The following is a 119,559-nucleotide window of genomic DNA, read 5'->3' as shown; positions in this document are numbered from 1 at the left end:
CACTCTCCCAGTGGCCTTCAGCCTCCAAGTCTCCAACTGGAACTGGAGCCCGTGAGGTTGTGCAGCGAGGTGGGGAAAGGTCCAGGCCCGGAAGTCAGGAGACCAGTGGTCTCCTCCCTGGTGGTCTTGCTTGTACGTCCAGCCTAACCCACCCCACCTGGATCCAACAGAATAAGCCATAACCAGTCCCCACCCCTACCCCCGCTAAAGGCCAAGTTCTACATTTTTAAATCATTTTCTTCTTGCTATTAAAAAGTAATACAGGGGGCCGGCTCTGTGGCGGAGAGGTTAAAGTTCAGTGCACTCCACTTCAGCGGCCCAGGTTTGTGGGTTCAGATCCTGGGCGCAGACCTATTCTACTTACCAGCCATGCTGTGGAGGCATCCCAAGCACAAAAAGTAGAGAAAGCCTGGAACAGATGTTAGCTCAGGGCTAATCTTCCTCAAGCCAAAAAAAAAGAGGAGGATTAGCAATGGATGTTAGCTCAGGGCAAATCTTCCTCATTAAAAAAAAAAAAAAAGTAATAGATATCCTTGCAAAATTTTGAAAAATACTTAACAGCACAAAGAAAACAGTGTGAAATCATTGAGAATCCCATGACCCAAAATTATTTATATCTAACAACATGGTTCTATCCTCTCATAATAGACACATTAGATGTATGAACTTCACTGATCGCCAAGGGAAGGAGTTGGGCACGCAGCCCTTACCCTCAACTAGCAGCATTGTGTGTTTACATGTGGTCTAGAAGATTCCCAGAAAAGCTCAAACCAAGCCCACATCCGGGGTTCAGACACACAGGCCTATAAGATAAACAGGTAGGGGCTGCATCATAGTTAGTGTTATGTGTCAACTTGGGTAAGCTATGGTGTTTAGATGTTTGGTCAAACACCCACCAAAATTTAGCTGTAAAGCTATTTTTTAGATGTGATTAACACTTCAGTCAGTAGACTCTGAGTAAAGCAGATTACCCTCTGCAGTGTGGGTGGGCCTCATCCAATCAGTTGAAGGTCTTAAGAACAAAGACTAGGGTTTTCCCAAAGAAGAAGGATCTCAGCCTCATGACAGCCACATGGAAGCCCTGCCTGAGTTTTCAGCCTGCCTGGGGCTGCCCCGCAGGTTTCAGACTCAAGGTTGCGATGTCAACTCTTACCTGAATTTCCAACCTGCCGGCTTATTAATGGATTTCAGACTTGCCAGTCCCCACAATTTCATGAGCCAATTCCTTAAAATCTCTCTCTATATATACATACATATATATATATATAATCTCCTATTGGTTCTGTTTTTCTGGAGAACTCTGACTAACACAGGCAAAAGTGAAATAGCAGGGCTGCTCTGAGACCCTTGAGGGAATGTCACATAGGCCAGAGGCCAGCAGGAAGGAGCAGCCTGAATGTGCTACAGTGGCCCTTATGTGAACTGCCTCAGCCCCGCCTCTCTGGTGGCCGGTGGGCACACTCATCCATTACAGGAGCTGTCCCATCAAACAAGCCCAGTAGCAGCCTGTTGTGGGGCCCCTAGCAGAGAAAAACCAGGAGGCAGGAGACTGCTCTCCCTCCCTCTCTCCCAGCAGACCGCAGGGACTTCAGTGGCCAGCACGGGGCAATGTTCTGGCCCCAGCCTAGTCTCTGCCCCCCAGGCCTGGGCGGGTGGGGCCGGGGCCTGGCAGAGGCGAGGTTGGTGGTGGCAGATCCAGTGCAGCTGGCGAGGTGCAGCAGGCTCCCGGCTCAGTGAGGTGGAGAACGGTCCTGTGGCAGAGCTTCCACACAGCGGGAGTGGCTGCAGCCCGCTCCCTGGTCGGGGGCTTGGAGGACAGCATGTGTGGGTCTGTGCAAGCCGGAGAGAAGGGACAAGACAGGGGTCCAAAGGCCAGCAGAAGCTGGGACTCTGACCAGGGGTGACCATGAGAACATGAGCTCCCTGGAATTCACTGACCCTCCCCTGGGATGCGGGATAGCGTGCTTCCACCAACTTGAGTTAAATCTCAAAGGACAGCTGTCGTCACAGGGCAAGAGATAGATGGGGAGCTGGGGAGAAAGCAGCCTCACACAGTGGGGACACGTCTTCCCTCCCCTCCACAGGCAGACACGAGCTGCTGGAAGGCAGGGTGCCGAGCGGGCTGGCGTCCTGCTTCAGGCCTTTCTTTGAGCTTGGATTAGTTAAATGTCTCCTTGTTTCTGGCACATTTCTAGCCCTCAGCACTGTTGGTGATTTTTGCATATCTCGGGAAGGTAAGAGGGGGTGAATCAGGAGGTGCTAGTTTTTAGCTGTTATAACCTCCATGTCCCCTAATTCGTACTTCTCAGGGCCTTGTCCTGTTCCAGGCACAGCGGAGGACCGTGGGGAAGAGTCAGAGGGGAAGGAAGTGGATTCTACCCCATGTCACTGACAGGCTGGCTCGGGCCGAGGGAGCAAAGCAGAGCTGCCACCCACCACCGGGCCAAGAAGGTTAACAAAGGGTCTGCCTGACAGGCCACCAGCCCCTAGCTCAGAGAGTGGCCAAGCAGAGACCAGGGGACTCTGACAAGGGGGCCAGACCCCTGGGAGTCTGAATTTCTCCAACCTCCTCCCTGACCTGGGAGCAATGGAAGGCAGCCTGGCCACAGAGACGATGCTCATCCCCACTTGACAGGTGAGAAGCTCAAGGCCCAGAGACTGAAGCTTTCTCCCAGGGCTGACAGCTGGTAAGTTGTGCAGCAGGACTGGAACTCTCCCTCCCAGTCCAGGCCCAGGGCCAAGCGAGCAAGGCAGAGGACAAACTTTCCAGGCCCCTGGCCTCGCTACCACACCCCCCCACCCCATCCCAGAGGCCACCGGGAGAGCAGTCTGAAGTGGACGTGGCGTCCAACTCTGGTTTCCTCCAGCTCGTTCCTTTGTCCTCCCACAGCCCAAGGAGACTCCTCAGCAAAGGCCACCTCCCTTGCCAATCTGGCACCATCGGCCTTGGCCTGGTCCCCAGATCTGCTCATACTCCCAAGTTCAGTCGGATGCTCCCAAGCCACCCAGCCGTTGGGCCTGACCTTTGCCCAGCAAAGCGCTGAGTCCAGGCCCTGCAAGCCTCACAGACAATTCGCCTTTCACTAACCTGTGTCTCAGGCTCCTGCCCCTTAGGGGATCCACAAGTCAGCCTGAGACAGAGGCAGCCTGCTCCAGAAGAGGCAGAAGGGACATGTGTCTTTGGCTAATGTCACTCTGCAGGCAGAGGGGGGAGAGGAGTGGGCGGCAGAGCGGCCGAGGAGAAGCCTTCCACGGGTGGCCCTCCTGTAAGTGTGAGGCATTAGGCCTCATGGGCCTTAGTTTCTTACCTGTCAAATGGGAGCAAAATTGAGTGACTGTTAAGGCCTCTTCCAGCTCCAGTGTTTTCTGGGGAGCAGCAGCAGCACCAGAGCTCAGGCCATCACCCCTTCCTATGGGTAGCACCTCCTAACTGGTCTCCTGCCTCTGCGTGGGTCCCAGCCTAGCCATTCTCCACCCTATTCTTTCTCCAATGCCGATGTAACCATGTCATCCCCATGACTAATATCACCAGCCCGCATCCCTCCTGGCCGGGGCTCTGCCTGCTGCTCAGCCTCACTTCAGTAGTCCTGCCCCCATCCAGGATCAAATCCACCCCCACAAACTCCCTGCAGGTCCCCGAGCCGGTCTCCTTCTCACTCACCTCTGGGAGGCCCTCCCTCTACCCTGAACACCCCTCCACTGGCCTCTGCACTTCACCTTCAGCCAGCTGAGCATCGTGCCTCCTCCGAGACCCTCATGGCTGGGTGGTGCTGGTGACCCATACTCAGTGGCCCTCACAGCCCTTGCCTGTTCACTGGTCAATCTCCCTGACCACGCTAGGACCACTGCTGTGTCTTCTCTCCCCACACCCTGCACGTCACAGGTGCTCCATAAAAGGAGGCTGAATTCAAACTAAGGCCTGTCTTCTGCCTTCCCGCCCAGTGCTCTTGTAGGAGTCCAGGAAAGGCACACTGGGGTGGGAACATCCAGATTCTACCCATGGTGCCGGGGGCTTCTCAAGTCCCTCTGTCCCTCACCACTCCGAGCCTCCTGCCCTGAGACTCCTGTGATCACCCCCATCATTCGTTCACTTGACAAATATTTATGAAGAACCCACTCCATTCCAGGCACCCACGGTCATGCCTCGCACAGGGTCTTGCACACAGTGGGTCCTCAATGTGTGTTGACTTTGAACTGGAAGAAACAAAATGACAACAAAGACACTCCCTCGAATTTCTGGGGAGTGGTTGTCTACACCTGTTCTCACCAGATCCTCATGGTGGCCCTCCATGCTAGGTGTTATTATTTCATTTTACAGGCAGGGGAACTGAAGGGCAAGGTGAAGGGAGTAAGACATGCACCACAAAGGCCACAGCAAGCACTCGAGCAGGGACAGAGGTAGGCCCTGCAGACGGGACACCTCCCCAGGGAGCAGCAGTGGCCGGTCCCGCACTGCCCTCAGGATCCCCTCCGTGAGTTTCTGCCAAGCCCAGCCGATAGCGCCTGCTCCTGGGAGAAGCCTGCACAGGGGACGGGGGACAGCTGTGAAACCACAGACACGACAACCAGGAGCCAGACCCGAGTACCACTCTGTACTGAAGCCTGAACTGTTCCGGAAAATACGAGCCCCACAGCTGTTCTCCAGGCACCAAGTTCAAGGCTCCTTCAAGCGCAGGTATAAAGCCTGCCAGAGCTGACTTAATCCCTATTAATCAAGCGTGATGACTTGTTTTCCTTTAGAGACAGTGACAACAGAGCTGATCATAACTCATACTTGGACCTGGCCTCCCTGAACCAGGATTTTGGAGGAAAAAAAAAAAAAAGAGCGAGAGATCAAAGTGATATCCCACAGAACCCACAGAAAAAAATTAAAATAAAAAAGGAGCAAAATCAATGCCTGCTCTTTCAGCAACGCTATAAAATTGTGTTCTGAAATTGCATCGAACAGCATGCTTCGCAGTCTGAGGCTAAACTGATGTAACCACAGCTAAAATAAGGAGGTAGCCTCAGAAACCTGGGGACAAGATGTCACCTGGCCATAAGGAGGGGGAGGGGAGTCCCCCTCATTCTGCCATGGTGTCTGGTCTGAGCAGCCTCAGTCCCAGATGAGAGATGGGGCTAGTGTGGTAGCCATGCAAGACAGGACAGGGAGTCTGGCTGACGTTCCCTTTGTGGCACAGGCCCTGCCTTTCCCTCAGACCCCACTCCGACTGAGATACCATCTCATCTCCTGCCTGGGCTGCTGTACCAGCTGCTCTATTCTCTCCTTAACTCCAGACTTGCCATCTCCAGCCCAAGATCATTTTGCTGCTCAAGAAAGCCTTCTAGCATGCGGATGCAACTCTGTCCCTCCCCTGCTCAGAGACACATGCAACCTAAGTGTCCCCAAGAACCCCCATTCTCCAAAGTCACCCTTTCCCTTCATAGCCACATACAACGACCCAGCTGCCCCCAGCCCATTAGATTTACAAAAAGTCTGGGCTCTCCCCAACAGCTCTGGTCCCCAAACATAGGGATGGAGTGTCTTCCATTTTGCTGGTCACCTTTTAAGATAAATTTGACTCCTGTTCCATTCCTGATCCCTTCTGTGTTGGTCAGAATTCCTAGGGTCATGAGACAGACTTTCAACTAGCTCCAGCATCAGGGGAAGTTCACTGGAGAGCTCCCTCACTGGGGCAGAGGCAGAGCGGGCTCCCGGCTGGACTGGCACCAGAGCCTCAAAGGCCTCGCTCTCTTCTCTGCTCCCCTCCAGAGTGTGGAAGCTCATTCCCTCAGCTTGGTTTTCTGCAGGAGGCAGCCAACAGCCCCGCAGCTGCTGCACTTGACATCTCTCAGCTTCTCCAAGAGAGAGGAATAGTTTCTCTCTTTGATGCAAAGATTTAAAATCCTAGGGAAAGGCTCTGATGGACTTGGTTCAGATCAGCTGCCCATCTCTGCAGCAATCACCTGCGGTCAGTGGCGTTAGGGCGTCTCCTTTGTCCAGCCTGGTCGGTTGCACTGGGCCCATCCACAGTGACCTGCTGCCAATCAAATCACATGGTTGGAGTAGAGTAGACACCCTCAAGGGGGCAACAGTGCCCCCAAGGAGGCAAAACAGTTGTTGGAAGGCAGAACAATCTTAGGTTTTATAACGGTTGATGACCCTCCCAAGAAGCACAGTATAACCAGAAATACTGTATTTCTGTGGTATTAAAATTTCATAGGGGGAAGGGCACTAAGGAAGAAAACCTAGGAAGCCTCCTTTGGGAGGGTGGTGATAATGAAAAAACCACTGGAGGAGAGGATGGAGCATCTCTCAGAAGGACAGTACCATTCTGGACAAAACAAAGAAATGTCCAGTACATCCTCTGGCCTCCTGCAGCCGCTGACCCCTCTCCTCCCTCAATCCACACGTGGGTGCAGCGCCTCCTCCTCATTCCGCAAGCGCCCGACACAGGCTGTGGTGTACCGCGCTGGAGATGGAGGAGAGCGGAGGATCAGCACAGCCCTGTTGCTAACATTCACACCTCGGGGAAGCCCTTCCAGCCCATCCCTCCTCAGACCTGGCCTGCCCTGCAGTCCTTGTCCCCTCTTGTCTCTCTGAGTCCCTGGGACAACCCCCAGCCCAGATCCTAGCCCTTCTACCCCTTTGCCATCTTGCATGCCAAGTCAAATCTATGAATTTCCACCCATTTACTTTACAAAGCAAATCACCCACCTCCCTTGTAGACCACCCTGCGTTTTGGTCTTTCATAACCAACAAGGGCCATGAAAGCATTTCAAAAATAAAAAGCCTCCCCCGCCCCCGAGGCACACAAAGCTGATAAATGACAATTTTGTATTCGCCTGCCCAGATCACCGCTGTAGGCAGGGTTTCTTCCACCACCAGCAGCCTTGGAAAGCCAAGAAGGGCTGTCCAGAGGTCACCCCAGGGCCTCAAGGGTTTTGTGTGTTTTTTGTTGTTGTTATTGTTTGTTTTGAACCTCTTGCTTTTAGAGGGGCCAAGTCTAGACTTCCCTGACCTTCTAGGCTCCCTTCGGCCAGGTTTCCCAGGGTGAGATGAGGATGCACCGGCCACGATTTGTAAAGGCAGTGTTCCCAGGAGAGACCAGTAAGAGAGGGAGCAAAGCAGGACAGAGAAAGGAGATACCAAGCTAAGTCCCAGCCTTTCCTGACCCCAGAGGGCCCCTGGGTGTTAATTAGACCTGAAGTTCCTCCACCTGCAGGCAAAGGAGCACAGGCCGGTCAAGGGCTGAGCATGCCTTTGGGGGTTGGGGCATGTAAACTCCTGGGTCCCTGGGGATCCCTCCTAAGAGTGTTCTGGGTTGGAGGAGGGAGGGGATGGATTCGGAAGCACAGGGAAATCCTTGCTAGCAAGGAATCGGGCTGTTACCTATGTGCCTGCTCCGGAGATCTTCCTAGAACTAGATCCCTTCCAGCCTGTCCCCCACTCCTGGCCCTACACTGTCCCAACTTCAGCCACGCCCCCAGCAGAGCAGGCCTGCCCTAGCCCAGCTCTTGCGTCCTCCCACCCTGACTCCTCCATCCGGAGTCAAAGGTCTCCCCTTCTTCACCTTAAGTCCTTCAAGGTGCTCCTGCAGCATTTTCCCCCCTGAGGGCCCCTCCCTCACTGACCTGAGCTGCCCCAGCACTTGTACTCCCTCTCACCTCTCATCACAGTTACTTGTGCCCAGATTTCATGGGCTCCACATTGCTTCCCTCAGCTGGCACACTCCCCACAGGCTATGAGGTTGGCTCTCTGGAGATGCTCCAGGAACTCGTGCTGAAGAGAACTGTGGGACCTCATGCTGACCCATCAACTCTCTCTCTGAACCTACTCATCCATCAAAGTCCTGCTGAGTAGTCCTCTCCTGCTGGGAGCCTCTCTGATGGATACCAGCTCAACACAAGGTTGACATGAGAAAAGCCATATTGTAGAAAAGAGACCATATTGTAACTTTGAATGAGTTCTGATGCACTAACCCTGACTCACCAGACCCTTTGAATCTTTGCTTTGATTTGCCTAGAGAAGTAAGGCTCTGTCTCCTGTTCATGTGCAGGCCCTGTAGATTTTATGGACCCTCCCAGCAGCGATAAGATGATAACATTGTTCTTTTGAGTTCTCTAGGAATGTGATGGCCTCTGGACAGAGATTCTATGCTGATATCCATTACAACTGAAAGATCTGATGTGCCAACTCCCAGTCTGCAACACCAGAGGGTTCAACATTCCTAACCCTATTCCTCCCCTATAACTCTCTGGCCTATATAACTGCTTCAAGATTCTGTGTCCCCCTTCAGATGGTTCTTTCAGACATTAGTCAGCCATCTTCCCTCTTACTAGCAAGCTGTAATAAGTCCTTTCTCTCCTCCCTCCCTGCCTCTTGACTATTGGCATGTCTTGTGGCGGGCAGATGACCCCCCTTGGGCCATAACATGATCAAGCCCATCTAACTAGGTCCAGTAAAGCCATATCCTGTCTCAGCACTTGGGATGGGGTCCCATCCTGTCACCTTCAAATGAATGAGGAGATCTGGTCAACTCTTCCTCAGCTTTTCCCGTAAAGATTCCCTTGCATCACTGGGGCTAGGCTCTGTGCAACAGAGAAGGGAGGGGGGAAAATAAAAAGAGGAGGGAGAGAGCCGGACTCTGCCCTCAGGTGTGCCTCCCCCACCTAGCTGGTTGGACCCCAGCCTCATCCAAGGGTCAGTTAGAGAACAGTTCACACGGGTGGTGGGCAGGAGGGGATATGTGGGAGCAATCAGGAAAAGCTGCTTGGAGGAAGGGGGTGGAGGGGACGAGGACCTGGGGAACAGAAAAGTGTCCCCAGCAGGAAGACCAGTGTGAACACAGTGTCTGTTTCTTGAACTCGGGCTGAGTTCCCCAAGGTGGGTACCCACCTTGTCTGCACCCTCCGGGAAAAGCTCAGTGCCTCACTAATCGCATTCCTCAAATGCTTTCCCCTCAGATCCCAGACGCTAGAACTGCGGATTAAGCTTGTAGGCTCATCTGGGGGAAGAGCTCCCGAGGCTCCCCCAGATCGGGCCTCACCTCCTGAGCCCTGATCCAGCCCCAGGTTGCACCTGTCCCCACCCGAGAGCATCACTGCTCAGCCCTGCCTGACATTAGGATCCCTGGGCAATTTACGGAAACACGTCAGTGCCTGGGCCCCATGCCAACCCATGGAATCAGAATCTCCAGGTGGGCCCTGGCATTGCTGCATTTGTTGTCGCCATTGTTTGGGGTTTCTTTTTTAAGCATTTTATTTCAAATTTATAGAAAAGTTGGAAGAATGATCCAAAGTATACCCACATACCCATTGCCCAGATTTACCAATTGTTTCTTGCCCCATTTGTTTTACTGTTCTCTACATCTACACACGTGTGTGTGTATTTCTGAACCATCTGAAAATAAGGTAGAAACACAGTGCCCCTTTAGCCCGAAATGTGTGGTTCCTAAGAAAAGAGACATTCCCTTACCTACCCACACTGCAGTTATCAAAATCGGGAAACTGAACACTGATACACTACTCTTATTTAGTCCAGCATCCACATTCAACTCTCAAGTATCCTGGTGGGCCTGGCGCCTGGTGTAGGCTCCCCAGACAGTCAGAATACCCCTGCAGGGCTGGGACACCTGGCCGGGATGAGACCCACCAGGCCCACTCTGTGCTCTGGCCACAGCCACAGCAAGGCTCCTTGCTCCCTTTCTCAATTCCCGTCTCCCCGCGGGGGATGGCTACAGCCCTGGCAAAGGTGGCTGCGGATAAAAGGCATTAACCCCTTCTCTGCAGTCTGCAGGCCGAGTTCGGCCCCTGGCTGCTGGGGCAGAAGCGGCTGCCCAGCACCCGCTATAAATAACCTGGAGGGCGCGGGCTGTGGGGCGGTGTCACCGCCGCCTCGGGGGCGGGGGCGGGGAGAGTCCCCCCTGTGCCCTGGGCCTTACCTTGGCCTGCTCGCGCCGGTGGGAAGGGAGGGGACCAATGCGGCTGTGGCCCGGGGGAGGGGCGGGCGGGGCGGGACAGGCGCGCTGGGAGGTGCGCTTCCGTCCCTAGCCGCTGCGGGAATGGGGGGTCCCACCGGGCCCTCGCGCCTCCTCCACGCCCCACACCCACTCCTCTGCCTGCTCTGCCTCCTCCCGCCGCTGCTCCAAGTAAGTGCGGGGAGTGGGTCGGGTCTCAGGGTGGGGGTGCCGGGAGCTGGGGCTCCGTGCTGTCATCACTAGGGGCTGGCAGAGGGTCTTCGTGCTCACTTGCTGGGCCGTTTTTCCGCTCAGCCCTGTTATGAGTTGGGTGGGGGAGGTCTCAGGGCTTGGCGCCGGTTGGGGCTGGGATCCCTGTGTGGACGCTGGGATGCCGCTTTCTGGATGAGGGGCGGGTGGAGGGGAGATGGTGCTCTAACACTGCTGGGACGGGACAGGGAGGCCTCTTGGATGAGCAGAGTGTTCTGAGTGCCGCCCTAGTGTCCAGGACATGCCCTTCTTCAGGTCTAGAAATTCCCTGTGCCCTGTCCCTTCCGTCCCAGCGTCCATGGATCCCCCTTCATTTCCCCTACAGAAGCCTCAAGTCCCTTCCTCATCCCACCCCTGTTGTGGCCCTTTCTCCCAGTGGACCCCCAGAGAGCTGACCCCAACACCTGCACCCTGTCCCCACCCTCTTCTTGGTGCCTCCAACCAGGCAGCCCCAGTACCAAGTGATCAATGGGACAGAGGGGGCACTGGGAGGGTTTCTCAACACTGTGGGTGCCCTTTGGGCAGAGTTGGGGTCTGCTGCAGGGGCTGGGGGGCAGGGATGGAGAGGAGCTATAAAGAAGGAGCTGAAGAAGTGGGGGTGAAGATAGCAGGGGGAGATTCCCAGAAATAGATGTGGGAGGAATCTCCCTTCAACCCTTTCCCCGTTTTACAGATGGGGAAACTGAGGCTCAGAGAGAGAGAGCAACCTGTCCTAGGCCACACTTTTCCTGAAGAGCTATGGCATTAAAAGGGTTCAGAGAGCAAAGAGGGGCCCGGAGGCCACCCAATGCAAGTGGACAGAGCCAGGTTGGGAGTCAGGAGGCTTGGTCCTGTCCCGGCTCCACCACAGACCAGCCTAGGAGACCATTTCCCAGGCCTCAATGTCCCCATATGTACACAGAGGACTCATTCACTCAATATTCATTCAACAGATAGGTAGCAAGCGTCCACTGACTGTGGCAAAGTGGCTTTGCTAACAGGGCTGTTTTAACTCCCTGCTTTGCTGCTTAATGTGTAACTTTGGACAGGTTACTGAAATTTCCCCAGCCTCAGTTTCTTCATCGGCAAGATGGGGGTGATAATTGGTGCTTCCTGAATAGGGCTGTCATGAGGAACAGTTGAGATGATACAAGGAAAGCTCCTAGCACCATGGCCGGCACAGAGTAAGCACTTGGTAAATGCAGCCATGGTCTGTGCCGGGCACTAGACATTAGGTGTGACCACACCAGGGCCCTGCCCTCCCAGGGGTTTGGTCAGGTGGAGGGGAGGGCTGGGCACCACACTGAGGTGTGGTCAGTGTCCCGATGGGCAGACGGCCCCTAGACCTGCCGGGTCCTTGTAATGACACTGCAGGGTGTATTTGGGATGGCTGGATGTTGTGGAGGGGGTTCACGTCCACCCCCACTCCTCACCCCCCAGGTCCTGGGCTTCGAACTCTTTTTGCGCCCTCCCACTCATTCCTGGGTGGGTGCCTTCCAAGAGAGCTGGGTGTTAGGGCCCGGGTTGCCCCTTGCTCTCCCCCCTGGGAGCCATGATGCCAGCCGCCCAAGCTGGTTAGATGGAGAGTGTTTCTGGTGGGTCTGCAGAGCCAGGCCAGGTGGAGGGGGCGTGTGGTTGGGCACCCCGGGCTCTGGAGATGTCAGAACCGGGAACCTCAGCAGCAACAGTCTGCACCCCCTTTACAGTCAGCGCAGGCCCTGCCCCCAGCTCCCTCCACGATCCCAGTCTGAGACAAGAAACTAATGACACATCATATAACCAGCTAGAGAGGAGCTAATCCGTGGTCTTTCTGGCCCCAAAGTGCAGCCTTCCTTGCTCTGGGCCTTCATGTAATGGGATTTATTTCTGGGTCCTCATCCAACTATACCAAGATTCCTGCTCCAGAGCAGGTGGTGGGGAGGGAAGGGGACCCAGGAGGGGCCTGGCCTCCAGCCCTCTCATTTATTCACCCCATACTTAAGGAGGACAGTGGTGAGGATACGAGAATGAAAACACCCGCTCTGTGGAGTTACAGCGTAAAAGGAGACCAGGGCAGGAAGAAAATAATGGCAAAGAGTAAAATGTGTATTTACAAACTCGGGCCACTGGAACTAAGAAAAATGTGCGCGGGTATGACAGCCTCTGAAGGACTGCGGGGAGATCCGCTGGGAGGTGGGCAAGATGGCAGGAGCACCGACAGGGTGGTCCTAGAGGAGGGCAGAGAGGAGAGCAAGCAGCGGGAAGGCCCCGGAGCCCCAATCCTGACAGGAGATGGTGTGTGGCTGCAGGGGGTGTGGGGGGTCCCCACTGGGATCTGATTTCTATCCCAAGGGCATGGAGCTCACATCGCAGGGGAAAGGCCTGGGCTGCTTTGCAATTGGGAAAGTTCCAGCAGGTGGCTGAGTGGGGCGGCCACCCTGCACCCTGGCCCCGCCCACACCACAAGAGCCCGGAGGAGCCAAGCCTTGACCCTGGTGCTCCCAGGTCGCCCTCTGAGGCCTTTGGGAAGCTGCTTTGGGGGGGGCGTGCCGTAATTGTGCAGGCTGCCCTGTGCATCCAGCACTGTGCTCAGCACTTTACTGAAACATCGGGAAGACGGAACACATATTTACAGATGGAAACAGAGGTTCAGTGGAGGCTGAGGAATATGGCTGCTGGATTCCAAAACCTTCCATTCTAACCTTTCGAGCTGCTTGCCCCCCGCTCTGAAAATACCCCAGGAGTCTACCAGCCCCTCTTGGCTGGGTCCAGCCCCTCGGACCTTTGGGCACCAAGATACTCTCCCTTAGGGTCTCAGGACAGTGATTCTGTGGCTTCTTGCCCCAAATCCTGGCTTCTGGGGGAGCTATCTGTCCTGAGAAGGCTCACAAAAAGAGAAGTCCCCCCACCCCGGGGCCCAGGCCCCAGAAGCCTGGACACTCCCTAACATGCACAGCCCTCCACACACAAGTCCACAGAGGGGGCAGCTCGGGGGCTGTTTGCCAGAAGTTAATTCATCTAATGACTTTTCCCCAAAATTCAACTACTTTCTGAGTGTTTTCTAACCTAATCAGCCAATTTAGTCTCTCTGTTTTTGCCATTTTGTTGCTGTTTAAGTATTTTTTTAAAAACCAATTTGTCTGAGGGCACGGCCTACTTAATTTTGTATTAAGTAGTAAATCTCCAATTTACAGCACTTTACGAATTACAGGACCATTCTGTATCCTCTATGCTGTCATTTTCTCCTTTATCTAATTTTAACCATTTTTAGGACTCCTCAGCCAGTTTGTCTAAAGTCACTTTATTCAAAATTCTAATTTTTTAAGATGTTGTTTCAAATCCACCAGAGGGAGGGATAGATTATTCAATAAGCTTATTTTGTTTATTCTATTTAGCAGCTGTGCAGGCCTCCCATGTGCCCGGCACTGCTCTGACCACTGACATACATTACCTATTTTAGCTTCACAGGGACCTTACGGGCTAAGACCATCCTTACCCCCATTTTACAGATAAGAAGCTGGGGTGAGGTCACGTGGCCAAGCTTACTCAGCTGGTAAGTGGCAGGGCCAGGATTCAAACCACACAGCCTGACTCCAGATTCCCTTCTCTTAACAAAAATCTAATTAGGACACAGACAAATGCCAAAACAAATCAGAAAGGGATGGCTTTTCGGCAAACTGGACATTCGGTGAGCTGATAATTGAGATAATTTTAGGCCTGGTGACCTGTTATAGGGCATCCTGCTGGCCAGCTCCCACCTTTATTGGGTCAACGTAGTCGCTCCCCGCCTCCTCTCTCTCCCTCTTCCCCTCTGCTCTCCCTCCCTCAGGTGGCTGTGTGTGTGTGGGAGGGGGTGCCCAGGGCTTGGCACAGGTAAGGGGAGAGGGACAGAGGAGAGAGGAAGCCCCCCGCTTTCAGAGATGACAGAACACATGGAAGATAAGCAGAGGCCTGGAAGTGCCTCCAGGAAAGATGGAGGCTGAATTAGGACTGGAAGGGAAAGCGGGGCATTTTAGGAAGAGGGACCTGGTGGAGCAGAGACTCAGGGATGGGAGAGCTTGCTGGAGGCTGCTGCAGGCTCTTGGGGTCCTCACTCAAGGTCCAGCACCCAATAAGTGAGAACCAAGTATCTGAGGTCTCCCTTTCAGAAAGCCTGCCCGGACGCTTCAGAAATCCTTACCTCCTTCCTTCATATGACTTCCCATCCCTCACCCTCCGCCTCAGACTGCCTCAGCCTCCTCTGTGTCTGCTGAGGGCCCAGACTCTGCCTCCTCCTCATCTTCCTCCTTCCTCCTCCTCCTCTCTTTCCTTTCCTTTCACCCCATCCTCCTCTTTCTCCGCCTCCCTCTCTCCTCTCCATGGTCCCCTCTCGTCTTCCTCCTCCTCTCCTTCCCTTCCTTTCCCCCATCCTCCCTTTTCTCTCCCTCCTTCTCTCCTCTCCCTCCCTGTCCGTGGTCCCCTCTCCTCCCCCTGCCCTGCCTCCTCCTCCTTCCCCAGAGCAGGGCCTGAGTTTCTTCCTCTTCTGTCCCTAGCTCGGGCTCAATGAAACCAGTGAATGAAAGGAAACACTGGGGAGGAATCCTCTCCCTCCAGATGAGTCCTTCTCTGACCTTGGGCAGAGGGAGGAGGCGGGGAGGGAGCTCACCCCATTCCCCTCCGGTTCCTGGCAGCCTGGCCACAGGACCTGTGGTCCCGTAAATCTCCCAGGCCCAGACCAGGGGCTAAATTTAGACAAAGCTTTGTCACCAGCCCAGGAGGGAGCACTAGGCTGGGCCAGACCTCCTGGCTCCAGGGAGGTGGCACCTTTAGGGCCTGCCTAGCCCCTGGGGCACAGGTTCTGCCTGGATAGAACCCAGGGCAGAGGAAGAACAGCTGACGGGTTGGCTCTGCCCCACTGCCTCCTGCCCCTGCCAGGCTCCCTGCCCTGCCCTCTTCCAATTCCAGGTACACAGAGGCTGGAACCAGGACCTGGGCTGACCTCAAACCAAAAATTCAGAGAGAAGGAAATCTGACAAGGAGGAAAAGCCCAGAACCTGAGCTCCCAGAACTGGGGGCTGGGGTGCAGCTGTACCCAGCTGAAGGGGCCGTGGTCTCATCCATCCATCTAGTCAGCCAACAAGCATTTATTGAGCACCTGCTGCATGCCAGGCTCTGGAGCGGGAACTGGGGACACAGATGTGAACCAGACATATGTGGGCCCTGAGCTCCAGCAGCCTGTAGTCTCATGGGGCAGGGGAGAGGTGGGGCACACAGCAGCTGTCTGTCCCTGGGACAGCCAAGAGCTGATCAGTAGAGAAGTCCAAGTTGTCTCCCTCAGAAGAGAAAATAATGAGGTCTCCAGGGGGCTCGGAGGGTATAGAACCCAAACTTCTCATCTCCCCTGTGCAAGGCCCTGCTTAGCTGGCTGGGTCTGCTCCACTCCTCCCCTGACCCACTTTCTGCCTAGAGGTGCCCCCTCCGCTGTGGTGAGAGTGGCTTCATACTGGAGTGGCTCTCCCGAGCCCCACAGCCACCCTGTCTGGGGCTGGGGTCCTCTCAGCATCCGTGGACCACAGGCCCTCACTTCCTCACCCCGGACCAGCTCTCCTGTGTGTATCTGACCAAGCCACAATCTACCAGACTGTCCATCAGTCCTGCTTCTCCCCATCACTCACTCTGTGGCCTTGGGAGGTGATTCACCTCTCTGGGCCTCAGTGGCCCCGTCTGTAAAATGGGGTTATTCGCAGCTACCTCAGGGGCTGCTGTGAGGATTAAAGGAGCTGTTGTCAAGCATGTAGAGCTGTGTCTAGCACACAGAAAGTGCCGACTTCACATCAAAGAAGCCTTTCCTTCCTACCTATCTCCCTCCCCAATGGCACCCCCAAACCAGAGGCTTGCTGCTCCCTGAGCAGGCCTTATGCCTGCCTCCCAGCCTTTGCCTGGCAGCTCCTGCCCCGGGACCCTTCCTGCTCTTCTCACCCTTCGCTCTGCCTTGGACCACACCCTCCTGTCCTCTTGGACTCAGCTCCAGTGCCCAGTCCTCTGGGGAGGATTCAGTTTCCTCCCCCAGCATCTGCTGAGCAGCGAGCCTGGTGAGGGGGCGCTGGCTGCGTCTTCAGGGGCTCAGCGTCCACAGGACGGATGCTGAGGGCCGAGGGGAACCTGCGCTGGCTGGAGAGTCGGGGAAGGAGAAACACGGGGTTTCTAGGAAGCTTTTCTGGTGGAGAAGAGTTTGAGCTGGACCTTGGGACTCCCACAATGGGGCTTGAAGCCCCCATCTCTGAGCTCTCTAACTGGACCCCTCCTAAAGTCCTTGACAAGAACCACCATTTAACTCTTGCCTTCTACCTGCCATACAGTAATTTGTTTACCAGTATGGGGTTTGGATTATCCCCACTTTAAAGATGAGGAGACAAAGGCTCAGAGAAGTTAAGTAACTTAGCCAAGGCCACAGAGCTAAGAAGCAGCATCCCCAGAGCCCTAACACAGGGATGTTTGCAGTGTCCCCACTTTGAGATCTCATCACCCAGGTGTTGGGGTGTAGTTACGCGTGGCTGTGTCTGCTCTCCCTGGCCCGTCATGTGCTTTCTGAGGGCAGCGGCTTCTTCTTCCTCCTCCCTGCCCACACACCCCCACCACCAGCAGCGGTTCTGCCCACACTGGGCACCTCCAGGGTATATTGTGGGTTTGAACTGAGTCAATCCACCCAGCCAGCCCCTTGAAGAGAATGAGCATCTTTGGCTGTGCCGGCTTATTGGACCGGCAGAGAAGTTACAGGAGATGGAGCCCAGATCTGGGAGTTACTCCAAAACTGCTCCTGCTCTGCTTGCCCATTTTGCCCAGGCCCTAACAGCACACACTGATGCTGAGCACAGCACCCTGGGCCTCAGCACTTGGCTCAGCAAGGAGACTCAGCCACAGCCTCGACCACAGTGTCTGATGCAAGGACAGCCCAGCAATGCCTGAGTCCTGGGAGAGGGTGCCCTGGCCCCACCCCTTGAGTTCTAGGCCAAATGTTCAGAGCCCACCCCTACAAGGTTGCACATGAAACACCTGAGTGACGGGGTCAGAGTACACAGTGGGGACTTTGAGAGAAGGAGCTTGCATCAAAGATGCAGAGTCAAGTCGGCCTGAGGGTCCACCATCAACACCGCATGCCTCTGGGCTAACCATTGCCTCTGCCGTGACCTCCAGAGGCTGGCAACTCACTGGGAACTCGGTCCCCCAGGGAGGGGGTGAGTAGCTGCTTCTTGAACAAGAGGAAGGGGGACTGGTAAGGGGGTAAGGAGCCAGGCCTAGGACCCACCGTCTCCCCACACCCAGCTGGGTGGGTCTCAGAATTCTTCTTGGAAGATCCCAGGACCCAGAACATCTCCTCCCCTCCCCAGCCCACCTCACCCCGGCAGGTGGCTCCCTGGGCCAGCAAGGCCTTCCTGATGCCCAAGAAGCTGATGCCAAGGAGCTCCTGGCAGCCCCAGGATATGTGAACAGCAAGACCGGGGCCTCCAGCGTCTGTCCTACAAGCCAGGAGGCCAAAGCTCCCGCTGACAGCTCAGGAAGCCCCTTACAGCGCCCACACACAGACACTACACACAGACACACACACTGTACATCCTATACACGTACCACTCACACACACAACCACACACATAATCCACACCCTACATATATACCTCGATCACACACAACACACCCCCTGCTTCCCAGCACCTCCTTCTGTACCCTGCACTGTGGGCGAGAGCTGGCAGACTCCAGGTGCGTGAGTGCCTGTAAGTGGTGTCCGTGCCGCCCTAGACTCTCCAGGGCGCAGGAGCCAGCGTCGCCGCTCCGACCTGGTGCAGTCATTAATTAGGAGGTGCAGGCCTGCGTGGCGCGGCTGAGCATGCGGCCTCCAGCCTCAGCACAGGAAATGGACTGAGCCCGATGTGGGGAACGTGATGTTCGAGGGCTCTCAGGCTCTGGCCCTGGGGACATCCTGGGGCAAACATTGACCCAGCTGCCAGGGAGGGAATGTCTGACAGGCAGGGAAAGGGGAGGGGCTGTCCACTGGTAGGCCAGTGCCTTTTGGAATTCTAGAATCAGGAATGTCAAGGTTGAGAGGAGATGAAAGTCATCTTGCATATACGTGCACTAGTGAACAAGTGCACGCACTCATGCACACACACTGGCCACAGAATAGGAAAAACAGTGGTCTTGGGAGGAATGGGGACAGGGTTAGAATTGTAGAGTGCATTGCTCTCATTCAGTCTCACACCATGCATTTTCCAGCCTCTGCCTTTGCATGTGCTATACTACCTACCTAAAATACCATTCGTGGCACCACTCGTATCCACTGAGCAAACCCCTATTCATCCTTCAAAGCCCACATCAGTATGACCTCCTCCGTGATGCTACCCTATTCGTCCTCAGCAAATTGTATATGTTGTAACAAGTTGGTCACTCATCCATCTTTCCCACCAGAAGATGGTTTCCTCAAGAGCCGAGATAACCACATCTGCTTTATCCCTCCATGCCCAGCACCCACACTCATGATTTCAGGAGATAGGATCCTGGGTGTTTTTTGTGTTTTGGGTGGAATTGCCATTGCTGCAACAACCATGTCTGTTCCCTGATGAGTGCCCACACTGGCACAGTGGTCCCTTCTTTTTCCCCTACTCATCCTTCTGGCTGCCTCCAAAGTGTCACCTCTTCCAGGAAGCCTTCCCTGTTTTCCCAAGTCCAGGCTAGGAATCTCTCCCATGTGTTAACCTAACACGTTTGTTGTAACCTCCTGTTTACCTGTGTGACAGGGAAACAAAGTTCAATCATCTGCTCTCCCCCACTGCCTTCTGCACCTTCTAAATCTGGGGCTCCTTACCTGGCCTGACACCATCTGAGTACATTCACTGGGGCCCCCAGCCAGGGCCTGACACACAGTGGGTGTCTTAAAAATATTTATTGGGGGAATGAACTGCTAGTGGACCCCCACCAGCTTTGCAGGACACAGGCGCCATCATAGGGGCACATCCCATCCTGAGTTGGAGACCTTTCGGGGCCGAGGGATGGACAGAGCAGATTCCTGCCTTGGAGGTCAAGCTGCTTCTAAGAGTTCCAGCCTGGCCAGGCTGCTGTTCTGCTGTGTGGCCTTGGGCATTTCCCTCCTCAGTTTCCCACTCTGTACACTAGAGTGAAGAGGAGTAAGGGATGAGTGACAGAACAGGGCAGGGGGCACAGACATATGCTGCCAATGGCTAGCCAGGGCCTAACCTCTGACCCTCATCCCTCCTATCCCCTAGGCAGCTGGACTGAGCCAGGCGCCCAGAGAGCAGCCCCTGTGGACACTGCTGGAGCAGTACTGCCATATGGTCACGACCCTCGCCAATGCCTCAGGTATGCAAGCCCCCTGCCACCGCCCTGTGGCAGACCTCAGGAGATGAGGGTGGGCCCAGAGCCTGGGAGAAGGAAGCAGCTCTCCTGGGCCAGCCCAAGCTCTGGGGGGGAGGCCGGGGAGAGGGAACAACATGGGCATTAAGGACGGATACAGTCTCTGGCTTCTGGTCCCAGCTCTTGTCTCTGTCTCCGGCAGGCCCCTTCCCCAGGTGGGGCTCAGGCTCTTCACTGGTGATGAAGGGCTTGGCTGGGAGTCCTCCTCCAGCTCCCTGCTCCCTGCTTCCTGCTTCTGCACACAGAGGAGGCCAGCTGGGCTGGCACTTAAGAGCCTGAGGAGAGGGTGCCCCTCTGCTTTCAAACTTGAGCAAGACCAGCCACTTTCTCAGGTTGCCGTAGCTACAAGTGTCACCTCCTGGTTAAGGACCTGTGAAGCAGCAGCCCAGCCCCTGAGTTCTGACCTCTCAGGGTTTTCTGGTGACTGATTCAGAGTCGGGGTCAGCCACTGCAGAGCTCAGAGCAGCCCCGGGCTCTCACGGGCTCTGGGCTCCTGAGAGGCGTCCCCAGGGCCCCGCCCAGTGTCCTGACCTTCCCAGGTCTGCATCCATAGAAGCAGCAGGGAAGGAGGAGGGCTGGGGGTGGGTGTGGCCTGGGACCTGGAGCTGCTGCCGGGGCTCAAGGAGAGGAGGGTGCTGGTCAGCACTGGGACCCAGCACAGAACACAGCCTGAGTGGGGCATCAAAGAGAAAAGCCCTGTTGCCTGCCCTCCTTACAGTGGTGTGCTCAAGAGCTCAGGTGCTGGGGTCAGACAGACCCGGGGCTAAAGCCTACCTCCTTCACCGAGCAGCAGTGTGACCTGGACGAGTCGCCTGGCCCAGCTGTGTTCGTTTGTTAGGGCTTCAGGAAAGTACCACAGACTTGGTGGCTTCAACAAGAGAAATGTATTTTCTCACAATTCTGGAGGCTAGAGTCTAAGATCAAGGCCTTCTGAGGCCTCTCTGCTTGGCTCGTGGATGGCCGTCTTCTCCCTGTGTCTTCTCGTGGTCTTCCCTCCGTGTGTGTCTTTGTCCTAATCTCCTCTTCTTACAAGGACCCCAGTCACATTGGATTAGGGCCCCCACTAATGACCTCATTTTAACTTAATTATCTATCTCCAAGTAAGGCCACATTCTGAGATATTGGGGGCTAGGACTTCAACATATGGATTTTGAGGGATACAATTCAGCCAATAATAGCATCTGAGCCTCAGTTTCCTCATCTGTTAGGAACTGGGCTAATTTGACCTTAAGGGCTTACTATGAAGGTTGAACAAGAGACCATGGAGACCCCAGCATGGGACAGGTCAAGCAGCCATCAGGCAGGAAATGGAAGCCCCCTATTTCAGGAAGGCCCCAACTTCCCCCTCACCGGAGCTCTTTGCTCTCAGAGGCAGCGCTGGTTCACCAGCAGACCCGCCACCTTCTGCCCACCCTCCCTCCCCGCCAGAGTGTGGCACAGACCCTTGCCTCCCCATGATCCCTGGTTCATGGTACTCCATGCTCTCCTCCTCTGAGTCCAGGGGAGAGAGCCCTAACTTCTGCAAACACCGAGCCTCCCCTGCTTGCCTTGTAATATCAATCATCTATTGACAAACAGGATACAAGTTATACACATATAATTTGGAAAAAATATTTTTAAAAGTGAAAGAAGACAAGAAGTGCTCATTATCCCACAGCCCAGGAATTTTTACAATGTTTATATCCCCTAGGAGTTTATCAATCCATAGAGCCTCATGTTTTTTCTCTTTATTTTTTCATTTCCTCAAAACTGGGATGATCCCCTGTTCACAGTTTTGTAACCTGCTTTCTCCTCTTAGAATTCACAGTCATTAAATGTTCCCCATGTCATTAAATGTCCCTCCACCACATTGTTGTCGATGCTGCCCGGCAGCCGCCGTGGGAGCACAGCATCCTTTATTAACCGGGCCCCTCAGGTGGGATGGGCAGGCTGTTAGGATGCCTTTGGACTTCAGGAAGAGTTTCTCAGGTCCCCACATGGAAGTGATCTCCTTTTTAGAGTCCACCGATTGAAAAAAATGCATAATGACTGACAAAGTTCAAAAACAAGTAAAACCAACAATCTATTGTTTAGACATCCATCCATGTGTGTGATAGAACTGAAAAAAAACTAAGAGCAAGGGAATGATAGACGCGATATTCAAGAGAATGTTCCCTCTGGGGCAGGAGCCTGTGGATAAATATGTGCCTAGTAATGGTCTAGTTTTGGACTAGGTGACAGATTCACTATATTTACTACAACATACAATCTTCCATAAGAGGCAAGACTGAAATACAATAAAGTTGGGCCATGTGTGGGCTAATGATGACACGGGGTCATGAATCAAAGACTGCGGCCAATTAAATTGTGTGCCCCTGAGGTCCAAATAAAGGAAAAACACACATAATCACAACAGACTCCGGGCGGGCTTTAAATGGGTTATTTCTGTTTTGTTGATCACAGAGGCATCTAATAGGACATATATTGCAAGACGTATTAGTTATTCGGTCCATAGGCAATATAAGGGTCTGAATGGGCTCAAGGATCCCTTGAAATAACTCCCCAATCCAAAACACACACACACACACACATCAGGGCTGGTCAAATGGAAGACAGCCTTGACCTGGAAGACAGGGCTACTGCCAAGGCGTTTCTTCTTTCAGTAATGACTCTGAGCACAGGCGGCCTGGAACATTCTGATGGAGCTGGGGCCATTTAGTGAACACACCAGCCCTGCCCTTGGGGAGTCACAGGCTGGCAGAGGCAACAGTGGAAAAACCAACAACCTTGGTGTGACATAGACCAGCCCCCCAGCAGATGGGGCACCAAGGAGGGCCGCCCCACCCAGATGAGACAGAGGAGGTGAGAGCTAGCTGAACGGTTGAAGGACGAGTGGGAGGCAACCAGGCTAACTGGAGTATAGAGCCGTGAGGCCCTTCCCCCTCTGGCAGAGGGAACAGCACATGCAAAGATGTGGGGGGACAGAATGGTTGCAGGGAATGAGGTTGTTCCCAAGGGCATCTCAAGTTGAGCAGGAGGGAGAGGATGGAGGATGGACAATCATGAAGAATGTTCTTTGCCATGCTAAGAGCTGGGCTCCAACCTGAGAGCCATGGGGAGCCACTCTTGTGAGGAGGGTGACGTGATCTTAATTATAGGAAAAAAACTGCCCAGTGGAGGAGCCCAGGAGCCCAGCTGGGCTGCTGCAGAGATGAGGATGGCCCAGGATGGGCTGGAGCAAGGATTCCTCTTCCTCCTCTGGGCCTGCCTTTGCCCATTTGTAAATGACAACACAGGATTGGAAGGTTGCCACGGCCCCCCCTCCCCGGTCCTGCAGCCTGGTCCCATGGCTTGATATGAGCAAACCAGGCCATATCCCCTGTGCAGAGGTCAGGTAAGGAAGATGTATCTGGCCTGGGCACACCGTCCCCAGTGCCATAAGGCAAGAGTGGGCACCTTCAGGGCTCTCTGAGCCTCCATGCCCTCAGTGGCCCCACTGTAACTCCCAGCAAACCCCACAACTTTGTCCCAGCTCTGTGTACTCCCTATCTATTCAGTCTGACCGAGGACAGCCCTTCAGAGATGTAAAGACAGACTCTGTCCCCTCACATCCTGTTTCCCAGCTGACATTTGCTGGGTGGTATGACGAACAAGAGAATGTGTATGATGCGGTGAAGAAGTGTGACTGTGTGTGATGCTGTGTGTGTTTCCATTGTGTTCTGCATGTCTGTTTGGTGCTGGGCATTATTATGCTGTGCCCTGGAGGACCATGATGCGTGTCTGAGCTTGCCTGGAACCGTCCACTGCCACTGCAGCTCCCATCAGGGGTGGGCCAGAGGCGCCTGCCTCATCCCATACTGCTCATGACACACTAGCATCTTCCCCAGCATCTGTCACACTTCTGGAACTTATTTGCAACCTGTCCCACCAGCCTGGGGACACACAGGCTGCCCAAATACCTCTCCCCCACTGCCTGGCCGGAGGGCCCACCTCCATCCCAGGGGCCGCCCATCCACCTCCGCTTCCTTAGTTAGCAAAAAGGCCCCAGACTTTGTTTATTTGGAGTTGGATTTAATCTAATTGAGGAAAGTGTTTGCTCTCTCTCATATCTTCCTCATTTGCCTATTTGCAAACACTAAAGTGAGCTGTAAAATCAATTTGTCCCAAAGCTGCCACCTTTTATAGCTTCCTCTTGGTCACGTCTAGAATGACAGAGACTCGTGCCTATAACGATCAGATCCATGCAGAAATGGCCCTGCATCCTGGAAACCAGGGACCTTGGGTCTGTGGGTCTGTGCTCTGGTCAAGATGCAGAACAGACTTTGGCTCTGCCACCAAAATGGTCACTTCCCAGAAGAATCTTTATTCCATGTGCTCTCCCAGTTAGGAGCAATCCAGGTCCCCCAGGTCAATCTTCTGTTCTGCAGACAGCTGCATGTGAGACGAGAAGTCCTTGGCCTCTGGTACTGGGTGCGCACCCCCTATACGGCGGCTTCCCTGCACAGAGGCGCTGGTGATGAGCAAGTGAATAACTCGGTGTGGCTTGCTTTCTCTCTTCCCCAGTGCTGTGATGGGTGTGTGGAGGGCCCTCCTTCATGCGTGGAGGCTATTTCCCACTGAAGACATGGATGGACCCTGCCAACCACACTCTAGCCTCTGTGGGACCCTGTGGGGCAGGACTCAGCCTGGGACCGAGGACAGGACTCAGATCTGAGGCTGGGGTTGGGACTCAGACTATCTTCCCTGCTGCCAGCACTGGTTATGGTGGAGACCAAGGGACCTTTGCGTCTGCAGCTGCCCAGCACGGAGCCAGGGGCTTTAAATGTCCATTCAGGAGGCAGAGGACAGACCTGGTTGGCTGGTCTGCCCCTGGTACCTGCCAGCCAGCCGGCCCTGGAGCTATTCCAGTGCTCAGCCCTCTCCCTGGTGCTCTCTGGCTCTGCCTGGGCAGTGACAGCAGCATTAACAGGGAGGCTGGTGAGACTGGAGCCCACAAAGGCAGCCCAGCCCCCCTTTCCCTGCTCAGGGCGTGGTGCTGGCTCAGGGTGGTCTCAGGCTTCGGTGGCAGCTTTGGTTCCCAGTGGAGGCTGGCAGGGGGCACAGGCCTAGTTCCCCTGGGGCCTCCAGCCCCACTGGGACTGGGTCCCAGCTCTCCTTGCCCTCTAAAGATAGAAACACACAGCACACACACTCACATACATCTTCCTCAGGCTTTGCATCTCATAACTCAGGACAAGAGACTCTCAGCGCAGGGAGGGGCCTCAGAGCATTTCACTGACGGAGAAACAGTCCCAGAAAGGAGGACAAGAACTGGGGTAACATGCAAGAGACAGAGGCAGGAGCAGAACCCAGACTGAGCTGGGGCATACCACACCCCAGGCCCTGTGTCCTGAGCCTAGATCCGCCCCGTCAGCAGACACTTGCTGTGGAGTGCGATCTCCATGCCCCCCCAACCCTGACACACACACATACACACACACACACACACTGATGCAGAAACCTGTTTCAGGGGGCCCCACCTGAGCCAGGAGGAAGAGAGACAGGTTCTCACTTCTCACTTTAGTCTCCCTGGAGCCTGAGGCAGTAAGCCCCGGGTGTTGGAAGTCCTGTAGATAATTTCAGCCAATTTCTCCCCTGGACTTCTCCATCTCCTTAAATGGCAGCACTATACCCCCAGTCACTGAAGCGGGCCACCTGGTGTCATCCCTGCCTCCCGGCTCCTGCTGGAAGTCACCCACCCACTCCTCTCTCCAGTCCCTCCTCATCAGGGCTGGCTCTCCCTCCGAAACCCCTCTCCATCCCAACCCCCACCGCCTGGTCCAGGGCTTCGTGCATTCAGGACACTTGCTGTCCCTAGACTTTTCGGTGGCCTCCCTGCCTCCTTTGAGGCTCCTCCAATCCACTTCCTTCCCAGAAGCCACAAAGGCTTTTCTAGAGCACAGATCTGCATATGGGCTCTCCGCTCCCCCTGTCACGCCCCTCAGTGTCCTCGCTCAGGGAGAAAAAACTCAGGCTGCGAGCTGCCCAGTTCAGGCTCTCGGTTAGGGAGGCTGCAGTGGGTTCCTCGTGCGGGCGCACTTGGCCGCCCCCTGCAGCCCCAAGGCTTGATATCCTCGGACGGGGCTTTCCTCCACCTCGCGCCCACCCTCTCCATCCGCGCTGCCCTCCTTCGGACCGTGCCCGGGCTTGAGGAGGTGCACTCCCAGCAGGGCAGTGGGACCGGGGGCTGGAGGCTGGACCCGGCCGAGAGGAGCCGCCCGGCCCCGCCCCTTGGCGCCGCCATTGGCCGCCACCGAGCTGGAGGACCCGCTGCTCCCTGCGCTCCGCCGCTCCTCTTCGGGAAGGTCCCGACTTGGCAGCTCCCGGCGACCGGCGCAGCGCTCGGAGGCTGCCCGGCAGGTCGGGACTGGGCGAGCAGGGGCCAGGACCCCGCTCTCTCTCGGCCGCTCACCCTCGCACCGAGTCTCTCGCAGCTACGCCGGGCGCGCACTCACACTGCCTCTTGGCGCGCGGCTCCGGGGCGCGATGGACGCAGCACTGCTCCACAGCCTGCTGGAAGCCAACTGCAGCCTGGCCCTGGCTGAAGAGCTGCTCTTGGACGGCTGGGGGCTGCCCCTGGACCCCGAGGGTAGGCGGGAGGCGAGCGGACCTGGGCGGCGTGGGCTCCCTCCTTGGCGCGCTAGATGCGCCCTGGAACCCGCGCTCCGGGCGCCCCGCGCCCTGCGACCCTCGGCGCCCCTTGACCAGGGCGACCCCTCTGAGCCCCGCTCTCTCTCTCGTCGCCAGGTCCCTACTCCTACTGCAACACGACTTTGGACCAGATCGGGACGTGCTGGCCCCGGAGCGCGGCCGGAGCCCTCGTGGAGAGGCCGTGCCCAGAATATTTCAACGGCATCAAGTACAACACGACCCGTGAGTGCCCCCGGACCCTCCGCCGCGGGCTCTGCGCCCGCCTCCCGGGAGGACGGTTGAGGGCCCCGAACCCCCGGACCCAGCGTCGGAGACCTGAAGAGGGCCGCGGCACCGGCCTGCCGCTGGAGTTAAGGACCCCCTATAGCGTTGGGGGCGTCCTCTCCGCCTTGACGCCACTGTAGCTTCAGACCTCAGTAACGCAGTGATTTATTTGCCCACGATTCCCGTGCTCCGTGCGGTGAGAGCCTAGAAAGGGGAGAAAGTAATACTTCCTGCTTTTTGAGGGCAAACCTCTTTCCCACGTTGTAAGCTCTGGGTGCCTGAAGTTTCCCCACTAGGGCTTCTTCTGTTTAGCCAATGCCCCACCCATGGGGGACACATACACTAAGTTCCCAGCCCCTAGGCTGAGTGCGATGATCAGACTCTTTCCTACCGGAGAGGAGGAGGGCAGGAGTCAGGAAAGACGAGGTGAGCGCTTGTGTTGGAGGGGTGGGGCATGCAGAGCATAGAGCCGCAGGGCAGAGTGTGGAGTGTCGCCTTTTCCCTACCCCGATGTCCCCAGACTGGTCCTCTGGCTGTGAGTCAGGGGCTGTGGGCAGCGTTACTCCCGCACCCCAGGTAATGCGTAGCGTCTGAATCAGGACCAACCCCCACCTCCTGGGGAGAAACAGCCTGTGCCCTCCTTCCTCCTGGCAAGTGCAGCCTGGCTTGACGCTCTGGGGAAGACGGCCGCAGAGGCTGCCAGAGTCACAGCAGCCAGGGGGGGTTGTTGGCTATGAGCTCTGGTTCTGGGGTGCCTGAGTCTATGCCATGTGGAGTGTCCGATGGGAGCTGGGTGGGAGTGTCTTGTGAGGCTGTGGGACCGCAGCTATGGCTAACCCACCCAGAACGCCTCTCACATCTCCAGCCCCAGCCCACCAGCAGAGAGCCCCCTGAGACCCTGTGTGGGGGGGGCGGGGCTGTTTGCCTGAAGCCCCTCATCCCGGAAACATCCTAGCAACCTCCCTCTGAATATGTGTCTGAATAGTGGCACAGCTCCCCATCACCTCGCACATGCACGCATGCACACATACACATGCCTGTCCAAGCTCTCAGAGGCTAAGGGCAGAGATGGCTCGAGGGCAGGACAGCAGTGCCTGCAGCTGACGCTAAGCGACGATCCCCTGTCTGCACCAGCGGAAGGCTCTGGTGGGCTCAGGGAGCTGCTGTGCTCCGAGGAGTCCAGCGGCAGAGGTGCTCCTCATGGAAGGGGGTGGGAGAGATAGTGGGGCTACTGAGGAAGATTTCTCCATCATCTGAGGACGTGCTTCCTCTCCGTGATTAAAACAGGAAGTGTGCAAGCAGAAGGAATGACTTCCCTGCTTCTTCTAAGTCCTGAGATTTTAAAACTGTATTTGGAGGATCCCGTGAGCTGTGTGGGGTGAGGCAGTGGAGATCAGGGTCCCTGATTCCGACTGGGCCCAGAGACTAAGGGCTGAGTGAGATGATGAAGCATCTTGGCCCCACAGCAGGTGGACCTGAGGGAGCTCTGCTCTGGTTCTTACCCCAGCCTGGGCTGTCTCCTCTTCTCCCCAACCAGTCTGGAGCTCCTCGAGGGCAGGACCTGCATCTCTTCTTCACGGCATAGCAGAGCACAATATTTGTTCAATCAATTTATTAAACACCTACCATGTGCCAGCCCCTGCACTGGCTTTGAGGCCCTCGCTCACAATCACAACACACAAAAGGAATACAGAGTGATAAATGCCCCGACTGGGGAGGTAAGGAGGAGGAGGCGGGGAAGGGGAGGCAAGGATGACATCCCAAAGGAGGTGCCGGAGCCCGGGCCCCAGACCACTCGCATCACATCAAATGAGAAGCTGAAAAAAAAGCACCACTGAGGTTGGCACGTGTGCCAATTAGCCCCTGGTATGTAATGAACAATTTTTTTCATTTGGACCAACGTGCTGCCCGCACTGTAACTGCTAGGGAAGGGGCGGGGGAGCATTGCCGTTAACCAGCACCGCCAGCTGAGGTGGGAAGAAAGCACAGAGGCAGCTCCTGGCAGTGGAAATCTGTGATTGATCTCGCTCCCCGCCCCCTCCATCCCGCCCCCTGGCCGCTGCTTCCTCCTGCTGTTTGCCTTTTCAGTGGGATCCTTCCCTTAGAAAAAAAGACACAGAGAGGAAAACAGCTCCCTGAGCAGCCTGGGGAGGAGCAGCAAGGGTCCTGGCTCCCCTTCCTGCTCAGTGTTGCTGTGGACAGCCAAACCCTACTGAAGCCTCGTTCTTCAGTGGGCAGGCGCTGCCCGGGTGGGAGAGCAGCGGCGGCTAAGTCCCCGCAAGCTTGCATCCACGCCACTGAGCACAGAGAATCGGCCACAAAGCTACCAAGAGTGGATCACTTTCCAGGTGCCACCAAGAGAGCTTTGCACACATGATCCCACCCATCCTCACCTCCCTCAGGCCCCCTGAGATACGTACTGCTTCTGTGCCCATATTGCAGACAAGCAAACTGAGGCTCAGAGACATGAAGTAACTTTTCAGGGTTGTAATCAGCTCCTATGCACCAGTGCAGACAGCGGAATCCACAGCCCTCACTCTTAACCACGGGGCAGCACTGCCTCCATGAGAGACAGTTTGTGAGGCGAGCTTAGAGGGACAGAAGAAGACTCCTCCTGTCTCCTCCCTGGAGTTTCAGGGAGGGCTTAGCCGTCTGAGCTGGACTTCTGGAGACAGGCGGGATTTTAGCAAGTGCAAGTGTAATAGGTACAGAGGAGGGGAGGGGACCATGCTTTGTGCCTCAGGACTGGTGAGTGTTGTGTGGAGCACAGGTAACAGGAGGAAGAAACAGACGAGACCAGACAGGTGGATGTTGGTCAGAAGATGCCGGGCATTGCAGAGACTTCTCTGTCAGTGTGGAGTGGGAGGGAACCTGCAGGAGCTCCTGAGCAGAGGAGCTCAGCTTTGGGGCACAGAGTCTCTGGAGGCAAGAGGAGGGGTTAGGAGGCGACTGCAGCTGGCCCTGGTGGTGGTCCGTGGTCGTGGTCAGTAGGTAGAGTGGAAGATGTGGGTGCAGAGGGAAAGATGGAGGCAAGAGACCTCAGGCCTCTGTAATTGACAAGACTGGGATGGGATGGGGAAGTGGGAGGAGTGAGGGATGACACCAGGAAAATGCTGAGCACAGTTGGGGATCTGTTGACTGAGTTGCTGGAGGGACATCTGAGTGGCAATGTCCAGGACACAGTTGGCTGGGTGGAGAAAAGCCCAGGATTGCGCCTCGGGCTGGAGACAAGGCATTCTCAGATGTGTGGTTAGCTAACAGCCACAGGTAGCAAGAGTAGGAGGCTGGGTCAGAGCCCTGATTATTCTCACCCAGAGACTATTGCCAGATGCAGCAGTGGCCAAGGGAAGGGAAGGACTTGTCCATGGTCACACATGCTCGTCTGAGGCAGAACCAAGTTAAGCGTCCATGTGTCCGAGTCCCCTGGAGGATCCTCCCCACAACCCGTGCTGCAGCTTCAGTGGCCCAGATTCCGTGTGTCTGTGCTGTCATTTGACCTGTGTTAACGCATAAATCCTTACACATACCCAGTGACAGAGACATAGTATTATCCTCATATTACACATGGGGAAACTGAGGCGCTGAGAAATTAAGTGACTTTCCCAAAGTCACATAGCTTGTAACAGAACAGGGATTCTAACCCAGTCTCTGCTGCCTCTCAGAAAGCAACTCTACTGGGTTAAACAGAAAAGGGATTTGTTGAAAGGATTTGGGGGAGCTTGTGGAATCACTGGGTGGGCTGAGGAACCAGATTTGGGACCCGCAGCCAAGAACTCAGGGCAGAGCTGGCCCAGTGAGGGGACCTCCATTCTCCCTGAGTGGGCCCTGCCAACACCACCAGCCCTGGCTGCCAGATGGGCCACAGCCCTGCTTCCACCACTGTCCTGGGATCTTCAGCTTCCTGCAGTGGCCCCCAGGAGGCTTGCTCCCCACCCCCATTGTGTGGGCCCCCAGTTCACGATGTCTCTCTGGCAGGTGCCTCTGATGGGGTGGAGGGAGTGTGTGAAGCTCCAGGTCACACACTCCAGCTCTGGCTACAAGGGAGCCTGGAAGGTGAGGACCTAACATTTCAGCTCAACGGCAGGAGGTGTCCTCTGCGTGCCCCCAGGTTTCCCTGGGCCCATATGGGAAGCAGGTTCAAATCTTGGGCTACCCAAAACTGTCCTAATGTCTGTACACAGCCTCACCTGGGGCAGGTCCCATCCCCTTCCTGGGCCTCAGTCTGCAGGGAGAAGGGGAATGGATGAGCCCAGCCGTGGTCTGGCCAGAGGTGGGCGCTATATTCCATCTCCTCCCACCTCCCACCATTCTACACAGACTCCTCTGAGCTCGTCTCTGTGTGTGTGGATCCCTCTGCCTCTGCCTCTGTTTCTTTTTCTATGTGTGGTTCTGTCTCTGTCTCTGGGTGTAGTTTCTCTCTCTCTCTTTCTCTATCTTTCTGTTTCTCTCTGGTTTTCTTGTCTATGCTTCTCTCCCTCTCTTCTTCCTTCTCCACCTCTCTTCCTCCCTCTCTCCCTCCCGACCCTCCTCTCCCTCCTCCTCCCTGCCTTCTCCTCTGTCTCTCCCTCCTCTCACCCCTCATTCCAACTGCCTGACTCTGGCACCTCCTCTTGCCTGTCTCTGTGGTCCTCGTGGCTGCACAGGAGAGTCCTGCTGTCTCCTCCTGGACGAGGTCCATTTTCCTCCTGCAAAATCCCTAAGCCCAGCCCAGCTTAGCCTTGGCTCCTTGATCTCAGGCTCCCACTCTGTCCTGGTGGGAATGGCTGGGCCCATCTGTGTTGAAGCATCTGCCAGGACAGAGGAAGAAGAGACACCCCATCTATCCCGACCCCGTGGGGAGAACTGGGGCTCTCCACTTCCAGAGACGTGCTGAAGCACTGGTTGTGTTAAAACGGAAACAAATAAAATGAACGTCTCTAGCCAGAGGGGTCTTCCCATTGGGTCTGCCTGCTTGTGCAGGAATCCCCTCTTCAGCCCCGAGGGGACGGGGGTGATAAGAAAGGCTGAAGGAGCCCCAGGCTGCTTAAAGACCAGACTCACACAAATCAACAGTCAGGGATTGGAAAGGGGCTTGGTGGGCACGGGGCCATTCCTGGAAGGCTTCCTGGAGGGGATGGGAATGGGCCTTGAAGGTCTTGGAGCAGTGGGGATGTCACACTTGGGGAGGACAGGCCTGGTGCAGGGGTGGAGCCACAGGGAGGTCCCCAGACAGACCCTGCCCTCTTGGTGGAGGAAGTGGAAGTTGTGAATTCAGAGACTCAGGTCTGCATTCTCAGTCCCAGTGAGACCTGATCACACCTTGACCCTGCACCCAAGGGCTAGAAGTTACCCTCTGTGTGAGAACTGTTTCCCTGCTGGGAGAGTGGGCAAGTAGGATATGCATGGCTGTCACCGAGCGTTTGGCTAAAAGCAGGAGGGAGGAGAGTGAGCAGGAGTGGATGCACCTCTGGCCCTCCAGACGCCCCGGAGCTTCCCAGCTGCAGGGCCTTCTGTGCTGAGCCCAGCCCGCCCTCTGCTGCTACTTAAGGGTGAGAGATGACTAGCCCAGAGGGGAAAAGACACGTGCCCTGTGTCCCACAGCCAACCTGGGCCCTGCATGGCCTCTGCTGGCTCTGGGAGCCCTTGGTCCACACTCCAGCATCTTTCACCTCTTCATGCGTGGGGCCCAGGCAGCCAAGAAGTGGAAAGGTGGAGTTTTGGCTGTCCTTCTCCCTAAAGGACCCTTCACCTCAGGGAGGACCAAAGGTGCAGCCCCCTCCATCCTCCCTCCCTCCTCTCCAGGACTCCTCCAGCTACATCACGGCCCTTTTCCTGCCCAAGCTCACCTCTTATTGACTTTGTGGGTGTGTTGCCCTCTCCCCACTAGAAACGGGCTCTTCAAAGACCCTGGCTTCCAGGGGCTACTGTTCCAGGGAGAGAGACAGACAGACAGACTCTTAAAGAGAACTTTTTGGTATTTGCTCTTAAGTGAAATAGCACAGCCAAGGCTGTAGGAGCACATGGGGGGAGGCCGATTCCAAAAGGAAGGGAAAGCTGGGAACACTTCATGGAAGAAGTGTTGAACAGGGCCTTGAAAACTAGGCCAGTGATGTATCAGGTGGAAGGAAGAGTGGGAACAGAGGTGGAGAGGAGAGGTAGGGAGAGGGAACAGGGCCCAGATCGTGGCGGTCTTAAATGCCAGACCAGGTCATGGGCCTCCTTTCTGCTAGCTTTAAAGCCCCGGCTGCTTGTCTGTAGCCCCGTGATGCAGGACTGAAATGCTCTGGAAGCATGCTGCTTGATTTTCAGGATGTACCATCTAAATCTAAATCCAGGCTGGCTGAGAGCTTTCGCCTTGGCCCTCCCCTTGCCCTCTCTCCTGCTCATTAAGTCAGAGCCTACACCATCCTTCCTTGCCCACTCTCCCTCCCCACCCGCAGAAACTACAACAGAGTCTGGAACTCCCACAGCAAAGCTCTCAGGGACTCTCAGGGACAACCCCAAAGGGCCCCAAGTGCAGCCCACCAACCTCCTACCAGGTCCTGCGGAGTCTGGCCAGGAGCTCCTTTCGTAGTGCCTGGAGGGGTAGGGAGTGGGGTGAGGAACAGCTGGAGGAACCTGGGCCCAAATTCATGAGGGTGCATCTAAGTCCTGGTGTGCCATGATTCACTAAGTGACGGGCAGGTCCCCCTCATCCAAACCTCAGTCTCCTTATATGTGTGAAGGGCACAGAAAATATACTGACCTCATGGGGCCCTGTCACGTCTACTTGGGGCTCCCCATGCACAGCTAGGGTATTGTCAGCAAGGGAAGTGGAGGCTACCCTGAGGCCTGGAAGCAGGAGCAGTTGTATCCTTGGGATTATGTCCTTGAGGGTCCTGCTCACGCCAAGGATGGTTGTCCTCATTCTTGGGTGGTGTGGCCTTCTGTTGCCTCTGTGATGCACCACAACTCCATGGCCTCTAGACAGTGTATTGGGAGGGGGCAGTCTGTCTACACTAAGAAGGTCTGATCCCCAAAGGCCTCTGGAGAGAGGTATCCCGTTAGTCCCCCAGAACCCCCATGTGTTAAACAGAAGACGTAGGATTCTGCCAGCCAGAGATGTCTTCATGCCACCCTACTTCACAGAAACTATGGTTGAGAGCCTGGTCTAATTCTGGCCAAGCCACCAACTGCTTGTCTCACCTTTGGACAGGTTTTTCTCCTCTTTGGGCCTGAGTTTCTCTGTTCTAGGTAGGGGGCAGTCTCGATGAGTTCTTATGACCCCCTTCCCCTGGTGCTCCTCCATTCCATAGCAGCCTCTGCCTCAGGGGTTCCCCTGTTCACCTTCTCCTCCCCGCCTTCCTCCGTGGGCTGGCGTCATGGTGACAAGCCCATTGAGCGTTGCTAAGGTTGACTGGAAGGAGGGAGCCCTGCACAATAGAGGCTGGAGCAAGGGGTAGATGCCTCCTCCCACCTTGCCCCTCCCTGGGGAGGGCTGCAGTCTCACACAATGAGCTAGATTCCAGTCACATGCCTTCCCTTTTTCATGGGCCCAGTGTGGTCTCCATTAAACTGCTCTTTGCCTCCCTGACTCAGTTTCCCCACTGTCTGAAGTAAGTATGTACATTTACCCCTCCCATGCTCACTCAAGGATGGAAGGGCATCATGAGTGAAAAGTCCTTTGGAAATAGGGAGCTGAGGGTTTTTGGAGGTCCAGAATGGACAACTGGGGCCCCAAGAGCAGTGTCTACACAACACTGAAAAACTGAAATAGAAGTTCCCTGTCCCTCATCCCAGAGGCCACAAGGAGATGGCAGCCCTGGGGAGGCCCTTCTCAACCTGGTGACTGATGTGGGCATGGCAAATTCCCGGTCTCTTAACCCAGCGCTCCTTCTAGTCAGGCTGGTTCTGAGCTTGGGTGGCATCGCCAGCTGCCCCCACCCACAACCCCACCAATGTGCTGTATCAGATTGAGACAGGGAAGCTTCAAGCTGCACCCAGAGCCAGCCAGCCCTAGTTAATGCAGCCGCATCTCAGAGGTGCAGGAGTGCTAACTCAGAGACACACGCATTGTTTGGAAAGCTTAGGGGGACTATGCTGTTGGTACCATGACCATTTGAGTCTTCCCCAAATGGTCTCAACTGGAGGTGAAAAGCAACTGGTTATTCCCCATAGCATCATTGCCCAGTCCAGGCAGTGGAGAGTTTTCCCACGGGAGGTAAGAAAGGTTACACAAGGTGAAGGCCAAAGATTTCCCAGCAAGGCCTCAAGCCAGACAGAAGAAGATAGCTAGGTCTGGAGCAGCCCACCTCCAGGGAAAGGCAGTAAGAGGACTGAGGGTGGGTATCTGGCCCCTAAGGCATTTTCTACTCTGGGGATCTAGACACTAAGTGGCTAAGACACTGCAGAAGGGGCACAGCTGGCTGCATCTTCTGGAACACAGTGTAGCAAGGAGAGCCTCACCTTTCCTGAAACACTGACTCCAGGTTCCCCTTTGAAAAAGTGTCCCAGGGGAGAGAGAGCTAGTTCTGACTCTTCATTGCTGGTGACCGTGGACATGTCATTCTCCCTCTTTGGGCCCCTCCAGAGAAAATGAGGGAGAAGTTGCCTCCCCCTCTTAAATTCCCAAGGAGATGCCTGCTGACCCAGTTTCCAGTGCACTTTCCTGGGAACAGTTGAAGCTTTCTTGCCTGGAATCTGGAGGATGCTGACCACAAGTTGCTGTTTTAGACTGACACCCCTACTCACCATGGGGCTAGACTTACAGTGTCAGCAGTTCTGGAGGCGGGGCTCAGCCTACCTATGGCATGTGTGTGAGACCCTAGATGCCTCCTGCAGGTGTGACTGTTTTGCACTTGCTGTGCATCTTGGCAGAGCCTGGGCATCCAAGGTGGTGGACTGTCTTCTCAGCCCACTCCAAGCCTCTCATCTTCGTTCAGAGTTCTCCGGTAACCTAGGCAACAGCACCACCTCGGTCCATCCTGAGCCCCTATGTACTCAGCTCTGTGTAGTCCTTAAGAAAGTGCCGAAGGAGAGGGCGACCTAGGCCTTGCCTCCCTGGGCCAGCTGGGAAAGCATAACCCCTTTACAGGGGTCAGCAAGAGAGCAATCCTGGCCCAGCCTAAGCTAGGAGAAGTGAGCAGCTGAACCCTCAGTGGACTGGAGTGTCATGGAAGCACCTGGAGGAACTAGGGCTGAAGCTGGGCCTTAAAGAGGGACAGGAGTTAGCTTGACCTTCTGGGGCTGAAAGCAGGGTGGGAGGGCTGCGTGCTGGGAGCTCTCCAAGGTCCCCCACCTGCATGTGTGGTGGGGAGCGATGTCATTCTGCTGTTCATGGTGCTGAAAGTTCTGGTCGCGCACAGTGACCTCATTCCTTCAGTAACTATTGCTTCTGGTCCTTCCCACCCCTCTGCCAGCACCTTCCTGCCCCTACTCTTGTCATTTTATTTCCAGATATCCAGTGACCACATTGTTGCCCCACAGTCCCACTCACTCACCGTGCCCAACTTGTCTCTTGCACTCTTTCCCCCATAACTACCACCAGAAATGGTCCCTCATAGTCCCTGTCTTCCATACCTTGCCACTTAAACTATGAGAGATAGAAGTGCCAACCTAGGGAGCACTTGAAAGTGATGTAAGGACATTTGGAGTTGTCACAATGGCTCAAGTGTACTACCGGAATTTAGCAAATTGAGAAATCTCATACAACAAATACTTGGCCCACCTCAGATGGAGTAGCATCATTGAGAAACAATTTACATTACTTTTTATGAGAGAGGAAACTCAGGCCAAAAGAGAAGGGGCTTAGCCAAGGTCACTTAGCCAGCCAGATACAAAACTACAAATAGAATATGGGCCACGATCTTCTCCCAGCCAGGCTTTTGGATCACTCAGGTGACTGCCTGAACCAGGAACTCTTATCAAAGTGTCAGCATCTGTAAGGGGGGAGCCCACTGTAATGGGGGCTTTTGACAGGCTGGGGCCACTCTGGAGGCAGAGTCCTGGAAAACTGCTAGGGATAGAGTCCAGGCTTCCCAGGCCACAGAGCCCTGGAAGAGAAGACCCTGCCTGTACCATCCAGACCCTAATGCCCATGGCAGGCCACATCACACACCATCAGCATCGATCTTCAACAGGGGTACCTGTGTTGCCGTGGTAACAGGTACCTACCTCACTGCATGCATCCCCGAGATCCTGGCCTAGCCACCTGGCCTCAAACTTTCCTTGACCATCTTCCCATGGTTCCTGGGGAACTCTTCCTGTATTACCCTCTCCTGTCCAAAGCTGTGTCTGAGGGCTCAGTGTCCTCATTAGCCAGTTCCCCTGAAGAGCTGGGAACATCTGTCCTTCAGTCCCCAGGCACCTAGTGTCTGTAGCCAGAACCACATCCCCAGGCATGGCTGGGTCCCCAGAGGGGTGACCCCTCCCACCACTACATCACACATCTCAGACCCTGCTTTCCAAGGTTTGGACAGATCTGAGTCGAATTGATTCAGCCTACCTGTAGTCAATGGCTCACTTCTGAGGGAGGATCCAGTGACCTCAATATGATCTCTCCCTGTTTGTCTGTCCCCAAGCAGCTCAAGTTCAGTAGCAAAGAAAAGAGGGCTCAAGTCCAAAGAGATGAAGTCCATAGTGAATTATGGCAAATGCTCTAAAAGAGATTTTTGTTTTTCAAACCATGGATTGTAGCACAATAGTGGATTGTGAAGTCAATTTAGTGGGTCATAACAAGCACTTGTATATAATAAATAGGATTCATTAGAATATAATAGAAAGAAAAATATTATAGCTGTGGTCAAAACAAATTTCACTTTGTGAAACTGGATTCAGTAAAGTGGTGCGTGTGTACTGGGTTGTGATAAGAAATGCATGTGCTGCTGTGGTTCAAGGGCAATAGAGTGTGAAAGCCTGTGCTCAAGAGATGGGAAGACATAGAGAAGGTGTTTAGAGGTAAAAAATAAGAGATTGCTTAATAGCTCGGGTGTTGGGGAAGCCTCCAGGAGGAAGTGGCATATGAGCTGGGGTTTAAAAGATAGGTAGGAGTTTGTCAGTGAGCAGTGGGTGAGAGTGAGGAGGGTGTTCCAAGGGGTGGCTCAGCATAGAGCCAGGGATGCGGCAGGCCTGCTAGTGCAGAAGTCAACTGCCGTTAGAGTGGTGGAGGTGAGTGGGGAAAGTTAGGCTGGGGCCCGAGTGTTGAGGGCCTTGAATATCACACCAGGAAAGTTGGACTTTATTCCCAAGAGCAATAAAAAGCCCCTGATGGCTTTTAAGCAGGAATCAAAGTGATCACTCTGGCAGTCAGAGTAAAGGATAGAGAGAGTCGAGGGGACAAGAGAAGAGGCAGGGAGGCAAGATAGTAGGCTGTTGTGCCAGTCCAGGCAAGACAACCAGAGAGAGCATGGAGGGATGGGCAGGAAGGAGGTGGACTCTGGAAAAAGAAAGAGGAGACAGAATCCACAGAACTTGGTACCCCAGGGGCACTGATGTAAGGGCCCAGAAAGATCTCAGATTTGCAGCCTCTCTGTCCTGAGTCCCTCCCATTCACAAACCCACCACAAAATATCATACTTGGGAAATGAATATTCTGAGCCCCTGTCCTCGGGGAGCCGCACGCTGATCAGAGAAGGCAGACTCACACACCCGAACAACTCAGGCCAGGTCCTGAGCAAGGGCTGGAGTGTGGGGCTCAGGCTGTCAGGACTCCAGGGTGGGGAGTGGGGGTCTCAGGAGAAAAATTGGTGAGATGGGAGCAATCTGGGAACCCCTCCCAGAGGAAGGGGCTTAGTACTGAACTTCAAGAGAGCTAGATAACGTCTACAAACACATCCCCAGAAGATCAATTTTTCTGCCGTTTGAACCACAGCTGGGATCAGGATCTGTTCACTTCCCACAGGCCTGTGGAGAGGGACTCTAAACCCCCATCAGAAAGGGATTGTTCACTTTACAGAAGGACCTGATACTCCCTAGATACCTTGACGTGGGGTCTTCTGGCTTCACCCTACACTCTGTCGTTTAGTTCAGTAATGTCACTGACCCTATGCATCAAATTGTCTTAATACACAACTTTTCCACAGTAAAACAACTCTGAGGAGGAAGAAAACCCAAGAGGGGAATTGGGCGCCCTGGTCAAAAGCAAAGAGCCTGTGTCCTCACGTTGGGGTCAGAATCCGTGTCAGACTGTCACTGGCCTGGTCATCACACCTTGGCCAGGGCCCTGCCAGAGGCTGGCCACATGTTGACAGGCCCAAGGAAGCAGGAACAGGCGCGTAACATCCCTGAATTTGAAAAATCTGTGAGCTCAGAGCACCAAATTAAAAAACAATTAAGCTAATAGACTCCCCCCCTTTGTTTCTGCTCTTCAGCAAGTGCTTCTTAATAATTTGATTGCTTTTAACTCACTGTCGGTTCAACGGAAGTGGGTTTTTTAAGTAACTTAATTATTTCACAACTCACTGCTTCCCAAAACAATCTAAGCTTCCCCCTCCAGCTCTGTGAGCTATTTATTTTTTTGGCTTTATACTGTATATCTAACATAGGCCCCAAAGAAAACTCCACAAACAGCTGCCCATTAGCCAGAGAGCAGAACCCTGGTACAAATCACCCCCAATGATGGATGGTTTAGAATTTGCAGTCCAGTGGGAGAGGTAAGACACAAACTGATGGTGCTAGGCAGAGAAGAGGCTGGTGAAGGGCTCTCAGGTAGGGGGGGTTCCTCCTGGCTGGAGGTCGAGGGTGGGCTACCTGGAGGGGGCGGCTTAGGAGCTAGACCTTGATGTCAAGCTAGGGCTTAAAGACAGGTAAATATGAGCATCCTTGACCTTTGTACATTCCCCTTCAATAGAACCTGCACTTTTGTGCATCTGACACGGGTGCTCTGAAATATCTTTTCACACTTCCCATTCCAACTTTAATACAGAGGCTGGTTCTCAAACATTTAGAGACGTCACGTGGGGGTCTCTCAGGCAGCCGCAGCTCAGGGTCAGCAGCACGGTCCTGTTTCCCCAAATTTCTCTCATTGCTGTGTTACCACTGCTCCATCGCCTAGGGATTAAGAACATAAAACCTGAAGCCACACCTTCTGGGTTTGAACCCTCTTCTCATCTTTGCGTCTTTGGTGAGCAGCTTAATCTCTTTGTGCCTCAGTGTCCTCCTCTGTAAAATGGGTTGATGTTAGTACCTACTTCCTGAGGTTGCTGTGAGGACTGAATGGACAAGCATAGATAATGCAGTTTAGAAGAGGGTCTGCTATACGGGAAACCCCTGCTATGTAAATGGGAGCTATTATTAAAATGGAAGTGCTGCTACTGGTGGGGAAAAGGATGGACCTCATAAGCATAAAGTGGTTGAGATAAGGATGGAGGTTGTTTGATGTGCTGAGAGCAGTGACGCTTCAGAACCCAGGGCTCACAATTGGGTTTGGTTTCAAACAAACATTAAAGAAAGTGTACAAAATGCTAGTCAAAGATTGTATCAAAAATGGATTTTATCATGCTTTTTAGTTACCATGAGTGGTAAGCCTTTTGTGCAATTTTCACGTGACTTTCACATGAACTTTCACGTGAACTTTCAGACATGCGTTGAGTTTCCTGGCCTAGAGAGGCTGAGGAGCATGGACCTTAACCTGTGGGCACCTGGGAGCCAGGGGGTGTTCTTGAGGAGGGGAGTGACCTGCCTTTTGGTCTTTTGTAGGGAATGCCTACCGAGAGTGCTTGGACAATGGGACATGGGCTTCACGGATCAACTACTCACAGTGTGAGCCCATTTTGGATGATAAGGTGAGTGGCCCCCACCTGCTCTGACCTCGATCCTTATACAGGTATTAGGACTTACGCTGAGCAGAACCAGTCTTTGTGCAACCAAACCACTCCTTTCTGTATCTGTTGCCCTTGCCCTCATGTCCTGCCCTGTGCTCAGTGACACTGTGCTGGGTAGAGGAGGGGGACATGGAGCCTCACCCTCGGGAGAGCTCCGGCTGGTGGAGGACACAACCAAGGTGGCATGTGCCACAAGAAGAGAATATCTTATAACCAGAGCCCCAACATCTAACAGTCTGGGTGAGCTCCTTCCTCCTCCGGGCCTCAGTTTCCTCATCTGGCATTCTGAATCTATGACTCCACATGGAAACAAGGGCCACCCCCAGAAGGGCAGTCCCACGGGGAACTGGGTCCCACTGAGACCTCACCAGCCCCCCTGGCTCTAACTGGATTCCATGCTGCCTGTGGTGCTGGCCGCCTCACCTTAGAAGCTGCACCTCATTCCTGACCCAGAATGATACGTGCCACTTCACCCTTCCTCATTCACCCGCGACAGCCCCCAGTGGGTCCGGAGCTTTTCCCCAAAAAACGTCCAAGTTCAGAGGAAAAACGTTTGTCTACTCTGAGAAAGTGATTCTACAAAATGTGAGCATAAGGGGGTCTTGCAGTGAGGGCCACGGGAGTGGCAAGCGGGCCGGTCCCCTCCAGCCCTCTGTCCTCACCTCCCCATCTTTCTGAGCACTGGCCAACCAAAGTGGGGGTGGGGTGCAGTGGGGGATAGTCGGCACTGGCAGGAAGGAGTACTTTATCACTGCCTCTGTTTAGAATTGCTAGCACATGGTGATGATAAAAAGTAGGCTGGCTTGTAGTTGATTTTAATGCTGTTCTTACATTCTCCCCCTCATTGCTGCACCCAGGGCAGGCTGATCCCAAGGCACCCCCCGGACCTCTCATAGGTCCCTGCTTCTGAGCAAAGGAGGGCAGGTTGGCTCCATTGCACAGATGTCAAAACTGAGGCCCAGAGATATAGATCGGCTCACCTGCAGTCACTCAGTGAGCTAGGGTCTGAGCTGAGACTAAACACAGGGGTGGCAACTCCAGAATTAAAAAGAAAAGAAAATATACACACCCACACCTCTGGCACATCTCAGGATAGGCAGTGTACAAAGCTGCCCAGAGTTGCATGTTGGGAGGCCAGAGCGTAGCCATTTATGTCAAGAGCCACCCAGGGCCGATAGGAGTGAGCTCCCTGAGCCAGGCGTGGCGATGACATGCAGAGCCACTTCTGCCCCAGGTCAGGACACGACATGGCCACCGCTAGAGAGCCCAGCCCCACCCTCCTCATGCCCCATGCCTCCGTCTGCCCTGTGTCTGTCTGTCTGTCCAGCAGAGGAAGTATGACCTGCACTACCGTGTCGCCCTTGTCGTCAACTACCTGGGCCACTGCGTTTCCGTGGCAGCCCTCGTGGCTGCCTTCCTGCTTTTCCTGGCCCTGCGGTGAGTCCACATCCCACCCCCTGCTTTCTCCCCACCCCTCCTCCCATAGCACCCCCTTCACCTCTCCTAGACTTGTCACCTCCCTCCAGGGGCCTGGGGCCAGTGGACAAACGGGGTCCAGGGGAGGTGCCAGGGCACTGACTGCTGGCAGACATGCAGGATACAAAAGGGGAGCTGGCTCTGAGAGGGCCACTACGAGTGGGCATTTGGCTCCTGGTGCAGCCCTGCCTTCACCCCAGGCTGAGCCTTCCTGTCCCAGCTGACCCCTGACCCCAGCTGGCCCCTCATCCCAACCCCAACTGAGCTCTGACCCCAGGTGGAGCCTGTCCCAGCTGAGCCCTGACCCTGGCTGACCTGGGCCTCCCACAGGAGCATCCGTTGCCTGCGGAACGTGATCCACTGGAACCTCATCACCACCTTTATCCTGAGAAATGTCATGTGGTTCCTGCTGCAGCTCATCGACCACGAAGTGCACGAGAGCAACGAGGTCGCTGGGCGGAGGCTTGGGGCTGGGCTGGGGGGCTCCAGGGTCTGTGGGCACCCGCCTTTCTTGCCCAGCCCTCAGGTGCAGACCCAGAGCTGCGCTCACCACCACCCCAGTCATTGCCCCTCCAGAGCTTGGGCCAGGGGTGCGTCGAGGACTGCCAGGCCGGGGTCTTGGGAGCAGCACAAACCTGACGCCAGACTTTGGTTTATCCCATTCCACTCCCTGTCTCAGGAATTCAGAACCTCCCAAAGCCCATTAGAGAAAAGCAGGCTGGAATTAACCTCTGCTGAGCTTTATCTCACTTAATTCCGGTGACAGACCTGTTGGAATTATTTTCCCCATTATACAGACATGGAAACTGAGGCTGAGAGGTCAGGAGACACTGTAATGATGCCTCTATATCTGGGGCCAGCAGGATCTTGAGCAGGCCATCCCACGTGTTAGCTGTCCACTCCAGATTTGTGTCAACTGCTGTTGTCCTGTGTCCAAATCATTGTAAAACTGGAGACTGGAATGGGGCCAAGCAGAGTCCTTTGGCACACCATTAGAGACTTCTCAATACATTTTCTTTGGATGGCTGGACCTGAGCAGACACCCAGCCTGGTGTGCCCCCTGACTTGGCCCCACACTGAGCCCTGCCCCAGCACCAACTGAGGTAAACCCAATTTGGGGTGCCTGCAGCCCAATATTTGCTTGTACTGATAAGATGTCACTTAACCTGGAGAAAAGCTGGGGAGGTGGGGCGGGGGGGATCTTTGGCTTCCCACCTCAGCAGGACTTTCTCAGAACAGAGGAGACAGATAGCCATGTGGGGTCCAAGATCAGGCCTGGGACCATGGGGGAAAGCCACGGAGGCAGCGGTCAGCTCAGCACGGGAGCGTGTCTGACAGCCAGGGCTGTCACAGCTGGACAGAGAGGGGTTGGGGCGTCCATGGAGCAGAGAGCTCCCCATCACAGGGCACCACTCCCTACACCCCAGCCTTAGCTCTGAGGATTCCTAGGGGCAAACTCCTGGGGAAAACGGCCAGGTAGGGTCTGTTGAGAAGAGCTCTGGCCTGGAGGCCAAAGACCTGGCCGTGGCTCACTGTGGCCCTGGGCAGCTTTTCCTCTGCCCGCACCCTTGGCTCCCCTCTGCAAGGTACTTGGGAGGGTAGCCTTGCTCAGAGGGGCAGGGACCAGTTCCCTTCTGCTGGGGAGGCAGATGGCAACAACACTCATTTCTTGGTGCCTGCCTTTGCCCTCCTTCATCTCCTCTAACCGCCCGATAAGACGGCATCATTATTTTCTCCATGTCACAGTGAGGTTCAGAGAGGTACAGCCACTTTCCAGAGGCCTCGGGGCTGGCGATTCTCCCTCTGGAGCCAGCGGTGATCATACTAAACCCAGAATCTCCCCAAACCAGAGACTGTGGAGAATCGCCGCCACGGCTGCAGTTCACTCCTATCGGCCCTGTACAATTATTCATAGAACAATTTTCTTTTAATCGACTCACTACTTTTTTCTATGTGAAATTACATATTCCATCCCTGAATGGAAAGCAGTCTGATTTGCTGTGGATTGAAGGTGACCCTCAAAAAAAATAAGTGAAAACACAACAGCGTTGTTCAATTCTAGCCGCTTCTGCAGAAAGCTCAGAGCCAGACTCCTTTCTTTATTAAAAAGGGAGATTAGGAAGCTCTGGGGAGATGCTAAAGACACATTAGCACCCGCGGAGACTGGCGCCTTAACCTAATCTGGAACAGTGAGAGAGAAATGACGAGGGATGAATTCCCAGAATGAGATTGGGGGGTGTTTAAGGCCATGTCCATGACCTAAAATGACCTCCCCTCCGTCAACACCCAAGCTGCACCCTTGGGCCCTGGCCCCAGGCAGCCCCTGACCGCCGCCCGCCCCGTGCAGGTCTGGTGCCGCTGCATCACCACCATCTTCAACTACTTCGTGGTGACCAACTTCTTCTGGATGTTCGTGGAGGGCTGCTACCTGCACACGGCCATCGTCATGACCTACTCCACCGAGCGGCTGCGGAAGTGGCTCTTCCTCTTTATTGGATGGTGTGAGGGTCCTGGGGGGCCGGCAGGGCCTAGTGGGGAGGGGGTACTGCTGACAAGGTCACTTCCCTTCACCTTGGGTCCAAGGACGGGAGCGCAGCCCTGCCTGCCATCCCCAGGACAGTGTGAGGATGCAGCCGCTCCCCTCCATGCTGGCAAGGAAGAAGCAAATGGTCCTCCAAAGAAATTCCTCAGAGAGCCCTCCTCTCCTTGCCTGCAACGGCCAACCCAAAGACCTTTGTCTCTGGCTTCGAAAGAGAAGCTGGCCAGCTCCACTTCTCTATCAAAGAATCTCAGTGAATCACCTGGTCCCCTCCTCTCTGACCAGCTTAGAGGTGATGGCTGAGAGTCGGGGAGGGGTGGGGGTGACGTCTAAGGACAAGGCCCCCAGGTCGTGGATAGCCCACAGTGGGACAATTGGAAACATGATCCCAGGCCCTTGTGGTCCTCCTACCTGTATTCTACAAGAGGGGCCCTGTCCATCTGTCTGTCCCCTGCAGCCCGTGTCTGTCCTTCTTTCAGGCATCCCCTGCCCCATCATCATCGCCTGGGCCGTTGGCAAACTCTACTATGAGAACGAACAGTAAGTGGAGCAGGCCAGCCACGGGGGTCAGAGGGATGTTAGGACAGGTCAGCCACGGGCTGCAGCCAAGCCACGGGGCAGGAATTGCAGCCATGCCAGGACAGATTCACTTTCCCGCTGTGCTTAAATTGAAAAAGTATCCCTGGCACCCTGGACAGGTGTCAAGTCAACTTTGTTCATTGAATTGAGTTAGGAATCATGGTTCCTTGAAGGGCCCCAATGCGTGACCCCGTTGGCCTTTGGTAAGGCTTCCTCCTCAGAGTGGAATGGGGCAGGTCCTCCCCAGGGGCCAGGGGCTGGAGGCTTCCACAGACGCCCGGGCTGGGGCAGTGGACACTTGTTTCATTCTGGAATCTCAGTCTCTGGTGGGGTACAGTGTCCTATCCTGGGACCCTCCTTGTACCAGAGACTGATACACTGAGCCACGGCCCAGATGATGGCAACTCTGGCCATGGGCCAGCCAAGGAGCGCCTGGGAAGTCAGGTGCCACCAGCTGAGGCGAGAGGGGATGTGAGAACATAGGTGTCTGTATACAAATCTGAGGCTGAAGAGAGCTGGTGGGATTTGGGAGCAGGGGCAGGAAGGGGATGGGTTCCAGGAGCTCACCATTAGGAAGAGATCCTAATGATAAAAGCTGCCCAAGAATAAGAGGGCTGCCTTGGGAGTGGTAAGCTTCCCGTCAAAGGGGGTGTTCAAGCAAAGACCAGAAACCTCAATGCTGGGGGACAGTAGGGGAGATTTCCTGTTTGAGGCAATGTGCACCAGATGATCTCTGAGGTTGTGGAGGACACAGTCAATTTCCCAAAGTCCGTGTGGCCCTTCCGGAGGTCCAATAGGAGTTGCTGGCATAGCCAGACCAGGTGCTGGCCCAGCATTTCCCTGGACCCTGAAGCATCTCCACCCACCGTTCTCCTCGGAGGATAAGGAAGCCTCTGGTAGCAGCAGGCCCCCTTCACTGGGTGAATGAGGCTCAGCTTGGAGAAAGGCCAGGCTTTAGGGCAGGATAAGGCTCCCCATCTGCTGCTTTCAGTGGCTGAGTGCCTGGCACATGAAGCAATGAGTTCTGAGCAATACAGAAACAGGTGGCACAGGGTGATTTGGCCCTGGGCCAGCAATGGGGAGCCCAGCTCTCCCTTCACTTGTGAGCCTCCTGCATGCCCAGCCCTGGGCCCAGCAGTCTGGCATGGGGTGAGTGAGTAAGAAGAAGGAGGAGGAGCCCCAGGGCCTGCCCTCCATCCAGCTGGGGAGACCAGACCCTCCATATAAGGCAACATGCAGCCCAGGGGTAAGCAGGATGGTCAGTGGGGCTGGGGCTGTGCACCCAGGCTTTTTGGGAAGGAGCAGCCCTGGAGATGGGGTCTCAGGGAGGGTGAACCTGGAGGACCCTGGGCCCAAGTCTGCAGTGGTCGTCAGGCTCCAGCTCAGCAGGTCACTTAAAGCCTCTCCATCTTTGCAGGTGCTGGTTTGGCAAGGAGCCCGGTGATCTGGTGGATTACATCTATCAGGGCCCCATCATCCTTGTGCTCCTGGTAGGTCCTAACTTGAGACTAGGATGGGGATGGGCACCAGAGGATGAGCAGAGATGCTGGCGAGGGATGTGGCCTGGAGTGGCCCCCCATGCACACTCTGTACATATCACCCCGCTGCCCGGCACCACCTTCCTGGCTCTCTCTCCCCCACACTCCGTGCCCCGGTGTGGCCCCCTCCCCTCTCTGGCCCTCAGGTTCTTTCTCTGGGCAGAGAATGGGTCCAACTGGCAGATTTCTAGTGCCTCCCACATATGAGTCCCCTTGCCAGGTACAATGCCGAGATACCCAGGGGAGGGGGCCGCTGATGGCAAGCGAAGGGTATGCAGGCCTCTGTTCAGCCCAGACTTACATCCCCCTCTACTGGCAGGGACCCTGTCTGGGGCCCAGCCCACCGCCCCCAGCGTGGAATAGTGGGACCAGAATGAAGCGTAATGAGCAATTGTTCTTGTCCAGCTCCCCGCCCTTTGCCAAATGTATTCGCATCTAAGGTATAATTGCCGCCACGTCTTTAATCCACAACGAGCTTTAATTAAGGTAGAGTTTAACTAGAGGCTGCATTCTGCCAAAATGAATCCATTATATAGCATACATTTAAAAAAAGAGACATACAAAAAGCCCCATAAGAAATTGGCATTTACGTAAGACTTATTTCAGGCTCGGTAATTTCAGGCTTTTTTATGTACTAGCTTCCTTAAAGGGCCACCCACCCCTTGTGGGGAGCACTCCATCCTCCTGTTGCACACAGCTGGTGCTTAATGGGGCTTTCTTTGGTTGACCTTGGAGACAATTACTCTTTATCTCTTTCGTTTCCTGACTCTCCTTCTTTTCGTGACTTCTTCCAGGGTTCATTTGACCCCCATCTTTGGAGTGTCCTTGATGACTAGGAAGGTTTTTACCCACTGCCTGAAATTCCACCATCAGGGCTCCATTCATTTCAGAGGCAGAAGCCGGTCCTTGTCACCAGTCAGTGGGGGAAGGATTGTCCTTGGAGTCCCAGCTTCAATGAGTCACTCACCCCCTAGCATGAAGGGAAACTCCGTGAGACCCATCTCCTCCTTGCCAGCTGCTGAGAGCCCATCCTGGAGGGGTAGGGCTTTAGATGAGCCTGGGACCCAGCCAAGGAAGAGGGCCTGGCCCGGATGGGGAGCCACCCATAGCGGGTAGCAAGCCCGGCTGCAAAGGATGGATGGCAGTGAGGAAATGAACAGAAAAAGTGAGGCGTGGAAGGCTCAGTATCGAGACCCAACTCCCGGCCCCCTCTCCCTGCCCCCTTCTCTGGTTCCACCCTCCCCCCTTGGCTCAGGAGCACTTTGATTGTCTTTCCCTTTGGCCCAGCCCACACCTGGCTATTTGCACTGACAGGGCTTCCAGGTTCCAAGCTGAGCCCTTCCAGAAGCTCTGTCTTCAGTACTTCCAATCCTCACATCCTTGATACCTGGAAGTAGGGATTATGCTCCTCATTTTACAGAGGAAGAAACTGAGAGAGACGAAATGGCCTGCCCAAGGCCACCATTAATAGCTAACGGAGCTGACACTCAGGGGCGGTCACCCACCACGTGCCTGCCGTCCTCTAGGTGGCCCCCGCTGCTCTCCCCCAGGTGTTCACAGCTGCATTTCTGCTGCTGAGAGACACACACTTATTTCTGCGTTCTGAGAAGTGAGTTGGCTGGTTGAGTTTGCAGGGGGCTGTTGTGACTGCCGTTGTCATGGGAAAGGCACGTGGTGTTTATCGGGCTCTGCCCTGGACCAGGCACAGGGCTAGTGCTCTTCAAGAGTGTTTTAAAGTGCTCCCACCTTCCACACTGGGCTCTGTGGCTATCTCTCTTGGGCGGGTGAGGAAGCAGGAGCTCAGAGAGGTTAATTAAGCAACTTGTCCAAGGCCGCACAAATGCCGGTTGGAACAGCTAGAATGAGAGCCATATGACCAGGACTTAGCACCAGGCATTCTTTTGGGAGGTGGTCCTGGGAAGCGCAGCGAGGGGTGGGAGCGGGAGACGAGCAAGGGAGGAAACCCACAAAGGGCACAGGGCAGGCACATGGAAGAGCCTCAGAACTGCCCCCCGAGGGAAGCTGGGTTACTTATCCACACACTTCATGCCTCGTGGGTGGAGTTTGCCCGGGGGACATTAAATCCCCACATTTCCAGGGGCCCCTGTTTTCAGGCTGAGCTAGCTCCCCTCGCACCAGAGAAAGCCTCAGGCTGGAAACTGTCCCCAGCAACTACAGGTGAACACAGGGGCCTGGGTGATCCAGGCTGGGCACCTACGGTGGGTGGCACGTCAGGTCTGTCTGGCTAAAGCCTTGGCTCTTCATTCCATGGATAGTATCTCCTCGCTCATTGCTCCTCCAAGCAACATCCCAGCTGCCCTGTTCCAAATGCAGGTTCCAGGGCCCCGACCTACCCCTGGGAATGTCCTGGGTGGGTCCAAGGTCTGCATTTGGAACAAGTACCCCTGGGAGTTTTGATGTGCACTGTAGATGGAGAACTCTAGTGTCCCGGGACCTGCCAGGATGCCCATGTGTGTCTGGGCTGTGTGTGTCTGGGCCTTCCCCATGGTCCAGCCAGTGCCCTGCACACAGTAGGGCTCTGAACTTGGGGCCTCAAGACTTTGCCTGCCTCAAAAATGCCAACAGGGGGAGAAAACTGAGGCATCCAGTGAGCACCAGGCTCCCAGGGTCCATGAAACAGACTGGCCACCAGGCTGTTGGGGGCACCCCCAGTTCCATCTTGTGGGACTTTCTGGTGACAAGTCACCAGGCTCCACAGACCCAGGTGGGACAGACTGACTGACCATGTTACCTGATCTGGTGAATGTGCCGTACAAGAAGCTGAGAGCTGGAGAGGGGTGACAAGAGGGCCCTGAGGTATAATGGCAGTGCCCCAATAACTGGAGGGGAGCAGAGGACATCCCCAAGGGCTGCGACCTCCTCCCTCCCTCCCTGCCTGCCTGCCTCTGCGCACGTGCAGATGCTGGAGGGGATCCCGTGAGCGCCGTGACTTAGCAGGTGCCCTCGCCCTCACAGGGGTGGGGGAGGGTGAATGGCAGTTCACTGGAGGTGAAGAACCAGTGAGTGGGGCTGTCTGTTTTCTCTGCCCCTGTGGGAGGCCATGGGCTGTGTGACGTCATGGAACAAACAGTGGTTGGAGCCACCTGGGATTTGTGGTGAGATCCTGAGGGCGCTCTTTACCCTCTTGGAGCCTCAGTTTCCCACCTGTAACACGAGGATGCCAGTCCCTGCTTCGTGGGGTCACTGTGAGGACTAGTGGGCTCGGGACTCATGCTAGTGGCCCTGGGGCTCTGCCCTCAGCAGTTCTCCCAGGACCTGGTGCCACAGGTTCGGATCCTGAGCTGACAGGCCTTACAGTGCTGTCCTGAGCTGCCATCATCCACCCCTGGCAGTGTGCACAGTGCCTTCCCTCTGGTTCCTTCCGTCCAGCTCACATTTCATTAACTCCTGCAGGAGCAGCAGTGTGATGTAGGGGTTGGGAGAAGGATGCTGAGGCAAGCTGCCTCTATTCAAATCTGACAGCAGCCCCCCCTACTTCTGTGGCATGGGCAAGCGATGTAGCTTATTTGAACCTCAGTTTGTCCATCTGTAAAATGGGGATAAGGCTGCCACTTGAGGAATAGTCATGAAGTACTTGGGACAGAACCTGGAACGATGTGAGTACTGGATCCACATTAGGGACCAGTAGGCCTCCCATGTCTGTCCTGGTAGCAACTGTGATGTCCAGACCCACAGTCAGAAGATCACATGGTGGCCTGATGCCCACCGCCACCTGCCAGGCCTGGGCTCTGACCAGGCTGGGGCCCTCACCCCCACACAACCTCGTTAGGGATGGAGCTGGCTCCCCTGAGGGACTAACATGCCAGTGGGGGCCTGAGACGCCAGCCTCAGAGTGCAGGAAACATGGGGCAGCATGATGCAAGGCTGGACTTCTCAGAGGAAGCTTCTCCAGGGCTCCACTCTCAGCCTTTCACTGTGCACCCTCGCCCCTCAGCATTCCCAGAGCCCCCCCCCCCACCCTTGCAGGCTGCCCTAAGAGCATTCCAGACTGGGTGGGGCCCACGGGGGTTGTTGGAGAAGGAAGTAGATTTCGCTGTTTCGGCTCACCTTAGCCACCCTGCCACCAGCCGGCCTGTTCCCCCACCCCAGGGCTTTTTCCCCTGGCCTTTTCTCTGCGTGGAACACAATCCCGCACGTTCCTTCAGTTGTCAGCTCACGTGCCGTTGCTCTAGGCCTTTCTGACCCCTCAGGAAAGATGCAATGCCCCCTCCCCCCAGACCACAGGCCTTCTGGAAGCAGGAGCCAGGTCAGCCATGTCCACTTAGCATTGCTGGTGCCCGTCTCAGAGCCTGGCACATGGCGAGTCGGTTCACTGAATGAATGAATGAATGAATGAATGAATAAAACCAGAAACCAGGTTGGACAAGATTAGGGTACAGTAGCCAGTGCTCACTGGAGAGCTGGGATTTTCTTGGTGAGGGGGAAAGGGGAGTCCAAGAATGGAGAGCTCAGTGTGGGCTGGAGTGGTCAGTGGCTCCCTGGAGAAGGGAGGAAGGTGCCTGCAGGGGCTGAGGTGGAGCAGATGTTGTAAAGAGAGAGGCTGGGAACCTCACTCATAAGGAGAGAGGGGCTTTCAGGCTGCAGAGACCCAGCATCACTAACTGCCTGCCTAGTGCGAGGAGAGAAGATAAGGCCTTGTCTCCCAGACCCTGCCTAGTCTGCACACTAGACCCTGTCCTGCTCTAGCATCTGCACATTTAACAGGGCCCTGTAGCCCAGAGGAGCTCAGCAGCTGTTTATTGACTGGATGGATGGGTGGGTGGACATGTGTATGTTACCCGTTAAATAAATCGGTGAGTGGGTAAATAAATGGGTTAGTGAGATAAATTGATGAATGGAGTGTTGAGAAGATATTTAGATAAATGGATGAATATATGGATAGATGGGTGGATGGATGGATGTTACACATTAAATAAACGGGTGAGTGGGTAGATAGATTGATGAATGGATGGTTGAGTAGATATTTAGATGGATGGATGACTATATGGATAGATGGGTGGATGGATGTTACACATTAAATAGATGGGTGGGTGGGTGGGTAGATAAATTGATGAATGGATGGTTCAGTAAACATTTAGATGGATGGATGGATGAAGGGACGCATGGATAAGAGTGGGTGGATAATTGAATAAATTGGTTAGTGGGTTGCTGGATGATGGATGAATAAAATTTAATGGAGGGAAATATGGCAGAAATGAGAACATATTTTGATTCCAACAGCCCCTACTCTCAGAGAAGTTAGGAAGAATCAGAAAAAGTCAAGTATTTTGTATCAATTTGTATAAGAAAATTAGGGTTGACCTATGTGTTAAGGCGACCTCATGATCCAAGGGAATATACTAGAAGCCCAGGAGCTAGAAATTAGATGAGAAATTAGATGAAAGGGTGTGGCAGGCCGTGGGAAGCCCTGGCTGAAGGCCTCCCCCTCCACCCCTTACCCGGGGTTCACTAGGCCATGGCACTGTGGGTGTGAGAGCAGCAGGCTGTGGTGGAGGAGTCTGAGCCCCCCAGGCCCACAGAGCATCCTCAAGCCTAGGGGTCATCCAGGGGCCACAGGGATGTCTGTCCCATAATGTCTGCCTGTGTCCCCCCACTCGCGGCCTGGGATCCAGAACTTAGGAGAGCTTAAGAAGTGATGGATCATCAGGACTAAGACTTGGGAGGAGTTGTGTGTATGTGGGTGTGTGTGTGTACTCACACATGTGCACACACATGAGCCAGCAGACACCCCTGGGCTAATATGTATCTCCCTCTGACTCATGGGCACTTTCTTGGGAGAGATTCCTAGGGTGTCAAGCTGACACACATTCATTCTCTTGTCTGCTCACACTTGGAGATGGATAAAGAGAAACAGGCATGCCCATGTTCCTGGATACACACTCACACGTGAACACACCCTCCAAGACAAACACACTCACACAGCACAGAGAACAGACCCACAGATGCAACCCAGAGCATTTGTAGGGCAGCCCACTGCCACACAGACAAGCAGACACGGATTAACAGGCCCACAGCGACCACGCACAGCACGAGGCTGCCACTCAGGTGGGTCTCTGGGAGAGGCTGGGTGCGCAGGCTCTGATGCTGAGAGAAGGCACAGAATGAAGATAAATGAGGCCCTTCCAGGAACCTCCGAGTCAGCACAGCAGCCCATCCATCTTCATTGCCTCAGCGGTGTCTGCAAAGGTTCTAGAGTTTTCCTGGGCCCAGGGGATGCATGGTGAGAGATTAATCACTCCTTCAGCAACTGCCAGGTCTGCTCCACTGGCAGGTCTGTCCTCAGTCAGAAGGGCATCAGGGAGACCCTCGATTGACAAGTGTGGACCCTGCAGCAGAGAGGGGAAGGGGCCCAGTATATCCCTGGGCCCAGCTCCTGTGGTGTCCCCTGAGCCGGGCTGGTGCTTGGGGACTTTCTGACGACTCGTGCTTCAGCAGGAGTCGCCTTTGTGCTCTTGTTCATGGTCTCCAAGGCTGCTTTTCCTCTCTTGGGTCTAGGGGTGGGGAAACCTTCAGGAAGGGAACCAAGCAAATGGGGGTGTCTTCCTGTCCCGACAAGGGAGGAGGAGAGGCCCTGGGGCCCCTGGCAGGTGCTGGGGTGCCAGGCGGGACAGGCGTGTGTGTGGGACATGGGTTTTCAGTGGGCTACAAGGGAAGGTGGCTGCCTCTCAGCTCATCCCCACCTCATGATCCTTCCTGTTTCCCTCTGCCTCCCTCCCTCCAGATCAACTTTGTATTTCTGTTCAACATCGTCAGGATCCTCATGACAAAGTTACGAGCGTCCACCACCTCAGAGACCATCCAGTACAGGTAGGTGATGGTGTTACCGCGCCAGGTTTGTTTTTGCCTGCCACTCGGAAAGCCAAACACCAAGACGATGAGATTGCAGCAGAGAGAGGGTTTAATCACAAGGCAGCCATGTGAGGAAGCAAGAGCAAGAGTCTCAAATACACTTCCCCGAAAACAGGGACTCAGGGATATTTATGGGACAGGGGGCAAGGTGGTCTGCAATGTGGAGAGAGGTGATTGGAGATGAGGAGAGGTGAGGTAATTGATGATCTACGCAAGCGTAGTCAGACTTCATGCCTCTTCATAGGACCCATGTTCACAAAATGGCAGCGTGAACATGATCTGAGGGTGGAGTTTTTAGCCTCTTGACGTAAAAAGGTTGCTTATGGGACATCTGCATGGGCCCAGTTGATGGGTTGGTGGTCTCAACTGGCCTGGAGTGGACAAGGAGTTCCAGTTCCTGATGAATAGCTCAATCACCCATCACCATGGTGACCCAGGCTCCAGGGAGATGTTATCTATAGGAGCCTAGTGGGAGGCAGATACCATATTGCCTCCACAGCACAGTTAACAATGGGTGGGTTAACCAGCTAAAAGCTATAATTAGTAATTGCAAAAAGGAAAAAAATCCCTTTAGTTCCCAGCTACTTAATCATCCATGGCGAACTGTTTGGGGGTTTCAGTGGGTGCCTTGACCCCCAGCGGGGGAGAAAGAAGGAGGCGATCTGGGCCTTTCTCCTGCCTCCAGGGAGCTCGCTCAGGCTCCCAGAAGACGCAACCTGAGTGAGGCCCGGCCTGCAGCCCGGGCTCAGGCGGTCTTGTCTCACCCGCAGGAAGGGGGTGAAGGCCACGCTGGTTCTCCTGCCCCTTCTGGGCATCACCTACATGCTCTTCTTCGTCAACCCCGGGGAAGACGACCTGTCGCAGATCGTGTTCATCTATTTCAACTCCTTCCTGCAGTCTTTCCAGGTGGGGGCAGGACCACATGGGGGCTGCAGTAAGCTTTCCTGACCTGGAATGTTCCTGTGCCCATGCCCTCACAAGGATGGGCACATGGGACTGGCCCACACATGGTTCACTTATGTACACACTAAATATAAGCAGATGCACACATTGAACCTGAGCCTGGTCCCTGACACCCCCAACCCAGGGCCTGGGTGGGTCCAACCCCAGACTGGGTCTGGGTCATCCTAGCCTGCACCTGCTGCTGGCCCAGCACCTGTTCTGAGGGTTCCTGGCAGCCTATCACTCGCAGTGGACCCCCATACACCTGCACCATGAGGGGTGAGGCCCCAGCCAGTTCTGACCCCCTGGGGTCCTGGGTCAGAGTGTTCCCCAGCGACCTTGTTCCCCACTCCACCCCTCCAGGCAGCATGGTTCCCCGGGCAGGTCACTGACCGCTCCCTCCTTCCTTTCCAGGGTTTCTTTGTGTCTGTCTTCTACTGCTTCTTCAATGGAGAGGTATGAGACCGGGCCCTGGGGAGGCCTGGGCTTGGAGGTCCTCAGACCCCACTCTGGGGCTGTTCTAGCTGAGCTGCCCAGCCTTTCGGGAGTGCAGGTGTCCCTCAGCTCTGCCCTGGAGGAGGGAGGGGAAGGCCGGAGAAACCAGCCAGGGGGGACAGGAATCCTGCCTGAGGGACTCAATTGAGAAGGCCCATGTGCAGGGCAGAAACACCATGCCAGCACTCCCCAAATGTGCTCGGAGCGCTGGGTGGGCAGGGCGTCACAGAAGAGAGAAGCCAGAACAGAGGTGGTGAAAGGAGAAAGCTCCCAGGAGCAAGTCAGGTGTGAGCCATGCATCTGGGCCTCTGTGGACTCAGGGAGAGGAAGAGATACCAGCACATTCCCCCCCAACGCAGAGAAGACCACACACCTCTGGGTGGGCTCTGGGTGGGCTCTGGGTGAGGCACCAAGTGAGGCATCCGGTGAAGCCTGGCTACCTCACAAGGCCCAGAGTCCTAGCGGCCACCTAGGGAGAGATGCTCACTCAGGCCTGCGGTGGGAGAAGGCACACAGTGGGTTCTGGAGCAAAGAGCAGACACAGCCCCCAGGGCCTGGCAGCTTCCAAACCCTCAAGAGGAATGCCAAGCCTGGCTCAGGCGACTTCCCCTGCCCATGCACAGGGCAATGGCTGGGTGGCTCTGCAGGCCTGGGGCTCTGTCAGTCAAACAGGCCCCGATGGGAAGGTCCAGCCGAGGAGGCCGGCCTGGGCTGGAGGGCGGGGAGGGAAGGAGCCTCTTCTCCTTCCAAGCAAACAGCAGGCGCTCACGGAGCATTGATTCTGTTCAACCAGATGCTAGGCTAGCACGTGGGGGACACCATCCATTCTACAGGAAAATTCCCCAATTACGATGCGAATGAGAATAAAATGGCACCAGCGACGATCAGGCTTTGAAATGACTAGAACGATTAGCTTTCTAGCTGGCGGTGCATGTTATGGCAAGTGAGGCGGGTCTCTCAGGAGGTGGAGGTCAGGGCTGCGGAGGAGGCAAGAGGAAGGTCACTCAGGAGGGAGAAGGATGCCAGCCAAGAGTGGAGCACAGATTTCAGCAGGTGGCTGGGAGAGCGCAAGGGGCGGATTCACAAAGCCGGGTCCTCTGGTCCCACTGTGGTAGATGTGAGGTGGCACAGCAAGCCGGGAAGGGAAGGCAATGAGTCCAAAGGGAGTCTGCATGCGGTGGAGCTTCTCCAGGAGAGGGAGGCAGGAGGGGCACTGGAGAGACGCTGCAGAGGAGGCGAGAGCTTCAGGGCCGTCAGCAGCAGGGGAGGGACCCCGCTTTTGGAACCAGCCAGTCCCTGGGTGTGTGGGTGGCTGTCAAGAGGTCCACCCCAGCCTCCCTTAATGGCCCTGCAAAGGTCAGGGAGCTAGAGGGAGCTGTCCCGGACTCCAGGATTGGCCCCCACAGGCCCAGCTGAGCCTCTACCTCCCCCGCAGGTGCGCTCGGCCGTGAGGAAGAGGTGGCACCGCTGGCAGGACCATCACTCCCTCCGAGTCCCCGAGGCCCGGGCCATGTCCATCCCCACGTCACCCACGCGGGTTAGCTTCCACAGCATCAAGCAGACAGCCGCTGTATGACCCCTCGGTCACCCAGCTCACCCATCACTCCATCGGGACACCTTCCCCATCCTCCTCCGCTGCCTTGCTCTGGGTTCTCCCTGCCATGCAGGCCCTGGTTGGGGCAGGAAGGAGGGGAGAGACCAGCTCCCCAGCCTGGCAGGAGAGAGGCTGTGCAGCAGCACAGTGGCTCCAGGGAACCAGGGCCAGCCAGGGGCCCAAGAGTCAGTGCAAGAGGAGCAGAGCGGAGAAGTCACAGGAACCCCCGAGAAGAGCAGGTCATGTCTTCAGGCATTTGTGCATACCAGCCTCTTGCACTAGAGCCTCACTATAGTCCCATTCACAGATGAGGAAACTGAGGCCCAGAGCCAGGAAGGGCCGGCCCAAGTCACACAGCTAGTTCGTGGCGGACCTGGGGCTCCTCTGCTCCACTCATGGTGCAGCCCTCTGGCAGCAGCAGTGTAATAGTTGGCCCTGCTCCCTGCCCCCTGCCCCTGTGCTCAGTGGTGCCCTCTGCAGTTGGGCGTAGGTACAGCAGCTGGAGTAAAGCATTACTTCAGCTGGGTTCATCCCAGGGACTCTCACCTAGAGAAGCCTCACTTACACCCCACCCCGACCCCACTATCCCTGCACCCCTCCCAGCTGTCCTGCTGCCCCTGGGGCCCCATGAAGGATGCTGTCTCTCTTCCTGGGAGACGGCTTCTCAGCTGAGGCCACAGATTCAGGGGCTTGGGGAGGGGCAGGTGAGGAGGAAGACATGGCCAGGGCAGCCATACACCCTTAGGCCAACCAGATACGTGGGACAGGACGGAACAGCGAGAAGAAGCCTGGGGGACAGGTTGGGAGAAGGAGTGGGGTAGAAACAGCAGAAACCGAAGTATGTCTTTGGTGATTGGAACTAACCCCCCAGCCCCCACCGAGGCAGCTCCAGCCTCCCCTTCAGATCCAACATCTCTGCTCTCTGTGAAATAAACCATGCCTCTGTGCAAACGGCCTCCTCTCAGGTCAAGTGGACCAGGCATCCGCAGGGGTGCTATGGGGCAAGAATGGTGGGCTGGGTCCATCCTCGTTTGCAGAGACTCTAGCCCTGGCCAGGGGCTGGTTCTCCCTCTCTACCCTGTGTGCCTGCAGGTCTGTCCCTAATTGTCTGCCCCAGCCACTCTCTGGCCCTCCTCCCCGACAAAGGCAGTTTAATTCAGCATGGAGGAGAAGTGCAGCTCACCCAGCACGCCACGAAGGCCAAGGTTCTGGAAACTGGAGGGCAGCGTAGACAAGACCCGGCCGTGAGCAACAACCACAGGGCGGTTTCCATCTTGTCTTCCATCCCTGCTTCCCTCCAGGAAAGGGTGGGGGTCGAGCGGCAGGAGGAGCCATCCAGCCAGGGTTCGAAAACGTTTTACTCTAGCGACGCCACCCCCCACCCCAATTTTTTAAATTCTGTATCCCATCTTGGATGTTTTTAAGTTGACATCTAATATTTTTTACATAAGTTTTAAAACTTGCAAGAGATGTAATTTCTGGCATTTGGTAAATATCTACATTTTAAAATAAAACTGTCACAACCCTTTACATCATACAGAATTCAAACACAACAGTGGTTTAATACCTACCTTCATCTACCTTAAAAAAACACAACCTGCTTTTTTTTTAACAGTTGGAAATTTTACGTTGTTCCTTTTCTCTTTGAACTTGTATCTTCATCCCATTTCCCCTATAGAATTTTCTATGAATGCAGTATTTTTTATGGCTGAAAGTGTGTTATTGCTCACCTTATCATGCTTCTCTGCCACAAAATATATTTAGAAATTGAAATACTTAATTTCCTGATTCCTAAAGGTTCTAAGGGTTTTTAAAAAAAATCTTCTGTGTTGAGTAATTACAACTATTTTTTGTTATAAAATATAGTACACAATTGATTAAAACAACAGAGATACCAAAAATTTTTACAAGTAATTGTTAAACCTGAAAAGGAAAATTTATTGAAAACACATCTTAATGAAATGCATAGGAATTTAATTGTTCATGAATCTATGGGTGAATATTTATTACTAGAATGAATCAGGACTCAGCATCATTTCTTTTATTTTTTAAATTTTTTATAGCTTTGCATGCTGAGAAGCCTGTTCCCATAAAGAAGCAGATGTCACATAAATAAGTAGATGTCACGCACTTCTCTGAACTTCTTCTGAACCAAAAATTGCATAGTCATCTATCATCAAAAATGATCTGTCAGCTGGCCACTTTAGTCCTCTTTAAATTTGGCTTGAAAAAAAGGAATTGAGAATTATCAGACTTGCCAAGGGTGTTGCTGCCCCGGGCATGTGCTCATTTGGTTTCTCACCACACAGGCACCTGTGTGCCAGCTGGCACTCGGGCTGGGCCAGGTTGGGGTTAAGTGCAGGACAGTGCACCAGAATGAGATGTGGCCAGGCGAGCTCTGCTCCATTTCTGTCCAGCAGGAGGGTAGTGGGGTGCCCTAATTTTGTGCTTTCCCAAGAGACAGAACTCAGTGTGTCTTGGAAAGTCTTCCTGTGCACACAGAGGTGGCGTAACGGCCTCTTCCATTAGCATCATCAGGGGGCTCTTGTAGAGCAAGGACCTGCAAATGGCTCAGCCCCAAGAGCCCAACTGGAGCACTCTGCCAGCCAGGAGAGACTAAGCGCTGGTCAGAGCAGAACCTGCACCTCTGCAGAGCCTCAGCGCCAAGTCCCAGCCACTCACCCCTGCTCCTCAGATGCCGCCCCTGGCTCATTACCCCACTGGCCCTGCTCCCTGGAAGGCCTGCCATGGGGAGCATCAAAGTCGCTAACCTTTTTTCAGCAGGCAGTTTGACGTGCTCCCTCTCCAGCTCAGTGGAGGCCCCTCCTTGGTCCCATGCTGATCCTGCATCCCCTCATTACTGGGGCCCTTGGTCAAGGCCCCCGCTGAGCTCTGGCCTTGAAATGCCACCACAGCCATTAAGCCCTCTCTCTGGGTCCCTGACTTGTTAGTCTCGTTAGGCACCTGTTTCTCGCAGCCAAGCCTGTCCTTGTTAGTGTCTGCTTCAGCACAGGCAGCCCCTCACTGAGCTGGTCTTCCTGGAAAGTGGCCTCATTAGCAGACTCTCCTCTTTAGCTGGCAAGTTCCAGCATCCAGACCCCTCGGGCCCTTAGGCTCTCCTGTTTAACTCTTCCATTCCCACCCCTCGATTGGTAAAGCTGGAGAAGACTTGAGCTCACAGGTTATTCCTCACACCAGCCACTGGCCCACTCCCAGTGAGAGACTACAGACAGAGCCCTGACCCAGCACAGCTCCTAGCCCCAGGTCCATCACCAAAGTGGGGCCATAAAGTGCCTGCTGTGGTAGGAGGCAGTAAGTGACAAGGAAGCCAGAAGGAATGCTGGAGCATCTGTAGGAGGGGAAGTGAAAGATACAGGTGACATTTCCTTCCCAGAGGCCCCGGCTGGGAGGGTCGGTGGTGGAGGTGTCACCCGAGGGCTGAAGCCTCAAGACCCCCGGTTTCCTGTGGAGAAGGTTAATGAGCAGCAGAAAAGAAAATGGACTTAGAGTGCAGTTAAGACACTCGCAGAAACTGACCACCAACATGTGGACTTGGGCAAAGGTGGAGACACAAATGGAGGCTCACAGACATGGAGGCCAACACTCCTGGGGCCACAGAGGGAGCCCCGCCCACATGGACAGGAACTCCTAGGGACACCCAGAGGTGGACCCGCAGGCCAGATGCACAGATGTCCACCAGTTATTCATTCCCCATTTACTGAGCCACCACTGTGTGCCAGGTACGGAAATAACACTACGAAAAAGACAAAGTTCCTGTTTCAAGAAACTCAAAATCTAGTTGGGAAGCAACAGTTCCCCAAACAGTACAAAGTAAAAGCAGGAAAAAAGGATTTGTGCTCTGCGTCTCTACCTGGATGGGTCTCTCGGCATCCATTTGTCTGTCCTGGTGGACAGAAGGGAGTCGGGCCTGAGGACTGAAAACAAGTCAGCTTCTGCAGTCTGCACCTGCTTTTTGCGGATCTCTGAGCCCCCAGCCAGACAAGGTTTATGGGACACAAGAACCTCAGGCGCCCTCCCCCATTTCTTTCCTACTTCCCACCGTCCAGGCCCGGGACCTCCTGGACTGCTGTAGAGACAGACAGAACTGGGGAAGGAGCCCGTTGTTTGCTGCTTGTGCTCCCTGAGCATCTTCAGATGGGGGCAAAGGGGGCGCATGTGCAGTAGGGCAGCTGGATGAGAAGGGGGCTGTCACAGGAGAGACAGGGGAAGGGCAGACTCGGAACAAGTCGTCCCCTTCACAGGTCTGAGGCTGCCTGTGGGGCATGTCTGGGGTCTGCGTGGCCCAAGGGGAGTCCTTTCCTAGAGTCCCATTTCGGCCAGGGTCAGGGAGAGCTTTGTGGAAAAGAGCGGCCCCTCCAGCCCGGGAGCCCGGCTAGGGGCCCACTGCTCTGAGGACACACTTGGTGTCTCCTTGGAACCAGCTGGGTGGCTCGTGGACAGCAGACTTTGGGAACCTGTATTTCCAGACTGGGCAGGACCCAGGAGTCTGCACTTTTAACAAGCCCCCAGGGGATTCTGTTGCTGTCTGGCGTGGAAGCCGCTGAACATGGAAATGTCTCTTGTCCCTTCTTCCACCACACACACACACTTGGGTATTGTAGAAAGTGAAAGTGAGTGGCCTGCCTTTCTGGAAACCTCCAAAGGAAGGCAGCTATAGCAGGAGGGAAAGAGGCAGGCTTAAAACATGTAAATTTATTCATCAATATGCTCTCAGTATGGTCTCCAGGTTCTGCCTGTAAGGTGCCACTAATTCTCCTGAGGGGACCATCCCACTTGGAGATGTTCATTGGCAGGAGGACCGGGCGGAGGATGGACTGAGACCACCCCCCCGTTGACTGAGTTTCTTCCAGGTTTTCTTGTTAGGGATTTCTTTGCTTAGAGCTTAAGGCCCTCCTGCAGGGCTGTAGCATGCCTCCCGCACCACAGAACCATCACAGTGGCCTCCCTCTGGCAAATCGTGTCCATCCTACAGGGCCTGGTTCAAAGAGCCTCTTCCAGGAAGCCTTCCAACCAGCACCTGTTGGACTTGTCCCCTCTGGGAGCTCCTCTAGCAGTACTCACCTGGCTCCACTGCAAGGCTGGGAAGGGCTACAGGCGCATGCTGTTACTTATGCCCACAGGCAGAGCTCTGCACCCAGTAGGAGCTCTAGAAACATTCACTGAATAAACTGGTCTTTCCTATTGGTTCCAGCCAGAGCTGGTTACCTCCCAGGCTGGAGTCCAGTGCTAGCAAGACTGACCAAAGAAGGCACAAAGAATCCCAGAGATGTATTAGCTTTGCACAGAGGGAAGATCCCTTCTCTGGCTCCACATTCCACCCCTAACAGAGCCCAGTGGCCAGACCCAGATGGAGGGCACCCCCTCCTCTCTACTTCACACATAGACAGAAACTTGGAGGAGGATAGCCTCCCCACCATCCTTCCAAGACTCTCCTGCAGGTATCCACAGATTAACCTCACCCCGAGGGGCCTCCCGCCTTGAGGGGTCCTGACTTCCTCCTGGGCGGAGGGTGAGCCCGTCCTTCCCCGGGTAAGGTGACCAGACCCGGCCTGCCCAGCTCATCTAGGTTTCTGCCTGTTGTCCTGGTGGGATTAAAAGCACCTCTCACTCTCACAGGCATCTGGTTTGGATAATAAGCCATATGATCACCCTAGTTAAACCCCACATTGTCTGAGTACACAGCAGGGGCCACAAATGCTGCTGAATAAATGAATGACGAAAGCCAGATCTGCAAACTTCCCAATGTTGGCTACTGCACTTCGGGAAGAGGACTCGAGTAGAGGGGTCTTCTAAGCCTGAAGTCCGGTCTCAATGACCACTGGTTGGACCAATGAGTGAGCAGGGAGGGGTAGGGAGGAGCTGATCCCAGCTCCAGAAGAAAGCCGTCCCTCAGCCTCTGCTGTGAGTACAATAAAGTAATTAACCGTGCTCCTTAATTAGCTCTGGAGGGTGCCCTCTGGCTTCCTGAGGTCCAGCCTCGCAGATCCCCCTGGAGGGCCTCTGCCCAAGAAGACGGAGAAAGTCAGAGACACATCATTTCTTCTTGCCTCCCCCAGTTCTGTCTCTGCGTTCTCTGGAGAAGGCTGGTGGCGAGCCCATGGCCTACCTGCAGTTCCCTCCTTTCCTTCTTATTCTTCCAGCTCGGCCCAAACACCTGGTCCTTTCCGGGCTTTCCAGAGCGTGCAGTGTGGAGTCTGGGCCTCTGGCTCCTAAGCAACGGAAGGCCCCCAGCCCGTAGTCTCCTAATCCGTGTCAGTCCTTAACTTGAGGCTGACTCGGGGCTTTCCGCTGCCCCTCAGCACTGCGGACTGGAATGAACGAATGAGGAGAAAGTGGTCCTCCCTTGGAAACGTGATGGATTCTTTTCCCCAGACAAATATAAATGTATAAAATGTAAAAATGCAGTATATTAAATAGTGCCTGAAATTTCTACAGAAACCCTCAAAGGAACCACGACCCAAGTTTAAAAGTCTCTGACCTCAGGATAAAATTTAAATGCTCTAATTTAGCTAATGAGAACTCCCTAAATCGGTGGTGCTCTAGGCTTCCTGGAGATTAGGAGCATGGTGGCATTCTAAGCCACACAGGTTTCTGAGCCCACTCCAGGCCTCCTGAAACACAGTCCCAGGAGGTGTGAACTCACTTTTAACAGGCTCCGGGAGTGCGTCTCACGCAGGAGGGCCCTGGGAGCCGCAGGCACACAAGCCCTTTCTCCTCCCTTAGTTCCTTCACCGGCACACAAGGCCCCTCACTCATCGAGTCCCCCACTGTGCCCACCTCCCCTGCAATGGGCAACTCCGCCTTTCCTGGCTGGGCCAAGCACTCACCCACTGAATGTAAAGCTGGGTCTCCTCCAGCAAGTGGTGAAGAGCATGAGGGCAGAGCTTGTCCAGCCCTAGCCCTGAACTGCAGGACCCAGGAAACAGCAGGGGCCCAAGAGAGATCTCAGTGGAACAAATGGTTCCAAAAGCATGAATCTGAAAACCACCGAATTGACACAATCTTAGATCCTTAGACTCTTCCCCGTGATGCCCGGGGGTAGGAGGTAGTTTTCCACGTGAGACTGCTAGAGGGACTAGAAACTTCTACTGAGGCACAGTGGACCGAAACAAGACAGTACACAGATCAGTGCAAGCAGCAGGTCCAGATCAGTCAGTGGATTGAACGTGAAGGGAGAAAGGAACGAAATGAACACTGCATGCCTCTGCATGGCAGCCTCCACTAAAAGTTCCTCCACGCACATCCTCATTTATTCCTCTTAAAAATCCTGCAATATAAGATGAAACTCGTTTAAAACGAAGGCAAAAAAAAGGTTGCTACCACAAGCTACCAGTTCTTTTCAAGGAGCCTCACCCAGACCCCGGAACTGTTGCCCCTAAAAGGCCTTGAAGGCTTAAGAGTTTCTCTGCCTGGAACCTCTTCGCAGAGTCTCCAAGTTTTATAAGAACTTCTAAATTTACTACTTTCATTTTAGTTATAATCTTAAAATCTAGTGATAATCTTAAAAATTTAGTAACAATCTTAAACATATCTTACCTTGAAACATCTTTTCTATAGTGTCAACTGAAAGACAGTTTAACAGCACAAAGCATTAGCTGAAGTTTCGCAAACTGGGGATTCCCAAATGTCTTCCAGGGGAGTTGAGCTTTTGTTTCCTCTACAAAGGACGCTGCAATGCTAAGTTTGAGAACCTGTCTTGGTACTAACTCCTCAGCAGCTACAGGCCTTCTGCAGAGTGGGGACACGTGTTTTAAGCCAAGAGTTGAGTTATGGATGTACGTCACAGGGTAGTCATTTCAAAGTAAGCAAATTTTACACCAAAATACCCAATCGGGGAGCAGCCCTTGGGAAGATTCATTCATAAGTCATTCAAGTATTTATTGAGCACCCACTGAGTGCTGGCACTTCTCTGGGCATAATGGAGGATGTGGTCGGGAATCAAACAGACCCAAATCCTCGTCCTCATGGAACTTACATTCTGATGGGGAGCCTGAAAAGTAAACAAGATAAAGAAGTAAAATAAGCTATAAAGCGTCAAGCACCACAGAGGAAAAAAGAAGAAAGGATGGGATGTGAAGTGTGTATGTTGAATGTGTGAGAGGGGAGGAGGGTGCAGATCGCTGGGGAAACTTCAGATAAAACGGTGGGGGAGGGTCCACGGAGGCGACTGCTGGAGAAAGTCCCGAAGGAAGTGGGGGAGCAGTGTGTGAGGATGGTGGCAGGAAGCACTGCACACAGATGAAACCAGGGTACGAAGGTCCTGCTCTGACAGGAAAGAGGCCCCGGTGTGTGTGATTGGCAGGTGTGGGGCAGGGGTGGGGGGAAGATCTCGCAGGAGTTATTCTCGAGTGAGAAGAAAAGCCACTGAGTTTTTAGGACAGCTGGGACCACTTTGGCTGCTGGGTGGAAAATGGATTGTGCAGGAGTGAGGGCACAAACAGAGAGTTCAGATAAGAGCCCCTGCAATAAACCAAGTGGGGATGCTGGTGGCTCGGACCAGGGTGGAGGCCCGAGTCTGAGTATCTAGTGAAGATGGACTTGATGGCCTCCATGTGGCACATAAGAGAAAGAAGAGTCAAAACCGGCTTCGAGGAGTTGTTACTAACCAGGAGGACAGGTCAATGGAGTGTACCAGACTGCAAGCTCGCTTCAGAATTCTCTGCAGAAAAATGAAAGGTCTGGTCTCGATTTAAAATGCTGTTATATTTTAAAAACGTCGTAAAGATTTTTTAAAGCTTGTCAGTGTTTTTTTTTCCTTCCCAACATCTCATTGTGCTTAATCTCTCTATCAATTAACTGGCACTCAGATGAAGAACAGTGGGTTTTGTTTGATGAGCCAAAAAAGGTTTAATTAGTCTAAGCTGTTTAGTTAATATAACTGCCTTTGACCTAACTGTTAGTGATTGAGTGTTAAGACCTAACAAACGCAGACACACTGGCTGGAAAAATTCTACTCGGGCTCACTTCCATACCGAGCCCTGAACGTTAAAAGAGGGCAGAGAGCCCTGGCTCCCACAGACAAACGGGCTCCCCCTCTTTCCAGCCTCAAGCTCAGGGAACCTCCATGAGATTCAGGCTCAGGCTGTGGCTCGACCGGGGGCACGGAGGGTTGGAGCAGAGCTATCACAGCTAGATTCTAGGAGAGTCAGCACTGGAATCCACCTTGCTTTATTTCCAGCACAGAGCTCACAGCCCCACCCCACGCCCATCCAGCAGACCGTGGCTCCTAAGATCACCCAGGAAAACTGAAATCCCACTGCTCACTTCCCCACCCCACACCTGCTCATCTAACTGTCTCACTGGATACGAGGTCCTTATAAAGGCACATTCTCAAAGAGAAATTCTTTTGGGGAGAGCACTGGGTCCAGCATTTCACATGGCAAGAAAGTTCACAATGGCGAAACAGTGGGCAACATCGAAAGGAACAACCGCTCCCTGTTCTGAGGGATCCCTCACCGCTCATCTTGACTCCACCGTCTCTGGCCCCAACACACACAAGCAGATTCTGAGCTCCCGCAGAGCAGAGAGCCAGAGCACATTTGCTAATTCAAACAGACCCCTTTCCCTCTGAAATCGAATTGCACGTGACCCAGGGCTGATGCCTCTACAGCCAGTGTCCGGAACTGCAGTTCTGCAATCTCCTCTCTGGCCAGCTTGGAGTGGCCTTAAATTAAAAAAAAACAACAAAAAACTAGCAAGAATGGCTTCTTCATCAGCCTTTTTCACTTAACGCAAGAACCAGCCACCCCACTGGGCCCAACACTGGTCCATCTGCCTAAAGCTCTGCTGATGGACGGCTTTTTTCTTCTTCCTTACTTTTTAAATGAGGACGTGAAGTTTCTTTAATGGTAAAGGATGGTCGATTTTAGTTATACAAATTGCCAAGGGAACACTACCGGGAGCGTCAGAGCCCAATTCACACGTGGACATGTCCACCTCCAAAGTCTATCCTTTAACTACTGCAGTACCTCACCAGCAGGAAGTGACATTGGGCAGGAAAACAAAAATAGTTTTAGATTCTGAACCCAACGATCAATAAGTTCAGAGAAGTCAGGCCGAGGACAGGAGCCTCCCTCTCACGAGCTCTGCTGGTCACTCCAAGGAGTGAGGGGGAAAGACATATCACTCAGCTGTTTCATGGACAGACTTACCAAAAACTGAAATCATTGTGTTCAACCAGCTTTCAGAAAAAGAAACAAACCCTCAAGGAGGGTAGCAAAGGGACTGAGTGACTCATGACAACTCAGCTTCCTGCCCTGCAAGCAAGGGCCCTGCCTCCCAGGTCCCTTTATGAGAATTCACTTAGCGCTCATCACGGCACTGCACATCACACAGCCATGCATAGGATTACGCCCTCACCGCCTGGGCGGTTGACTCGGTTCTCTGACACATGCCCTATCCTGGCAAAAGAATCTTAGGTGGTTTCACAAATGATGCCTAAATGGTTTTGGTAAAGCTAAGTATCAAGGTAAGCAGGAATGCTCTTGAAAGAACTTCCTGATGCCAAGTAAAAACTGTAGATGCTTTGTGGCAAATACCCAAAGTGGGCTAATGCTGAACAGTGGACAAGAGATAAAAGCAGGAAGATGAGCAAGGGCCAGATCAGAAGAGAAAGGAGAGAGAAAGAAGAGAGAAGAGAGAGAGAGGAGAGAAAAGAGAGAGAGGGAAGAGAAAAGAGAAGTTCGAGAAACTAGCTAGATAGGGCATTAAGCAAAATCAGTAGTTGAGGACAGAAACTGGGTGCACACACTCAGAGTATCAGTTCTGTAGTCCAGCAGTGAGCCTGTGAGTAGTCTTGCACCTTCCCTTATCTTCTTCTCTAGTATTAGCAACACCCTCCTCCAAGAGAGGTCGAGACACAGCTTCTCTTGAAATAAAGCATAGCTGATAAAACTAGGCTTCCTACCCTGGCTGAGAGTCTGCTTTGACAAACTCCTAAGTATGAGACCAGAAGGAAAGGTCTGGAGTTGTAGGGCGAGGTTATATACAAGTAGGCATTTGTCCATAGCAAAAAATTGCTTAACCTTTGTACTAAGTGACCGAGTATGGCTCAGGGACAGCCAGGAGAGTGAGCAGGTCAGGAAGGTCAGTAGGCTTCTCCAGGAGCCCCTTCCCTTACAGACCTGGGTGCCTGTCCAGTAGCCACAGAGCCAACCCTGAGACTCTAAGATAGTGATTAAGCCGCTCTCAGCTCAAGGTCAGCCATTCTGATCAAAGGGCGCAAGCTTTCCCTACATTTGAGGTGACTTTCCACTGCTGGCAGAGAACAGGTGGATTTCCACATTCCCTGAGCCTGACTATCCTGGAGCACTTCTCTTTGCAAAGGAGATTTCCTTAGACCCTTCAAGGCACTTTTTCTTGAGGCATTTTCATCCCTAGTCACAAAAACTAGAAACTAGTAAAATACAGATGGCAGTATTGTCTGATATGATCATGTACTTTGAGCTGAGTTCAAAACTGGTTCTGCCCACTACTAGCTGAGCGAACCGGAAAAGGTTCAGCTTCCTTTTCCTTTTAGGTGAAAGGACAATAATGATACTGAAATTATTGTAAGGGTTAAAAGAGAGAACAGCCTGGCACATGGGCGGCACCCAGCAAATGTGCCTTTCTCCCTGTAAACACTGTGCTACAACCTCACTGAATTCCCTGGGCAATAGCAGGCGGACTTATGGGGCAGAGGAGAGGAATTCATGCCCCAACACCATGCAAGGGAAGGACATATAAGCCGTCGGGATGCTTAAGGTTTGTGAGAAGACGTTGACAGTCATCTCCGAGTAACACAAAACTAATACCTCCTAAATTCATCTTTTCTGGAATCTTTGGTGTAGACAACTTGACCCCATTGTCAGAAGAAACCTTTCGTTCAGCAGACCCTCCCCACTCTGAGGGGTCAGGCTCTTCACGGCTTGAGCGGAGGCATCCATCATAGCAGAGGGTCTCCTAAGGTGCTTTCAAAATCATCTTGATGCCCAGGCCGCCCCTGGAGAAACTCAGTGAATTGGTTTGAGGGGGGCACAGACGTGAGTATTTTTTTAAGCTCAAGTGATTCCACTGCGCAGCCAGGGTTGGGAACCACCTACCCTAACATCTTTTACTGCTGCAGCAGGTTTACGACGTGTCCCTTAACATGCAAGGAAGAGCCATCCAGCTGGGGAAACAGCATGTCAGAGCACAGGAGGAGCTCCTGGGCAGGAGTGCAGGGCCACAGGCTGTATCTCTCAGGCAATTCCTGGCGAAGCTCCCAAATTATATCCCAATTTCCGGAAGAGATATTCCACCTACATGGTCTTAACGCAATTACTGCTTAGAGGCAGGCCAATAACCAAGAATTACTGAAAAGGCAATAAGAGGTGAATTTTGAGGCACAGCAGAATTACTCATCCATTCACTTAAGGAATCTTCAACTAACTTTCTTTGTGCTGTTGGCCAAATGCCATAAACATCCCTGCCTTATACATAGTCAGACTACAGCAAAGATGCTGGTCCAGGACTCTTTAATACGAGCAATGCTATTGAAATCTCTCCATCCCGGCCCCACTCAAGGGATGCCGATTAATAGTTTACCCTTGTGATAGGAGGTTAATATAAGAGCAGCTATATCCAGAGATAACGTTGGTTTATTTGGATTTATTTCCATTTCTCTCATGAATAGATTCCACTGGCTAAGACAGTCACTACCATTACCCTAAATTTATACTGGTTAAGGGAACAGTAAATAAAGGTCTAGAATGAATCTATTTCAAGTGCTTTTACTGAAAAAAGTAACTTTGCAAGTTGTCACAAAAAACTTCGGACATCTGACATCTCTAGTACCATCTCATGCAATTAGTAAGATTTATATGACTTGGCAATGAATTCCTTTCCTGGAACTTCGATTATATCCAGTATTTTACTATTATGAGCAGTTCAGCAATATTAAGTTCTGGACTCCTGGAGATGTCAGGCACAGACCACCTCTCTAGACAACTCCTCACTGTATTTGACTGAACGCCCTAAATTCCAACATAAGTTTTTAAAAAACGACTGTGTTCTTAGGTAAATTCCATGGAAACCAGTTAGAATCTGACCCTTGCTCATCACTGTTTTTGGGGGAGAGTGACGACAGGAGTACCTTCTCTGAGAGACAGTGCTATTCATCTGGCTCTTGTTGAGCTAGCCCACAGTTCCATACATACAAACACACAAATAATAAAAAAAGGCCTCACAGAGCATGAAGTCAGAAAGACCCTGGCTTTAAAGACACATTGGGCTTGAACCGAAGAAGGGGGGGGGGCGTGTGTGTGCACACAACTCTCGTGTGTAAAGAGCCTCTTGGTTTAGAAAACAGCTCTTGTTTTGTCTGCTTGTGCTTAGAATCAAGCATGTACGGCAGAAACAGACCAGAGAGCTCTGCTCCTGGCCCAACCTCCCCACTCAGGAAATCAATCACTTTAGATTGATTGAGGGGGTGACCTCTCAGGAGAAGTCATGCACTGCACCTGGGGAAGGAAGAGAGAAAGAGAGGGCTCGCAAAATTAGTATCCCACATCTAACTCACAAGGGTATTTGCCAATGAAAAGTGAAGAGAGCTCTGGCTCCAATCCCTTATGATCCAAAGTAAGTAAATGCCACTATGCATTTACTACATCTTTCCTATTAATGAGCTCATGACAATGTCTGAGGTGGTGGGGAATATGTGACTATGGAGGTACTCGCTGTAAAAGGAAGGAAATCATGGGAAGAAATAAAAACCACCCCTGCCCAGCCCCAGTGTGAGGATGCTGGAACATACGCAAGTTAAGAGCTCTAGTATACGGAATCTGAGGTGAAAGGAACCCCTAGAAGATGAAAGCTCAGTTTATTTAAAGTCTAGTTCCTTCTAATTTAATAAAGCACCAGGCTTCTGTAAAAGGCTTTCTTCCTCAAAAGTTCTGTTCGAAAATTTTAGGCTCAGTCAAAGTCTATTTATTGAGCACCTACTACGTACAGCACTGTGGGCCTCACTGGAGGTGAGATGAAAACGAGGGCATCCCTGGGGACCCAGTACTTCAATTGCTCTTCACACCCAAGACAGAGGAAGCCATTCTGGAGGTCACCCCTCCCCGACCCTATACTGTCCCAGAAGAAGCTGGGACACTACAAAGTCTTAGCTCCACAAATAAAGAGCTGTTCAGATTGGCACATCCTTGAATTTTTTCCTAACAAATAAACAGACATGTTTGGAGTGTTCCACACAAAAACATAATAGAAGTCAAGTCCCTCAAAAGCTGAGCCAAAAACTACAAGGCCAGAATCAAGACACCGCAGTGGCTGAGAAGTGCTAAGTCAGACAAGGCGGATGGGGTTCTTCCAGCAGCGGGCGTTCAACAACTTCCCAGGCTACTTGGGAGGCCAAGCATAAGCCCCCCTTAAAAGAGAGGGCTTCTGTCAGGGCAGCCCCTCCTGCAGACTCTGAAGAGCAAGGACTTCTGTCGCCAGAACACCAGGGTTAGCAGCCTCCTCTTCCTCCTCCACTGCTCCCGCCACCCTCTCCCCACCTCAGCTTTTCCCAGAAGCCATTCCACCTCCTGAGTGCCTGCCATCTCTTTAGCACAATGCATCATTTTCTCAAAAAAAGGGAAAGAATAGGGCCCGGCCCGGTGGCCGAGTGGTTAAAGTTCTGCACACTGCTCTGCTTCTGTGGCGGGTGTTCACAGGTTCAGATTCCAGGCACAGATCTGCTCTGCTCACCAGCCACGCTATGGACGTGTCCCACATACAAAAAAATAAAGGAAGACTGGTACAGATGCTAGCTTAGGGCTAATCTTCCTCAAGCAAAAAAGAGGAGGATTAGCAATGGATTTTAGCTCAGGGCTATCTTCGTCAACATAAAAAAAAAAAAAAAAAAAAAAAAAGAGGGGCCGGCCCAGTGGCGCAGCAGTTAAGTGCGCACGTTCTGCTTCTCGGCGGCCCGGGGTTCACCGGTTCGAGTCCCGGGTGTGACAGGGCACTGCTTGGCAAAAGCCATGCTGTGGTAAGCATCCCACATATAAAGTAGAGGAAGATGGGCACAGATGTTAGCTCAGAGTCAGTCTTCCACAGCAAAAAGAGGAGGATTGGCAGTAGTTAGCTCAGGACTAACCTTCCTCAAAAAATAAAAAGAGAGAAAGAATAGAAAAGGCAAATCTATAGAACGAGAAAGTAGAAAAGCAGTTGCTTGGAGCTGGGGTTGGAATGGTGAGTGATGTTAAATGCACATGAGACTTCTTTTTGGAGTGATGGAAATGTTCTAAAACTGGATTGTGGTGGTGGTTGCACAACTCTGTAAATACACTAAACATCATTGAATTGTACACTTAAAATGGGTGAATTTTATGGTATGTAAATTTTACCCCAATAAAGCTGTTAATTAAAACAATGTATTAATTGTGTTTAACATTAAGCCATCAGCGTGTCTACCCAAAGGTGGAAGAAATAGGTTTGCCGAAAACGTGCAAACATGAACAGATGGATTACAGGTTTGTTCAGAATTCCTTCAACTTTAATTGTTGGGGGTAAGATCAGGCAGCCACTGAGGATAACACGCAGTCCCCGGGAGCAATTGCAATGCTGTTTGTTTGTAAAGTGGACATGATAAGAGTTATTTTTTTATTAGCTCAAGTTGTCAAAAGTTGCCAAAGTTGTCCTCATTCCTCGATTGTCTCTTTTTTACCAGTCTCTTGGCCTTCAAAGAGAGGATACCTGGCCTCCACATCGGCCCACGTGGTGCTGCCATTGGCCAGATCGCGGACTACACTGGGCAGTTCAGAGACCTGGAGTAAAAGGAAAGAAGTCCAAGAATCAGCCAACTTGCTCGGACTGTCAAAAAGAGGATTCACTTCGAAATCAGGAAACCATAGAGAGCCAAACCAGTGTCTAAATGACAAGACCCTCTAGAAACTGGTCCCCACAGAATGTTTCTCGTCACTCTCACTGAAGCCTCCTTACTGAATTACACTCACCTGCCTCCCAGGCCAGGCTCATGCCCCTCCTCTAGCCCCGGGTGCCTGCTGGCTCCCCTGGGTAACTCAACTCTCCACAAGGCCTTTCCTAATTATTCTCCATCTCCTTGTCACCTGAAGTTCCTTCATGTGTATTAGACTTAACTCTTAGAACAGGAGTCAGTCAAGTAACGTGAGTGAGGGGAGCCAGGAGGGACTGGCAAACTGGAGAGCCCTAACTTAGGGGCCAGCTGCTCCCCAGCCAAGACTGAACGTTGGCTGCCAGAGAGCAGCAGTTCTCAAACCTGAGTGTGCGTCAGAATCATCTGGAGACCTTGTTAAGACAGTTCCGCACACCCTCTCTCCCTCTGCAACCTCCCACCCCACCCCGGGTGGGTGGCTTCTGACTGAGTAGGTATGGGGTGGAGATTTTCCTTATCTCACAAGCTCTCAGGTGGTATGGATGCTGCTGGTCCAGAGACCACACTCTGAGAACTGCTGCAAAATGGGAATGTAGGTTAAGTAGCCAGATCTGGTTTTGTAGAAAGACAAGCCAGAAATCTGTGACTTCTGAATTAGACTATAAACTCCTTTGGAAAAAAGCAGTCTTTTACTTCTGTTTTCTCTATGACTAACTCTCTGTATCAAGCTGAGCATATAATAGGCACTCTGAATAAAAACCTGCTCAAAACGAATCAATTAGGTGGTTGTCAATTAAAGAGGCCACTCTTTCCATTCCCTCTTCACTCTTCCCATCTCCATGATTCCCTTCCCATTAAGTAGAATTACTGAAACATTATTTATGGTTTTGAATGGATTAACATGGAAAAGTTTATACCCATGTATACATTTATACAGAAATATAAAGATAAAAATGTCTAAGCCACCCAAAGCCCGCCAATAAAACTATGGCAACAACCACTTGGGATCATATTTCTCTTGCCCAAATAAACAAACTATAAAAACAAACTGCTAGAGAATGAGCCCAGGGTGATCCAAATGGCTGTAAAATATTAGAGAAGTGTGAATGGATATTTTCATAATTAAACCAAAGGGATTTGGGAATCTGTGCTCTGTCTGATACAAGCCTCTGATTAAAAAGAAAAACAAAGAAGGAAGGGAAACATAAGTACATCAAAATTTAGCTCAAATCAGTAGGAACCAGCACACATTTCTAGAACTAAAAATGCCAGAGAGAAGCCCAGCACCTCTGCTCTGATCTGCCGCATGGAGTCTCGGTCCCGCAGGGTTGCAGTGTGAGGGGTCTTGTTGACTGTATCAAAGTCGATGGTGATGCCAAAAGCCACGCCGATCTCATCAGTCCTGGCATAGCGTCTTCCAATAGACCCAGAAGAATCGTCTACTTTGTGAGAGACGCCATTCCTGGTCAGGGCTTCCGCTATCCAAAATAAATGGAGTAAATTAAAAATTGAGAAATACCGAAAGTCCCAATATCATCTAAATGTCATCTTACAAGCTGAGGAAACTTATAAAAGGGACTGAAATGAGAGAAATAGGTTACAGTTGCAAGAGAGAAAAATCCTGTAAGTTGAGTAAGTCCCTGCCTGGAGCCCAAGCCCTCACTCGGACCTCGCTCTCACACAGCTGCAGGGGAAGGAGTGTCACCTAAAAGCCCAGGCCGGGAGGCCGCTCCTGACTCTACCACCTCTACGGGCAGGACCCTGAGCAGCTCAGTGAGCTCTTCCCATGTCCCACCATGAAGTAAGTGGGCCGCACCAGATGACCACTAGGATCCCTATCAGTGCTTTGGGTCCAGTGGCTGTAGATCCTCTAGGGTTGACACACGTCACTAGGGTTCCCCTGATAAAGTGAGCACCAAGGTCACTAGGAGAAGCAAGGATGTTTTCATCTGATTCTCAGGTCCCACCCTGACTCATTTAAATGCTAGGAGGAAACATCCTGAGCAAGCAATCTTTCTCTTAGAAATAAGAGCAGAGGCTAAAATCACTTAGATTTATTCTTTATTCAATGCGCATTTTTACTGCAGAAAAGACACATTTCTGAAAATTCAGTCTAATTGAAAGGGTCCCCATGGAGATTACCCAATCAGCTTTGCTTACATAATTCCTTGACGAACGGCATGAACTCCTGGTTTTGGCTCAGTGGAAGAACGGAACACTTGAATGGAGCGACCACGGCAGGGAAACTGAAAAACTAGATGGTTTTAAAAGAAAGAAATCCAAACACATTCGTTTATAAAGATCAAAATGTCAATGCCCAAATTTCACTATCAAAATACTGAAAACATGATGCGAAAAGCGGTGTGACAAAAGAGAAAAAGCAAGACACCCAGAACCTGAATCAGAAAGAGCTGGTTTTCACTCTAAATTGGGACCAACTCAGTGAACTCTCTCTATCTGGACCTTAGTTTCTCCATCTAAAAAGTCAGTGTCTACCATCTGCTCTGCTCACTTCACAGGTCTGCTGGAAAAGTTCAATGATGTAAAAACACTCTGGAAGCTACCATAGAAGATGGTAATTTTTTGCTACCACATAAAAGCCTTACTTCTGTGAGACCCTTGAAGAACCTCTCTCCAAGTCATCAAATAAGTGGTAGTGCCAAAAACAGTCCCATTCTGTCCTTTAAGAGATGCAGCATAGCAGAAAGGTCTACAAGCCTTAGTAACCAAGTACAACAGAGAAGTTTAATTAGCTCACAAACGTATTTCCAAATAAACAGTATGAAACAAAGAGATGGTCTGTGCACCTACACTGAAGAGTACAGACCTCCTGAACTGCTCCTCAACAGGCTGCAGGTACTCAAAATCAAAGAAGGCAAAGAGACTCTGTGGAAGGCAAAGTAGGCTGCCATTTCTGGTTGGAAGTGAGAGCTGAAAACAGTTCCTAAATATTTGTACAAAAGGTTCACCTGAGAGCAAGAATATGGAACTCGGAATGAATAGGTCCCATAAAAACAACGAATGACACAGGTTCCAGTTTAGTCCCCCCAAAGCCCAATTTAACCTTAAATGCCAAGCAACAGGGACTATCCCCCTGTAGGTAAACCCTGGACTCCACCAATATGGCTGCCTGGACCACAGAACACTCAGAATGCTCCTCCATCGTGGGATAATTCTATTGAATGTGACCGAGAAGCAGGGACCTGCCTTTAAAGAAAAAAATTTTTTTTTAATCTCATTAGCAATGTTTTTATACCAAATTTATAGGAAAATCGATTGAGGGACTGTGTGCTAATAATTTAGAAACATTTTTGGCTTCCCACAGCCTAATCAAATTTCTCTTCATGACGGGAATCTCTATGCAATTCATAAAACACTGTCACTAATTTAGTCTTGCTTAGCCTTTATGAAATTCCTGTTAAAACTCTAGTTACATCAATATTGTGAGAGTCAAAGGAAGAACACAAAGACTTTTTTTAACTTTTCTTCTTTTTCAAGATTTTATTTTTTCCTTTTTCTCCCCAAAGCCCCCCCAGTAAATAGTTGTATATTTTTAGTTGTAGGTCCTTTTGGTTGTGCTATGTGGGACACTGCCTCGGCATGGCTTGAAGAGTGGTGCCATGTCTACACCCAGGATCCAAACTGGGGAAACCCTGGGCCACCGAAGCAGAGTGCACGAACTTAACCACTCGGCCACCGGGCCTGACCCCTCTTAACTTTTTTATTACAAAAATAAGCAGGAAAAGCTTGAAGCAAACTTGACATCTGAAAAGAATATATTCAGTTATATATGTCATTCCTCGGGAAGAACCACGCCTTATGTCTGCACGCCTGGGGCCTGGCCCAGGTTCTTACTATTGAATGAATGAAAAGCTGCTCCTTAAATGTTAGGAAATATGATGCAATTCTAAGGCAGAGAATAAAATAGTAACTTTCTTAGCTACATATTACCAACAGGATGTCAGACTTTTTAAAATACTGGCACCATTCTTCAAGGTTAAATGTCCTAGAAAGAACTAGAGTTGATGTCCAACCTTAGGCACACACCTGGCTTTAGAATGGTCATGCAGATAGAATGTTTCTTTCTACTAATTTGACATAAATGACATTTCCTCTCTAGTCATTCTTCTGATTGATTTGCCTAGAAATCTGTGCCTATAAATTAAAGGAGTATAATTTCTGCAGGCAGAGGCGAGGTGAGAAAGGTGAAGGCAGGCAAAATGAAGAGACAAAGTGGAAGACGTGGAGCAGCGATTCAGAGGCATCAGCGCAAAAGAACACTTGCTGGAGGTGAAGACTTCTTATAAACATCTATCTTTAGCGATGCTTGAATGCTAGGAAAGGCTCCATCTCAAATCCTATTACCCAATTTATCATCGGTCAGTCTCCTACACTGGAATCACCTGGGGTTCCTATAAAAAATACAGGCCTAGGTCTCAGACCTAGTCAATCAGTAACCCTGGAATAGAACCTAGGAATTCACATCTTTACCCCAAAAGTACTCCAGACAATTTTACGCAGTTTGAAAGATTCCCTTTAATGCTTTACCAGTGCACAGACACAGTGTTTGGTTTGGTCAAATTCTATGAGCTATCCCTTCCTTCTCAATTTTCTGAAAGTACCGTTCCTTCCACTGATGCAATACAGATAGTTCCCCCCAAGTAATATGTTCTGGCTCAGAATAGACAGCACCAGGCAACAAAAAGAAAAGCATCTAGAGCAACCTACACATCCGAATCAATCACCTACACATCACTCAAATGAGGCAACATAACAAAGTGCTTTGCTTTGTAAACAGGTAAGCAAAGATGAGTGTTAACCACTAGTACATTACAGTAAATAACAGCTAACTGATCATTCCAGAGTCACACCTCAGTAAATTTCATTCTCTGACCCTGCAAGACAACAGCATACTGTACAAAGGACTCACCGTTCTCTGTTCATCCCCCTCGCGTACATGGAATGTATGTTCAAACACCGTATACATGATCCTGCCCAGGCCAAAGGAGGGTTCAATTACATTCGGAACAACTTCTTCCACTGCAAAGAGAGAAATTCAATAACATTCTCTCAAAGCCCACATAACGCATTTCAGGTCCTCTCTAACTAATTCTTATTAACACTAAAAATAGCTCTATTCTAGACAGATGTTGATCAATTCTGTATGGCAGGACGAAAAAATCAGAACATTCCTAGAAACTATTGCTGGTAGGAAACATGATGCTTTTAAAGAGAAAGCTGAAGGAAAAATAAGTTTCACCAAATTTAATTCTTTGTTTATATAGCATAAAAATGAAGCAAGATACCAGGGTATTCCCTCCCTAGCTGGTAAGCTATGAACAGCAGCAGCTCTACTCTATCATCTGCCTTGCCTATACAGAAACTACTAAAACTCTAGACCTTTTATAAGACTTTGCTAGAATTAAAAATCCACCAACGTAGCTGGAAAAATTAACAAAAACAACTCCTACATGCAACAAGTATCACACGGTTTGTATTTGTTTCACTTTTTATCTTGCTTTTTTTTCTTTTTAAAAGACTGGCACCTGAGCTAACATCTGTTGCCAATCTTTTTTTTTCTTCTTCTCTCCAAAGCTCCCCAGTACATAGTTGTATATTCCAGTTGTAGGTCCTTCTGGTTGTGCTATGTGGGATGCCACCTCAGCATGGCTGATGAGCAGTGCTAGCTCCCCGCCCAGGATCCCAACCGGGGAAATCCTGGGCCACCGAATTGTAGCGCGTGAACTTCAACACTCAGCCAAGGGGCAGCCCCATCTTGATGAGAACACTTTAAGAGCCAAGTTACTGCCATTGTGTACTTCCAAGGTTCTGGCGTCAGGGGTCCCTTAGAGAAGAGTCAGCCAAGGGATCAGCACTCAGTCAAAGACATTTACCAAGGGCCTCACGGCTCTTCCCATGGGTAAGCCTACACTTGTGGTATACACAGGAAATGTATTCATTATTCCCTATTTTTCTGAAAGGAAGCACTGCTAAGAACTGTCCAGATCTGAGGTAACCAACCCTAAGCTTGGAGAGTTTATGTTTTAAGAGAAATGAGATAACTAGAATCAAAAACTCACATGTGTGGAAGAAAAGAGAGCCTGTTTCTTTTGTCTGTGATAAACAGTAAGAGTAACATTTTAGAAATATGATCAAGACATCTTCTGCCCATCCGTCCGTGGCAACCGAGCAATGGTGAACTACCACTCTGAACCCGCTGTCAGGATGGGCGCTAAAAAGCCCCAGAGCATGAAGAAGGAGCCCTGCTCACTCCTGTCACTGCTCAGACTGCTGTCACAGCTTGCTGTAGCCTGCTCACAAGGCAGGCCACAAACAGATGGAGAAGCAGGCCTGCTCTCTCCACTGCCAGCAGCTTCTCAAATACCCACTACTCTCACTGTCCAGGAGCTTCAATGCAGCCACAATTAACCGCAAGCATCCTTTATATATTCTCCAAAATACTCATTTCCCAATTCATCGAATTTGTTTTACAAAAAATAATCATCTCCCTGGCTTTTAAAAAAGCATGAAAGATCACTAATCCAAATGACTTTTAACAAGTTAATTTGCCCAAAAAAGACAGAAGGGGTAAGTTCCCTCTTTTGCTTAGGAAATAGAAGGATTTTTCCTTAAAATAAAAATTAAAAAAAAGATTTCGTAATCAAAGAGATATTCTTCATATGCACCTCAGGTCATAAGAAATTTAAAGGCAGCATAATATTCTTCAGTTCTTCAGTTTATATTTTACATATATATTTTTTTAAAAAGGCCCAAGATAATGCCTTAAACATAGTCATCAAACTTAGAGTTGTGGCATTAAGAATTTATCTTTCCAGGGCCAGCCCGGTAGTGTGGTGGTTAGGTTCACGCACTCTGCTTTGGCAGCCCAGGGTTTATGGGTTCAGATCCCAGGCATGGACCTCCACACCACTCAAGCCATGCTGTGGTGGCGTCCCACATACAAAATAGAAGAAGACTGCCACAGATGTTAGCTCAGGGAGAATCTTCTTCAAGCAAGAAGAGGAGGAGGATTGGCAATGGATGTTAGCTCAGGGCCAATCTTCCTCCAAAAAAAAAAAAACAACTATTTTTCCTATTCAAATTTTCTGTAAAATGGTTGTTCTAAAACTTAAAAAAAAAAAACAAAATAACTTTAAGGAGTAATATTATTTTTTTGTTTCTTAATTATTTTTACAAATTTACCATATAGCGTTTTCTGGAATCTCTTCACATTGACCATGTCTTTTGTTAACTGAAATGTTTTCCCTTCAGTTTCAACAGTGAATTCCCTACAAAGAAACAAAGCACATTATATATTAGTGAAAACACACATTCCTATGTCTTAATTTAAAGGAGTTTTACAGACTGGTGAACTGTTTTTCATGGTTTTTTTTTTCAAAGATTGGCACCTGGGCTAACAACTGTTGCCAATCTTTTTTTTTTTTTTTCTGCTTTATCTCCCCAAACCCCGCTGTACACAGTTGTATATCTTAGTTGCACGTCCTTCTAGCTGTGGGATGAGGGACGCCACCTCAACGTGGCCTGATGAGCGGTGCCATGTCCACGCCCAGGATCCGAACCCTGGGCCACTGCAGCGGAGCGTGCGACCTTAACCACTCGGCCACGGAGCTGGCCCTTTCATTTTAAGTGTAATATAACTTGGTCAACTCTCCAGATACAAAAGCTGAAGTCACATTTAAATTATTCCATAAGGAATACTAAATTAAGTATTATTCTAATGGTACCAAACAGTATTCTGGGAGCCACTCAAAATGTCACTAGTTTTATAAAATTCCACAAGTGACTTTATGACTAATTCCTTTGGTTCTGAGATCAAGGTAAAACCAAAAACAATTTTTAAAAAGTTCATTTTTAGAACAATTCCAATAAATTTATCAGAAGCTGGCCTGTTGGCAAAAGACCACCATTCTCATTACTATCACAACAAATGTAAAAATGACCAGATTTTCATCTTACAGAAAGTAATTTTAAAACTCTCACACTATTTCCAAAATGAACTTTGACACTTAGGTTGACGAAGATCAGCTTAAAAAATTTTAATGATTCTGTTTGAGATGTCAATATAAAACATTTCTGGCCCCCTGCCCCCACCCCAAAATCACTGACTGCAGTATGTTCATATCCTGAGATGTGCCCCTTTCATTTTAGGTCCTAAGGATCCACCCTTACAAAGTGCTTGATGCAATACCCCTATTTCAGCTTTTTCCCCACAGTATGAAGATCAGTTTGGACTTGCGTCTCACAGGCAGCTCAGTGCTGGGAACAGAGAGGCCTCGTGTGGCTGTCTTTGAAGCTGCAGAGTTGGCACACGTTGCAACGTGTCTTGCTAGTTTCTTGCAGTGATCATCTCATGCAGCATACCAATGATTTTCATTGATTTCCTCCATTTTTACTACTCTACCTGAAGTTTGTGTATGAGAATAATTAGTAAAGGAAACTGTCTTGTTTCTGGATAGTGAGATCTAACTATGTCTATTTTAATGGGATTTGATGCTGTTTTAGCATAAATGGATGTTAATTCTGGGAGACCAGAAAGGTTTTAAAAATTTTCCTACTGACATGGGCAATTCTATCTTCAACTTACAAGAGTTCATCTGATGATAGGTCTTTTGACAAATGTATAAGCACATGCAACCACCATCACCCCAAATGTTCCCTTGTGTCCCTTCTCTTTCAACCTCCTCCAACCTAGTCGACCACTGATGTCTATCACTATAAACTAGATTTGTCTTTCCTAGAGTTTTGCGAATAATATTTTGTATAAGACTTCTTTCACCTGGCCTAATGTCTAAGACAGGGGTTGGTAAACTTTCTGTATAGCATCAGATACAAGGTATTTTAGGGTTTGCAGGCCATATGCAGTCCTCTCTTGTATTCTTTGTTTTTCTAAACAACCCTTTGAAAATGCAAACCTCATTCTTATCTGGAAGGCTGTACAAAAAACAATACGAAAGACGTCTTAGGTGTACTTAAAAAAATGTGTACTCTGGTTATTAGGTATTCTACAAATGGCAGTTAAGTTGATTAACAGTGTTTATATTTTAGAATTCCTACTGATTTTTTTTTTGTCTACTTGCTCTACCAATTACTGAAAGAGAGGTATAGAAATCTCCAACTATAAGATTTCTCAAAAAATTAAAAATAGAACTACCATATGATCCAGCCATCCCACTACTGGCTATTTATCCAAAGAGCTTGAAGTCAGCAATCCCAAAAGTCCTATGTACCCCAATGTTCATTGCAGCATTATTTACAATAGCCAAGACATGGAAGCAACCTAAGTGCCCAGCAACAGACGAATGGATAAAGATGTGGTACATATATACAATGGAATACTACTCAGCTGCTAAACAGAACAAAATCATTCCATTTGCAATAATATGGATGGACCCTGAGGGAATTATGTTAAGTGAAATAAGCCAGCTAGAGAAGGATAATCTGTATATGACTTCACTCATATGAGGAATTTAAAAATGTGGACTAAGAACAGTTTAGTGGATACCAGGGGAAAGGTGGGGTGGGGGGGTGGGCACAAAGGGTGAAGTGGTGCACCTACAACACGAATGACAAACGTTAATGTACAACTGAAATTTCACAAGATTGTAACCTATCATTAACTCAATAAAAAACAAACAAACAAACGAAAAACAGGAGGACATTCTGAACAATTTGCCAGCCCACTCCAGCCCTGTGGCTTCAGTGATGGGTACTACCCGAAATTCACAGGAATACCCATCTCACCAAGCTTACACAGACATTTGCTTTGGATTCCAAAGAATTTATATTCCCATAGAAGTATTCATGGCTATTACTAAACTTATCTTTTTGCTAAATGGAAAAAAAAAAAAGAAAAAGAAATCAACTATAACTGTGGATTTGTCCATTTTTCCTTTCAGTTCTGTCAAGTTTGCTTTGTATATTTTGAGGTTGTTTTTAGCTGCACACAGTTAGAAGCAACGTGCCTTCTTGATGAATTGATCCCTTTATCATTATGAAATGCAACTTTGTCCCAGGTAATTTTCTTTGTTCTGAAGTTTACTTTGATATTAATACAGCAACTCCAACTTTTTAATTATTTGTACGGGAAATATTTTGATCTTTTTACTTTTAAATCTATTACAATTACTGAATTTCCTGTAAACAGCATTTAATTGAGTCTTGAATTTTTTAACCAGTCTGACAATCAATGGCTATTAATTTGAGTATAAAGATCACTGTATTTAATGTAATTATTGACATTGTTGAGTTTAAATCTACCATCTTACAAGTTACTTTCTTTTTCTCCCATCTGTTCTTCGTTCATTTTTCCTCTTCTCCTGTCTACCTCTGGAGTATTTCATTATTATTCTATTTTATCTCTCTTATTGGCTTATCAGTCATATCCCTTTGGTTTTTGTGGGATTTTTTCCAGGTAACTGCTCTAGAGTTTCCTATTTGTACTTTTTAAAACTTATCATAGTCTACCTTCAAATAATATTATGCACCTTCACATATAATGTATATACCTTACAACAGCATGTTCCTAATTCTTTGCTCCCATCGTTTGGCCTACTAATGGCACTCATTTTATATCTATACATTATAAACTTCACAATATATTGTTATTGTTTTTGCTTTAAACAGCCCATTATCATTTAAAGAAATTAAGAGATGTGATTTTAAAGAAACGAAAGCAAATGTCATTTATATTCACTCGCGCATTTACCATTTCTAGAGATCTTAATTTCTTTGGGTAGATCTCAATTTCCACACTTCTGCCTAAAGAACTTCAACATTTCTTGTAGTGTAGGTCTGCTGGCAACGTACTCTCTGAGCTTTTGTTTATCTGAAAGTACTTCCTCTTCATTTTTGAAAGATGTTTTCGCTAAGTATAGAATTTCTGTAAGTGCTTTAAAAGACTTCATTCTATTGTACTGTCACTTGCATGATTTTTGACAAGGACTCTAATCATTCTCATCTTTGCTCCTTTTTATGTAATGAGCCTTTTTCCCCGTTTACAGATTTTTCTCTTCATTATTGGTTTTTGGCAATTTGATTCTGACGTGCCTTCATGTGGTTTTCTTTGTGTTTATTCTGCCTGGGACTGAACTTCTTGAATCTGCGGTTTTATAGTTTGCATCAAATTTGGAAAATTTTCAGCTACTGTACGTATCTTCAGATATTTTCTCCATACGCCCTCTGTCTGTGACTCCCAATTACACGTATGTTGACTGCCTCATATTGCCCCAAAGGCTATTTTTTCTCTGCTTCATTTTGGACAGTTTCTATCGCTACGTCTTTAAGTTCAGTGACCTTTCTTCTCAATATTTAATATACTGCTAATTGCATTTAGTGAAATTTTCATTTGAAATATTACCTCTAGATATTCCATTTGGTTCTTTTTTATATATACTTCCACTTCTCACCTCGTATGTTCATGTTTTTCCTTACATCCTTGAGCATACGAAGCATATTTATAATAACTCTTTTAACATCTTTATGTATTAATTCCATCATGTTTGTCATTTCTGGGTATTCCTTTTGACTTACTTTTCTCCTCATTATGGGTCACATTTTCATGTTTTCTATGTCTAGAAAATTTTTATTGTTTGCCAGACATAGTAAATTTTACATTGTTCAGTGCTGGATTTTCTTGTATTCCTTTAAAGATTTTTCTCTACTGTTTTTATATTTATGCTTAGAACAACTACAGAGACCATTCCAAAGCTCAGAAAAAGAGCACTGACTTGAGAGACAGGCGTAGCTTCTAATCCTTTCTCAGTCACTATCTTGGACAAGTCTCTTCCTCTAAGAGAGTTATTGGGGGGAAAAATCATTTTATAGTCCATTTCAAATCTATTTTGAGGCTATAATGCTAAAATCTTGGCAAACACAGTCTTTTAAGTCTAATACCTTCCTGCAAAAAGTTTTCTGAAGAAACTAATCTCACCCGAACCTTCAGAACCTGGCAGAGAGGACGTATCTGACTGGAGTCCACGGCAAGCCTGCATCTTACATCTTACCCTTTTTCATTCAGTAGTTCCTCCATTTCTGTAATGTAACACTCATCACAAACGGCAAGGTACTCCATCACCAGCTTTGCATCTTTCTTATACGCCTTACCAATTGCTCCCTTATTGGGTTCAAACTGAACAACATTGACTGTTTTGTATGAAGTAGTCAAGGAATCCAAAAATACAGAGCTGCCTCAGTATTTCAAGAAACGGTCTTGAGAACGATCAATCACTGACTGAATACAATCACCAGTTCTCTATTGGTATTCTAGATCCTGTGGATGCTGACTTAAGATGGAAACAACCAGCCACAAAACCATTCAGACAAACCTCTCTCAAACTAAGCAAACACCGTAAAAGCAGTATTAGCTAATCAGCGATATAACCTGATACACAGCCTAACAACCTCTGATAACAGTTCATCCATTTCTAAAACGTCCCAACAGAACAGGAGCTCTTTCCTGTCGCTGGCCTTGCCCTGAGATCAGCTCGCAACCTCACTGCCTGATAGAGGAAGGAAATTCCTACCTTGCTGACTTACAGATCAAGTAAGCTAAATTATTATTTCATCTACTATAAAATGGCACTCATCTTCTAATAGAGAAAGTATTCACTAGATACTCTTTATTTAAAGAGTGCGTAGGCAGGTGCAGGTGTGGAGAAATACACTTTGGAGAAGGCTGAGAAAAATTAGTCAACACTCTGAAAGACATTCAGAGCATTTCTCTGAATAGGCTGCTTTTAAGGACCAAACACTGAGGTGGCACATGTCAGATTACAAGTGAAGAGAATAGGAAAGGAGCAAGGTGACGGCTAAAAAGTGTTTAAGTAAGTGTTACCACAATATCCAAAACACCTCAATTTATCCATAGAACAAGATACAGACTTGGACTTATCCATTTCCAAGATGTCTGTTTACACTTCAGTCCTGAGTTTTTAAAGTGACCAGAAAGGATATGGGCTCTTTCAGAGGCTTCTCAGCTACAAGTGGGACTTTGGTGGCTCGTGCATGACAAGAAAGGTCATAACAGGAACGATCAGCACATCCGACAATCTCAATCCAACCCTAAAAAGACACAACAGACAAAACACTTATTACTTATATTGGGTTCATTCACAGATGCATGTGGATTATAACAACTCTTCCACATACTCGAGGATAATTCAATAAGAGAATCTCCACTCAGCTTTTACAAAGGTTTGAAATGGGAATAGTTTTACACATCAGGCAGCTAACAACCCTATAAAATGTAATTTACGCATGTACACAGAGTAGTCCTCTTATTCTCTGGACAGATTTTGCCATATTGTGCATGTGGGGTAAACTAACATATTCTAGGATTTAATAATGGAAATAAAATGTGAACCTAGACAAAACCAGTAGATTTTGCTTTAAATTTGTGACCAGGACTCAAAATGAATCTAGAAGAAACCACCACTCTCTTTGGATGAAGTGTCTGCAGCTCTCACACCTGGGCATCAGAGAGCTCTCCTAATGTACACCTCAGCCGGCCACGAGCCTGAGCACCTGTGCTCAATTCAGCTCCCTACCCAACAAAACAAAACTCAGGAAGAGCACATGATGTTTAGGTCACGGAACAAAACTTAATAACAGCGTTACTATCACATTAGTACCAGGTTCCATTTCTTGTTAATACCTAAGATACTTTTCAAAAGCAAAATCTAAATTGTTTTCAAAGCCCCTTAAGAATGTATTATTTGAATAAGAACAAAAGAGGTAAAATGCTTATTTTAGTAGATATCTAATTAGTCATTCTCATGAGTATTTATGTTTTCCCTTTGATCCAAAGAGTTTGGGGAAATTCACCCATCACAAGGACTAAGCTTTCCAAGCGCATGTTACCTCCTGGGGTGCCTGGAATGGAGGGCAAACGTAAAACTCACATAAGCTCCGAAAGCCCAACAGGTAACAACAGGGAATTAAAGAACAAAGCCTAAACACACGTACCTTGATCATCTGCCAGTCACCAAAGATGTCACCTAGTGTATTTCTGTTCTTAAACATATAACTTGGTGGTTAGTTACCAAAGATGTCAACTAACATATTTATGTAGTAAAAGGTAAAATTACAAAAACATGCCTGAGAATGATAAACAACAACGTTGGGACACTGGTTACCTCTGAGGAAGGAGAGCAAAAGGGTGGAGCATTAGCTGCATTGCTAACATTTTTTACCAAAAAAATAAAATGTGAAGCACACAAAAAGAAATACTAAAATCTTTAAAGGAGTTCTCCCCTCTCCTCAAAAGCTTGTTACTTCAAAACCTCGGGTTTTGTTTAGTCCTGTCTTCCAATGACCTTACACAAAACACTGCAGCCTAACCTCTATGCTGGGCCCGCATTTTCTGAGCCCCGGCCCACTAGGGCTTGGCCTCAGCTCACAGCAGCCCTCAGATAAAGACGAGCAGGAATGCCATCGGGTTTATTAAAGCAACGCAGCCCTGTGGTTAAGAGCGTGGGCCTGGAGTCGGACGGCCGGGTTCCTACACCAGCACCACCACTCACTAGCTGTGACACCCAAGCCCGTTACACAACTTCTCAGCACTCCGGTTTCCTCAGGAACAGGACTACTGTGAGGACTACATAAGATTACACATGTGAAGCACTGAGAATGGTATCCCGCCCTTAACAACTACAAATGGTGAATGCACAAACAAATGAAATACATGAAACGTAATCCAGGCCAGATTCAGAATCTACATTGAGACAGCAAGAGTCTGTGTCTGGTTTAACTTGAAATTAGGGTCAGAGCAAACTAGGGGAGGGAACTGGTGTGGAACAAAGAGAAAAAAAGTAATCTTTTCTCACACAAAACAGAAAACGTTTTATTGGTATGATTTAAACGTAACAAGAAATTCCCAAAAATCTAAAACATATAAAGAAATTAATGATCATCTACAATCAAAAAATAATTACTGCTATCATTTTGGCACACATATGTCAAGCAAGCTTGTGAAGACAATAAAGTAACAAGAAAAACCTAACAGATTATAGTAATTCTTTCCTAATTTGACATAGAAAAAAGAATATATAAATAACAGTTACTATAGACATATGTGTATCATTATCCAGGTATACATCTGTATGTTTGTAATGCATATAAAATCATCTAGAACACGGGTTGAAAAAACAAGGCCCATGGGCCTAAGAATGGCTTTCACATCTTTAAAGGGCTGTAAAAACAACAACAAAGAAGAGAGACGACAGAGACCCACCAAGCCTAAACTATTTCCTATATTTACTACAGAAAACGTTTGCCAATTCCTGATCCAGACAAAGAGACATGAAACACTTTTGGGGAGGGGCGCACAGAATTGGAAGTTTCACTTTCTACACAATATTCTTCAGAATTATTCTTTGCTTTTTGTATCACAAAAAGGAGTCATTATTTTCTTTAAATGACTAATTTTTATTTTTAATTAAAAAAATGAATCTATTAAAATAAAGTCACTATAAAAAGTAAAGCCAAGAGCACATGGAACCAAAGACCCTGGCTAGAGTCTCTACCTGGGCAAGGAGCCTCTCTAGCACTAACTCTCAGCCCCCTTGTTTCCACTGCCACCAACACAGAAAGCATCTCCCATATCCAAATGCCTTGCAGTCCTTCAGTCCTAATGTTCATGTTCGGGGGGCAGGAATGGGAAAGTACAGTGAAGAGGTAACCTGGAGCTCTTCTCTGAATTAGTATTAAATAAATACGTAGAATTTGAGAAAAGGTAGTTCCTAAACAAGAGATTAGAATCTACTAGTCTATCCCCAAGATCTACCAAAAAGCTTTCTAAACCAACAGCACTATGACTTTCCTTACTCAGTCCACCATCTCCAACATTTGCTGGGGTCCCTGTCAGGAGGGAGGCCACCCCATCTTAGCTGCATTCAGGGATATTACCAGAAACACTGCCCACCCCAGGAGTGGACACGCCAGCACTGCCCCATCACTGGCCTTCCCTCTCTCTCTCATTCTCTCAGTAAAGCCTCTGAGGCCTACCAAGGGCTCCTGGAACACAAGAGTCGCCCCCTCCTTCTAAGAGGGCAGGGGGCAACTGCTTTTTCCATTTTGCTCAGGAAAAGATCTCTTTTCTTCTTGTTTCACTCTGACATAAAGCAAAAAAAGGCAACTATGACATCCATGCTTCCAAGTTAACAAAGTGAAAATCACGCAGTGAAAACCATCCTATTCTACTTACATAGGACGTTTTGGATTCGGCATCCCAACAGTCACAGGCATAATGGGCCATCTCGTTCTCCATGTGCTGTCGGAAGCGGAGCTTATCGGGAGATACTCCAACCTTAGTGAGGTAGAGGTAGATGCGGCCGATGAAATAGCCTAATACTGAGTTGTTAATCACACCCTAAAAGTAAACGAAAAAAAGTAAATAAATAAGTAAGCAAGCACAGAGGAAGGAAAAATCACACACATTAACACTTCTGAAGGCCAAGGTACCATTTTCCATTGAGTTGTTCATCATCTACTGAAAAATATTTGAAATATAAGGTAAGCTAATTTATCTAGCTTTCAGAATAATCTCAAATACCCAGAATGTGATCTTGGTCTTTTTTTTTTTAAAGATTGACACCTGAGCTAACATCTGTTGCCAATCTTCTTTTTTTTTTTCCTTCTTCTCCCCAAAGCCCCTCAGTACATAGTTGTAGATTCTTCTTGTAGGTCCTTCTTGTCGTCCTATGTGGGATGCCACCTCAGCACAGCTTGATGAGTGGTGCCGTGTCTGCCCCCAGGATCTGAAGAGGTGAAACCCTGGGCCCCGAAGCGGAACATGAGAGCTTAACCACTCAGCCATGGGGCTGGCCCCTCGGCCATTTTTAAAGGGGTTTGTGTCAAGTTAACAAGCTCATAATAACAGAGTTATTCGAAATCTTTCTATCATACTCACTGGGTCAGCAAAAATTCAGCCTAGCATCTTACACTTTCTAAATCTACAATACAAAAATGACATGCATAATAATGACCCTACGGAATGGCAAATATATTCCTTCTGAATTAACAAAAGGAATGACATGCTGAGGGGATTTTAACATATTCTTATCTACCGAAATTTGTGAACCCCATAGTATACGTAATCCTACAATTTCAGTACCGGAAGGACCTTAGAAATGATCCAGCCCCGTCTCCTACCCACTGCAGGGCTCTTTTCTACAAAATGGCCGCCAAGTTCTCAGCCAGCCTCTCGAATATTTTCAGGGGCAGGAAGCTCTTGTTCCCCAGGGCAATTCATTCTACCCTTGGGCAGCAGCTACTGCGGGAAAGTTCTCACTCACTCATTTCTTCAGGCAAATAATTAGAGGAATTCTATTATATACAAGACTTTATCCCAATTGCTATGGGTAATATAGAAGTTTAAAATCCAAAGGGCTTGCTTTCTGTGAGTCAAAATGTCTCCCCAAAAGTAGTACATATTGTTAAAAGTCGGATTGATGGGGTACAGTTCAAACCAAGATCTTTTTTCCAAGTGCTCCGCTAAACATTTTTTTCGTGTTAGCCCTAGTGGCCTGCAAATTGGCATGTTCAGGTAATTTCCTCCCACTATAATAACAGTGTATCATAAATACTGTATAAAAAAATAAAACGACTGCTAAAATAAACTGTTTTGCCAGCCAGTACACAGAATTTGCTAAGTTCTGCAAACCCGAATAGATATAACCTCAATTACGTTGCCCATGGAATCTCACCTGTTCAACAGCATCCCCAAGGCGCATTTTCCGAGCAGACTGTCCGCTGACCTGGGCTTTTGCTGAATACAAGTAAAGGTGGAGGTCCGCCACATTCTGGAACTTGGGATGGTCTTTCTCACTGGGATCTACAAAGTGCTCGATTTCTGCCATTGTGAATTCTCTGAAATTAAAAACGTAAGGAGCAAAAATTGCATGATTAGCTATAAAAAACATAAACAAGGCCTTTATTTTCAACTTCATTCTACAATGATATAGGCCCTCACGCTACAGGAACCTCTTTTCGCTAAACAGAAAATTGTCTCCTAAAGGAATGGCCAAAGAAAAAAAGTTGGATTAGGTTTGTCTGGGTGGTTGCTATTTTTAAACACATTAATGAAAACTTTATTCCTCCCTTAAACAGTATTCTACATAAATAAACACAATCAAACTTCTCTCAAATATTAATTCCTTCTGTCTGGTCCCGGATTCTTTACTTGACCAAACTTCAGTCAGTCTCCTGAACCTTCTCCTAGGCCCATCTGTGCACTTCCTTGTCAAACCCAGTTTTAGCAAGAACTCTGCTAATAAGTCAGTTTAACCAGAACCACTCCCCGCCTTGCTGTCTGATCACCATTGGTATTTTATCAGGTTTGTCACCCTCCACCATCCCCCAGGTGATGTCTGATCACCCTGGCCTGTCTTCAGCAGCACTAACTCTACTCTGTTAGGTGGGTTTAGTCAGAGAGCCCCCCTCGTTCCTGATGTTCCCTCTTACTAATTCTCCATCCACTGAGCCCATCCTGCTCCTGGCTATAAATCTTCACTTGCCCTGCCGTATTTGGAACCGAGTCCTGTTCTATACTGAGGTCTCTGCTCTCCTACTGCAACAGTCCTGAATAAAATCTGCTCTTACCACTTTAACTACTGTCCATCTCTGTTTTTTCTTTAACACTAGCCACAACCACAAAAGATTATTACTTTTAATGGAAAATAATTTTTAAAGAACAGTTTTGATACAGTTTTTAAAATCAGGAAAATTTAAGCAAATGTCAGACACAAAAAAGAAATGACATATTGAATACTGACTTTCAAATAAAATGGCTTTCCTTAAAGCATTAGCAAGTCTTTATAAATATACACCAAATGAAGCTCCTGATATTTACTTTTCACTTTTCAGAATGGGAAATTTAAAGTAAATTGAAATTGTTCTTTAGCTTTTACAGTAGTTTGATTTCTTCTTTTTTATTGCTCTGAACAAGTAAATGACTGAGAATGGCACCACACAGCTGGTTTCTTTAGAGTAAGAGCTGCTTAAATAAAATGTTATTCAACGCAGAGGACGTAAGGCATGAATTGAATAAGCTAACAGCACAATGATGAAATAAATATGCACATAGTAATGGTTTCCCAAAGAAATTTCTCTTAATGGCAATTTAGTAGCTATTCGGGAAAAAACAGTTTTAAGTTAATTTTATGAGTCAAAATCAAATCTCTCTTCTTTAAACACACACACACAAATTCACCAGTGCACTTTCATGACTATCTCAGATGTTTTAGAGGCAATGAAAAATTGCTTAAATGGGTCCTAAAAATACATGAAACGCATTGCAAAAGAGCTCTGATTTTTAACTTTTATTTTTTAATGGTATTTCTTATTTGGTCCTGCAGCACCTATGTCTTAACTGTCTTTCAACAACCATCAAACATCTTCTATGTCCACACAGAGATGAGAGAGACGGAGAAGCACGATATCTGTCCTCACAGGGCTTATAACTGGGCTGACAGCAACAGAATATCTAAGATGCAGGGCAGATCAAAATAAGGGCCTTGCCCAGAATCCCAAATCAATCTGCTGCCAAAGTCTTTCCATCTGCTGTCCAATAATCCCAGCTCACAGAGAGGAGACAGAAATCGACACTAACACTGATTTTACCAGCTGTCTCTTATCTTTGAGTGCAGAGACTGTACCTGGAACTGCACATACAGACCTAGAGGACGAACCAGACAATTAAAGTTTTTAAAAGTTTCATATGAACAATCTAATATTCCTAATCTGAACAAAAGGAATCACAGCTACACCAAGACTAATCAGCGACTAGTGACGCTACGTCATCAAGAAGAAACCTAACACTGAACAAACAAATCCTAGCCCTACCACGGCACAAAAACCACAGGGATGTTGACTCATGGAAGAATGAGCGGACCTCTAGTCAGGATCTTGCAGAGGCACGCAACAAAACCCACCAAAATCCAGACAGGACGCTTGGAAGTGAAAATGACCAAGGACTAAAAGGTCAGAAAGCCCCAGGGCCTTTCACCACGTAACCCCCGGGAGGGCTCCTCAGTTCTGAGCTGGTTTTCCTATTTACCACTTTTCACTCCACAGGTTTTTGCCTCACTTCACGGTCCTTTATAATCTGCCAATAGCTATGCTACTTGATGTAAATCCTCTCCAAAACACTGGGTTTAGACAAGGTCAGCCTTACACAGCTTCCTCGGTATTTTGACAGCATGCTTGCAGACACTACCGCAACTGAGGGGAAGCCAAAAAACAAAACGGAAAAAGATACAAAAAACCCAGATGTTGGGTAATAAAACAGACTCAAATCTGACAAGTTTTCCATAGTTATAATCCTGCTTAGAATTTCTGACTACCTCTTCTTTCCGCGTGAAGGCCCAGGGGTCCTCCCCCCTCCATTTCTCTAAGTTGTGCCAGCACTTTCCTCCATGCTGTCTCCCCTCTCTAGACCATGAGGCTGAAGGGACAACAGGCTTGAAAATATAGTCTGGTCAGAACATAGGGGCATTCCCTCAGCTGCCATGGGGACTAACAGGTTTAGGCTAGTGCTCTGGGTGCTTTCACGTAGAGTCAGTGGCTGGGATACACCATCACTGAAGTCTGTAATTATAAAGAGTAAGAAGAAAAGACAGGAAATGGGTGGGGCGTTGGGAAATACTTCTGGAGCCTAAGAAAGTTAAAAGTTTACCTATGCATCCTAAAATATGGAATTTAATACCTTAAGAGATATCAGTAAGAAAATGTATAGAAATCAGAAAAAGCTTAAGCCATAAACAGCTAAGTCATAATAAGTGTCCAAGGAAAAATGGAACTGAACAGTGCCAGCATGCCTTCCCACACACTCCTGGATCCATGTGACAACAGGAAGTTATTAGAATAGAGGCAAGGGAGTGTCTGAACTAGAGCAGATAGAGGTAAGCCTGCTAGCTGGCCTTTCTGTCACAGAGGCCCCCCAAATATCTGAACAAACACCAATGGGTTATTGAAACACCCTCACCCCAACTCTAGCAATGCTGTTGCCCTGGACACCTAGAATGATCCTCCTGTCATAACCATCACTCCATCACCTCACCCTCCGCTGACATATATCGCCATTAGCAGAAAATGCCTTGGTTTAGACAATCAAGACCTTGCCATCATCAAAACACGATGAAAAAGAGAAAAGACAGTTCTGGAGCAGGTCAGAAACCGAAGCTACTCTTCATCCCCTTTCCCTTCCCTTCAAGTTCACCAGATCACTCAAAACTGCCTGTCATCCCAGAGACTACATCTGGAGATTACAGACGTAAAACATGCTTTTGTGAAGGACAAAAATAAATACATAACGATGTAAGAATGAAGCAGAACTGTTTCAAAATAGCAAGCTTTCGTTTCCAATTCAACGCCAACATCATTCACTAATTTTACCAGAAGAATAACACAGGCAGTACCTGACTCTGATCAGTCCAGATCGAGGGGAGATCTCATTTCTAAAAGAATTTCCAATCTGGGCAGCAGCAAAAGGCAATTTTCCTTGGTTGAATTCCAAAAGTCGTTTGAAATTCAGGAAAATCCCCTGTGCAGTTTCTGGTCTCAAGTACCTATAAATTTAAATAAATCAGTCTGTTACAAAGAAAGAAATTATGTTCTCCAACAAATCTGAAATTCTAGATACAGATCCTAAAAGTCCTAAATATACTATTTTCATACAAAGCTGTACGGGCCCTAAAACGGAGTTTCAGAAATAGCTATTTCCCTCGATAACAAACATTCTCAAGTATTAGAGAATGTATCAGGTAATTGGTATAGCAATACTACTGTTTTTTAAATTTTTATTTAATCACTCATTAGTCAAACACCACCTCTCTCATAATGTCCCCAAAACCTCTGATATTCTCCTGACTATCATGTACATGGAAGCAGATGACAATTTTAGATCTTTTCGAAAATAAGACCCACGAATTAGAGCAGCACTGTGGAGCTAAGGAAGCCAGTACAGGCTAACAGTCAACATTAGAGCTCACTCATCACAAGAAGCCAGGCAATTTTTGAGGTTTTTCATACTCTTTCCTTCTTTGCGGTATTTTACATTTTCAGCCAGAGGCTTCTTCTGTATTTCTCCACATTTTAAAGATATAGTCAAGCAATACACCATTACAGCCATTGTCCTCTTTTCAATTTCACAGAAAATATTCTGCACAAAACATCAACTAAGAAAGTGTTCCCAAGAACCTACTTCAAAATAAATGTTCTGTGAAAACAACTTTAAAACAAAAAACAAAATAAAATTTTACCCTCTTCTCACTCTAACACACCAACTCTTCATTTTTGTGGTCCTTTCCAGATTTCATCCAAATATACGTATAGCTACAGTTTATATGCATACTTATAAGCAGAATGTATAAAATTATGTATCCTTTCATTTATTTTATACTTTCCATTTTCTAAATAATCGTAAAAATTTCTCCTATTTAACAGCTGCAGAGTATTCTACTAAAATGATCTACTTTATTTAACCACTCCTAAATTATTGGATAAAGAGGTTATTTCTACTTTTAATTTATATCCTCTTGATAAGTATAGTTTCCTTTCCCTTTGTTTTTCTTTTCTTTTCTTTTTTACTTTTTTTTTTTTGAGGAAGATTAGCCCTGAGTAACATCTACCGCCAATCCTCCTCTTTTTGTTGAGGAAGACTGGCCCTGAGCTAACATCCATGTCCATCTTCCTCTACATTATATATGGGACGCCTGCCACAGCATGGCTTGCCAAACAGTGCGTAGGTCCGCACCCAGGATCCGAACTGGCAAAGCCCGGGCCACTGAAGTGGAACGTGCACACTTAACCACTGCGCCACTGGGTCAGCCCTTCCTTTCCTTTTGAATTATTTCCTTAGATAAATTCCTAGCAGTGGGATGACAAGTCAGAGGGTACGGACAATTTTATGAATCTCTGTATATATGGCCAAAATAAAAGCCTTACCTTTGGCCTCTTTTCCACAAAATACCTCAAATCAATCCGGTGTCTTATTAAAATAACCCCAGTAATACATTCTGTCACAATTAATGTTTATTACTCTTTAGTTTCTACTCCGGGAAACAAGATCTATCTAGCTTCACCTAGCAAAAACCTACTCTCTCTCACCCTAAAATGAGACCATAAGAAAAATATCTGAAGCTATGAAATGGAATACTCTGGAAAAGTTTGTTAACGATGGACAAGGAATCTGGAAATACAGATTCTAGTTCTGGATGACACTGTAAACTGCTCAGGTTTTCCTTATCTGTGAAAACCACATCTTTTAAATCAACAAGCTAAACTTATGTTGAACAATACGGTAGGCCACTAGTCACACGTCTATTTAAATTTAAATTAATCAAAATTAAATAAATTTTGAAATTCAGTTCCTCAGAAGCACAGAGCCCCATTTCAAGTGCTCAACAGCCACATGTGGCTAACGGCTAGCATATTGGACAGCACGGATTATAGAACATTTCCATCACGGGAGAAAGTTCTGTTGGGCAGTGCTGATCTAGACTAAATAGGATCTACAGTCTCCTTCAGCATAAGTGCAATGACTTTCAGAATCATTCTTCAACTGTCTCTTCTGCCCTTTGCAGCTGTAACTACAAGATAAGATGACCACACACTTTTATTTTACGGCAAAAAAATCATCATATTCACTAAAAAAAAATTATATTCGGAAAGAATTAGAAGAAATAAAATTTAAGAATATGTTTGTCATTATTTCTCCTTAATATATTTATCTGCACTTTCCACATATCACTTTTCAAAATTTTTCCTTCATGATTGATATTGATATTTACCCTTTATTTCAAGCAATTTTAATAACTGTGTTACATAAACAATAAGTGATACGTACCCAGGCATGTTTCCTCCAGGCCCAATGAAGGTCTTGAACATCAAGTTAAAAGACACCGGAGGGGACAGATCATTTCCAGTAATTGGGGATTTTACATTGTAATTCACAAAAAGATCCCCGAGTTCTTGCTGTCCATAGTTATCGAGCTAAAGAATAAGTCAAGGAAAAAATTAAGACTGAGAAAAAACAAGGCATAAGATATTACATATAAAACCCCATCTTTCATTAAAACTCACACAAAATAAGAACACTACAATTCACCTAACTCTTAAGATATGCACAGTAAAACCATAACCAGTCTATACACTTTGCATTTACCAACAGAGAAACGGAGCATCTTTCTGGGACTGACCTAAAACCCACACATTCACCCTTACACAATGAAAGATAAGGCAGAATACCTCTTGTTCAATTGCAACAGTCACTGGTTGGCAAGAATCTGAAATCACGTAAAGTTTTCAAAGTTGAATTTTACCACTCTGCGCATATTTAAGAGTCAGGTGCACTTCCCTATTAATTAAATGTGCATGTAACTTTCCTTTCCTGCTAGATGTTGTTCCTTGAAGGCAGAAGCTATGTCTTACTCATCTCTGCATTTTCCAGCGTCCTCCACATTCTACACACTGATGATCAATGCCAACCCCCTAAAATGATGAATGACCTCCAATTCAAGAATTCCAAATGACTTCAACAAGCCATCTAATAGTAAAGAATATTTAAAACTTAAAAAGAAATAATCTCGTAATAGAAACAAAATAATTAGATAAATCAACTCATGGCCATAAGAACTGAGGCTTTGAAACCAGAAAAACCTGGGTAAATCACCCAACTTTACCACTTACTTGGGTTGTGTGACCCAAGATTAAGTCCTTACCTAAGCTCTCTGAGCCTCAGTCTGCTTATTTGTGAAATGGGGAGAACATAATCTACCTCACTATGAAGGGCTACTATGAAGAGTGAATACATAAAATAATATATGTAAAGTATATAGCACAGGGCCTAGCACACAGTAGCTACTCAATAAAAGACGACTATTACAACTAAATTTGCTCCCCTCATAAATGCAATGAACATTTTTACTCCACAGAAAGGTAACCTACTCACACTAACTACCTGCTCCAAATTTGAATAAATAATTCTTTAAAAAATTAAGCCATCTGGACTCTATTTCTATAGAAATTCTAGGGGGAATGCACAAACTATCATATTCATACCATTAGCCAGGAGACTGGATCACTGAGGAAAGTGTTCCAGGGTCTTCAAGATAAGAATACCATAAACATTGGCTGGTCTCCCCAGGACTCGAGGAGAAAGTCAAAGAGTCTGTGGAACATCAGTGGTTCCCAGGTAACTCAAGAATATACAGTGCTTTTCAATAGAAGATATAATGAAAAAAGAAGTCAGGAAGAAAAGATTCCGAGGCTACACACAGGAATCAAAACCCCTATGGAGGGGAATTTGGCAATATCATAAAATTATTAATATTTACCAAGGTAACAGCAAGGAGGTTCGCTTTTAAAGGATTTTTATTTTTTAGAGATATATAATGAAATATTTGCAGATGTAAAAATTGATGTTCAAAAAAATTCAGAGGGGGGCCAGTCCAGTGGCACAGCGGTTAAGTGTGCACGTTCCACTTCAGTGGCCCAGAGTTCGCTGGTTTGGATCCCAGGTGCAGACATGGCACCGCTTGGCAAGCCATGCTGTAGCAGGCGTCCCACGTATAAAGTAGAGGAAGATGGGCATGCATGTTAGCGCAGGGCCAGTCTTCCTCAGCAAAAAGAGGAGGATTGGCAGCAGATGTTAGCTCAGGGCTGATCTTCCTCAAAAAAACAAAAAAAATTCAGAGGAAGAAGGCAGGAAAGTGAGTAGGGAACAGATTCAACAAAATCTGATAATACTGAAGCAAGCTGATGGGTACATAAGTACTTATTATACTATTTTCTATTTTTATATGTAGTGAATTTTTCACAATAAAAAGTTAAAAAATGATTTTAAAAACTGGTACATGCAGAGATGGGTCAGGAAAAACGGACAGAGAAGAAAAACAAGAGAATTAATCCTGAGCATTGAATCCACGTAAGAGGAATACAGCTCTTCCTACCACGGAGGGTGAGTCAGTGCCTTTTAAAGAAGTCATCATGCTTCATTAAAGCTGAAAAGGAGTCACAGACACTAACAGGTGCAGAAAATGCTATTATGTGCTCAAGCAACAGATAGGCCTTGAGCCATGAATCCACCAGGGCCACTTCCTATGAGCCCCTAACTTTTCACTGAAGATTATATTGACAGCCGTATGTATCTATCTACCTATCTAGCTATCTATATCCGATAAGGCAAATCAAAAAACAGAGTGCACTCCTAGAACATGAATTTGAGATGAAACAGAAAGTCAGTGCTCAAACCATAAATTATGATGTAATAAATCAACTAATTACTTCCTGCTTCTGACAATTCACTTGAAAATGAATGAAACTGTTAGGATTGAAGACACATATACACAAAACCTTAGTAAATCTAACATTCTGAATGGGAAACAGAATAATTTAGGGGTAATTAGAAGTGCTTTTCATTTCTTCTTTCTAATAAAGATCATGCCTTTGGAAAAGTAAGGAAATGAGAAACAAATGTGCAGCTATAAGTGTCAAAATACAAGAATCAATTTTCTAAACCATGAGTAACAATACTAAAGCAGTGAGCTTCAAGCAAGGGATAAAATATACTTGACGAGGACCAAAATAAATTGGCAGATGAGTCAACAGTCAGATTAAGAAGATTTTCAATTTAAATGAGGAAGGAAAAACTTTCTCAGCTAATGTTAGAAAGCTAGACATCACAGAGAAAAGTTAGCAGGTTAAAATAAATTAGGGCAACAGTGGAAGAGTATCCAGTAAATTCTCATGAGAAAAAAGCAAACAGTTGGGGAGTCCTACATTTCAGCCTCACATATGTACATACCAATGTAAAGAAAATATATATAAACACAGCAGTGGTGGTTGTTTTTTTGACCCAGGGAAGTAAATAAAATTTAAGAGGTGAGCATTGGCGGACCTCATGATCAAACATGGTGTTGCAGAAATGTACTTTGCTTAAATGGGTACATGAGGTGAGACATCAGCAACATGTACACATGGACATGTGCATCTTCCTGGGGCAAAGACGTGCAGTTTTGATCATATTCTTAAAGTACTGTGTAACCCAAAAAGAAGATAAGAACTACTTATGATACAGAAGGTAGTCCTGCACTTGGTGAAAGTCAGAATAGATTATCTCAATGGTCCCTTTTGGCTTCCCTAAAATTTGTCAACTCAAATAGAAATTATAGAACATTAGCCTACAGGAAAAGCAGGGGTCTGCTGACCAGTTTCTAAGAACAGCAGCATGTCTTTGGGGAAGTGCAACCAGAGGCAGATCAAGCAGCTGATGAGACAGTGCTCATAAAGATATTGCCCCCCAATCTCCACACTAACACTGAACAGCATTCATCATTTGTCACTCCGCGGGTTTTTGCTATTAAATCCAGAAAACTGGTTTCCAAGGAGAGAGAACAAATTCTACGCCTATTTACACTGACTTGTTGGTTTTGGGTAAAATAAAAGGTCAGCCACAAAAGGTAGAGAGAGAAGAAAATACAAGTACAAAAAGAGATGCTATGAGGGAGCGAAGGCAAACTCTGCTTCCTTCCAATGGCGGCCTGGGCCAGCACAACATGGACTTCAACAGTCATCAAATGCTGAGACAAAGACAGCAGCCACCTGAGTTCCTGTGACAACATTTCTCAAGGACTCACCTGAGCCAAGACACTTTCCATCTCTGATTTCTTCTCAGCAGAACACTTCTTATCAGACATCAATTTCTGTAAATGAGCTATAAGAACAGTATTGGTACAAGTCAATTTCAATCATTGGGAAAAAGGACAATGCACTTTTGAGTTTCAATGCTGGACAGGTAAAAAAATGAATCTAATGATACTGTTCTTAACTTATATGAATTCCATGGTTAATTTTACAGAGATAATCGTGATACTGTCTTCTTTTGCTGACTTAGAATCTCTATCCGTATATAACTACTTTCTTTAAAATAAGGGACTTGATCTGTAAACTTAAGACCTGTGCACTTTACTCTTTATTTGTTATGCCTCCCCAAAAAATTTAATAGAAATATTTGCGAAAAGTTTAATCTAAACCCTTTGTTTTGATTAATCCTACTTGAAAGGATATTTATCTGAGATGAAGAATCATACCTTTTAATAGATGGTCAGCACGAAAACACTCTCCATTTTTTACATCTTTCACCATGAAGTCAGCAAATTTGTCTACATGGCCAGAAGTCCTAAGTTAACAAATACCAAGCCAATTTGTCATTTTCATACAAATTAACATATAGATTTTACCTTATAAGACAATCTTCCTTTTATATGTTTATCAATAGTTTATATTTGTATATCCAAAACATGGACACTCCCATATCTATAAAGGTGCATCCATGGTAGATAATAATGTATATGCCAGAGAAAATTCTTCCTTGAATCTATTCCCACCCTCTCCCCAAGTTCTTGCTTCCCACGGGAAAAAAGACAACTAGATGATACTTTTTCACAAGTTGTCATAACATCTGTGCTACTTTGCAGAATCAATTAATCCATGCCTATCCTATTATTATTTGATCTAAGCAAAGGCTAAAACCACGGGGAATCTGGCTAACCAAGAATTTGTTATAATTCAGTATAGACACTGAATCTTAAGGAAAGAGTTTTCCGCCAACTGAAACCTGTAAAGACACTGATATTATCTCTATACGGTTCTTATTAGTGGAACAAGTTGCTAAAGCATAGGTTGTCCTGATCTTTTAGATCCATCATCAGGAATTCATTGTCCTAACTGACTGAAATTATTACGAGAAAGCCTAAAGAATGCAAACAGTGAAAATCAGCTCTTTTTAGTTAAAGCAGGCAACATTAAAAGAATGAAATGATGAGATACAAAATGGTAAGAATTCCCCTTTCACAGTTTTTTTATATTGGAGAAACTCTGCCTTGCTTTCAACAAATTTGGTAGGAATAATCTAAATTTCTGCCTTGAAACTTCAATACAAATAGTAGTATTTGATTTAAAATGTATACACACCTTTGCCCAGAACTTCTAAGAACAATACTAAGGCAATAATTGGGGATATACACAAAAATTCATCTATCAGGTTGTTCAGTTCAGTCAAAAGTCAGAAACAATTTAAATGCCTCTGATATGGTGCTAGCTAAATAAATTATGGCACAGCCACAAAATAGAATACTACACTGTCATTAAAAATGTAGAAGAATATTTAATAACATAAATAAATGTTCACCTACATTATGTGAAAAAAAGCAGTGTGCTACTAACGTATATTGATATAGAGACTTACAGAGAAAAAAGACAGGAAAGATAAACACAACAATTTTAACATGGGTATATGTGGGCAGTAGGTGTCTATCTTCTCTGTTTTTCTTTATTTTCCAGACTTTCACAATGAATGTGGGTAGTTTTTGTAATCAGAAAAAGTTACTTATATATGCATGTTAAAGAACTCTAGCTGTCAAAGTAGAAACCTTACTTTAAAACTGGCTCAGGGGTGAGCATGGTGCAATCAATCTCCAGGATCTGTTCCTCCTGGATAAAGTGCTGCCTCCAGGTCTGAATAATATTGTTCTTCAAAGCACATCCAACCGGCCCAAAATCATACAGACCACTTACACCTGTAAATCATGAACAAGGAGAATGTCTACTTTACCTGGTCACTCTGACAAATGAAGGCAAGGAGACATGAGAAACTGACACCTGCAGGACTTCACATACTCCCTAAAGATGCATTCAAGTCAACAATTCTAGTCCCTCGACACCAAAGAGCCTTACTTTCGGCTCGCTGACAGAAGTAAAATTAAAAAGCTCCTATTCCATTTACTATTTCCATATTAAGAATTTCAAGTAGGATTAGCAAAAAACTAAAAGCAAAAGAAGTTCCCCCACATAGGAGAAATAGAATGAGAAAGCAGATTACAGTCATGCGCCACACAACGACGTTTTGGTCAGTGACAGCCCGCATATACGACAGTGGTCCCATAAGATTAGTACCGTACAGCTAGGTGTGTAGTAGGCTGTACCATCAAGGTTTGTGTAAGCACACTCTATGATGTTCGCATGATGACAAAATCACCAACGACCCGTTTCTCAAAATGAATCCTTGTTGTTAAGCGATGCATGACTGCACAGTTATGTGTCATAGAAATCAGACAATAATGTTACATCAGCTGATAGCAGTGATCTAAAATTTTAGCACCCAATTCTCTAACTTATTCTTGGATATTTGAGCCACTATTTAAAGCTCAAGAAGTTAAACATTTAGAGATCTGCTTAGCCAAATTCAAATCAAGTTTCAGTGGCAAAGTACTAAAAGTTTAATATTGGTGCAATGATCTCTGTTGACTACGAAAAATATCATTCTATATTTAATCCGTCCATTTTATTTGCCTACATATCTTCAGATAGCATTGAGGAAGATGTTGAGATTTATCTACATACCTGTGAAAAGTGTTTTCTCCCGGCAGTTGCCATAAGGAACAATGCAGGAACTAGGTTTATCACTGCTCTTGTGCGCTTGTGTGGAAGTGCACAGTACTGTTGGCCAGTGTTACTAGGGCCCTCTAGTGCTCCGAAATCTCAACTGCATTTTAAGAAGAGTCTATCTGATATGTACACAGACACATCAAAGGCTTAAGACCTGGGCTGCCAAAAATTCCCTATGTCCTAATGGAGAAAAGCCATTTTCAAGATTAAGTAGGGTGGAGGGAAACAAGGACAGGTGTTACAGCAATGGATGACTCTAGGCAAACGAAAACAAAATATCTACCCTCTGCTGCATGTGAGCTGATACAGTGAGACATCAACTGGCAAGCCACATTTTTGATTTAAGAAAAATAGTAAAGCCACTGACAACACAACTGTTCTATCATTAATCCCCTACCTCCATAAATAGCAAAAGCTTGATCGTAGAAAAACCTCCTCTTCAGTGTATCTTCCATTTTTGCTCTGTCTACAATGTCATCTTTGGGCTGTAATGCTAACTCCTGTAAGGATTTTTAAAAAGAAAACATGCAGTTGGAGGAATGAGTAGGAATTTGAATTTATATGCATGAAGTTAGTTTATTCCCCAGTAGAATTCAATATAATTTATCAGAAAGATTTTGATACTCTTAGAAAAAACAGAAACCTTAGGGTTTTTTTCCCCTTTGAGTTACAGAAAAGATACCATTACTTAATTATTTAGGAAAGTATACAATCATTCCCAAGATTACAAGACTAAGCTTGCTTAGATGCAGATACTGATGAGCAATATCTGAACTTTTAGTGGCTCACTGTAGCAAAATAGTGACTTAACACTCCACACTATTTCAGTTTGGTGATGGGAGATTTATTGCTTGAAAGATTTGGGAGCAGGTATTAGATGGATAGAACTTTCCCTTAAAAAATTTTTTTTAACACAAAACCATTATTTCCAGGCATAGGAGAATTCATAAGGAAGAGCAAGTATAACGCCCTCCCGGGAAATTCATGGAGTGTACTGAGTCTAGCATTTGGGGGAAGGGGCAGGTCAGGGGTCAGGAAGGCTTCCCAGAAAAGGTGACACTTTGAGGCGTACTTTGAAAGGATGAGGAGTCCCGAGGTAGAGGAGGAGGAGAAGGCATTCTGGATAAACGGAGATAAAGCAAATGATGCTTGTTCAGAAACTTTTCTAGGTCGTTCCCACCCAAAGAGATTGAATAAAGATGAACAATCCTATACCTATTTACGTTCCTATTTTAGGATCCCAAGACTCACCTTTGCTTCCAGAACCCTCTTCCGGGCTTTGAGCTCAGCTACTGCTTTGTCTACATCTACTTGGGGTGCTTTATCTTCTTTCAGTTTTCGCACAAGATCTCCCTAGCCAACAAAGAGAATTTATATTCAGGATTGGTTTCAGTAGTCAAGAAAATCAAAAGTCAAGAAAAGTTAGAAATGTGTTTTTAAGCCTGCCTTTTAAAAAGTATCTGTGAAAGAATGAGGCAATTCAAATGTTTAATATGCAAGAGGTCGTTATGAGTAACTGAAGGTCTCCACCCTCAGCATTTATAACCCAGGAGAATACACAAACAAGTATACAAATCACTATGCTCTAAGGATGATTACTACTAGTGTGTTTTTTTCTTTCTTTTAGGGGAGGGGACAGGTAGAAAGGAGGAGAGAAAAGCATTGATAAAAGTAGGAAAGAGCAAGATTCTTACTGAGAGCACAGAAGAACCAATAAACAGACCACACTCTCTTTGAATCTCTCCTCTCTCACTTAGAAAAATGACTGTCTTGGTTTTCCACCTACTTCTCTGACCATCTCTTCTCAGTCACTACTGACTCATCTTCTTCTACCTTTTTCTTAATTTAGAATTTTTTCCTTGGTAATTTCTCTATATTACTTTGTTCATTTCCAACAACCTCCCATCTGTCCACTGATTCCCACACTTGCAGTAATGTGGCGGAACAAGCACTATGGGAAAGCAAACAAACAAAACACTACATACGTGGTCTGGGTACTTCAAGCTGAGAAAGTAATCAGACTGATAGAGCCCTTGGTGCCCAAGGGAAGCAACTGCTGTTTAGAGGAGTAAACTTTCCACATAGGGCTTTCAGGATTTTCACAGATTAAGCTCATCAAAATAACAAGCACTCAATTCGAAATGTTAAAACCCATGTGGAAACAAGCCACCATTAGTGAGACTCAGCAGAAATGACAAATAATAGAATTAGATCCTCCAAAAGTAACAGAATGATGAAATATCCTTTTTAAATACTTAAGATGTTTTTAAAAAATAAAAGGAGAGGGGCTGGCCCCATGGCCGAGTGGTTAAGTTCACGCACGTTCCTTGGTTCAAATCCTGGGCACGGACATGGCACTGCTCATCAAACCACGCTGAGGCAGCGTCCCACATGCCACAACTAGAAGGACCCACAACAGAGAATATACAACTATGTACTGGGGGGCTTTGGGGAGAAAAAGGAAAAAAATAAAATCTAAAAAAAATAAAATAAAATAAATAAAAGGAGAAATCAAAAACATCGGAGTAAAGAACAAAACTACCAAAAGCAATCAGGGAACTTGGAAAAGAACCACATGGATCATCTGGAAATGAATCACTGAAATGAAAAATTCACTAGACAGGTTAAAAAGCTGATCAGACAGAGGTGAAGAGAGAATTAGTGACCAAGAAGACAGACCTAAAGAAATTATCCATGGATAATCCACTGAACGTAGCAGACAAAGATCTAGAAATATAAATGAGGTAATGAGACATAGAGAAGAGAATGAGAGTCTGACATTCATCCAACCAGAATTCCAGAAGAAAAGAAGAAAGTTATAAAGGTTATATTTAAAAAGATACTGGCTACTAATTTTTCTCTAACTGCTCAAAGACATGAATTCTCAGATTTAGGAAACAGAATGATATCTAAACAATATACAAAACAAAAATCCATACCTAGACAAGCTTATAAAACAGAGTGCTTAAGAGGAGTTAGAGTTAAAGACCTGGGTTTTACTCCCTAATCAGCTAACTGAAAAATCCTGAGCAAGCTGAAACCTCTCTGAGCTTCAGCTGCCTCAACTACAAAATCAAGATTACAATACTTACCTCACTGGACTGTTACAAGGAGTGAATGAAACAATTTAGGAAGAACATTTTCAACAGTACCTAATACACAGTAAGTATACAAAAAAATGAGTTGTTGTTATGCTATAAAACCTCTCAATTAACTGTAGCCAAGTTATTTTTCAGATACTTTGAATCCAACTTGTTCAGAACTGAATTATTTTTCTCTGCCCCAAATTTGTTTCTTCTCCTGCATAATGCTCCTCATTTGTTAAGGGCAACAAAATTTACCATTTTCCAAACAAGAAACATCAAGTTTATTTCCAAATTCTGGTCAATTTCACTTCAGAATTTCAAATCTAATCTCTCCCTTTCTCCCCTTATAGACGAGACTGCTACAACAGACTACCAGTTTCTCTCATCCAAAGGTGTCTACACTAAGATTACACTTGGCCCTAGTTGCCCTAATTCATGTCATTTCTCTCTCACTTTCACAAGCCTTCTGTTCACAAGCACAGAGCCTCTCCAATTTGATGACTATTCCTACCTCCATGCCTTCAACAATGTTTATCCTCTTACCCAAAAATGCTTCCCTACACTTAAAGAAATTCTTCCACATCCTTCATGAAGCATTTCCCTAATACTCCAACCTCACAATAGCTCCTTGAGGACGTTTCTCCCCTTGAAGCTGTCTCAGGTAGGGGTTTTCTCCCATATCCCTTTGATCCTCAGGGGCTGGAAATGGGATCAATGTCCTCCTTATTCCCCTCTGTACTTTCAAACTGATTCCTCTTTCCTCCTTCTACAACTCCAACTCCTTTGCAGGACCCGTCATCACCATTTCCCCTTGTTGTTGACGTTTTCCAAGCTCCCACTTACTTCCCCTCCTTCAACGACAGTCTCCCTCTCCCGCAATTCAGGCTACTGTGGAATGTCCCAGTCAGGAGGTGAAACAACCATTTATAATCACCTGAACCTAGAGCTTACCTATAATCCGAAGTAGTTTTGCAGTTTTTTTTGTTTTGTTTTGTTTTGAGGAAGATTAGCCCTGAGCTAACTGCTGCCAATCCTCTTCTTTTTGCTGAGGAAGACTGGCCTTGAGCTAACATCCATGCCCATCTTCCTTGACATTCTATGTGGGACGCCTACCACAGCATGGTGTGCCAAGCAGTGCCATGTCTGCACCTGGGATCCGAACCAGTGAACCCCGGGCCGCCGAAATGGAATGTGCACACTTCGCTGCACCACCAGGCCGGCCCGCCCCAGATTTAAAATACACTGAATTTCCCAGGAACGTACCCAGGAAAATGTAATTTAAAGGAAGGCTATATATTGCTTTGTTCAGAATTTTACAAGAAGTTATTATTTGAAACAAACAAAAATCATGTGACCAATGGCAATGCTGCTGTGGTATCTGAGCAACCAACACACTATCCCTTATCCTGGTGCATTTACAGCACCTGTATTCACAGCAAATCTATGTAGAGGTATGAGCATCTGCTTGCTTCAGCATAACTTTAATGGAATCACACCCAAAAAGTTACATACTGAAGTACGTATTACTTTATTTCGTTGTGTTACATTTAGAGCATTATGAGTACACGTATTTTTTCTTTAATTAGATTTAGTAGATATTTTGTATGAATTTCATTACAGGATAGTAACAGGGAATTCCAAAATATCTGGTGTAAAAGAGGACACTGGGTCTGAGAGTTCAGAGCCACTGAATTAGTTATTCTCTTATTCCTTATCATACACAAATGAGTCTGGTCTGTTATTATATTAGCAGTTTTTATTCTATTATCTTGACCTCTCTAGCTAAAGCAACATCCTCAGTCACCTTCTAACTTTATGTTAGCTTCTTCGTTACACTTACTGTACCTGAAATCACCCTATCAATGCGTTGGCTTATTTCCATACACGCATTTTATCTGCCCCCGTCTGAAGACAGGAATTTTGGCATGTCGGTTCTGGCACTCAAATATTTGTTGACTGATCTCACAACCTGAACCTAGCACAGTGCCAAGCACTTAGTTTTCAGTTAGTATCTACTGGCTTATTCTTTACGCATTCAGTGGTTCTTTTCCCTTCCTCTACCTATCAGAACACCTAGCTCATAAATGTTCGCCAACAGTGCTTTTTGATGGGGATGAGAACCCTGTGGAAGCCTTTGTTCTGAAAAGAGGCTGGCAGGTAGCAGTTCTTTTTGAATGCCTGAAAGAAGCAGGCAAGCAGTTCTTCTGAACATCTACCCCTGTGTGTCAAGTACTGGCACTCCCACATATTTCATCTACTTTTTCTCTCATAGAATTTGTGGGCCCTTAAGAGTATTGGTGAGAATCTCAGCTTACCTTTTCTTTTGGAGCTTCTCAAAGGACAGTGGCAAGCAAGAACACAAGTAAAGGTAAAGGCAGGAAAAATTTAAAAGTAATTTCCCTGAATCACTTTTTCATCTTTTAAGGTTCGGGGAAAGAATTAGGCACACATACATTCAAGGAGAGCTAGCTATCACACAGAAGCAGCGTGAGAGTGAGGACTCCTGGTTGTTAGTGCCATTGAGTCAATTCCAATTTCTAGCAATGCTGTGTACAGCAGAGCAGAACCCTGCCCAGCCTTTTTGTGCCACTACCCTCCGGCACTTTATCAGACAATGCTCTGCTGCTACTAATAGGGTTTTCACGGCCTATTTTTCGGAAGTGGGTGGCCAGCTCCTTCTTCCTGTCTTAGTCTGGAAGCTCCACTGAACCCTGTCCACCATGAGTGACCTGCTGGTATTTGAAATGTCGGTGGCACAGCTTTTAACATCACAGCAACATGCAGCTGCCACAGTGTGACAACCAACAGATGGGCAGTGTGGTTCCCTGACGATGAAATGAACCCAGGGAGCAGTGGTGAGTGTGTCAAATCTTAACCACTATTAGATCACCAGGGCTGGCTGAGGATTTCTACACTGAGTCAATCATCTCTAAAATGCACAAAGAAAGGAAATAATGATGCTTATTCTGAATAATGGAATAATTAAAATGATTTGTAATGATCCAATTCTGAAAAAAAAAGAATTGGAGGTAACCTAAACGTGGATGAAAGTACTTAGGGATTCCTAATTTCCAATTATTTTTCTTCTTTCTTCACCATCCAACTATATTTTGGGGTATGGGTGTGTGTATTAAAAGAAACTGATGAGAAACATTACCAACATCTCTAAATTACTCTTAAGAAATGTCAACTAGAAGTTTAGTTCCTGAATATCCTCTTACCATAAAGACATAGATTCAAACTAAGAGCCTGCGATTATAAAGCAAAGTGGTACTAGATGAGAAACCATTCCAAGGGATCTGCTTCGTGGATCCTTCACACAGACCGTGGTGCATATCCAGCTGGCCAAGAAAGAACAACAGGAAAACAGTTCCTCACCTTTGTAAGGTGTTTGGCTTTACACACATGGGGCGAGAGGGTTCTTGTTAAGATGAGTTCATCTCAGATTTCCAAGTGTTTTCCAGCTATTGACAAAACTTCATAAACTTTCCATTTGCCCTTTGGGGTTTAAGCAAGAGCTTTAATGGGCACTGTCAGTTCAGAAAACCAAAGAAGAGGAAAATCCAGGGCTCCTCTTACTACTTAAGAAGAATCCTAAGTCTTCTTACTACTACTAAGATCTGGGTTTTATCTGTGTCCTCCCAATTACAGTACAAGAAAATATGAAATACTAAAACACAAGTAATGTTATTCACACATCTATTCCTATATGATTTAGACAATAAATCATCATTTAAAGACCACCCAAGAAATCATTAAAAAGGGTTTTCTATCATCCTATTTTACCAAACCCAGAAGACATCAATCCTCTAGTAAAGATTCTAAATGTTATCAAACCGGCAATCACAAGAAAATACGTGAGCTCCATGCCAGCCAGCACTGGTTTCATAAAACCAGCATTCCAATAAGCCACAATCATTTCAGAATAATACCTAACATTTTACCAAGTGCTTACTCAGTACTGTGGGCAGCATTCTCAGCACTTCACATGAACTATCTCATTTTAACTCCATTCCCATATTATGGATGAAGAAGTTTGGCTACAGAGAGGTTAAAAAAATTTGCTGAACATCACTAGCCAGTAGATAGTGGAGTCAGACCCAAACTCGGGAAATATAATTTCAGAGCCTACACTTTTAATTCCCAGGCATACCAACACAAAAATAGGCAGGGGTATAAAGACAGCCCATCTAGCCATTCTTCAAAAACCTTTCCTATCTTGACAATTATTAAGTTTCACTGCAGGTTAAAATAAATTCTTCACAGGGCCAGCCCAGTGGCGCAGCAGTTAAGTTCACATGGTCCGCGTCGGTGGGCCGGGGTTTGCCAGTTGGGATCCCGGGTGCGGACATGGCACCTCTTGGCAAGCCGTGCTGTGACAGGCATCCCGCATATAAAATAGAGGAAGACGGGCATGCATGTTAGCTCAGGGCCAGTCTTCCTCAGCAAAAAGAGGAAGATTGGCAGCAGATGTTAGCTCAGGGCTGATCTTCCTCAAAAAAAAAAAAAAAAGTTAAAATAAATGCTTCTTGGTTATTTTTCTCCATACTAGTTACTTTGCTAGAGCATCAAGCTACATCCACCTAAATCATTTCAAAGCAGCCTCTTAAGTCCAGACAATGATACTAAAAATACCTAAGCAAATCTCTACACCAGCTCCTCCCTAAACCTCCAGATCAAGTGAACGCCACCTGAACAGGTTTGCTGGCACTGAGGGACCTTGAGACATATACTTCTTCAGCTACTGATTCTCACTTAATGTTTAGACAAAGTCAAGGCAGGGGGGTGGCGGGGGAGGGGGGCAACTCTTGACAGAAGAGTGTGGTCAACACAGTTAAATGCTGAAGACAGTAAAATATGACCACAGGAGAGCACCCTTCAGGGTACCAGGCAGGGGCAGTGGTGGAGGCTGAGGGCAGAGAGCAGCAGACAGAAGAATGAACGGGAAACGAGAAAGCGGAGACAGTGAGAAATACACAGTGGAGAACCCTGGCCTGTAAAGCGAAAAATGGGCTGAGGGAATGGAGCTTCTGGGGGCTGAGTTCCAGGTAACAGCCCAAATCTGTCTTCACACAGATCAGACAGTTCCACTTCCCTACAGCAACAGCGCTACAGCTTTTTGGTCTCAGAATTCCCTCATAGTGTTAAAAATTAGTGAAGACCCCAAAAAGTTTTTGACATTGTGGGTTATTTCTATCAATTTTTTCCTGTATTAGAAATTAAAATGCAGATTTTATAATATTTACTAATTTTTTTAAAGTAATAAAAGCTTGATATGCGCTAACGTGTAAAAACAACATTTTGTGAAAATAACTATTTTCCAAAATAAGACAAAAACTAGTGAGAAGAACGATAGTTTTATAATTTTGCAGATGTCAATTTCTAGCTTAATAGAAGACAGCTAGATTTGCGTATCTGGCTCTGTCGCAATGTGGGATTGTGGGTGAAGCTGACGAAGAATATCAAACATAGTTAGAAAACGGAGAATTTTAAAAGCCTTTTCAAATTATCGTGGATATTCTTCTCCGATACTACACCAAAACTCTGACAAGTGATAGTTTCTTAAAGTTTATTTCTTAAAGATTAGTAGCAACAGGGAATTGGAAACTACAGCAATGAATTTCTGGTACTCTGTTTCATTAAATCCATTAACATATCTTAGACTCAGAATGGCCAGATCTTTTTTTTTTCTGAGGAAGATTAGCCCTGAGCTAACATCCATTGGCAGTCCTCCTCATTTTCTGGCTGAGGAAGATTAGCCTAACATCTGTGCCAGTCTTCCTCTACTTTATATGTGGGTTGTCAACACAGCATGGCTGACAAGTGGTGTAGGTCCACGTGGGAGATCCAAACCCACGAACCCGGGGATCCAAACCCGAAAACCTAGGCCGCTAACGGGACACGTGCCAAACTTAACCACTATGCCACAGGGCCGGTCCCTGGATCTTTTAACAATACCTGATTTTATAACATCATGCATTGGTCATTTGGAAAATATTGGTAAATGGAGTTAAGTAGATCTTCCAAATAGTGATCCATTTACTATACAGTATCAAAACCCCACATTTGTTAATATCACCACTCATCACATCAAAAGCTTGATGGTCACAAATACTATCAATTGTTTTCTCGAAACGACAGGCTCACTTCACTCACTTTCCAGAAAATGAATGCCTAACAGTACTTTCGTCAGACATTTTACAATGTTCTATGAAAAAGAGCAGACAGTTCAGCTTGCAACTCAAACAATCATACGAGTGTTTTTCCTGAGACAATCATATTTCAGTATGCTTTATGCACACTTCCCACTTTGTCACACAGAATATTAATAAGATGTAAGAACAAAGGTCTGGAGTTAACAAAGTTAATAATTTTTACACTCCATCAAGGATACTCCAAAGCAAAACTGATTTGGTTTTTTTAGCTGTTAGAGTATGACAGAGAATACAATAACTCATTTTGGTGTCCCTTACTTGATTAGTGCTAAGCGCAGGCAGTCTTACCCACCACTGTTTTCGCACCGTCAGTGCAAATATCAACACAGTGAAAAATGAAAATAACGTCTTAATTTTAATATGAAAATGGCTGTTACCCTGGGGACTTCCAAGGGTCTGGAGACCACACTTTGAGAACCACTGCCCTAGACCAACAATTCCCAAACAAGACACTCCAGGACAGAGTTTTCACCAAAATATGGTAAAAGGTGGGAAACAAAGGACAATGTATTACATCTTTTTTCAAAGCTAAACCTACTAAATACAGATGACTGGGGGCCGGCCCCGTGGCCCAGTGGTTCAAGTTCCATACGCCCCACTTTGGTGGCCCAGGTTCGCAGGTTTGGATCCTGGGTGTGGACCTACTCCACTCATCAGCCATGCTGTGGAGCCATCCCACATATAAAGTAGAGAAGACTGGTAGAGATGTTAGCTCAGGGCTAATCTTCCTCAAGCAAGAAAAAGAGGAGAACTGGCAGCAGATGTTAGCTCAGGGAGAATCTTGCTGACAAAAAACAAAGAAAAAGGAAAAAGACTGTCCTTTACTCTGGGTAAGATCTGCCCTTTTTATGTATTAAAATATCCTTTCTTTTATAAATAGAAAGGGGAAATCAGAGGGTAGTTTGATGACTGTACTGATTTTTTTAATGCCCTTACTTGGCGAAATAAAGACTGGCCACCCTACACACTTCCCAATTTTTTAGAAAATCAATTGTCCTAGGGTGCTCTTCAGCAAACAGTGAAAGCAGTTGTCTCGATGCTCTGAAGCCTTCCTACAAGTTCCATAACTAATTCTCCAGGAAATAACTGGAAGGAAATGCCATGGGCAAATACATTTCCGTCAATCAACAAACCAAACCTTTAAAAAATAACAGCATCAGGGCTGGCCTGGTTGCATAGTGGTTAAGACTGCATGCTCTGCTTTGCCAGCCCAGGGTTCATGGGTTCAGATCCTGGGCACAGACCTACACACCACTCATCAAGGCATGCTGTGGCAGCATCACATATACAAAACAGAGGAAGACTGGCACAGATGTTAGCTCAGGGACTATTTTCCTCAAGCAAAAAGAGGAAGATTGGCAACACATGTTAGCTCAGGGCCAATCTTCCTCACAAAAAATAAAAATATAGAAAAAAACCCCAGCACCCACGTAGCCTAGTAGAGTAGCAAATCTATATAAAACACATATTTGCATGAAACACGTCACTAACAAGGCCAGCTGTTAAGCACCTTCCCCCTCCAAGGATGTCTTCAATTGCACAAACTTCACAATGAAAATATGTAAAACGGATAGATGTGACAGTGTGCCCCATTTCCTCATAAACAAAAACAGAGGTTTAACTAAATAATCTGTAAATTCCCTTCCAGCTGACACTGGAATCAGTGTGATTCAAAGCTCCAGAGTTAACTGATATAAGTGTGGTCCCAGAAAATTAGAAAAAGAACCTGAACTAACTTTCACATTCAGAAAAATATCTTCAAGTACAAAAAAAGTTAACAACCAAGCCAACATAAACAATAGACAAGACAGTACTCGCATCGGACGCTTGTTCCACGATGAAAGTTTACTTCAGTTAACTAGTTTCACAGTCTTAGTACAGATGGATAATTTGCACTGCAGTTCCAGGCTAACGTGGCAGAGGGAGGGGTTTGGGTGTGTGTTTTTCCAAATTAGATGTATTCTGCCTTCTACAGAGAAGGAGATGAAAAAAAAAAATTGAGAGTTACAGAAAAGACAAAGGAGCCACACCTAATTTTATTTGGGGAGGGTGGGTGGAGGGAGACGCATACACAGCATTCTGATACCAACAATAAAAAAGAAAAAATTAGGCCCACAGTGAAATTTCAAAATAACATACTACTGAATCAGTCAGACTCAAACTGGAGAGAAGACGACACGGCAAAGTGGCAGAATTTGCTGAATTTGCAGCAGCTCTGCCCCAATGAATTATTTCTGAGAGAGGGTTCCTCCCTCCCTAGCTAAGGCAAGTTATTGCATCAGGCACCCGTGCAGGAGAAACCCGTTCGGTGTTTACTACTAGATGATCGATCCCCGGGGTCCTATTCCAAGCTTTGGGCTCTAACTGACTGGATGTGAGGATCCATTTGAATTAACCTTTTTCCCGTCCCCTCTAAATTCTGACATCCATGCAGTGCCCCCAGAAAAAGGAGGCCCGCATTGAATCACAAGCCCTTCAGCCCGTGAAACCTCCCTCCTTTCTGCAAAAGCAAATTTCAAAATGTTCCATACGAAGGACGGCTGACTTCACCGAGGAAGTCAGCAACATTTACAGTTTCCCAGGTTTACCGTCTGAAAGCTCACTCATTCCGAATGGCCCTTTCAGAACCCAGAAAAGATGACAAGAGCGAAGGACGATGAACTCACATCATTATTAGGGGGAAAAAAAAGTTTGACACCTCCCCACATCCACGTTTCAACTATTTTTATTTCCCTAGCCGATCATTCGGCTAACTAAGCCCTGAATGGAGGAAGACGACAAAGAGGAAACACTATTCAAAGCATCCCGAAGATTAAAAAAGAGAGTGTGGCCGTATGAAGAAAGAACCGGCAGCTTCGGCTCATAATGGACCAGGGAAGAATTGGCAGCCTCGCCACCCAGGGTGTACAAAGAAGACAGCTGAGACTGGAAAACTGAAGTTGAGGTGACTGAGCGAGGACAGGAGGAGACCCAAAGGTCAGAAATCCTTCGTAGGAAGAGGAGGCGCGGGCAGTCACCAGGAATGGGAAAGAAAAGCAGATCGCGAGGGGAGGGACGCAGGATGTCGAAGGGGATCCGAGGAGTCACCCAGGGAGAGGGGAGGACCGGGGTCCACGGGAGGGCAGGTGGCCGGCCCACGCGGGGACTTGGGTCCAAAGTGGGGGAGGCGAGGGAGATGCCAGGGCACCAAGGGCTTTCAGAGGATGAAGGAGAGGGGTAACCGGCGAGATGCAGGTGCCCGGGAAGGACAGAGGATGACCAGGAGGGGACCAGGGGAGGAGAGCCGCGGGCCGAGGGGAAGGCGCAAAATGCCGGTACCTGCTGGCGCACGGCTAGCCTGAGAGGAGCCAGCACCTCCTCAGCCCCCGCGCCGTCCATGCTGCTCCGGGAGGCGAGGGCGGGGAGCGATGTCGGGGAGCGGGCGGGCGTGCTGAGCGGCCGGCGGGCGGGTGGCGGAGGCCGGGCGGGGAGCCGGGGCGGCAGCGACAGCAGCAGAGCGGCGCGGGCGACTCTAAGCAGCACCGGGCGCGGAGAGGGCATGAGCCGGCGGCCCTGGCAGGTCCGGAGCAGGCGGCGGCGGAAGCGGCGCGCGCGGCCCGGCCCGGAGCATGATGAAATCGCCGCGTAAACGCCGCGGCGCGCGCGCAGCCGCACATTCCCCACCCCGCGGCGCGGCGCCGCGTCGTCGCCGGCAGATTCGACACAGAACCCTGGAAGGAGCTGGAATCCTTGAGTCTAGAGAAGGCTTGCTTCACGTTGGGCACCAGGGAGGGCTGCGTGGTCTCAGATCGCCTGCCTGCGAACGGATTGGCACAAAGAGGCGTCAGGCCACCCCAATAGGGTGGACGTTCAAGGACGGAGCTGCATCCGAGACATGCAGACTGAGACGCGCAAGGACCCTCAAAGCCTAGGCTTCGTACACGGGCACTGACGCTCGAGCTGACCTATGGGAATACAACACTTCTGTTTCTGTTCTTTCACCCCCTGAGCCTTAACGGGTCATAAAACATCAAATCAGTTAGGGACTTAGATTCAGTCTTGCTCCAGCTCAGGTGTTCCTCAAATGAGGAAACAGGTCAAGAGAGGTTAATGATTTGCCCAACTCTTCACTTCCATGTCTTGTCAAGACAAAAGCTGGGGGGCGGGAAGAGGGGGAGGCGGAAGTGAGGAGCTTTTTGGAGAAGGTCAATTCTGAGCACCGTTTGCAGGGCACGCAGGATTTGAACCAGCAGAGTTGAGGCAAGACAAAAGGGAAAGAGATGAGGTAAGGGGAAGTGGAGATGAGAATCCAGGTGCCCGGGATTCCCTCTGTGTGACTTCGCCTCAGCAGAGTCCCCTCTTGTGGTTAGGCCCCAGCTGACGACCATCGACCATCCAGAGACAGCTTCTTCCTTCCCTCCTGCCCCAAGGGTGGGTTGGCAGGAAAAGCTAGATTCCCTTTCCAGAGAGAGAATAAAAAAAAAACAAAGAATGTGTTGGTTATGGAAATAGCATTGCAGACACCCACCAGGATGCCTAAAATGAAAATGATAGAAAATGCCAAGTGATGCTCTGGGACTCTCCCATGCTGCTGAGAGGAGTGTCAACTGGTGCAGCCACTCTGAAGAAGTGCTAGACAGTATCTACCTGTTTATGGTTATACACATCTTCCCTGTAACCAGCAGTTCCACCCCAGGAGCCTGCAAGAGCAGACAGCCTCACCAGAATGAAGTTGCCTCTCCCAGCAGATGAAAGTCCATGTTACTTCTCCTCCTGTTTCAGTTCATGGTTCTAAAGAAGTACTGACAGTTTAGCATTAGCAGGGCAGGTGCAGAAGAACCTTCTGCAGTATTAAACAATTTATACTTTTAAAGCTTATTTCAGGAGCCAGCCCAGTGGCACAGCGGTTCAGTGTGCACGCTCAGCTTCAGCTGCCCCGGTTCATCGGTTGGGATCCTGGGTGCAGACATGGCACTGCTTGGCAAGCCACGCTGTGATAAGCATCCCACATATAAAGTAAAGGAAGATGGGCATGGATGTTAGCTCAGGGCTAGTCTTCCTCAGCAAAAAGAGGAGGATTGGCAGATGTTAGCTCAGGGCTGATCTTCCTCAAAAAAAAAAATTATTTCAAGATTTGATATTTATTAATTGTAATTTTTATTTTAATAGGTAATTTTGAATTTATCTTAATATTTTTAAATATGAAAAACCATTTTAATTTTTACACATTCTTATTTACATTTTTATTAAAACATTCAAATTCTGTACGCTTTGAATACAATTATATATATTTTTTAATTCTTTAGATCAGTAATGTCTCATGTGAAGACAGTCCTATCACTGGTCTCCAAGTCCTTTCTTTCCCCCTTCGGGTTCATCCTCCCCATTGCACCTTAGTGATTATTTCTAAAAGACAAAGCTGTGCATGTTGCTCTTATGCTCAGAACACTTCAATAGGTCCAAATGGCCCTTAGCAGAATCCCCTAAGCGATTTTCCTTAGAAAACAACATCTGCAAGACAATAATAATAGCTTATATTTTTTGAGGGCTTACTATGTACCAGTTAGTGTTCTAAGTTATCTCATGTAATTTATTCACCTAACCAATGAGATAGGCTCCATAGTAATTCCCATTTTATAGATTCAGGATTCAAGGCATAAGATATTAAACAACTTGTCCATGGTCACACAACTACTAAGTGAGTGAAGGACCAGAATGAGAGTTGGGAGCAGTGTCAGTTTTACCATGTAGCTAATGAGGCTAATGTTCATGTGAATAATCAATAACCAATCTATAGATAAGAATGACACGGTGAGATTTATTTGAGGCACGCTGAGGACTAGCCCAGAAGTGCAGTCTCCACCATGGAAGAAAGCACTCCAGAGAAGCATGGTTTATGGCATGATTATGTACTGTTTCAGAACAAAAAACACACGTCAAGCATGACAGGAATACATTTTTTTTCAGACGGAGATAATATGCTGCAACTTTGCATGTATGGGTCAACTTTACCCTGGTTTTGTTACCAGACCAAAGTGAGTCCGCTCCTTGGTGAGTTAATCAGACTACACCAGAAGTAGTTGTCACACAAAGCCTAATTTTATTAACAGCATGCAGCAAACAAAATGGGGACCATGGGGAATAATTTCACAAAGCTATGGCTCTGTGAGCACAGGGAGTGGGTGCCTTTTATTTGGGGTAGGGGATGAATATGCATAGAGGAAGCTTTGTCTTGAGGCACGCACTGATCTCCTTTCTTATGCACAGCGCCTTCTGCTCATGTCTTCTTTTACACCTAGCACCTTTTGCACATCTCCCTCTGCGCGTGGCACCCCATCGCCATCTTGGATCTTTCTCGTTTGGGCCAGTTCTGTGGTTTGGCCATCTGAAAACGTTCTGTCTCAATGTGTGACTTTAGTTCCTGGAAGCAAGCTTAACTTCAAAACGAAGTGCTGGGTATAGAAAGTTGTTTTAAGGACTTCCCAGCTACTTTGAGGAGCTGTTAACTGCTCATGGAACTTTGCTTTTTTAAGCCACTAAGCAACTCTTTAAGTGCCTGTTTAAGCAACTTGGGGCAGTTAGCTGGTGCAGATTCTGGGAAGGAAAGCTTATCTTCAAAGGAGTACTAGTGTTGACATCAGAGGAAGGGTGGCATTCATCTCTGTCTTCAAAGAGTGCATTCCTTGCTTTGGGATAATGTTTAGTGTTTAAAGCAGATGTACAATGCATGTTTGACAGGCCGTAAGTCAGGCTGCTCTGGGAAAAACAAGTTTGGGCCAATCAGGTTTAAATGAAAATTGCTTTCCCATGTACCTCAGTATGCGAAAATTTCTTGTTATTTTCATTACTAATGAAGGTTTAAGTGAGCTTCAGGACCCCTCATTTGGGTGAGGTCTTTCACAGGCCTGCGAGAAGCCCTCACAGTGTATACTCATGGTCATATTTTTTTCTTTCTTTCTTTGTTAAAGTTCTTTTCTTTATTTGAGGGAATAGAATTTGCATTCACTGAAATGCACATATCTTAAGTGTACAGTTCAATGGGTCTTGACAAAGGAATACCCTCTTATAACCCACACCCCAATCAAGATAAAGAACATTTCCCTCACTCCACAAAGTCCCCTTCTGTCTCTTCCTAGTTATCCCACCCCGCAGAACCAGGCAACCACTATTCTGGTTTCTTTCTTCTTAGTTTAGTTTCTTCTATTCTAGACTGTAGCATAAATGGAATAACGTGATATGTATTCTGTGTCTGACTTCTTTCATTGAGCTTAATGTCTGAGAGATTAATGCGTGTTGTTTCATGTATAAGTAATTCATCCTTTCTATCGCTTAGCGGTATTCCATTGTATGAATATGCCATAAATTGTTAATCTATCCACCAGTTGATGAACATTTGGGTTGTTTCCTGTTCTGGGCTATTATGAATAAAGCTGCTGTAAATATTCTTACACATCTCTTTTTGTGGAGGTTTTCACTTCCCTTGAGTGAGTACCTAGGAGGGAATTGCTGGGTCAAAAGTTTTATTAGAAATTGCCACGAGTTTTTCCAATGTGGCTGTATCATTTTATATTCTCATGAGCAACATATGAGAATTCTAGTTGCTGCACATCCTTGTGGACGTTTGA

The 119,559-nt window shown here is 48.4% G+C and overlaps 2 protein-coding genes across 5 annotated transcripts; one reads left to right on the top strand and one right to left on the bottom strand.

Moving 5' to 3' along the window:
• Nucleotides 1–9,900: 9,900 nt before the first annotated feature.
• On the top strand, nt 9,901–57,263 carry CRHR2 (corticotropin releasing hormone receptor 2). Of its 4 annotated transcripts, none has more exons than XM_046669918.1 (13): nt 9,901–10,130; nt 19,421–19,514; nt 26,334–26,459; nt 40,155–40,240; nt 41,610–41,716; nt 42,086–42,203; nt 44,103–44,256; nt 44,774–44,834; nt 46,291–46,363; nt 53,154–53,239; nt 54,052–54,187; nt 54,638–54,679; nt 56,154–57,263. In XM_046669918.1, exons 1-13 carry the CDS (start codon nt 10,044–10,046, stop codon nt 56,292–56,294), a joined length of 1,311 nt encoding a protein of 436 aa, XP_046525874.1. In that variant the 5' UTR covers nt 9,901–10,043; the 3' UTR covers nt 56,295–57,263. The 4 variants fall into 4 exon arrangements, with proteins under 4 accessions (XP_046525874.1, XP_046525873.1, XP_046525877.1 ...); XM_046669917.1 differs by having other exon boundaries at nt 41,607–41,716; XM_046669921.1 differs by lacking the exons at nt 9,901–10,130; nt 19,421–19,514 and adding an exon at nt 25,992–26,175.
• A 14,547-nt stretch (nt 57,264–71,810) lies between these two features.
• On the bottom strand, nt 71,811–115,567 carry GARS1 (glycyl-tRNA synthetase 1). The gene is made up of 17 exons (XM_046669943.1): nt 115,274–115,567; nt 103,906–104,007; nt 103,052–103,154; nt 101,645–101,786; nt 100,299–100,387; nt 99,846–99,922; nt 96,056–96,201; nt 93,627–93,776; nt 89,916–90,078; nt 88,415–88,579; nt 85,165–85,272; nt 84,216–84,361; nt 79,396–79,481; nt 77,123–77,232; nt 74,353–74,446; nt 73,480–73,670; nt 71,811–72,103 (listed from the first exon to the last, which is right to left on the bottom strand). Exons 1-17 carry the CDS (start codon nt 115,493–115,495, stop codon nt 71,978–71,980), a joined length of 2,220 nt encoding a protein of 739 aa, XP_046525899.1. The 5' UTR covers nt 115,496–115,567; the 3' UTR covers nt 71,811–71,977.
• Nucleotides 115,568–119,559: the final 3,992 nt, after the last annotated feature.

This window comes from Equus quagga, chromosome 8 (genome assembly GCF_021613505.1).
Source record: "Equus quagga isolate Etosha38 chromosome 8, UCLA_HA_Equagga_1.0, whole genome shotgun sequence".
Classification (NCBI taxonomy): domain Eukaryota; kingdom Metazoa; phylum Chordata; class Mammalia; order Perissodactyla; family Equidae; genus Equus; species Equus quagga.
This window is presented reverse-complemented; position numbering and strand designations above follow the sequence as displayed.

Excerpts from the sequence above, each read along its gene's own strand:
- CRHR2 (XM_046669917.1), top strand. The coding sequence starts at position 10,044 with ATGGGGGGTCCCACCGGGCCCTCGCGCCTCCTCCACGCCCCACACCCA. Across the intron at positions 19,515-26,333 it reads GACCCTCGCCAATGCCTCAG|GTCCCTACTCCTACTGCAAC; the intron begins GTATGCAAGCCC and ends TCTCGTCGCCAG. Across the intron at positions 53,240-54,051 it reads TCAGAGACCATCCAGTACAG|GAAGGGGGTGAAGGCCACGC; the intron begins GTAGGTGATGGT and ends TCTCACCCGCAG.
- GARS1 (XM_046669943.1), bottom strand. The coding sequence starts at position 115,495 with ATGCCCTCTCCGCGCCCGGTGCTGCTTAGAGTCGCCCGCGCCGCTCTG. Across the intron at positions 96,202-99,845 it reads TGGAAAGTGTCTTGGCTCAG|CTCGATAACTATGGACAGCA; the intron begins GTGAGTCCTTGA and ends CTTATTCTTTAG. Across the intron at positions 90,079-93,626 it reads TCTGGACTGATCAGAGTCAG|AGAATTCACAATGGCAGAAA; the intron begins GTACTGCCTGTG and ends TTTTAATTTCAG.